Below are 144,179 nucleotides of genomic sequence, written 5' to 3'. Positions count from 1 at the left end.
TCCAATACTGACACACCCACTCACAGACCCACTCAATTTCTGATGCACCCACTTACAGACCCACAGAGACACTCATACACCCACTCATAGAACCGCTCAGACTCTATCAAACCCACGCACAGACCTACTCAGTCACTGATGCACGCACTCACCCACAGAGGCACTCACACACCCATTGACAGACCTACTCAGAAACTATTGAACCCATTCACAGACTCAGTCAGACAATGATGCACCCGCTCCCAGAATCGTTCTAAGTCTTACATACTCAGTGACAGACACACTCAGAGAGTCATATATGTGATTAACGAGTTATTTACAAAGTGTTGTCCATAGTGTGATGTAAAAAAAGTTATATATATATATATATATATATATACTGTATATATATATATATATATATATATAGTTAATAATGTAGAATGGGCTGGTGTCTATTGGATATCTGATTTAGTTTTGCATAGTTTGAACTATGTCATGAAGGTTGCACTGTCATCGCGAACATTTGAAAATTTGAAAAAATATGCATATTTTAATTAATAAAATTTACAAACATTTTGGGCAATAGGGTGTACCTGAGAAGAGCCCTTGTGTTCATTGTGAGTATCTGACACTTATATGTAAGACCGCCTACATAGTTTCAGGTTGGAAAGAAACACCCTTTTGCCTTCATGTGTGAAGTGCACACTGTCACGTCTATGGATGCCATCCATGTCAAAGGTTGTTGTGGTGGACACAGCCCATGTTATGGTCTCTGAGGAATGCAGAAACAGTTTTATTAACATGTTTCCGTCTTTGTCAATCTGTGGAGAGAACTGATTTGACCACTTCCATTTCTGTCTTTGTCGTATGTTGGAGTACACTAAGACAGTGTGAGGGAAACGTGTCAGCATCTGTACAAAGATATCCTTCATTAGGATTTCCATTCCTACCCTAGTCAGTGTGTCCAGGTCATTACCACCACAATGCACAATCATGAGGTCAACGGGTTGTTAATATATAATTCTGTTAACCAAAGGGAGCTATTAATGGCACTTTAACCCTTTCTGGACAATCCAATTAATTTCTACACTAGGCAAACCCAAGTACCTCATTAACAGCCTCCCCAGCCTACAAACATAGCTGTGGCTCACAATACATACATTTTGAAGTGAAGGAGCAGGAGCAGACAGGAGAAGGCCGAGGTGAATGAGGTAGTATTTAAAATGGAAGGCATTTAAAATTAAGGTGTGCTTCAGGTTTAAAAAAATTGATTGGATGTAGTGAGTGTGGTAGTAAATAAAAGTAGGTAGTCACCTAAAAGGATTACTAAGTTGGCCTATGATTGGGTCTCAAAAATAATGCTATGGAGACTGTGCTAGGAGTGTTTTGGGAGAAAGAAATGAAAAATATGGTAGGTATGTTGTATTTGTCATATCTGCAGTATGTCACAGTGCAAAGTTGAATAATGTGCCATTTATTGGTGTTATGTGTAAGAGTGCTCACTCATTCTTATGCTTAGTATTCACAATTCTTGAGAATATTTAATATATCTAATAAGAGCAAATTGAGGATTTGGCTAATGAGTACAATGTTCAGGTATGTGAATTAAATTTAATTATGAGCAAAAAGTATTTAAAATATATATTTCTATGTTAGATTGCTAAAACAAACTACAAAATATGTAGTACTGCATTCAAAGTAGCTGAGATGATCTATGAGTGGCAGTGTGAGTGGTTTTATAGACTTACTAATAGGTGAGGAGCACACACTTTTTCTAAGGAGCAGAGTAGGTTTACAACATATTGTTATGGAACTGTATATTTTAAATGTGCTGTTTTACTGCATGCTCTAATTGGTAGAGAAAAAGGGCACATTAAGCCTTAAATTTAAACTTCACAATGTATTACCAGATATGACAGCTTTACATGTGTATACATGCTTTGCTGCTCAGAACGGATGTATTTCTAAGAATCCTGGGACTTGTAGTCATATTAATTCCATTTTGAAAGAGGACTACAACACTCAGGATTGAAAGGAGAAGAAATATACTACAGGTGCAAGTGTGTTTTAGACATTTGTTAAGGTAGGTATTGAAAATGATAGAGTAGTTTTCTATGTGCTTCGACAAAAAGATATTCTTTAAAGTAGTACTCAGTGAGATGTGTAGTACAAGACTGCCAGCTGTTTTTAAACATGCAGTCTGTAAACATGGGTCAGGTCTACTGGTGCAGACAATGTTTATAGTCTTACACTGCCAGATTGTCATGCCACATACAACCTATTTGTGTAGTATCAAATACATGTTTCAGTAGATATTACTCATTTCTGAGCTATATTGTAGGTGTCTTATAAAGTATGGTGCTTTGTGCTGAAAACATGGGAGATCTGCTTTTTAGTTGAATAAGGCATTCATGTAGTTGCAGGTCCCTTTGCAAAGTACTGTGTGTAGTATACCACTAAGAAAGTAGGAGATACATGTTGATAAAAAAGATAGAGCTTTAATGAGAGGTAGTCCAACAGCTACAGAAACATTAATACATTCAGGCATGTAATCAAAAACTACTTATGTATGCAGCAGTATTAAAGGCAATTTTAGATACACTGGCACAACCCTGTATTATGTAACAGGGGCACTGAGGTTTTTGTTCGCCCACTTACATATAGATTTACAGAGCCATACAGGTACTAAAACAGGCAGTCTCTTAGTGGCACATGTACTAAAACATCTTGTGAGACTACTACAGGTTGACAGCTACATTCATGCACATTGACAGGCAAGTACTGACACAATCCTGTCATGAAACAAACTGCTTTAATCATGGATGAGACGTACTAGTGCAGAGCTTGTATGTGCTCTGTGCCTTGTAACTGATATTGGCCTGTAAAAGCTCTTTGTCAAGTCTCAAACTCATGTTTGAGTGCAAATATCCTACTTAAGTGATACCCTGTAGCTATACCATCAAGCATACTGCAATGTGCATAAGTTATTAAGAAATTTACTTTTGAGTTGAAGAAAATTACTAATGCAGTTGCAGACTCTTCAGCCAAGCAGTAAATAGAGTATAATAATGACCAAGTAACTGACATTCATGCTTCCAAAGCATGTATTCTGTGTCTCAGCCACTGGCAAAGCTACAGAGAGACTTCTACATTAACTCACATACTCAGAAAGTACTTTGATATACAGCACTATCAAAGCCAATTGCAGACACACCCACATACCCCTGTATTATCTAATACCGGCACTAAGATATTTGTTCAGCCAGTTATGTACTCATTTACAGAGCCATACAGGTATTAAAACAAGAACTCACCTGCAGACAGATGTACTAAAACATCTCCAGCCACTACCACAGGTAGACACCTAGATTCACTGAGATATATAGGCAAGTACTGACACAATCTTGTCATGTATTTAGAGAAATACTGGTTTAATCATGGGGCAGGCCTGGTAGAGCAGAACCTGTGTGTGCTCTTTCACTGAAGCTGGCCTGAAAACCCCCTTTATGAAGTCTCAAATGCATGTTTTAGTGAAAATAACTCAATACTGTGATATGCTGTAGGTATGCCATCAAGCACAGTGCTAAGTGCTTAAGTGATTAAGAAATGTAGCTTTTAATTTTAGAAACTTACTCATGGGTTTCCTAATGCCTAAGCCAAGCACTAAATAGACCACCAAGCATCTGACATTCATGTTTTCAAAGCATGGATTCTGTGTCTCAGCCAGTGGTAGAGCGATATAGATTTCTACATTCACTCACATGAGAAAGTACCTATATATGCAGGACTATCAAAGGCAATCAAGGACTATCAAAGGCAATTGCAGGCATGCTTACATACTCATGTATTCCCTCACACAGGCACTTAGGAATTTGTTCAGCCACTTATGTACGCATCTACAGAGTCATACAGGTATTAAAACAGGCACTCACACATAGGCAGATGTACTGAAACTTCTCTGGGCACTACTATGTAAACTCCTGTATTCAATGAGACATATAGGCAAGTACTGTTCTAAAACAGGCACTCACATAGTGACCGATTTACTAAAACATCATATAACAGGTGGACAGCTACATTCACTGAGATGCATTGGCAAGCAGTGCCAGAATCTTGTATGTATAGACACAAATACTGCTTTAATCATGGATGAGGCATAGTAGTGGAGAGGCTGTGTGTGCTTCAGTCACTGCATATCTGAAGTTGGGCTCTAAAACTGTTTATTCAAGATATAAAAGAGAAACAGACCCTAATATAAACTTCATAATTAATAGAACTATGGTATTGATATTATAATAATATAACTGCTTACATTGGTATTATGCATTTAAAATGCCTAATGTAAAAGTATTTAATTAAAACAAAAATCTACTGTCTATTCTTTGTTTTCAGATATTAATTTCTTCTTAATTATGCACACTTACAATGCTGTTAAAAAGTCAGAGAAGAAAGAAACAGAGAGAACAATACTATCTTCTAACAACTGACAAACAAAAGGGCCAAAATGCAGAAAAAACAGAGTAAGAAAAAAAGGACTGTCAGTAAAAGAGCAAGGACATTTATTAAAATAGTATGTAGTCAACTTGAAAGACAGCAACTTGGAGTATATAAGAAATAGAGTTTGACATCAAATAAGCAATATGTAAAAGTACATTGTAAGAAAAATAAAAAATCTTACAATGAAACACACACTTTAACTGGAAGGCAGCGCCATTTCAAGGAAATTAGAGTTAGAATGTTTCATAGCAGAATAGTTAAAAAAATAAATAATACAGATGAAGAAGTAGAAAAGTAGGAGGGAAAATGTCGCTCAAAAGGAACGTTTTGAGGGTGTGGTTGATAATGCTTTTACTCATAAAAGGAAGCTCTATTATGATTCTAAACAGAATGAAACCACTAGGACATTTTTTTTAGTATGAGGAGAAAAAGTCAAAAGAAAATATTGGTCAATAGAACTAACTTTTGCAAAGTTTTCAGTGGTGCATGGAGACACACTTCTAGTACTGAGCCTTTCTTAACTGAAGAAAGCAACACACAAGAAAAAACATTGGTGTATGCAGTTGATGAATGTGGACAATGTTATAAGGTAAAAGATGGTTCTTCTTTTGAAAAAGAGGTAGTGGTACCTAGAAATGTAGAAGTCTTAGCTGAAGATTTGCAGGTAATGTGTAGACAGGCTCCTGTATATAAGTGGAGCTGTAGCAGTATTTGTAGTGTTTGTCAGAAATCAATTGGCATTCTGAGGAATTTTATATGTATCTTTCCATGCAAGAGTCTTAATCACAAAATTTCATTTTTGACAGCATTAGATATGCGAGAAAACCTGGCTGATTGCAGAAGCCCCCTAACTTTTTGCCCCCATTTTTTACTTTTTGCTGGTGTTTTCCTGACTGTGATGGTATCCTTGGTAAAAACTAACCAGTCCCAGGGCCTGTGTAAAAGGCAGGCCTGCCTTGCTAGCTGATTTTAAATAAAAGTTACATACAAGTTCAACTTTGGAATTTAAAGTACTTTCAAAGTCTTTAACTACCTTAATTTGACATATACGTCACCCCTTAGGTGTGCCTTTGGTGCTCCCACTGTTGCGTGCAGTGCAACTGTAAGCAGGGTCCTTATACAATATGTCTTGTAAGCCCTCATGAGGAAAAAATAGCCTCATCCATTTTTCCCTCATTGTAGTGAATAGGCTCCATAGGCAAAAACTGGGGGACTTTATTCTAATGAATAAAGTATCTTGAGGAGTTAGATATTGCAAGTTTAGTCTCAAACTGATTGGTATAATAAATGCAACAATGTGCCATTGTTGGATTTAATATAACTAGTTCAAGGAAAGAGTTTTAGAACTCTTCCTAAAAGTTACCAGCTCTGTAGTACCCTTCTCTGATTGACCAGCCTTTGGCAGCCTGGCCAGGCTGCCTTGATGAGGTGCGATGCGGCCTAGGCTGAACACAAAGGAAGTGCCTGGGGAAGGAGATCTGCCTCAGCAGTTGGTGAAACAGGATGGGAGGAGAGCAGCCAAACTGGTCTTCAAAGAAGGGAAGGACATTTGGAACAGCTCGGGACCTTCTCCAGTTCCTGCAAACCCAGACAAACGGGTGCCATCTTAATTACATTAGGAGAGGGCAGGAGAGAGGAGGATTTTTAGCCACACCAGTGAGTGGGCTCAGCCAGACCTCACCTCAAAAATTCAGTTTCTGCCAACATGGATTTTTAAGGAATGTTGTTCCCGGGATAGATTTTTGCCACACTTCCCAGGAAGTGGTCATCCAAGAGGGTAGTTGCCTGCCTGTGATTGGACAGTTGGCCCTCCTGCTTTTCACCCCAGGAACAAAGATACATTTTACAGAGCTGCACCCACACGTCTGGTCCCTATAAGGAACAACATCAGAAGAAGAAGGACTGCCATGTTGGACCCCTGACTTGCACTTGGACAATGCACTCTGAAGGACTGCACCAACTGCACACTTGGGCTTAACCACAAGAAGGACTTTTCCTGGCTCAAGAAGTGACTCCCTGCTTGCTACAGGTGAAAAATAGCTAACCAGGGTCCCCTGCATCAAATCCTGAAGAAACTGATCAGCTGACCACTGTCCAGTGGTCATTTAGGAGTTTGAGCCAGGTGCACTCTGGGAGTTGGAGTCCTAGCCTGAAGGAGCAACTCAGGGCTTCTGGAACATTGAGGTAAGCTGTGGACTCCTAGATGACCTTCAAAGATCTTCTGGAAGAAGAGCCAAAAGTTTGGAGAAGTTTGGAGAACTTTTGGAAAAAAGCTCCATAAAGGGGCCGACCCACCTTCTTGAGTCAATCCAGCTTTCGTTGACTGTAACCAAGCCTGACTTGCAGGTTCATACTGCTGAAAACCTCCGGAGCCCCAGACTTCCATGATTTCACCGTTGGCTCATGGAAACGCAATACAAGGATGTTGACTTGAAATCGGCTTGCTCTGGAGGGTCGTCTGATATCAGAGAGAAAAAGCTCCAAAAAAGTGAGACAGTCCGAACGTAGAAAGTTGACCAGGGATTCCCACACAGCGTATTTAAGGAGGGCTCCAGGGACATAGGATCAAGATTCAGTTTTGCCTGGACGAAGATTTCCGTCCCGAAAAATTCTTCACTGAGGTCTCCTGCAACACGTATCCGCAGGGGGCTCCAGGGAGGTCAGATTGGATTGGTGACTTTGTCCCGCTGAAGAAAATCTTCAACAAAAAGACAAATTCCTAAGGTAAACTTTTGACCAAGACCTCCCACTTGCTGCAGCCGATCAGGATTCCATTGTGGTTGGCCTTAAACTTTGACTTTACCCTGGTCTAGTGTGACCAGGTGACCAGAGTGGCGCTTTTAGTTTCTATTCACTAGAAAACATTAAATCCTTAAAATTTCATATCTCCGGTTCCCCTTATCCAATTTTAATCATTTTGGTGGTATTTTAAAGATAGAAATATAATCTATTTTTATAAATTGGTGTTGGATTTTTATGGTGTTTTGTGTTTTACTTATTTACTGTTTTGTGATTTTTAACTGCTTTATGCACCTGTATCCTAAGTTAAGCCTTGTTGTTCATTGCCAAGCTACCAAGGGTTGAGGGAGGATTAATCTATTGAGACCTGACTGGACCTATTGGGGGTTAGTGGCCTATTGCTAAGTGCAGGTACTTACCTGCCCTTACCAATAATCCACTTTCCAACATTTATGGTGCCAGAGGTGGGATCCAGTACTTGTGTTTAATATCACTCTACAGCTTTAAGTGAAATAAGTTAAAAATACTCTAAATTGACTAAGAGCAAAAGCATTTTAGATTTTTCACATTTGGACACATTTTTAATTACTTCATTTTTTATTTTTCTAAATTGTTCTAATCAGTTGGTGGCAACGTTTTTTTTAAGTGACACAAAACGTAAGGGAGACCATGGAGCTTGGTCTGGCTAGCCTACCCACACTCACTGCAGCTGAGCTTAGGGTGTGGTGCAGAAAGAGGGGATTACCTGCTGCTAACAACCTTAGGAAGGCTCTGATGATCAAGTCCCTTGAAGCCTGGGTGGTGCAGATAGAGGCAGAAAAAGCTTCAAAGGTAGGAAGGGAGAGGGAATAGGTCCTCTCCAAACAGACGAGGATGATCACCTGTGGGTGACTTCAGTAGTTAGGGTCGCATCCACAGCTAGTGGGAGGGAAGGGTCTGTGGCATCAGCTCAAAAGGAAGCAGACCTGGATCTCAGGGAAATGGATTTTGAGGGCCAAGTAGCCCTCATAGCTTTAGAGGCAGAGAAGTTGGCTCTAGAGAAGGAGAAGTGGGCAAGGATTGAACAGAGAGATGGTGGCAGCGACAGAGAAGCTGAGATGTCCATGGGTGAAGGGTTTTGTCCCAGACTACCCAATGGGATGGTTACTGCCTATGTAGAGGGAGATGATATAGATAAATGGCTGGGGGGCTTTGAGAGGGCCCTCCAGATGAGAAGAGTTAAGCCTCAGTATTGGGGTTCACTCCTATGGGAGTTGGTTCCAATATCTGGGATGGATAGGCTCCTGACCCTGGGGGGGAAGGGGGCAGGAAACAGATTCCTATCCCAGCATGAAGAGGTGCTTAACCAAGAAGATTGGTTTGACCCCAGCGCAGTACAGGATGAAGTTCAGGGACAACCAGAAGGTCAGTACCCAGTCTTGGGTTGACTTTGTAGACATCTCACTTAAGGCACTAGAGGGTTGGATACATGGTAACAAAGTAATTACTTATGAGGGGTTATACAATTTGATCATGAGAGAGCACATCGTGACCAATTGTATCCAAGAAAGGTTACGCCAGCATCTAGTGGACTCTAATCTGACCAACCCCAAAAAGCAGGGGGAGGCGGCTGATGAGTGGTTGAGAACCAGGGTGGTTGTCAAGTCCCAAGGGGGAGACTCCAAGAAGGGGGGGTCAGGTCCCCAAAAACCTAAGGAGGGAGGTGGGAAGCCCACCACGGAGAATCCCTCTGTAACCCAGAACCCTAAGAAGGAGGGGTGTAAATCCCCCTCCACTCTGACAAGCAGAGGAAGGGAGACCCAGGGTTGAAAAAGCTCTTGGACAGTAAGGCTTGCTTTGACTGTCAGCAGACAGGTCACTTCAGAGGAGATGCAGCCTGTCCAAAGAAGGTAGTTAGCACTGGGCTGTCCAGTGTAGCCCTGGAAGAGGACTCCTCAGATGATGAGGTCCTCATGGCATTGGGCTGGGAGACAGGACCAGATGGGAAGCTGGTGATCCCGGAGGGTGGGAGTAAGCACTTTCACCCTAATCCAGATGAATGGGATTCCTACCACTGGCCTGAGAGACACCTGTGCCAGTCACACTCTAGTGAGTGACTGTTTGGTGACCCCAGACATGTATGTCCCATGGGAGACCGGGAAAGTCAGGATAGCCACAGGGGACGACACCACCAAACCTGTAGCCATAGTGCACCTAGAAAAGTAGGGTATCCTTGTCTGGTTTAGGGTGGCGGTCAGTGCTGACCTCCCCTTACATTACATCCTGGGCAATGACCTCCCAGTGGTGAGTCTGGTCCCAGATGGGGCAGTGGCCCAGGGCACCTCCCCAACCCAAAGTACTGAGGAGCCAGTCCCTACAGTTAGGAGACAAGGGTCCCAAAGAAAAGGGAAAAATAAAAAAGGGTAGTCCACTCTTGAAGAGAGTTCCAGTGGGCCCAAGGCCTTCTGCTCCAGTAGGGGGAAGCCCAGAATTGGCACTGGTGAGGCCTCACCTGACCCCAAGGAAGTCCTAAGCAGTCAGGCAGCTGTCCAGCTGCAGGGTGTTGTCCTTGCACTGACAGAGGAGAGAGTGGTAGAAGGATGTCTGCCACAGGATATGGCAGCCCCAAGCTCTAGACAGCAAGAGGGGGGCCAGGACCCCACAGTTGCTCCTAAAGCAGCTCATCCACTTGTCAGTGGAGAGCTTAGGGTGTGGTTCTGGGTTCTGACAGCTGTCAGTGGCCTCCACTGGGTGCTGGCCTTCATGGCAGCACTGCACTTGGCCTGGGAGGCAGGCCCCAGCGCCAAAAGCAAAATAGGCCCCTGACCCTGTTGGTCATGGTGGGGTTGCTGAAGTTGTGTGTGACCTCTTTGAGTGGGCTAGGTGTTGCCCTAAAAAAGTTAGGGATAGGGGAGGTGACACCTCACTACCCAAACTGGCAGAGATAGAGGAGGAAGACACCCTTGGGGGAAGTTACAGTTTAAACATGTCCTTTTACTATTAGGGTAGGTTCACTACCCAGAGAAAGTGACCATGACAGGAGAATGTAAGGCAGAATAGGCCCTGCAAGGGGACAGCCAGTTTTCCTCACTGTCTTCCTCGCTTGACAAGCCAGGAAGACTCTCCCAGGGCTGGGCTGAGTCTCCTGGGCATGTGGGCTGTGGAGGGGCTTGTGTGAGTAAACTGGGCTGATTACAGAAGCTCCATTACTTTTTGCCCCCATTTTGCATGTTTTGATGTGTTTTCTTGACTCTGATGGTGCCCTGGGTACTACTAACCAGTCCGAGGGTATGCACTCTGTGTAAAATGTGTATGCAAATTAGGCTAATTATAATTGCCCATGTCACCCTACCTATAAGTCTCTAGTATATCATAGGCCATGTTTGTTTATGGAACCAAGCATAGGTAGTGCCCTGATAGGTGCACTGCTGAGGTACCCAGGATCATTTTAAAGGCAAGTCTGCTTTGCGGCTGCTTTTAAATTAAAGTTAAATGCAAATTCGACTTTGGAATTAAAAGTACTTCCAAAGTCTTAAATTACCTTATTTTTACATATACATCATCCCTAAGGTGTGCCGTAGTTGTCCCCAGGGTTGGATGCAGTTTAACTATAAGGGGGGACCTCATAAAATATGTTTTATAAGCCCTGGTGAGGACAAATAGCAAAAATTAGTTTTTCCCTCATTGTAGTGAATAGGCTCCATAGGCTTAAATGGGGAGACTTTATTTTAATTAATTAAGTATCCAAAGGAGCTAGATATGACACGTTGGTCTCAAACTGATTATTATAATAAATGCAACAACTTGTCATTGTTGGGTTTAGTTCAGGGAAAGAGTTTTAGACCTCTTCCTAAAAGTTAGCACTTTCAGCTCGGTAGTACTCTTCTCTGATTGGCCAGCCTCTGGCTGCCTTGATGAGGTGTGAAGCTGCCTGGGCTGAACACAAGAGAAGTGCCTGGGGGAGGAGATCTGCCTTAGCAGATGGTGAAACAGGATGGGGGAGAGCAGCCAAACTGGTCTTCAAAGGAAGGAAGGACATTTGGAGCAGCTCATAACCTCCCCCATTTCCTGCAAACACAGACAACCAGGTGCCCTCTTGACTAAATTAGGAGATGACAGGAGAGGGGTGTATTAAGGATTTTTAGCCACACCAGTGGGTGGGCTCAGCCAGATCTCACCTCCAAAATGCAGTTTCTGTTATTTTGGATTTTTAAGGAATGTTGCTCCCTGGGATTGATTTTTGCCACACTTCCGAGGAAGTGGTCATCCAAAAGAGTAGTGGTCTGCCTGTGATTGGACAGTTGCCCCAACCCGCTGTTTACCACAGGAGCAAGGATACATTTGGCTGAGCTTCACCCACCCCTCAGATCCCTGCAAGGAACAACATCAGAAAAAGAAGGACTGTCCTGCTGGGCCCCTGACCTGCATCTGGACGCTGCACTCTGAAGGACTGCACCAGCTGCACACTTGGGCTTCACCACAAGAAGGATTTTGCCTGTCTTAAACTGATTCAAGAAGAGACTCCCTGCTTGCTACTTGTGGAAAATGGCTAAGCAGAGTCCCCTGCTTCAAATACTGAAGAAACTGACCAGCTGACCACCGTCCAGTGGTTATGTTAGAGTTTGAGCCAGATGCATTCTGGGAGTTGGAGTCATAACCCTCAAGGAGAAACTCAGAACTTCTGGAACCTTGGGGTGAGCTGTGGATTCCTAGAGGACTTTCAAAGACCTTCTAGAAGAAGATCCAGAAGTTTGGAGAACTTTTAGAAAAAAAGGTCCATAAAGGGACCTACTCGCCTTCGTGAGCCAAGCTGGCTTACGTCGACCGTGACACAGCCTGACTTGCAGGTTCCTCTAGCTGAAAAGCTGTAGAGAACCAGAATTACAGGATTTCACCGGGGGCTCTTGGAAAGGCAATCCGACGATGTCCACTCAAAATTGGCTTGCTGTGGAGGATCGTCTGACGTTGGAGATAAAAAGCTCCCAAAAAGTGTCAAAGTCTGAATGTAAAAAGTTGACCAGAACTTCCTGCGTAACATATCCAAGGAGGGCACCAAGGAGGTCAGATCAGGATTCAGCTTTGGCCCTGACAAATATTTCTGTCCTGAAAAATCATCCAAGTCTGCAGGTAGAATTCTTTACCGAGATCTCCTGAAACGCATATCTGAAGAGGCCTCCAGGGAGGTCGGTCCGGTCTGGTGAATTTGTCCCACTGAAGAAAATCTTCAAGAAAAAGACTAAGGGCCATATTTATACTTTTCGACGCACAACTGCGCCAACGCAGTTGTGCGTCAAAAATTCTAACGCCATTCTGAAGCGCCGTGCGGGCGCCGTATTCATTCATTGACGTTAGCCGGCGGAGCTGCCTGGTGTGCGTGAAAAAAAAATGACGTACACCAGGCAGCGCTGGCGTAGGGGAATATGGAGCTTGGGCGCCAAAAAATGGGGCAAGTCAGGCTGAGGCAAAATTTTCGCCTCAACCCGATTTGCGCCATTTTGTTTGACTCCCAACCCCCATTGAAATGACTCCTGTCTTAGCAAAGACAGGAGTCATGCCCCCTTGCCCAATGGCCATGCCCAGGGGACTTATGTCCCCTGGGCATGGTCATTGGGCATAGTGGCATGTAGGGGGGCACAAATCAGGCCCCCCTATGCCACAAAAAAATCACTTACCTGAACTTACCTTATGTTTCCTGGGATGGGTCCCTCCATCCTAAGGCGTCCTCCTGGGGTGGGCAAGGGTGACAGGGGGGGTCCCTCGGGGCATGGGAGGGCACCTCTGGGCTCCTTCCGAGCCCACAGGTCCCTTAACGCCCGCCCTGACCAGGCGCTAAAAAACTACGCAAAAGCGGCTGGACGTCATTTTTTTTGACCCGCCCACTCCCGGGCGTGATTTTTGCCCGGGAGTGTAAATACGACGCACATGCCTCGGAGTCAATTTTTTAGACGGGAACGCCTACCTTGCATATCATTAACGCAAAGTAGATGTCCACGCTAAAAAATGACGCAAACTCCATGGACTTTGGCGCTAGACGCGTCTAACGCCAGAGTATAAATATGGAGTTCGTTTTGCATCGAATTTGCGTAAAAAAAAACGACGCAAATCCGGCGCAAACGGAGTATTAATATGCCCCTAACACTATACAAATGCATCAACATTACAGATATACCCCGTAACCCCCTGGAAGAATGCAAGGACAAAATTAATTGAGTTCAATCAGTGATATTTTGGAACATGCAGCTATAGCAAACGAGTATCAAAAAATTAGTATATACAAATATTTACATTATGTACAGAACACCATACACTGTCCCTTGTAAATGTCCGTGGACCAGTGGGCCCAAAAACCATGGGCGAAGCCCACACTTGACTACTGCCTCAAAACGGAGAGAGCACTGCAGGGGCATCAGGTCAAAAACACACAGGCACAAGATGGTACTACGCCACTGGTCCTCGAGGGGGCAACGTGCCCACAGGGATGTCCTGGGGAGTGCAAAGCCACAGTCTCTCAAGTCTCTCAAGTGGGTGGTTTGCCCACTGCTTGCTCCTGGGGAGCACAAAGCCACAGTCTCTCAAGTCTCAAGTGGGTGGTTTGCCCACTGCTTGCTCCTGGGGAGTGCAAAGCCACAGTCTCTCAAGTCAATGCCTTTCTCCACTGGTTCTGGAGGGGGCTTTGTGCCCAGTGATGCTGCATCTGGGGTGTGGCAGTTCCCATTCCCTCACCTGGGTGTCTGAGGCACGAGATTTTCAGGGGAAAGGTAGCATGAAACTCCATGGAGGCAGAGCCACACTCCAACCTGCAGCGACTAAGGCTGCAAACTGCTGGTAGTGCCAGTGCTCGTGGTGGTGTCTCATGTAGTGTGTGCAGGGTCCAGGATGTCTCCTGCAGCCTCGGACGGCTGCCCACTGGGGATGCTGCTGATGTCCGCTGTAGTGGCACTGGCTGGGCACGTGGCAGTGCAAATGGCGGTGCAGGTGGCGATGGCTGCGGTGGTGTCTGCAGCAGAGATGCTGGCGGTGGTGCCCGTGGTGCAGGTGTCTGTAGTGGTGGAGAGAGACACCAGGCCATCTCCAGCAGCCTCGGACGGCTGTCCTCTGGGGAAGATGCTGGTGACTGTAGTTGTGGCGGCTGCGGTGCAGGGGGAAGAGCAGAAGGCGGAGCAGGTGGCAGTGCAGGTGGCGGTCACCTCAGCAGGGCTCACCGTGGTACATGTAGCTGGCCTGTCATGAGAAATAGGGGTCACCAGTCCCTCACCAGGAGGCTCCATGCCCTGAGGTGACTTTCCCTTGCTTTTGTGTCCCTTCCCCACCTTGATAGTCGCTGCTGGGAACTTGGCACTGTCCTCTTTGGTTCTGGATGAGGCCTTGCTGGGTGGGTGGTGCGTCTTTTCCCTTCTGCATGCCGGCCCCTTCTTAACCTTGGCAGGTCGCGGAATCGGGTGGTCCTTAGCTTCGGTAGGTGGCATACTGGCAGCCCTGACGGGTGCCCCCTTCGATCCTCCCGGACCTGCAGGGACCACAGCTGATGCCAATTTGGTGGCTGCGGTGCTTGCCTGGGATCTAGACATCTTGGCCCTAGGAGAAGGATGGGGGGAGGTGTAGGGAAGAGGTCAATGTTAGCCAGGAAGGGTTTCTTTGACACACTAGGAGGGGCAGATGGAGGGTGTGTGGGAGTGGAGGAAAAGGTAGTGGTTGTAGGAGGTGTACGTCTGCTGAATTTGGGTGAAGGTGCATGGGCTGGAGGCTGTTGTGAGGTGGATGGCTGTTGGGTGTGTGTGTGCCTGCATTTGTGTACTTTGGGAGGTGCTGGTGATTGCTTGTGAGGGGTGTGTTATGATGGGCGCGCTGGTGATGGAGGCAGTGACTGATGATGTAGTGTATGCAGGTGTGAGTGGAGACGATACTGGGAGGGAGGTAGATGACAACGAGAACGAGGGGGACACAGTGGAGGAAGTGGATGTTGGTATGTGTGCATGGGTATGGTGCTCGTGTGAGTGCCTGTGTGAAGATGTGTGGTGCTTATGTTTTCCTGAGCCACTTTTGTGTGTTGATGTGTGTGCATGCTCGTCTGAAGGTGTGCTTGGGATAGGCTGAGGCAGAGGGTATTGGGTCTGGGTAGTGGAAGTTGGAGGGGGGAGGCTGGACACAGGTACAATGGCTGCCATCAGTGCTGAGGCCAGAGCCTGAAATGCTCTCTGTTGGGCTGCCACACCAGAATGAATGCCCTCCAGGTATGCATTTGTTTGTTGCAAATGCCTTTCGACACCCTGGATGGCATTCAGAATGGTTGACTGCCCAACAGTGAGGCACCTCAGGAGGTCAACAGCCTCCCCACTAGGGCAGCAGGGCTGACTGGGGCAGGGCCTGAGGTGCCTGTGGCGAAGGAGATGCCTACCCTCCTGGGTGAGCGGGCACGGGAAACACGCTGAGGGGCTGCTGGGAGGGCGGTGCTGGTAAGGGGGGTGGTGGCTGTACCTGTTGTTGGGGTGGGCACAGAGTTGTCCACCAACACCAGGGAGCTTCCATCAGAGAAGGAGTCCCCTCCTATCCCCGTCGTGGAGCTCCCCTCACCCTCCATCCCACTGGTGCTTTCCCCCTCAGTAGATTCACCCTAATGGGCCATGTGGGATTCAGCTCCCTCCATCGCCGGTGCCTCTGCTCCTCCGCCAGATGATGCTAATGCACACAGGGACAGGGTGACAAACCAAGAAGGATGCACATGGTCAATGTCAGAAACACCACTACCGTTGGTGTACACAACACCCACTGAGCTGCCCTATGCACTAGGCCATCCCGAACCACTCACCAACCCATGGAGTACAATGCCTAACGCCAGCACCTGCACACCTGACACCCACAGGACCCTGCCCAGTAGTACTTGGCCACTTGTACCATTGGGCTAGGGGTGCTTCAGAGCCTGCAGACAAGGGACCCACCCTGGCATAGTCACCCTGGTCTAGGGGCACCCACAGCCCACCCCCCCCACCAAGCTAGTTCCTAAAGCATGCACTGTCAGCTTTCTGAAATGGTACTCACCCCCTTGTGGCTGCTGTGATGCCCTCAGGCGCCCATCCAATTCCAGATATGCCACTGCCAGGATGCGGAACATCAGGGGGTCATGGTGCGATGGGCACCCCTTCCACGTTGGGAGGCCAGCCCCAGCTGGGCCTCTGCCATCTTCTTGGTCCATTGGCGCAGGTCCTCCCATCTCCTGTGGCAGCGGGTGCTCCGTCTGTGATGGACCGCCCCGGGTCCGGACCTCCTTGGCAATGGCACGCCAAATACCCTACTTCTGGTGGATGCTGACCTAGAGGGAAAAGACAGCGGAAAAAGCTTTTACTCATCCGTCCGAACCGTCATACTCATTGCCCACCAGTTCCCACCCATGCCCTGATGCACATACACTGACCAGCTCACATGCAACATTCAGGCCAGGACGCCTCAGCCGCCCCCCACATGTGGCCTACATACACAGCACTCCCTACATTCATGGCCCATGCCTCATGCTCACAGTGTACTCACCTGTTTGTCTGGAGGGCCGTAGAGTAACGTGTAATGGGGGAGGACCCCATCCACCAGTTTCTCCAACTCCTTCTCAGTGAAGGTAGGGGCCCTTTCCCCAGACACTCTAGCCATTGTCGCTTCCAGAGTCAGCTCACAGCAGCACTTGCAGTGTAGGTCCTCTCCTGTTGATGGTCAGGTAGCAAGTGAGTGAATAGCTAGAAAATGGCGGTGACGTCCGCGGCGGTGTGTACCGTCACCGCCAGCGTACATCACCATTGGCTCCTGGAACCCATAGAGCCCAATGATAACCAATGCGGATTTGCGCGGCGGTCTTCGACTGCCTACAGTGACTCTGCACAACGCCAGCGCAGTTACCTCATTTCCCCTTGTCCCTCCTCACAGGTCAGGCAGATGCCATTTCATGGGGGCACATGGCATGGCACCTTACTGTGTTACTGCACATATTGGCACATATACTGACACTAGTTCACACACACTGCTGTTGTGATATTAATGCATACACAGTTGTGCTGTCTCTGTGGGAAATTAACTTCTGCTCACCATTCTCTTCCATAGGCTACAACCGCTGAGGCAGATGATGAGATGGTGGCAACATCTAGTATACGGACCCCTGGTGGATCTGTTGACAATGGAGGACAGACACATTATAATCACATACAGACTTGATTGTGCCACAATCCAAGAACTGGGTGCCCAATTGGAGCCAGACCTGATGTCAGCTATCTCCCACCTCACCGGAATACTCCCTGTGGTGCTGGTCCTGTCAGTCCTCAGTTTCCTGGCAAGTGGCTCCTTTCAAACTACAGTGGCTATGGCATCAGGAATGTCCTGGCCAATATTCTCTAATGTGTTGACCAAAGTGTTGTCAGCCCTACTGAAACACATGCACAGCTACATTGTGTTCCCCCAGGTGGAGGATTTGGCCACAGTGAAAGGTGACTTCTATTCCCTGGGACATATCCCCAACATCATTGGTGCCATTGATGGTACACATGTGGCATTTGTCCCCCCCTGCAGAAATGAACAGGTCTACAGGAATAGAAAAATCTATCATTCGATAAATGTGCAAATGGTGTGTTTGGTACATCACCCATCTCCCATGTGAATGCCATATATCCTGGCTCTGTGCATGACGTCCCATCTTACCGTGCCTGTTACTAGACAACTCCATAACAGCAGGAAAAGCAGAAAGAGATACGGCTCCTGCTAAAAGAGGTCTCTTGTATGTGATCTGTAGAGGGGCATGATCACTAGTGTGTGGATTGCCCACTTCCACATCTAGTATGTAGTGCCAAACTCTCAAATCAAAAAAAATGTAATCTAGTTTATTACTATAAGGACCCCTAAAAAAGGTTGGTCTTGCAGGGGTGTCAGCTGGAAAACGGCCATTGCCAAGACTGAGACCATGTGATATCATAAGATCTAATACCTGCATTGCCCTAACGCTAGGTTTGTATGAGTTTTGCTGGGTGGAATGGGGAGGAATGTTCCATACACTATCTTAAGGCTGCATAACCTCTATAAGGTCTAAATTGAATTCAAGTTGGACATTAAAATCCCCTGCTATTATAATATGATATTTAAGACGAAAATCTGAGATTAGAGTGTTTAATAGCTCAATAATAGTAGAGCAATTGTTAGAGGGTCCCGGCCTGCTATAAATGTTTATACAGAGAACAGGGGGGCCTGAGATTGGCTGGATAGCAATAGCCAAAATGTCATGGGAGTCCACATATATCTCCTTTATTCCTCCCACCTCTGTCGATTTTACCCAAGTACATAAGCCCCCTGCTGCCCTACCTGCTAAAGACGGCATAGCCGGTTTAAAAAAAGAACTGAACCTCTGTCTATATGTGCAGTTTTTGGCCCATGTTTCCTGGAACATACATACATTAAAATTTTCAACAAATGCCCCCCACTCATTGTCTGCGAGTTTGCCATTGATGCCAGCAACATTCCAGGACAAAAGTTTTGCTGGTGTCTGGGCAATAGAGCAGCTTGATTTCACGAGAGTGTCGTCTGGAAGGTCGCTATCAGTAAGCTTCTCCATAAGCGGATTTGTAAATTTATTGGTATTAACAAGTTGTGAACCCAAAGGGGAAACAGCACCTGGACTAGGTGGATAGAATGAAGAGCCTGTAGCCCGTCGGTCTGAACTAGGAGTGGAGACGCAGGAATTAGTAAAGTATAGTCAATCAATGTCGGAAGTGGCCCCCTGGAGATCGAAATCCGATGCTGGTTGGCCACTGAAGGTAGGACCGGAGCTGGTCATTAGGGCAAGGTCAGATGATACACCTTTTGAGGCCTGATGGCCTGAAATCTTGATGGTCTGAAGAACAGCTCGAGACCCAATTGGCTGTTCTAAAGGGAAAGTTCGGCTTCATATGGCCATCAGTGGGGCAACTGGCGCTGAGAAAAATAGTAGATGCTTCCTATTTATATTGCGTGCTTCCATATCTAGAAGACCTGTTAACAGATGGGAGTATTTGAAATTAAGTTTTATAAGGTCTCGGCAACCAGGAAGACCATTTGCTCGTTCGGCAGATAAAATGTCATCGTGGATGACTGAGCCACATCCTCTAACGTGTCTTAGCCAATGCGAGGCCTTATTGGCTAGTGAGGCTTTATCTTCTCGTGTATTGGGGGGCAAAGGTGGAACATTAAACATATATATATAATTATTCTTAGTTGGGTTAAAATTTTGGCGGGAAGCTTTAGTAGTGTCCCATTTAAGAGGGACATTAGAAGGAAGAGGAATATTACGTTCAAAAGAGGACATGTTCTGGCTATGAGAACGCTGCCCTTCCAAAAAGGCTGCTGTGCTTAATGGCGGTGGCAGGGGCTCTGTTGAGGAAACAATTTTTACATATGGGTATTTGGATGTTGTAGGGTTTGGCTTGGGCTCTTCAATAGGGAGAAAAAATTTGCCTTTGGGAAGAGTACTGATTTCGAGCAATAAGGATTTCAGCTCACCTATTTCACTCTTGAGGCTAAACACCAGTGCTGGCAGGTCATTTAGTAAAGGAACACTCTCCGTATGTGACAAAGTCGTGGAAATTAATAAAGGATTTTCCAGAACTTGGGGGGCCAGAGAAGAAAAACGGTTAGAACAAGGAATTGTGGAGTATGTAACATTGTCGTTTGGTGCTTCAGGATCAAGATGAGGTGCAGATGGAGAAGAAGAACTACCAATATTAGTAGGGCCTTGAAGGGCTGACACCTGGTGAGGTAAAGTAACAGTTTGCGATTTGGGGGCAGTATGCGAATTTGGAGTCAAGAACGGGATGAGGGTACCAGATTTCGGCTCCTTTTGTCTGACCCTCTCCTTATTATTTAAGATCTGTTCGACTTCTTCAATCAAGTCATCTATTTCCTTAGCAACACAGTTAGTATGTGGTAACGTGGCCTTATTAGTTTTGAGTATTTTGGATTTTGCAGAGCCCAGTGCAGGGCTGCCTTTCGCCTTACGCTTCCCCATTGAGGATTGAAGCTACAAAAACAATGCAAGAAGGAGTTTTGAAATTGCTTCCCAGCACTAAATAGACTAGTAGCGTACCTTAGGGCCCAGAGGAGGGGCCTAGCCTGGCCTCCTTCGGACTCTGACGGGCGCGGACGGGCCCGCTCTTGGCCCGGGCTTCGCCCAGGCGCATCCCGCACAGCGGTGTTGCGCAGTGCGCTTAATAGCGCCCGCGATCAGCAGCAAGTGGCCCCAGGTGTAGAGGAGCAGACAGCAACAAGGAGGAGCCTGGGACTTGGAGTCCCACCAAGCTCTTTTAGCAGCAGCCAAGAGGAGTGTTTCGCGGTGCTCTTAATAGCACCCGCGATCAGCAGCAAGTGGCCCCAGGTGTAGAGGAGCAGACAGCAGCAAGGAGGAGCCTGGGACTTGGAGTCCCACCAGGCTCTTTTAGCAGCAGCCAAGAGGAGTGTTTCGCGGTGCGCTTAATAGCACCCGCGATCAGCAGCAAGTGGCCCCAGGTGTAGAGGAGCAGACAGCAGCAAGGAGGAGCCTGGGACTTGGAGTCCCACCAGGCTCTTTAAGCAGCAGCCAAGAGGAGTGTTTTGAGGTGCGCTTAATAGCGCCTGCGATCAGCAGCAAGTGGCCCCAGGTGTAGAGGAGCAGACAGCAACAAGGAGGAGCCTGGGACTTGGAGTCCCACCAGGCTCTTTTAGCAGCAGCCAAGAAGAGTGTTTCGCGGTGCGCTGACCAGCGCCCACGATCAGCAGCCAGTGGCCCCAGGTGTAGAGGAGCAGACAGCAACAAGGAGGAGCCTGGGACCTGGAGTCTCTCTACTGGGCATGCTGGGGTGATGGTTGTCCATGTATTGGTGTTGCATGCAGGTCTTGGTATTGGTATGTGTGGGTTGTGATGGTGGGGTAGATGTGAGGTGATGGAGTGATGGGAGTGAGGGTGAGTGTGGGGATATGTGATGGCATGCAGGTGAGGGGGGATGAAGTAGTTAAGGCTTCCAATCCTCCTGCTACTCCTGTGAGGCCCTTAGGATGCATGATCGCCGACTTGCTCCTCCCATGTTGTTAGTTGTGGGGGAGGAGGTAGGGGTCCACCGCCAGTCCTCTGTACTGCTATCTGGTGTCTTGATACCACTGAACGCACCTTCCCCCATAGGTCGTTCCACCTCTTCCTGATGTCATCCCTGGTTCTGGGGTGCTGTCCCACAGAGTTGACCCTGTCGACGATTCTCTGCCATAACTCCATTTTCCTTGCAATGGACGTCTGCTGCACCTGTGATCTGAATAGCTGTAGCTCTACCCGGATTATTTCCTCCTCCATGACCCTTAGCTCCTCCTCAGAAAACCTGGGGTGTCTTTGAGGTGCCATGGATGTGCTGTGAGTGATATGTGTGAGGTGATGTGTGGGGAATGTGTTGAGGTGTATACTGTGATGTGTGTGGATGGTGTATGTGTGATGGTGTTCTGGTCCTCTGAGTGAGTGTGTGCTCTTTGCTTGTCTTTCTGTGCTTGCTCTCTTTTCTCATAGTAAGGGGTTGTTGGTAATGTGGATATGTGGATATGTATTTTATAGTGGTATGAGTGTGAGGGTGCGGTGTGTGTAAGTATGTCAGGTATGTGTATTTTGAATTGTCCAATGTGGTGTGGTTTTGTTAGAGTGTGTATTTTGAGCGTGGCAGTGTATAACACCAATGGTTTACCACGGTTGAAAGACTGCTGCGTTGATTCGTGGGACGTTATACTGTGGGCGTATTCCTGTTGGCGTAATGGTTTGGGTTTTGGTACCGCTAGTTTATCACTGACCTTTGATGTGGCGGCCTTGTGTGGGTGTCTGTATTGTGGCGGTGTTCTCTGTGTGGGTCATGATACCCGTGGCGGATTACTGCCACGGTCACGGTATGTTGGCAGCTGTCGGCACGGCGGTAATGAGGGCCTAAGTCCGAAGGTAAACTTTTGACCAAGGTTGTTCCACCAAGAAGGTTGCTGTAGCCGAGCAGGGCTCCATCGGGGTCAGCCTCAAACTTTTACTTTGCCCCGGTCTACTGCGACGAGAGGACCAAAGTGGCTCTTTTAGTTTCTATGCACTAGAAAACATTAATTCTTAAAAAATCCATATCTTCAGTTTCCCTCCTCCTATTTTAATTGTTTTGGTGTCATTTAAAAGATAAAAAGTGAATCTATTTTTATAAATTGGTGTTGTATTTTTTTGTTGCTTTTTGTGTTTTACTTATTTACTGTTTTGTGATTTTTGAATGTTTTACACACCTGTCTCCTAAATTCAGCCTTGTCGCTCATTGCCAAGCTACCAAGGGTTGAGCGGGGATTAATTTATTGAGACCTGACTGGACCTAGTGGGGGTTAGTGGCCTGTTGCTAAGTTTAGATACTTACCTGCCCTTACCAATAATCCATTTTCCAACAAGAACCATGGACAATAGGGAAATATGCAACCCTGCAGAGACACTCACTAACATGTCTATCAAAGAAAGTGTGCAAAGCACTTTTCATCACTTTCAAATGCTATCAGTACATCGCTCTCAAATGAAAACTTTAGTTAGGAGGTTTTACCATGTGAAGACTCCTGTACTATGTTTAGAACAAGTGAACAGAGTTCTTTTATATGGTGCGGTAGAGGTAGAAAAGGTTTGTGATGATGTACAATTTTGTGTGTTTGTGCCAGAAGAGGGGTGTACAGAAAATGAAGACTTGATATCTGCAGGTGTAGCAGAACAAGAGACAGGTATGATAACTTCACTGAAGAGATTGGAAAGTTTAAAACAGTATGTTCAGAAATAACAGACTGTTTGTATATGCTGTAGATGCACTCACTACAAAAGTCAAACTCATTATGTTATTGTGTCTTCGGAAATTGAAGAAGAGAATAGAGATAAAAACTATTTGAGGCTTATTTGTTTGTAAAAAGAACATATTGATTGTTTCACAAGTCAAACTATATGTAAGTATTGTTAGAATAAGTTGGAGGGCAATAAAATGCCAGCTAGATCTGTGTATAACAAATTAGAACAGGTTTAAATTCTAAAGGAGCTTCAAGATATGAATGTTTATGAGTCTATATGAATACAATGTGTACATCTGTTTCAAGTTAAAGTCTGTATGGAGCCAAAGACAGAAAAGTTACCTCAAAATGTGGGGATGAAACCTTAGAAGCTTGCTGTTTTCCACAATTGTTTCCTACTGGAAACTACAAATACCAGCAGCAGAGAACAGATCAACTACACTTTACTCAGAAGACCTGAGATTTTGCCAGTGTATTCCTTACATATTTCATCTGCTATTTGAGACTGACTTGTCTGGCTTATCTCATGCAGCTAATCACATTTTGAAAACAGTGATGAATATGCAAGGATCATCATCATGGTGAGCTAAAATGCATGTTAAAAAACCTAGGAACATCTATCTGGTTTCTGACACTCAGGTGTGTGGAGTATGCAAGGGATGACCTCCTTGATTTCTTATGAAAAGCGAATTCAAATATAAAAGACATCAATCTAAAACACCTGGAGAACTCACTGGACTATGGACTCTGCAAATGTTTGTAGATATTTTAACCACAGGTTTTAAGCAATGATAGCTTTCATCTGCAGTAAAATGAATCCTTTCCTTGGTGAAGTGACGGATTTTTTTGCCGCAAAAAGTACCAAGCTAGAGGTGCCCAACATATTCACATGCTGTTATGGGTAAAAGATGCCCCAAAGTTAGGAACAGACACTGATGAGTCTGTCTTGTTTTTCATAGAAAAGTATGTAACATGTGCCATCCCCCAAAAAATCTTGTCAAAGGATTGAGATAACAAGTCCTACGATTTCAAAATCACAGGTGGGTTCAATACTGTAGTCGAAAGAATAGATCAAAAGCAACATTTTACACAAGATGTCACTTTGGCTTCCCATGACTTGCCACCTCAGAGGGAAGAGTGAACAGCTTTATGTCTGCTGTGAGACATTCCCTAACATGGAACTCACCGAACAATACTTACAATTAAAAAAGAACAGAAGATTCAAAATATATGAATGACTACAACCCTGTTATTCTGAAGATGTGGAATGCAAATATGGATGTACATTTTGTAGCAGATAACTCCATTGTTGTTGCTCGGTCTGGGATTTCTTATATCATGAAGTCAGCGAAGACAGAGATAAAAGACATCTGGGAATAGATTTCTACAGAAACGAGTGTTACCAAGAAATAGTACAGTTTTAGTTTGAAAATGCTTTCCGACAGAGAAATTGGATCCTATGAATGTGCAGATAGGTTGAGTTAGGCAAGTTTGTTCTCCAGGGCAAGATGAATTGCGTGGGTAAGCCAAGGTCTTGCAAGCAGTCGTAATAGAGTTCTGAAGTCTTTTCCAGAAATTCAGCCCCATATTTATACTTTTCTATGCCGCATTTGCGTCGTTTTTTCACGCAAAATTGACGCAAACTTACAAAATACATTTGCATTTTGTATGCTTCCGCCGATTTTGCGTAAAAAATCTATGCAAATGCAGCGCTAAAAAGTATAAATATGGGCCTCAGTACCTTGCAGAATTTGAGCCTGAGAGTACAGACATTCTAAAAACCACCATTGTGGATACAAACTACCAAAAAAGGAGCCCTCCTCTTGAAAACATGTTTCCAGCATTATACATATAGAAGTAATGCAACTGAAAATATAGAAGAAGTAAAGTTTGCAGTCATTGGATGTGATAATTGTTTGGTGAGGCACAACAAAGGAAATGTAATTAACCATAGAGAGGTCACTTGTCAAACTGCAGAAAGAAGAGTTTTTTTATTTGGCACGTTTGCAACTTTTCGAGCTTCGGCGTTCTGAATCAGATTGACTTGGACAGTACTGCCCTCATTACAACATTGGCGGTAAATCCTGCTTACCGCCGTGCAGAAGACCGCCAACACACCGCTGCGGCGGCGGAATTCCGCAACAGCTATTCCGACCCACAACTTGGAAACCGCCAAAATCTAGACACCCACACAAGTCCGCCACACCAAAGGTCAGTGATAAACTGGTGATAACAAAACTCCCACCGTCACGCCAACAGGAATACACCCACACTATCACGACCCACGAATCAAAATACACACACATTTACAAATCACAACCACATTGGACAATTCGAAATACACTCAACTGATACACATACACACACCACTCCCACACACACAATACAATATAAAACACACACCCATATCACCCACAAACCCTTGCGACCAGAATTGCTAAAGAAGGCCAGAGAGAGACACCACCATCATCAAACTAGCATCCACAGGCACACAACACCATCACTCACACAACATCCACGCACCTCACACAACACACACAAACACATCCTGTCACACATCACAACACACACCACCTCACACGTCATCCACACCACCCGATGGCACTGCAAAGACACCCCAGGTTCTCTGAGGAGGAGCTCAGGGTCATGGTGGAGGAAATCATCCGGGTAGAGCCACAGCTATTCAGATCACAGGTGCAGCACACCTCCATAGCTAGGAAGAAGGGGCTATGGCACAGAATCATAGACAGGGTCAACGTAGTGGGACAGCATCCAAGAACACGGGATGACATCAGGAAGAGGTGGAACGACCTACGGGGGAAGGTGCGTTCCGTGGTCTCAAGACACCAGATTGCAGTTCAGAGGACTGGCGGCGGACCCCCACCTCCTCCCTCACAACTAACAACATGGGAGGAGCAGGTCTTGGCTATACTGCATCCTGAGGTCCTCGCAGGGTTAGCAGGTGGAATGGACTCTGGTAAGTCAACTCTTTACTACCATATCTCCCACCCTACCTGCAGGCTATTACATACCCCCACCCTCACCCTCACCCACCCCATTACTCCAACACCTCACATATGCCCCACTATCCCAAACCACCCATCCCAACACCAAGCCCTGCATGCAACAACAAAGCATGGACACCCATCACCAAAGCATGTCCACTACAGATACCCACATAGACCCCAAAACAATTATCAGACAAGGTCCTACACAAGAATGTAAGCACTGGGGTACAGGGTCACCCACCCATTGCACACAATGACACACACAGATGCAATAATCATGCCTTTACACCCCTGCAGGACCCCTACCCAACATCAACGGACAGGAGGCTCCAGACATCTCCACCCCCCCACAGAAGAGGCCCACAGTGATGACAGCAGCTCTGTCCAACTGGATCAAGATGACCAGCCCGGCCCATCTGGGACCTCGGGACAGTCGGTTCCCCACACACTGGCACATGCCACAACAGAGCCTCCCCCTCTGGAAACACCAGCACAGCACCCACCCAGCGGGCCCATACCTCAGCCCCCAGGACATGTCAAGCAGCAGTCTGTCCACCACTACAGGGAACCCAGGCAAACCCACAAACCCAAGAACAGCAGGGACCTGGGGGCAGTGGGCAACAGTTCAGAGGACAGAGGAACAGGAAAACAGGGGATCTGGGAGGACTGCTGTGCGACAGGGGGAGGACAGGCCCAGGGAATCCACGCTCCACGAGGCCCTCTCCAACATCATAGGAGCATACCATCATTCCCAGGAGACGATGGCAACGGTACTGGCCAAGTTTCAGGAGACCCAGCGGCTGCAGGATGAACAGTATTTGGGGATCAGGGAGGAAATCAAGTTTATCACCACCACCCTGGTCACCATTGTAGGGGTGCTGAAGGACATTGTGAACACCAGGAGGGACACTGTGACATAACAAGGGACCCCTGACACTAGCCTGGACGATGAACTGCCCACCACCTCCACCAGCGCTAGTGGACAGGAGGCACCGCCACAGGACCACGACACCAGCACCCCACCCCCTGCAGATGGAGAACCACCCCACAAACGGTCCCTGAGATCCATGACAAAGACAGAGAACAATGCCAAGACCCCCGCCAAGAAATGAGACCACCCTGAATGTCATCCTTCTGTCCCACTTTGTCACCCTGTCCATCCATCAACTACCCTAGCTCCACTTCCTATGCCCCCTTGGACAATGCATCTCTGAGACAAATAACTGGACTCTGCCATGGGCATTCCTCCACCATCACCCCTGACCATTTTAAAACCCCCTCCACTATTTTGCACTTAAATAAACACCATTGAATCACAAAACAATCTGGAGTCAGTCTGTACTTTCACAAATGTGTATTTGCTATAACTGAGGAAAATAGCAATGTCCATTGTATTGTCAACATACCTATGTCACACAGCTCTAGTCCATGAGGTAACATAGCAGAGGTCACACAGCGGGACCCACATCTGTGAAATGGAAAGGCAAAGTGACAGGTCAGGGTCCATACACTGGGTGAAAGTGACAGACATATGATAGGTCTAACAATTGTATGAGATGTAGGAGGCAGTGATGTCTTACCTGTGTCTCACTGGACGTATTGCTGGATCACGTTGTTTCTGTTGTCGATATCCTCTTCTTCTGCCTCCTCTTCTTCACTGTCCACAGGCTCCACAGCTGCCATAAGACCTCCTTCTGGACCACCCTTCTGCAGAAAAGGCACCTGTCGTCGCAAAGCCAAATTGTGCAGCATACAGCAGGCCACAATGATCTGGGACACCTTCTTTGGTGAGTAGTACAGAGAACCACCTGTCATATGGAGGCACCGGAACCTGGCCTTCAGGAGGCCGAAGGTTCTGTCTATAATCCTCCTAGTTCGCCAATGTGCCTCATTGTAGCGTTCCTCTGCCCTTGTCCTGGGATTTCTCACTGGGGTCAGTAGCCATGACAGGTTGGGGCACCCAGAGTCACCTGCAAATGTGGAGGGGCAACTGTTAGACACACACTAACCCTTAGGGACAACCTCAGACCCAGACAACTATTCACAGGGTATAGGGTCCTTGTCCTCACCTATTAGCCACACACGGTGCCTCTGGAGTTGCCCCATCACATAAGGGATGCTGCTATTCCTCAGAATGTAAGCATCATGCACTGAGCCAGGAAACTTGGCATTCACATGGGAGATGTACTGGTCTGCCAAAAAAACCATCTGCACATTCATTGAATGATAGCTCTTCTGGTTTCTGTACACCTGTTCACTCCTGCGGGGGGTACCAAGGCCACAAGTGTCCCATCAATGGCACCAATGATGTTGGGGATATGTCCCAGGGCATAGAAGTCACCTTTCACTGTAGGCAAATCCTCCACTTGAGGGAAAACAATGTAGCTGCGCATGTGTTTAAGCAGGGCAGACAACACTCTGGACAACATGTTTGAGAAAATAGGCTGGGACATCCCCGATGCTATGGCCACTGTTGTCTGAAAAGACCCACTTGCCAGGAAATGGAGTACTGACAGGACCTGCAGTAGAGGGGGGATTCCTGTGGGATGGCGGATAGCTGAAATCAGGTCTGGCTGCAACTGGGCACACAGTTCATGAATTGTTGCACGATCAAGTCTGTAGGTGACTATTACATGTCTCTCTTCCATTTTCGACAGGTACACCAGTGGTCTATACACCGGAGGATGCCGCCATCTCCTCATCTACCCCAGCAGACGTGCCCTTTGGACGAGAACATCGAGCATAGAGTCAGCCAACACTGAGGTAGTAAAAAAATAATTTATTGCACACATTTGTCAATCCGCTTAGTGCCTGTCTCTGTGTGTATGCAAGGCCTAGATATGTGTGACACAGTAAAAAATAATGCCACGTGGCCCCCTGAAATGGCGCTGCCTGACCTGTAATGTGGGACAAGGGGATACGAGGTAACTGCGCTGGTGTTGTACTCCGTCGCAGTAGGCGGACGAAGACCGCGGCGCAATCTTGCATTGGTTAACATTGGGGCCTATGGGTCCCAGGAGCCAATAACGATGTACGCCGGCGGTGACGGTACGCACCGCCGCTGACATGACTGCCATTTTCACTCTGTTCACTCACTTAATACCTGACCTTCGACAGGAGAGGACCTACACTGCAAGTGCTGCTGTGACCTCAGTCTGGAAGCGACGATGGCTCATGTGTCTGGGGAAAGGGCCCCTGCCTTTACTTTGGAGGAGTTGGACAAGTTAGTGGATGGGGTCCTCCCCCAGTACACGCTACTCTATGGTCCTCCAGACAAGCAGGTGAGTACACTGTGAGCATGCTGTATGGGCAATGCCTGTTTGGAGTGGTGTGGATGGAAGATACGGGGGACTGAGGCCTGCATGAGCGGACAGTGAGTGTATGTGCGTCAGGGCAAGGTTGGGAACATGGGCCAATGATTGTGACGGTCCGGACGGTTAAAGTTTTTCCTTTTCCACTGTACTATTCCTCTAGGTCAGTGCCCACCAAAAGAAGGATATTTGGAGTGCCATCGCCAAGGACGTCCGGACCCTGGGGTTCCACCACAGACGGAGCTCCCACTGCCGGAAAAGATGGGAGGACATTCGCCGCTGGAGCAAGAATATGGTGGAGGCCCAGCTGGGGATGGCCTCCGAATGTGTGAGGGGTGCCCGTCGCATCATGACCCCCAGATGTTCCGGATCCTGGCGGTGGCGTATCTGGGGTTAGATGGGCGCTTGAGTGAAACACAGCAGCTACAAGGGGGTGAGTGCACTCTCATTCAGCTGACTCTGCGCGCATTACGAGGTGTCTGGGGGGGAGGTGGGCAGTGGGTACCCTAGGCCAGGTTGAGCTTTGTAGGCAAGGACCCTTGTGGGTACCCTGTGAGGCAGGCTATGTGGCACCCCAACCCCATCTGTAGTAAGAGCCATCTACACATAGTCAGGTTCCTGTGAGCTCCATGTGTGCAGCAATCGGGCATATGCTTTGTACCCCATGTCCCTGTGATTAATTAGGGAACTCTAAGTGCATGGGGTAGTGCAGAGGGCTGCTGTGTCTTTAGTGTCCGCCAAAGGTAGCGGTATTGCATGCACTGAACATGTCTTTCTTCTTTCTCACCCGCCCCCCTTTTTGTGGTCTCCATGTTCTTGTGTGTATTAGCATCATCAGGCAGAGGAGCAGTGCCACCGGAGCAGGAGGGAGCTGTATCCCACATGGCCCTGGAGGGCGAGACAACGGAGTCTGAAGTCACTAGTGGGACGGAGGGCGAGGGGAGATCCACGGCGGGGAGAGGAGCAGAGACCAGCGACATCGACACCGACTCCTCCTCTGATTGGACCTCCCTTGAGGTCGCGGGCCCCTCTGTGCCCACCGCATCAACAGGTACAGCCGCCACCCCCCCTACCAGGACTGCCCTCCCAACAGCCCCTCAGCATGTGTCCCGTGGCCGCTCACCCAGGAGGGTGGGCATCTCCTTCGCCCCAGGCACCTCAGGCCCTGCCCCAGTCAGCCCTGCTGCCCTCAGTGGGGAGGCCATTGACCTCCTGAGATCCTTCACTGTAGGGCAGTCTACCATTCTGAATGCCATCCAGGGTGTAGAGAGGCAGTTGCAACAAACAAATGCATACCTGGAGGGCATTTATTCTGGCCACGCAGCCCAACAGAGAGCATTTCAGGCTCTGGCCTCAGCACTGATGGCAGCCATTGTCCCTGTGTCCAGCCTACCCCCTCCAACTTCCTCCAGCCAGACCCAATCCCCTATACCTCAGCCTATCTCAAGCACACCATCAGACCAGCATGTACACACCTCAACACACAAGGGTGGCTCAGGCAAACATAAGCATCACACATCCCACAGGCACTCACACAAGTATCATACCCATGCACACATACCAACATCCACTGCCTCCACTGTGTGTCCCTCCTCCATGTCTCGCTCCTCCCTCCCAGTCTTGTCTCCACTCAAACCTGCATGCACTACATTCTCAGCCACTACCTCCATCACCAGCATGCCCATCACCACACACGTGCACTTACCACCCCCACTACCATTCACACATCCCCCGTGTCCTCTCCCAGTGTGTCTGTGAGCCCTCCTCCCAAAGTACACAAACGCAGTCACACACCCACCCAACAGCCATCCACCTCACAACAGCCCACACCCCATGCACCTTCACCCAAAGTCACCAAACGAACACCTCCTACAACCACTGCCTCTTCCTCCACTCCTATATCCCCTCCATCTACCCATCCCAGTGTGTCCCAAAAACTTTTCCTATCAAACTTTGACCTCTTCCCTACACCTCCCCCCCGTCCATCCTCTAGGGCCCGCCTTGCCAGGTCGCAACCCACCACCTCAGCCACCACATCACCGGGCACAGTGGTGCCAGCAATAACGTGATTTTGGAGTGGGCCAAGCAACAGGGCTGCCAGTGACCCAAGGAGCGAGGGCAAGGACATTCCGCCACCTCCAAAACAGAAAAAGTTGCCCACATCCCAGAGGGAGTAGGCCAAAACACCTGCTACCAAGGGCTCAGTCAAGACAAAAATTGAAAGTGGCATGACAGCTGCGCCACCATCCAAGGTGGGGAAGGGCCTGAAAATCAAAGGCAGGTCCACATCGACGCCAACCTGCACGGCGGACAAGACCGCCACCGGCACTGCCACCAGCACCGCCGCTACTGACACCGCCGCCAGCACCCCTGACACTGAGCCCTTCACTAGCACCGCCGTCAGTGAGTCCGCTACCAGCACCGCCACTACTGACACCGCAGCCAGCACCCCAGACACTGAGCCCTTCACCAGCACCGCCGTCAGTGAGCCCGCCACCAGCACCGCCGCTACTGACACCGCCGCCAGCACCTCAGTCAGTGAGGCCGCCACCAGCACCGCCGCTACTGACACCGCCGCCAGCCTCCCAGACACTGAGCCCTTCACCAGCACCACCGTCAGTGAGCCCACCACCAGCACCAACGCTACTGACACCGCCACCAGCACCGCCAGCGGGCCCGCAACATCCTGAGCCAGTGGCACCACCGCAACCATGGCTGCCATCCCCAGTGGTCAGTCGTACGAGGCTGGTGGTCAGTTCCAGGTGCATGGGCAGCTTGCATGTTGCACCACCATCAGTGGAGTGTCACATTCACTAAATGAGTCCTTGGCAGGATGAAGCACTCCGGGCACAAAGCCCCCTCCAGAACCAGTGGAGTATCACATCCACTACCTCAGTCCTTGGCAGGATGAAGCACTCTGGGCACAAAGCCCCATCCAGAACCAGTGGAGTATCACATCCACTACCTCAGTCCTTGGCAGGATGAAGCACTCTGGGCACAAAGCCCCCTCCCGAACCAGTGGAGTATCACATCCACTACCTCAGTCCTTGGCAGGATGAAGCACTCTGGGCACAAAGCCCCATCCAGAACCAGTGGAGAATCACATCCACTACCTCAGTCCTTGGCAGGATGAAGCACTCTGGGCACAAAGCCTCCTCCAGAACCAGTGGAGTATCAGATCCACTACCTCAGTCCTTGGCGAGATGAAACACTCTGGGCACAAACCCCCCCCAGAACCAGTGGAGTATCATATCCACTACCTCAGTCCTTGGCAGGATGAAGCACTCTGGGCACAATGTATCACATCCACTACCTCAGTCCTTGGCAGGATGAAGCACTCTGGGCACAAAGCCCCCTCCAGAAGCGGTGGAGAAAGATATCCACTTGTGATACTGTGGCTTTGCACTCCCCAGGATAAAGCAGTGGGCAACCTACCCACTGGAGAGACTTGGGAGACTGTGGTCGCCCACACAGGATAGAGGAGGACGTGTGGCAGTGAATGTAATGGTAAAAACTGTGCTTTGCCATGGCGGTTCTGGACTGTTCAATGGTGCTTAGCCATGGCGGTTCTGGACTGTTCAGCGGTGCTTTGCCATGGCGGTCTCTGGACTGTTCAGCGGTGCTTTGCCATGGCGGTTCTGGACTGTTCAGCGGTGCTTAGCCATGGCAGTTCTGGACTGTTCAGCTGTGCTTTGCCATGGTGGTCTCTGGACTGTTCAGCGGTGCTTTGCCATGGCGGTTCTGGACTGTTCAGCGGCGCTTAGCCATGTCGGTTCTGGACTGTTCAGTGGTGCTTTGCCATGGCGGTCTCTGGACTGCTCAGCGGTGCTTTGCCATGGCGGTTCTGGACTGTTCAGCGGTGCTTTGCCATGGCGGTCTCTGGACTGTTCAGCGGTGCTTTGCCATGGTGGTGTTTGGACTGTTCAGCGGTACCTTGCCATGGCGGTCCCTCATAGCCCAGCGGGGCTGTGGCATCCGGGGCCCTCCTGGGCACTGACTCTGGCGGTGGTCTCCTGACCAGTGACGATACTTGGGCCCTCCTGGGCAATGACTCTGGCGGTGGCGGTAGTCTCCTGACCAGTGACGATACTTGGGCCCTCCTGGGCACTGACTCTGGCGATGGCGGTGGTCTCCTGACCAGTGACGATACTTGGGCCCTCCTGGGCACTGACTCTGGCGGTGGTCTCCTGACCAGTGACGATACTTGGGCCCTCCTGGGCACTGACTCTGGCGGTGGTCTCCAGACCAGTGACGACAGTGCTGGCAGTGGCGTCCCGACCGCCGGGCAGGATGCCGCCCTTCTCCGCCGTGATGCTCACACCAGGCTGTGCAGACTTCCTCTGGCCCTTCCCCACCTTTGGAGGAGTCACAGCTGACTCTGCAATCCCCCTGGGACCCCTGTGAGTTGTTTTGCCTCCAGGAGTCTTCACAGGGTCCCGTCGGCCACTTTCCAATTTCAGAGCCTTTACAGGGGGTGGGCTGCCAGTGCCTTGGCTCCGGGTCACACTGCCTGCCCTGGTGGCCGGTGCACTACACACACCTTGAACAGGCACCACTGGTATTGGAGGCTTTTTGGCTGAGGCGCTACGACAGGACTGATGAATTGGAGGCGGGAGTGGGGGGCAAAAAGGTCAACTTTACAGAGGGACAGTTTCTGACGAACACTGGGATGGGTAGTTTGAGGGGGCCTGGGAGTGGAGGAAGAGGAGGTGGTTGTAGGAGGTGTCACTTTAGGTGTTTTGGCTGCAGGTGCAGGTACTGGAGGCTGTCGAGAGGTGGATGGATGTTGGGTGTGTGGGTGCCCGCGTTTGAGTACTTTGGGAGGGGGCGTCACAGACACACTGGGAGGCGACACAGGGGACGTGTAAATGGGAGTGGAGGTGGTGAGTGCAGGTGAGCGGGGTGTGGTGCTGGGTGTTCTGGTGCGAGTCCTGGTGCCTGTAGATGTAGTGCATGCAGGTGAGAGTGTAGACGACACTGGGAGGGAGGAGGGAGAAGAGGAGGAGGGGGACACAGTGGAGGCAGTGGATGTTGCTGTGTCTGCATGTGGGTGATGAATGTGTGTGTGCCTGTGGGTTGTGTGGTGCCTATGTTTGCCTGAGCTTCCCTTGTGTGTTGACTTGTGTTCATGCTGGTCTGTAAGTGTGCTTGGGATGGGCTGGGGTACAGGGGATTGGGTCTGGGTGGAGGAGGTTGGAGGGGGGAGGCTAGACACAGGGACAATGGCTGCCATCAGTGCTGAGGCCAAAGATTGCAGGGTTCGCTGAAGGACAGCCTGACCAGAATGAATGCCCTCCAGGAATGCATTACCGTGTTGCAACTCCCTTTCTACACCCTGGATGGCATTCACAATGGTAGACTGCCCAACAGTGAGTGACCTGAGGAGGTCAATGGCCTCCTCACTGAGGGCAGCAGGGGTGACTGGGGCAGGGCCTGAGGTGCCTGGGGCGAAGGTGATGCCCACCCTCCTGGGTGAGCGGGCACGGGACGAACGCTGAGGGGCTGCTGGGAGGGCGGTGCTGGTATGGGAGGTGGCGGCTGTACCTGTAGAAGTGGGGCGCACAGATGGTGCCGCCACCACAAGGGAGCTCCCATCGGCAGACGAGTCTGTGTCGCTGCTTGGTGATCCGGTCGCCGACATGAAGCTCCCCTCGCCCTCCGTCCCACTGGTGCATTCTTGGTCCGTGGTGTGGCCCTCCATGGCCATGTGGGATGCAGCTCCCTCGTGCTCCGGTGGCACTGTACCTCCGCCTGATGATGCTGATGCACAAAAGAACAGGGAGAGCACAAAAAGGGGGGGGGGGAGACAGAAGAAAGACAGGTTGAGTGCATGGCATACCACTACTGTTGGCGGACAATACAGACACAGCAGCCCCCTGCACTGCGCCGTGCTCCCGGCCTCTGCAGATGCAATTTCTGGGATCTGGCCTACATAGCTATGGTGGACATCTGCACACATGGATGCCACAGGGGCATCTATACCTGTACTTGGCACTCTACTGCGGTGGGGTGGAGTGCCACATGGCCTGCATTACGGAGGGGCCTAGTCTACGTTTTTCTGCCTGGCCTAGGTACACCCACAGGCCTCCTCCCCCACACAGACCCCTCCACTGCGCACAAAGTCCGCTGAATGATGTTGTACTCACCCTCTTGTGTCTGCTGTGATGCCCTCAAGCGCCCATCCAACTCCGGGTATGCCACCGCCAGGATCCTGAACATCAGGGGGGTCATGGGGCGACGGGCACCCCTCCCACGTTGGGACGCCATCCCCAGCTGAGCCTCCGCCGTCTTCTTGCTCCAGCAGCGAATGTCCTCCCATCTTTTCCGGCAGTGGGTGCCCCGTCTCTGGTGGACCCCCAGGGTCCGGACGTCCTTGTCGATGGCACGCCAAATGTCCTTCTTCTGGTGGGCGCTGACCTACATGACATGCACAAGGGAAGAAGAGAAGTCATTACCAACTGCACCGTCGATGTGAGTGGCCCCCCTCACTACTCTAGCCATGTGGCCCATTCATTCACATACATTCATGTTCCCTGAACTCTGCCCCCTTCCCTCTTATAACCAGCCCTCTCCACCCAGGCCTAGCCCATACAACGTGCTCCAGGTGTACTAACCTGTTGGTCTGGAGGTCCGTAGAGTAGCGTGTACTGGGTGAGGACCCCGTCTACCAGTTTCTCCAACTCCTGAGCAGTGAAGGCAGGGGCCCTTTCCCCAGACACAGCAGCCATTGTCTCTTCCAGACCGAGGTCACAGCAGCACTTGCAGTGTAGGTCCTCTCCTGTCGAAGATCAGGTATCTAGTGCTTGAACAGATAGAAATTGGCGGTCACGACCGCGGCGGTGACGTCCGCGGTGGTGCGTATCATCACCGCCAGCGCACCTGTTCATTGGCTCCTGAGACCCATAGGGTCCTATGTTAACCAATGCAGCATTGCGCCGCGGGCTACGACCGCCTACCGCGACGGTGTGCAACGCCAATGCAGTCACCCCACAATCCCATTGTCCCAGTTTAGAGGTCAGGCAGCCGCCATTTCAGGGGCCCACATGGCTTCATTTACTTCTGCGTCACACATAGCTAGGCCTACACTCAACACACATTCAGGAAGGGTTTTGAGTTTGGTGTCGTCTTCTGTGTAACTGTGGGTACATACCTGGAAAAAAATTGACTTGATCGTTGCTGTTGTCCTTCCTAGGCACCGTCAGCTGGAACATTTGAGAAGATGGCGGAATCCTCCAGTGTACTGACCGCTGGTGGACCTGTTGACAATGGAGGAGCGACATTTATTCGTCACCTACAGGTTTTACCGTGCCACAATCCAGGAACTATGTACCCAGTTGGAGCCAGACCTGATGTCACCAATCCGCCATCCCACTGGAATCCCCCCTGACGTGCAGGTGCTGTCTCCATTTCCTTGCAAGTGGGTCATTTCAGACAACAGTGGCCATGGCATCAGGGATGTCACAGCCTATGTTTTCCAACGTGTTGTCCAGAGTGTTGTCTGCCCTGCTGAAACACGTAAGGAGATACATCATTTTCCCTGAGGTGGAAGATTTGCCTACAGTGAAAGGTGACTTCTATGCCCTTGGACATATCCCCAACTTCATAGGTGCCATTGATGGGACCCATGTAGCTCTGGTCCCCCCCAACAGGAGGGAACAGATGTACAGGAACAGGAAGAGTTATCATTCCATGAATGTACAGATGGTCTATTTGGCAGACCAGTACATCTCCCAGGTTAATGCTATGTTTACTGGCTCAGTGCATGACGCCTACATCCTGCGGAATTGGCAGCATCCCTGATATGATGGGTCAACTCCAGAGGCACCGTGTGTGGCTATTAGGGGACTCTGGTTACCCCAACCTGTCATGGCTCTTGACCCCAGAGAGGAATTCCAGGGCAGAGGAACGCTATAATGAGGCCCATGGGCGGACTAGGAGTGTGGTCGAACGCACCTTCGGCCTCCTTAAGGCCAGGTTCAGGTGCCTCCATATGACAGGTGGTTCCCTATTCAACTCACCGAAGAAGGTGTGCCAGATCATCATCGCCTGCTCGATGCTTCACAATCTTGCTTTGCGATGCCAGGTGCCTTTTCTGCAGGAGGATGGTCCAGATGACGGTGTTGTGGCAGCTGTGGAGCCTGTGGACAGTGATGAGGAGGAAGCTGAGGAAGAAGACAACAACAACAGGGAGTCAGTCATACAGCAATATTTCCAGTGACACACGGGTGAGAACATTTTCATTTTTACCATTACATTCACTGCCACACGTCCTCCTCTATCCTGTGTGTAATTTCATGGGATTATTTGGTAACTGAGTTGTTTCTTTCCATTACGGTTTCACAGGTGTGGTTACCAACGTGTGTCATCTGCATGCATCCTTGAGGGACATGTGATGTGTGACATTGGTATGGTGCCTTTACAACTAATACCGCTTTTTGACGCTGTCATAGAAATGACATTTTACCAATTCATAGACTGACTCCAGATTGTTTTGTGTTTCAAGGGTGTTTATTGAAGTGCTCAAAAATGGAGGGGCGTTGTAAAATGGTGATGGGTGATGGAGGAGGAATGTCCATGGCAGAGTCCAGTCTATTAGTCTTACAGGTGCACTGCCCATATGGGCATAGGAAGTGGAGTTTGGGCAGTTTAAGTATGGACAGGGTAACAAAGTGGGACAGTGGGGGGACAATCAGGGTGGTCTTATTTCCTGGCGGTGGTCTAGCCATCTTGCTCTGTCCTGTTCCTGGATCTCAGGGACCGATTGCGTGGTGGTTGTCCATCTGCAGGGGGTGGGGTGCTGGTGTGGTGGTCCTGTGGCGGGGCGTCCTGTCCAATAGCGCCGGCGGAGGTGGTGGGCAGTTCATCGTCCATGCTAGTGTCAGGGGCCCCTTGGAGTGCCACGGTGTCCCTCATGGTCTGCTGTATGTCCTTCAGCACCCCTACGATGGTGCCCAAGGCGGAGCTGATGGTCCTGAGCTCCTCCCTGAAGCCAAATACTGGTCCTCCTGCAGACGCTGGGTCTCCTGAAACTTGACCAGGACCATCGCCATCGTCTCCTGGGAGTGGTGGTATGCTCCCATGATGGAAGATAGGGCCTCGTGGAGAGTGGGTTCCCTTGGCCTGTCTGCCCCCTGTCGCACAGCAGCCCTCCCAGTTCCCCTGTGTTCCTGTGCCTCCGTCCCCTAGACCGTGTGCCCACTGCCACTGCCCCCAGGTCCCTGTTATTGTTGGGGTGGTGGGTTATCCTGGGTTCCCTGTAGTGGTGGACACACAGCTGATTGACCTGTCCTGGGTAGGGAGGTTTGGGCCCGCTGGGTGGGTGCTGTGCTGGTGTTACCAGAGGGTGGAAGGTCAGTCTTGGGCTGTGCCTGTGCAAGGGGAACCGACTGTTCCGAGGCCCACGATGGTCCGGGCTGATCATCAGGCTCCAGTAGGGCATAGCTGCTATCGTCACTGTGGGCCTCTTCTGTGGGTGGAGTGGAGTTGTCTGGACCCTCTGGTGTGGTGACGGTCCTTCGTGATCCTGCAGGGGCATAAGAGCATGATTATTGCATGTGTGTGTGTGATGGTGTGCAATGGGTGGGTGTGCGTGTACCCCAGTGCAAGCATTCCTGTGTGGGGGCTTGTGTGATGATGGTTAGTGGGTTGTTATGGGTATGTGCAGTGGGCATGCTTTCGTGATGGGTGTCCATGCTTAGTTGTGTCATGCAGGGCTTGGTGTTGGGATGTGTAGTTTGTATTATTAGTACATTAGTGAGGAGTTGGGGTGATAGGGGAGGGTGTGAGGGTGGGGGGGTGTGATAGCATGCAGGTAGGGTGGGGGATATGATAGTTAAGAATTGACTTACCAGTGTCCATTCCTCCACCGACTCCTCCGAGGCACTCTGGATGCATGATGGTCAAGACTTGATCCTCCCATGTTGTTAGTTGTGGGGGAGGAGGTGGGGGTCCGCCGCCAGTCCGCTGAACCGCGATGTTGTGCCTGGAGACCGTTGAACGCACCTTCCCCCGTAGGTCGTTCCACCTCTTCCTGATGTCCTCCCGATTTCTTGGGTGCTGTCCCACAGCGTTGACCCTGTCCACTATTCTGCGCCATAGCTCCATCTTCCTGGCTATGGATGTGTCCTGCACCTGTAATCCAAATATCTGTGGCTCTACCCAGACAATTTCCTCCACCATGACCCGGAGCTACTCCTCGGAAAAGCGGGGGTGTCTTTGGCGTGCCATGGGGTGGTGTGTGTGATGTGTGGGGCGGTGTGAGTGTTGATGTGTGTGGTGATGTGTAGTGGTGTGTGGTGTTTTGTGCGTGGATGTTGTGTGGGTGATGGTGTTGTGTGCCTCTGTATGGTGGGGTTGTCTTTGCTATGCTGTCTCTCTGGCCTTCGTCTAAATTTCTGGTCAAAAGGGTTCGTGGGTGATGTGGGTGTGTGTTTTATATTGTGTTGGGTGTGTGGGAGTGTTGTTTGAATGTGTATCAGGTGTGTGTATTTGGAATTGACCAATGTGGCGGTGTTTTGGAGATCTGTGTGTATTTTGAGCACAGCGGTGTGTACCGCCAATGGAATACCGCGGTTGAAAGACCGCCGCCTGGATTCGTGGGTTGTAATAGCATGGGCGTGTTTCTGTTGGCGTGGAGGTGGGGGTTTTGTTTTCGCCAGTTTAGCACTGACCTTTGGTGTGGCGGACTTGTGTGGGTGTCTGATTTTCAGCGGATTCCGAAATGTGTGTCATAATACCTGTGGCGGGATTCCGCGGCCGCGGCGGTGTATTGGCGGTCTTCTGCACGGCGGTAAGTGGCTTTTACCGCCAATGTTGTAATGACCCCCTATATGAATGTTCTCCTTATAAACTAAAATTACTATACATCAGTGTACAAGCTGGAATTGGGAAATGTTCCTAGTTAAAGATCTCCCCAGTTATCTACATAAGACTTCAGATTCACATTTGTGTAGTTACAGCACCAACAGGATTAGCTGCACATCATATTAAAGAAATTACTCTACATTAACTAATAATGCTACCTGTTGAATATGACAATAGATTAGAATATCTGAAATTATCTGGTGACATTTGCCATGAAGTATCAAGAGTATTGAAAAGAATAAAGCTTCTAATCATTAATGAAGTGAGCAAGGTATCAAACATAATGCTTGCTTTCATAAACCTAAGGTTGTAACAGATTTTAAGAACTAACTCTGATGGACCCTTTGGAGGAAAACATTTATTTGTCTTTGGTGACCTACTCTACCTTACTCCTTTAAAAGGACAACCTGTTTTCAAATCACCTTTGTGTGAAGAAAAAAGAAATTCCCTGGAAAGGACAACCTGTTTTCAAATCACATTTGTGTGAAGAAAAAAGAAATTCCCTGGAAAGTATTGGCAACATAAACATTTTGTTAAACTTTGAATATAAGGAATTAGTGAAGAACATGCGCCAAGCAGCTGATATTGAATATGGAGAAATAATAAAAGACATTAAAGTGGGAGTCCTGAAGATACAGGGGAAACGTACTTTGGAAACTCACCTCATCAAGAGTCTATTCCTATCTAACATTACAACACTAGAAATAATGTTAAATTTAATTAAAGAAGAGAAATCTATAGGGCCCGATTTATACTTTTTTGTGCCCCATTAGTGTCAAGCTTTGACGCAAAAGTGGCACATACTTACAAAATACATTTGTATTTTGTAAGTTTGGGCCGCTTTTGTGTCAAAACATGATGCTAATGCAGCGCACAAAAAGTGTAAATCAGGGCCATAGTTTGTTTAATGCCAACACTTCAAGAGTGCTCCAACTTTAATGAAGATTTACTAAAAATGGAGAAAGAATATATTTCAGAAGTTACAGCTATTGATAAAATTGAAAATCAGGAAGTTACACTAACATTCAATCAATCAATCAATCAATCAAAGGATTTATAAAGTGCACTAATCACCCGTTAGGGTCTCAAGGCACTGGGGGGGAAGCTACTGGTTGTAAAGCCAAGTCTTTAGGCATTTCCTGAAGGTTAAGAGGTCTTGGGTCTGGCGAAGGTGGAGCAGTATGGAGTTCCAGGTCTTGGCAGCCAGGTGGGAGAAGGATCTTCCTCTGGGGGTGGTGCGGCGGATGCGGGGAACTGAGGCGAGGGCAAGGCTGGCGGAGCGGAGGTTGCGTGAGGGGGTGTGGAAGGTGAGTCTTTCATTGAGGTAGGCTGGACCTGTGTTGTTGAGGGCCTTGTGTGCGTGGTTGAGGAGTTTGAAGGTGATCCTCTTTGGTATTGGTAGCCAATGTAAGTCTCTGAGGTGGGGGGTGATGTAGTTGCTGCGTGGGACGTCAAGAATGTTTCGGGCGGATGCGTTCTGGATTCTTTGCAGCTTTGTTTGGAGTTTGTTGTTGTTCCTGCATATAGGGTGTTTCCGTAGTCCAGTCGGCTGCTGACCAGGGCGTGGGTGACAGTTTTCCTGGTTTCAACAGGAATCCACTTGAAGATTTTGCGGCACATGCAGAGGGTGTTGTAGCAAGAGGAGGAGATGGCGTTGACCTACTGAGTCATGCTGATTGTGGAATCCAAGATGAATCCCAGGTTTCGTGCATGGGTGGTGGGAGATGGTGCGGATCCTAGGGAGGTGGGCCACCAGAAGTCGTTCCATACTGAGGGGTTGGCTCCGAAGATGAGGATCTCTGTCTTGTCTATGTTTAATTTGAGGTGGCTTGATTCCATCCAGCTGGCGATGGCTTGGAGTCCGTTGTGGAGGTTGTTTTTTGCAGCTGTAGGGTCTTTCGTGAGGGAGAGGACTAGCTGAGTGTCATCTGCGTAGGAAATTATGTTGATGTGGTGTGATCGTGCGATGTTGGTGAGTGGGGACATGTACACGTTGAAGAGCGTGGGGCTGAGTGACGAGCCTTGGGGGACGCCACAGATGATTCTGGAGGCTTCTGATAGGAACGGTGGAAGGCGGACTCTCTGGGTTCTGCCAGAAAGAAATGATGAGATCCAGTCAAGTGCTTTATCGCGGATTCTGGTGTTATGGAGGCATGTGCGGAGAGTGTGATGATATACTGTGTCGAAGGCTGCAGAGAGGTCCAGGAGGATGAGTGCTGCTGTTTCTCCTTCATCAAGCATGGTCCTGATGTCGTCTGTGGCAGCGATGAGTGCGGTCTCGGTGCTGTGGTGTTTGCGGAATCCAGATTGGGAGGTGTTGAGTGCCTTGCTGTCGTCCAGGAATCCGGATAATTGGCTGTTCACAATTTTTTCGATTACTTTGGCTGGGAATGGGAGGAGGGAGATTGATTGGTAGTTCTTCGGGTCGTCTGGGTCTGCCTGGGTTTTTTCAGCAGGGCGTTGACTTCTGCGTGTTTCCAGCTTTCTTGGAAGGTGGCTGACTTGAAGGAGCTGTTGATGGTATTGCAGAGGTGGGGAGCGATGATGATATTTGCTTTATTGAAGATATGGTGTGGGCAGGGGTCCGATGGTGATCTGGAGTGGATGGAGGCCATGGTTTTGGTGGTGTCTTCTTTGTTGACGGGGGTCCAGGTGTGGAGGAGGTGGGTGTTGCTTGGGGGGTTGGGTTCATGGGTGTTTGTTTTCAGCTGGTGGGTCTGGGGTAGAAAATGGGGTGGATTTCTTCTAACTTTCGACAGAAGTGGGTTGCAAGTGAGTTGCAGAACTCCTGTGATGGTGGGGGTTCGTTGGAACAGGTGTTGGGAGTGGAGAGCTCTTTGATGATGCCGAAGAGCTCTTTACTGTTGTGAGCGTTGGTGTCAATGCGGTTTTTGAAGTGGGTCCTTCTGGGGGTGCGGATGAGTTGGTGATGTTTGCGTATAGCATCCTTGAACACGATGTGGTTGGAATTGGTAGGTTCGCGGTGCCAGTTTTTTTCCATTCTGCGGCATAGCCTTTGGATTCCTGTAGGTCTGGGGTGAACCAGCTGGCCTTGATTCTGTGGAGGGTGTTTGTGTTTTTTTTTAGTGGTGCGAGGGTGTTGGCGCAGTCCTCTATCCAGCGATTCAGGTTGGTGGCGGCTGTGTTGGGGTCCGTGGTCTCGGGGGTGGGTCCTGGGTGAGTGTGGAAATCAGTTGATCCGTTGATATTTCTCCAGTTGCGTTGGGGGGTTGTGTGCGGTGGTGGTGGGTGACTGGTTTCTGGTAGGAGAAGTGGATGCAGCGGTTGTCTGTCCAGCTGAGTTCGGTGGTGTGGCTGATATAGACATGGTTGCTGGCTGAGAAGACGGGATCAAGTGTGTGGCTTATGGAGTGGGTGGGTGAAGTTACGAGTTGTTTGAGGACGAGGTTGGCGAGGTTGTCTAGCAGGTTGGTGTTGTTGGCGTTGTTGTTGTTTTCTAGGTGAAAGTTCAGATCGCCGAGGAGGATGTACTCCGTGGAGTCGAGGGCCATGGTACTGACGATGTCGGCGATGGCTTTGCAGATTTGAGAGCGGGGGCCTGTGGGTCTATAGATCAGAGTTCCTTTGAGGGTGGTGTTGGCGTTGATGTGAGTTCTGAAGTGGAGGTGCTCAGCGAGGTTGAGGGTGTCATGGGTGCTGCTCGAGACTTTGATGGTGCTTTTGTGGACTATGACGATTCCTCCTCCTGATTTGTTGGTGCGGTCTCTTCTGGTGATTTTGTAGCCTTCAGGGATGTTTAGGGCTATGTCGGGTTCTGAGGCCGAGTGTGTCCAGGTTTCGGTTAGGAAGGCGATGTCCGGTGAGGTTGAGGTCAGTAGGTCCCAGAGTTTTTGGATGGAGAGGGTGTTGAGTAGGATGCAGCTGAGGTGGTTGTCAGCAGGTCTGTCATGGTGCTTTAGGGTACAGGTGAAGCAGCAGGCCTGGCAGGAGAAAGGTCCCTTGGTGTTCTTTGGGGAGGACAGGAATCAGGTGGAGGGGCGTCCTGGATTGAGGGCGTGGAGATCGCTGGCAGTATAGTGGCGTGGGGAGGTGTGGAGGCCTTGCGGGCCAGGGGGAGTGGCACTGGGCGCGGTCCAGACGCGGATGGGAGCAGACGGGCTTGCCTTTGGTGCGCCTTCGGTGTGCCAGCGGTGCGCCCGCTGCGCGCGCATGCGCGGCTGCCATACGAGAGAAGGTGGGAGGGAGTGGCAGCTGGGAGGAGGAGGGAGGGCTGGGCGAATGGGAAGGCTGGGGGGTGGGGCCGCAGGGTTCAGCGGCGGGAAAGGAGAAGGAGAAGAGGTGGGGGGCGGGCCACAGGGACGCAGCAGCAGGGTTTGGGAGAAAAAAAAAACGGCTGAAGCCCAGGAGGCTAGAAGCTGCAATAAAAAAATAAGAATATTAACAGCAGAGTGGAGGCAGCGCGGGGCGGCGGCGAGAGGAGCGACCTGCCTGCTGGAAGCAGGGTCAAGGGTCGCTCCTGTTACCGCGCCGTGGCTGCCATAAGAGGGGAGGTGAGAGAGAGTGGCAGCTGGGAGGAGGGAGGGCTGGTCGAATGGGAAGGCTGAGGGGTGGGGCCGCAGGATTCAGCGGCGGGAAAGGAGAAGGAGAAGAGGCGGGGAGGGGGGCTGGGCCACGTGGACGCAGCAGCAGGGTTTGGGGGAAAAAAACGGACGAAGCCCAGGAGGCTAGAAGCTGCAATAAAACAATAAGATTATAAACAGCAGAGTGGAGGCGGCGAGAAGAGCGACCTGCCTGCTGGAAGCAAGGTTAAGGGTCACTCCTGTTACCGCACTCCAGCTGCCATAAGAGGGGAGGTGGGAGGGAGTGGCAGCTGGGAGGAGGGAGGGCTGGGCGAATGGGAAGCCTGAGGGGTGGGGCCTCAGGGTTCAGTGGCGGGAAAGGAGAAGGAGAAGAGGTGGGGGAGGGGGGTGGTCCGTGGGGAGGCAGCGGCAGGGTTTGGGAAAAAAAAAAAAACGGACGAAGCCCAGGAGGCTAGAAGCTGCAATAAAACAATAAAAATATGAACAGCAGAGTGGAGGCGGCGTGGGGCGGCGGCAAGAGGAACGACCTGCCTGCTTATTCACAGATAAACTACAAGCAAAATTGGATTCCTTGGAGAAATCAGTATCCAAGACAGCAGGATCATAAAAGCATTTACATATCTGCAAAAATGATCAAGTTATTTTATGACGTAACTTAACTGTTGACAATGGCTTATTAAATGGGGCAATGGGTAAAGTTATTTATTTCATTAATTTTCCGCATAGAGCTGTAGTAGAATATTTGACTATAAATTTTGATCAGATCGATGGTATGAAGAAGATTGGGCGATGTATTGAAAGGTTTTTGCTTGTGAAATGTTTATATATCTGACGTCAACAATTCCCTTTCTCCTTAGCATGTGCTGTAACCACCCATAAAACATAAGGTTTTAACTGTAGATGCAGCTTTGGTTACTTTTGGAAGTTCTGTATTCAAAGAAGAAATGTCATATGCAGTATTGTCATGAATTAGAACAGTATCAGGTTTGCTTTTGATTGAGTTTGAGGAGAACAAAGTTAATGCTGATATAAGCTGTGTAAGAGTACAAACCGTTAAGAAGTCTATACGCTCCTCATTTAGACCAGTACCTTGTTTATGAGACATGGAGACGCTGTTCAAAGTGGAAGATTACAAAACAGTCCACAGACCTTTCAGAAAAGGAAGGAGAAAAGGACACCACAGAGATATCTAAGAAGAGAAAGGACACCACAGAGAGCGCTATGAAGAGAAAACTGTAAAATTATGGAGAAATTGTAGGTTACCGGCTGGAAAACAGTTCAGGACTCAACTGCTATGCAAATGTTGTTCTCAATGTAGTGTTCCGTTTACTACATGTAGTAAACCAAATTGAACGCAGATCTGATAAGAGAATGTCTTCTGCACTATATAGTTTGCTACAACATTTAATAAGCAGCAGAACAGTGATCCAGTGATCAGGGATCCAACACCTTTTAGATACATGTAGAGGATCAACAATGTTTACTGTCAACACTCAACAAGATGTGCAAGAATTTATTGTGGTCATGCTTGGAGCCTTAGAAGAAGAAGAAGTACATTTTAGTGATCTATTTGCACTCAGTTACAAATGGAACCATGACTGTGAAGACTGATATTTTACATCTAGCACTCAAACTATTTCACTACTTGACATTACCAGCTTTTAAAACTGTACCTTTTGACAAATTGTACAGAAATTGTAATCATGATCTGCCTAAATTGCAGATGTGGCCTCATTGCTTCATAGTTTCTAGAAAGAATAGGAAAATACTTAATAATAATTCTACAATTATGCAGGCTAGATGGTTCCAAAATAGAATTTCAAATAAAACAAATCAAAGCTGGGCAAACATCAATTTCAGGAAGAACCTTTACTACTCTGTCTATCATCTTTCACAAAGGAGTTAATACAACCTCTGGGTACCACACTCTATATTTCAAATCAAAACTGAATGAACAGAATGCAATGACTGCAACCTGAAGTACAAGCCAAAACTTCCCTTCAAACTACCAAACTCATATCTTCTCTTTCTTCAACCAAAGTTCTATGGTACAGTTATGGTTAAAAAAGTGATATACAGTGTTTCTTCTACATGTTTTTTGTGTTTTATAGACATTATTCAGCTTATTAAGGGTAATGTTTAAAAAAAAGATGTTGACATGTTGAGTCCTTGTAATGTTCCATGAAGGACTTATTATATCAAGTCTATACAACGCTCTCTAATTAAAGTCTGAAACCTGAAGAACATGCTTCAATTACAGCAGCCCAAAGTTGAAAGAATAAGATTCCCTCAACATTAAAAAAAATCCACTGTTTTCTCCAACCAAACTTTTACATCATAATTAAGGAGAAAAAACTACTGTGTGGGATTTTGTATCAATGGATTATCAGCACTTTAGGCATCATTTGGTCTACCATGGATGGTGTTGTTTAAAAATACATTTAAATTGAAAACTACTTCACATTTACTTCTGGCATTGTACCAGACATAATTATTCAAGTACACTTTTATAATCTGTTTGTTTTGATTACTGTAGTAACTATAGAGAAAGCCACCAATTAGTGAATTCTAGTAGGTGCAATGCATACTATCACTTATTTGTGGTAATCTACTATGCAGCTTTGTTTTTTTTTTACAATCTATTGATTGTTTTCTCCTCACTGTTGGAAGATGATGCTTTATAAAGGACCATCGCGCACAGATGAAAAAGAGGTTTCTTTCACTTATATCCTAATTAATCTACAACCAATTTTCAGGTAGTCATAAAACAAGTTAATTAACCATTCAAGCACTTGCTCATGGAAACACTAACACAAGCATTCACTCACCCATACAGCCACTCACATAACCATTCACTCACCCTTTGAGGCTCTCACGCAGGCACTACCACACCCATAAGCCACTCTTTTAACATCTTCTTAGTCACTCATGCAAGCACTGATGCACCCACTCACTCACGTATTGAGCCATTCATGCACCCACTTACTCACCCATACTGCACTCATGTACTTGCTCACCTATACATGTACTCATACACTCACTTACTCACCCATATACCAATCACACACTGACTTGCTTACAGATACATGCACTCATACACTCAGTCAATTACCAACACAGGCCCTAATGCACTCTCTCAATCCTCCATACACCACTGATGCACTCAGTTACCCATTCACGCATGTGTGTACTCACTTAGTCACCCATACATGCAGTCATCTACTCATTCACCCATACATACACTCATATATTCAATCAGCTGTGCATGCACTGATGCACTCAATCACCCATACACTACTCATGCACTCAGTCACTCACCCATACATGCACTCATGCACTCACTCAATCACCCATACACAACTGATACCCTCACTTACTCATACACACACATGCTTTCACTCACTCCCCAATAAGTGCACTCATGCACTCTCTCACTCACCCATACAAACAATCCATCACTTACCCAATCTCGGACTCATACACTCATTTAGTCACCCAAGCACCTCTGATGTTGTCAACCACTCAATCATTCAGCCACTCATGGACCCACTCACTCACCCATTGAGTCATTCATGCTCCCACTCACCCATACATGCACTTATGCACTCACTTACTCACCCATACATGCACTCATACACTCAGTCACTAACCCATACATACACTCAGTCAATAACCCATGCATCACTCATGCACTCACTCATTTGCTGATACATGCACTCATGTACACACTGACCCACCCATAAACACATTCATATACTCTTTCAGTCATCTATGCACCAGTCACACACTCACTCACTTACTCACCCATACATGCAGTCATCTACCCACTCACTCACCTATTGATCCATTCATGCACCTAGTCACTCATCCATAAATGCACAGATACACTCTCTTACTCACCCATAAAGGCACACATAAACTCAATCAATCACCCATGCACCACTATGCATACAGTCACTCACCCAAACAGAGACTGATATACCCACTTACTCACCTATTGAGCCATTGATGCATCTACTCACTCACCCATACATGCACTCATGTAGTCACTTACCCATACATGCACTCATACACTCAATCACTCATACAGCACTCATGCACTCACTCACTTGCCCATACATGCGCTCATGCACTCAATCACTCACCCATACATGGACTCGTACACTCTTTCAGTCACCCATGCACCACTCACATTCTCACCCACAGAATCAAATAGCCACTCACGGACCCACTCACACACCTATTGAGCTGTTCATGGACCCACTCACTCACCCATACATGCACTACTGCACTCACTTACTCACCCATACATACACTCATACACTCATTCAATCACCCTTACACACACATGCACTCAGTTACTCATACATACATGCATTCCTACACTTAGGGGGTCATTACGACCCCGGCGATCGGCGGTTATATGGAGGAAAGTACTGTCAACAGGCTGGCGGTACTTTCCTCCATATTATGACATTGGCGGTTTGGCTGAAGCCAAACTGCCAAAGTACCACACCGACCGCCACAGCAGTAATGGCTGCCAGGCTGGAGACATCAATCTCCAGCCTGGCGGCCGTCACTTAACAGCTTGAGGGATTATGACCCCACCTACCGCCATGGTTTTCGTGGCTTCCTTACTGCCATGAAAACCATGGCGGTAGGCCCTATCAGTGACAGGAAATCCCTTCCCTGTCACTGATAGGGGTCATCCCCACCCCCCCTCTCCCTTCACAGGTTCCCCCTCACCCCCTTCCTCTCCAGACCCACCTTCATACATGCTCCTGCCTTCACACACACTCACACACGAATACACACACCCATTCCCACATTCATCCACGCATGCATACATCCATTCACACACACATACACGCACACTTGCATACATACACACAGACATGCATTCACACAACTCAACAGACACGCACTCACACACCCAAACATGCACACACGTACAACACGCAACACACACCTGCATACACGCATGCACAGACATACCCACTCACCCCCACACACACACATACAACACCCCCCTCCCATGTCATAGCAAACACTTACCTTTGTGTAGAGGGTCCTCTGGCAGGAGACGGGACAGGGTTCTGCTGCCAGCAGCAGTGTCTGCCAGGCCGTATTAATTCTTATAATCCGGCTGGTGGCGGACTACTGGCGTGGCACTGCTGCTGGCAGCAGCGCCACCTTACCACCGTCTGCAGGCATTGCCACAGCCACATTTCCACCATCCTTCTGGCAGAAATCCGGCTGTGGTCATATTATGGCGGATGGCCTGTAGCCGCGGCAACGGTCTTTTGACGGCTGTTACCCTGGTAGGTAATGAGGGCCATAGTCAATCATGCACGCATGCATTGATGCACTCACTCAATCACCCATACACCACTCATACACTCACTCTTGCACTCACTCACTTACCCATACACGCACTCATACACTCTTGCTGTCACCCATGCACCATTTAAGCACTCATGCTCTCTCTAATACATACACTCATGTACCCACTCACTCACAAAGTCATTCATGCACCCACTCACTCACCCATACATGTACTCATATGCTCACTCACCCATACACACACATTTTTTGTCATCCATGCACTACTCATGCACTCCCTCACTCACCCTTACTTCAATTTATGGAACCAACTCACTCATCTTTTGAGCCAGTCATGCTCCCACTGTCTCACACATCCACGCACACTTGCACTCACTTTCTCACCCATACATGAACTCACAGACTCAGGCAATCATCCATACACAACTCATGCACACAGTCACTCACCCATACATATAGTAATGCACTCAGTCAATCACCCATACAGCACTCATACACTCACTCACTCACTCACCTGTATATCCACTCATGCACTCTGTCAATTAGTCATACAGCAATCTAGCACTCACTCACCCATTCATGCACTCATCTACTTACACACTCACCCATACAATGATTCATACACCGACTCACTCACCCATACATGTAGTGATGCACTCACTCACACATACATGCATTCTTGCACTTACTCACCCATACACACACTCATACACTCTTTCAGTCACCCATGCACCATTTAATCACTCAAACACTCTCAAATACTTGCGCTCTTGTACCCACTCACTCACCTATAAAGCCATTCATGCACCGACTCACTCATATATACATGCACTGACCTGTACACACACTCATACACTTTTTTAGCCACCCATGCACCACTCATGCACTCACTCACCCATACAGCAATTCATATACCCACTCACTCACCCTTTGAGCCCTTTATGCACCCAGTGTCTCACACATCCATGCACTCTTGCACTGACTTTCTCATCCATGCATGCACTCATACACTCACTTAATCGCCCATACACAACTCATACACTCAGTCACTCACCCATATATGTAGGAATGCACTCAATCACTCATACAGCACTCATACCTCAATCACTCACCTGTATATGCATTCATGCACTCAGTCAATCAGCCATACGGCAGTCTAGTACTCAGTAACCCACTCATGCACTTACTCATTCAACTATACTTGCACTCATGTACTCACTCACTCACCCACACAATGAATCATACACCAGCACATTCACCCATGCATGCAGTGATGCACTCACTCACTCATACATGCACTCATTCACTCACTTACTCACACATATATGCACTCATACACTCAATCAGCAATGCACCACTCATGCCAGCAGTCACAACACCATACAGCCACTCATGTACCCACTCACTCACCTATACACGTACTAATACATCCTTTGAGTCACTAGTTCACTACTCACACACTCAATCACTCACTCATACATGCACTCAATTACTCATCCATACATGCACTCATACACTCAATCACCCATACACCACTCATGCACTCATTCTTTCACACATACATGCAATCACACGCTCAGTCATTCACTCATACACCACTGATACACTCACTCACCCATACATTCACTCATGCACTCAATCACCAATAATTTTGTTCATGCACTCACTCAATCACCCATACACCACTCATGCACTCACTTACTCAGCCACCGATGCACTCCTGCACTTACTCACCCATACATACACTAATGCCCTCAATCAATCACCTATACCACTCATGCACTCACTAACTTACTCACTCACCCATAGATCACTCGTTTACTCATATATGCATTAATGTGCTCACTCAATCAACCATAAAGCACTCATACACTCACCCACTCACTCATTCACACAGTCATACTCTCAATCACCCATACACCACTCATGCACTCACTCACTTGCCAATAGATGCACTCATTCACCCATAAATGCACTCAATCAATCACCTATGACTAATGTTTATATGAAAACACAGTTATACTGTTTATCTTTTTTTAGCTATGAAAAGCAGTTCTAAGATGAACCTTTTTTCTTCTTTTTTGTTGAACTGCTTTTCATTTTTTTTTCTATTTCTAACAATTTATTATTATTTTTTTTCTTTCTTGCAATAGAATGGCCACTAGAGGAGAAAAAACCTCTAGCCATAAACATAATTAAGGTTACAAAAACTGGAGGAAATTGAAACAAGAAAAATAGCAGGTGTAATTTCTTGCAGCCTCCAAAATGATTTTGAAGAATTGTTCTCCAGTAGTTAGAGTGGTGCTGCACTCTAAACAATATGTGCCAGCTTTACATAATTCTGGATGAGTCTCCGGCCTTCATGACTGTACTTCTCCAGAAACTCTCTCCAGCAGCAGCTACTGGTTGGTTGGAAGTAGATGCTGTTTCTCCAGCTCTATTACTCTTTGCCCTCTCAAGGTGTCACTGATGGTAAGTTTTCAAGTGGTACAACATGCTAGTTGCACCATTTGCTATTTTTTCTGCTGGCCCTCTTGAAAGAGTTTTGTTGTACAAAGTGCATTTCACTAATTTAGCCACGGTTTTTGATTCTTCAGAAGGAATAACATAAACTCATATGCAAGACTCTGTTTTCAGGCTGGTGGTTCTTCATCATCAGACTCTTCATGCTGTTCTTCTGGCTGCTGATGTCCTACGTCTTCTGGAAGCATTTATGCCTGCTGCTCTTCTGTCTCGTGCAGCACTCGCTGATCCTCAGATCCCTCTGTTGCCATTTTGGTAAGAAAATGACAAAAAAAGATCTATATAAGAGCTCTGCATGAAAATAGCACAACACTCCTCAATAAAAAAAAAGAATACTGCAGAAGCTTCAGGAAAAAAAAAAACATTTGAGAACCTTCTATTGAAGTTTATGAAAATGCTCTCCTCAAATGATATTGCTTTTTTTTAAAGTTACATGATATTCAAAGCAGCCAGCATGGACAATGCGAATGGCATCATTGCGAACATGGAAAACACAATTTAAAGAACATACTACTAAAAGAAATTAGAAAAAGATTAAAAACTATGGGCCTGATTACGAGTCTCCCCAAAGCTCACCAAGGCAACTCTAAAGAGCCAGTCAGAGCACTCAGCCAGCCATGGAATTATGATATATTTGAGCAACACATTTCAGCAAAACTGTTAACACATATTTAAATACACTTTGATTCACTCTCATTCACAATTGGTATTGGAAGCCATCAGAGGACTGTTTGTTCTCCATACATTGGCTTGTTCACCATCCGACATTCCACAGTGTGTAGCTGGTCATTTCTGTGATCCCAATACTAATACTCATAAGTTCATTTTGCCTCCAGTAGGAATTTCATCTCACGAGGGCAGAGCACATGTACTGTATTGCAACAAGCCAAGCAGTTCATTTTATGTAATACTTTCACTTGAATCAATATATTTATGCGTGTATCTCTTTAAAAATGGAAGTGAAATCTCCATTTATAAACTTGAAACCATCTCCCTCATTCTGCCACATTTGTCTGCTTTTATGGTAACATGTCCATAGATGCCCAATATAGTAACTGACACCTGTCCGTTCTAATAATGTCCTGATGTACTGGTGGATTTTTCACATAGCAATGCAGATGGGTTGGTTCTGGCAGCATGTAACAATGGTTTCACCAGTGCCACAGCTCTTAAACGGTTGCCTCCGGTTCCGTGAATATGGGGATTAGGGATGACAGCATTTTTGCTTGCAGGCAACTAAGTCACTCCTACAACAAGTCGCAACTGTCGGCCCAACCGTCCCGGCTCACAATCAGTACCTCACCAAAAACACAAACAGTAAAAGGTGATTTCTGACAGACTTACACATGTACTACAGATTGCAACATCTCAGGGGAGTTGTGATGGAAAGGAAGTTACATTACCCTTTTCTCACATTAGCAATAAGTCTCAGTCACACACAGACAATGAAAGAGATGCAGGATAGTTTTCAATAATTGAAAAGACTGCAATCTATGGTAAAATGCATGAGCTGCAATGAGTAGAATAACGAACAATGAAAGAAGCATAATTTTAAAGATGAGAGTCGTGAATACAAAGACCGCCCAACATCTTAAAATAAACATGAAATATAAAATCCCTAACAATGATAACCTAATCTCTAACATAGTGAGAGCTAGGTGTGATAAACCCAATCTGCCATTACCATGTCCATGAGAAGCACCCCACCATCCCTGGTTACCTTGGAGTGAGGTCTCTAGGTCACACTCCATGGAGACACAAAGGCTGAGTTCTGAAGTAAGGTGACGTGCAGCATGGATGGCGTAGCTGTCATCTGGAAGGAACCCCTCTGATAACCTTGTCTGTGTGAAATGTATTTATACACATCATGTAGGACCCCTGATGCAGGTATGTTTCCAAACAATTGATAAGGAGGCAAACTTGTGGCAGCAATTATGTAAACAATCCCCAAAAAGTGCACATTATGTTTCTGTAACACATAAGTGAGAAAGGGACATGATGTGAATACCTATGTACATCACTTGATTATGTCATGATAGTGACGCCTTCACAGAGTGGCACTGATAATGCAACTCAAAACATTTCTCTAACTATAAACAATAACAGCCATCTTAAAAGAAATAATAAAATGAATGAGCCAAGACAGAGCAAGCAAAGTAGGTTACAAGTTACCATTTGATGGGTACAAAGGCCTGCAAAAACGCTAAGCTAACCTCCTGAGTCCCAATAAAAGTTAATATGGATTCACTTCACCCCAAGGAAGCTCCAATGAACCAGTCAGAGCACTCAGAAGGAAGTGGGATTATGATTTTCAAAAAAACTGCCTTTCTCAAGGTCCGTTACATGGAATTTGCCACTTAACATGTATTCAAATACACTTTGATTCACTTCCTTTCCCAATTGGTTATGGAAGCCTAGAGATGACTGTTTGTGCCCCATACACAACATGAACACATCACATTTTCACAATGAAAACAGAGGTTTTTTTTTGCAAAATGGCTAGCTGTGGATTTTGGCCTCTAGCTCAGCCGGCACGTAGGGAAACCTACCAAACCTGCACAGTTTTAAAAACTAGACACCGAGGGGAATCCAAGATGGGGTGACTTGTGGGGCTCTGACCAGATTCTGTTACCCAGAATCCTTTGCAAACCTCAAAATTTGGCACAAAAAACACTTTTACCTCTCATTTCGATGACAGAAAGTTCTGTAATCAGAGAGGAGCCACAATTTTCCTTCCACCGAGCATTCCCTCAAGTCTCTCGATAAAAATAGTACCTCACTTGTGGGGGTAGGCCTAGCTCCCGCGACAGGAGAAGCCCCAAAACACAACGTGGACACATCACATTTTCACAAAGAAAACAGAGCTGTTTTTTGCAAAGCACCTAGCTGTGGATTTTGGCCTCTAGATCAGCCGGCACTTAGGGAAACCTAGCAAACCTGCACAGTTTTGAAAACTAGACACCTAGGGGAATCCAAGATGAGGTGACTTGTGGGGTTCTGACCAGGTTCTGTTACCCAGAATCCTTTGCAAACCTCAAAATGTGGCCAAAAAAACACTTTTTCCTCTCATTTCGGTGACAGAAAGTTCTGTAATCAGAGAAGAGCCACAAATTTCCTTCCACCCAGTGTTCCCGCATGTCTCCCGATAAGAATGGTACCTCACTTGTGGGGGTAGGCCTAGCGCCCGCAACAGGAAAAGCCCCAAAACACAACATGAACACATCAAAATTTCACAAAAAAAACAGAGCTGTTTTTTGCAAAGCACCTAGCTGTGGATTTTGGCCTCTAGCTCCGCCGGCACCTAGGGAAACCTAGCAAACCTGCTCAGTTTTGAAAACTTGACACCTAGGGGAATCCAAGATGGGGTGACTTGTGGAGCTCTGACCAGGTTCTGTTACCCAGAAGCCTTTGCAAACCTCAAAATGTGGCAGAAAAAATACCTTTTCCTCTCATTTCAGTGACAGAAAGTTCTGGAATCACAGAGCAGCCACAAATTTTCTTCCACACAGCGTTCCCCCAAGTCTCCCGATAAAAATGGTACCTCACTTTGTGGGTGGGCCTACTGCCCACGAAAGGAAATGCCCCAAAACACTATCTGGACACATCAAAATTATCAAATACAAAACTACCTGTTTTTGCGGGGGGCACCTGCGTTTTTGGTCCTGGGCTCAGCAGCCTTCTAGGGAAACCTACCAAACCCAGACATTTCTGAAAACTATACACCCGAGGGAGTCCAGTGAGGTGTGACTTGAGTGGATCCCCCATTGTTTTCTTACCCAGCAAACCTCAAATTTAGCTAAAACATCACATTTTCCCCACATTTCTGTGTGGGATCACCGCACTGGGACACATTTCATACCACCCAATGTTCCCCTCATCCTCCAGGTAAAAATGATACCTCATTTGTGTAGGTGGGCCAAGTGATTGTGAAAGGGAAGAGCCAAAAACATGTTGATATTGAGGGGGAATAAAAGGGGGTCCAAAAGGGCAGTTTCCCCCCAAAAACATTTAGGCTGACAAGTGCAGCAGAATTTGTATCGGTATAGATGAGACAATGCTGGGTGGTAAGAATTTTGTGGATTCCTGCAGATTCCGGGAGGTTCCATCACAAAAACGGGGGAAAAATGTGTGATTTCCAGCAAAGTTGGAGGTTTGCATGGGATTGTGGGTACAAAAATGATGCGGGGTGCAAGTGAAACACACCACCCTGGAATCACCCAGATGTTTAGTTTTCAGATGTGTCTGGGTCTTGTGGATTTTTCTACATGACAGTGTCCCAAAGTCCATAAAGTGCAGCCCTCACCATTCCAAGTGGGACAATTTTGAGAGTAAGCCAAGCTCTCATGGCCCAAATGTAAAACTAAAACCCAAAATAATCAAATGTCTTCTTGCTTGCTGTGGGATAAGATGTTTTGGAGTGCGGGGAAGAGAAGAAAGACTGGTACCCCCTTCAGTTAAGGTGGGGGCGTACCAATATATATATATATTTTTTTTTAATTCCCTGGCATCTAGTAGACTTTCTGCCCCCCCGGGGTGTAGATCAGGGGTAATTGCCCCATCTACCCACTGGTGGGCAGATCAACTTTTGGACCCTCTTATTTTTGGAAAAAAAAAACTTCCCTGGCCTCTGGTGGGCTTTCTGCCCCCTCCTTGGTGGCAGATGGGACTTCCAAAAATAGGCCCATCTGCCCCCAATTGGAGGCAGATATGGCCAACAGTAATGTGCTCCCATGGGGAGCGACCCTTACCCAAGGGGCTGCCCCCCTAGAGAAAACACACGCATACACACACACACCAATCCCTGGTGCCTAAGTGGTTTCTGCCCCCATGGGGGCATATTGGCCTAACAAAAATCAGCTGATCTGCCCCCAAGGGGGGCAGAAATGGTCTAAATACAATTTGCCCCCCAGGGGTTGCTCCCCACCTCTAAAACCCCCCCCAAAATAAATAAATTATCCCTGGCACCTAGAGGCTTCTGCCTCCCCTGGGGGCAGATCCGCCTAGTAATAATGGGCCAATCTGCCCTCGAGGGGACAGAAATGGCCTAAAATAAATTTGACCCCCTGCCCCCCCACCTCCCTCCGGGGAGCGACCCTTGGCTAAGGGGTCGCTCCCCACCTCTAAAACCCCCCCCAAAATAAATAAATTATCCCTGGTGCCTAGAGGCTTCTGCCCCTCCTAGGGGCAGATACGCCTAGTAACAATAGGCCGATCTGCCCACAGGGGGGGCAGAAATGGCCTAAAATAAACTTGACCTCCCAACCCGCCCACCTCCCCAGCCCTCCGGGGAGCGACCCTTGCCTAAGGGTTCGCTCCCCTTATGTGACATTGGCGCAAAAAAAAAGATCCCCGGTGCCTAGTGGTTTCTGCCCCCCTTGGGGGCAGATTGACCTAATAAAAATAAGCCGATCTGCCGCCAAGGGGGGCAGAAATGGTCGAAATACAATTTGCCCCCAAGAGGAGCGACCCTTGCCTGAAGGGTCGCACCCCATCTCTAAAAAAACAAAAAAAAAACACAAAAGAAATAGCCCTGACGCCTAGAGGTCTCTGCTCCCCCCTGGCGGCAGATCGACCTAATAACAATAGGCCCATGGGGGGCAGAAACGGCCTACAAGAAATTTGCCCCCCCCCGGGGAGTGACCCTTGCCTAATGGGTCGCTCCCCTTCCGTGAATTTGGCATAAAAAAAAACTCCCTGGTGTCTAGTGGTTTCTGCCCCCCTTGGGGGCAGACTGGCCTCATACAAATAGGCCAATCTGCCCCCAATGAGGACATAACCATTACGTCCGCAGCACAGAACCGGTTAATAAGAAGCTCACCCGTTCAGTGTACTTTTAAGTTCATGGAAGTGGGAGGCTTCTTTTATAAAAATGTGCATACTACTCATTGGGGATGGTATGCCCTCATAGTGAACAATTACTCAGAAGCTGTTTGAACTGCGCAGGCAAAGCTTCCTTTTCCAAGGATGTTTTGAATATGAACATAATCACTTTTGTGTCCTAATATGTGTAAATGATAGAGAAATTATGAAAACTATTTTTCACTTAAGTTCACAAATATAAATTAATGGTGAAAGTAGATGTTTGGTATGTTCAGAGCAATATTAACTTTATGAAAGTGTCTGAGAGAAAACCAGTTTAGAACTGACTTGCCACTTGACCTACTGTAGAGGCCCTGTACTTGTTTTTATTTGACTTGGTAATGACTCTGCTTCTGAAAGACAATGTTTCGGCCTCTGTCAACAGAAAGGTAGGGATGTTGTCAGTAATATGTTGGTAAGCACGCAATGGCCATCTTGCAGGGGACTTAGAGCAGCTGGTAGACCTACTGGCAGCTTTCACACTCATTCCTTTGACTTGGGGATGGCAAATGGAGCTCTCAGCAACACCTACCTTTTCCCATAATCATCTTAGATGTTTTGGCTCCACTTCAAGAAGGGCAAACTAGTTTTAGCTCCGAAAGAGCAGATGACCCGTCATCTCTATAGGGGACTGGCAGAAAGGATCACCAGACCTTCTCTAGGTGGAGATAGTGGGGGAATCTTCTTTTCTGCCTTTTGGGACGGTTTACTGTAAATCAAGGGAGTCAATGCTGAAAAGATTAGACACTGTGAGAAAATAATCAGGATATGGTGCTGGTAGTATAAAAGGAGACACCTCCAGGTGCACAGACGCATCCGCATCCGCTGCCGCATGGAACCCGAACTGGAAGTCTTCCCAATGCTGTATCATGCCAAACACCACCAACCACCGATGAAAACGACAACCATAAGTACCCCCACCCAGCACACACTGGAGGGAACGGCAGTATTATACACCCACACACAACACATACACCCGGCCCAGACAACGACGGCTACACACACACACAAACAAACGTCCGTATCAGCACACACATCTACAGACACACATGCACACACTAACTACACAAACACATATGCCAAATAAACACACCACGGCCAACACACCAGATACATGCCATCTACACAGCATACCACTGTCACTGTAAACACGTCCATACACAACACCCCACAATCACACAATGACAACAACATCACAAATACACAACCGCATTGTCAGAAAGGCACATCAAACAACACCCAACAACACATACTGGCCGCAATACGTAGCAACAACACACAATCATAAAAATAGCACAGACATCCAAACAAGGCCTCAGGTGACATGCCATGTCCACCCAACATACTAAGGACATCACAGATGCATCATTGATTGGACACACAGACGCACACACCACTACCAAACAATGCCACACACAACCAAAACAACACATCACAACAAGCACACTGCACAAGTCATCAACCCAGCGCATGCAGCAACATAAATACATCACGTACAATACAAACATCAAAGTATACAGTTACAATACAACCATGTTGAAGGAAATCCAGGACAATTTCTTAAACTCGACATCCACAGCTATATGGGCAGGTACATTAAAAATGCTAACAAATAATTAAAACTATATGCAGGTAAGGCCCACTGGCCACTCTGAATGTCTTAAGTGCCCCAGGCACATTGGGCATAGTCACATTGACTCTGGACTGCAAATAGGCCTCCACATGGCATCAATGGGGTAGGCAGGCACCTCAGGTGTGAGGGGGGCAGTGGTGGCGGCTTGGGCTTGGAAGGGGGTCCTAGGGTTTAGGTATGGGAGGGAGGTTTAGGCTTACATTTTGATTATGGGGAGGGGGTTTATATTTAGGGACCTTAGGCTTAGGAGTGGGTGGATTCGTTGCCGGGAGAGGGGAATGAGAGGACTGGGCGGTGGAATGTCTGGGTTGAGGCAGGGAAACATGGCATTTGAGGGCATCACGGGGTGGGACAGGAGCAGGGGACAGGTCAAGACTGGCAAGGAAAACATTTTAGGTACACAGGGGTGGTCACGGGTGAAATGTTTAGGAGTGGAGGTAGAGGGCGTGGTTGTAGGAGGTATTGGTGTGCTGGACGTGGATGCAGATGCAGGGAGATGGTATGCAAGATGTGTGAGTGTACGTTGGGGTGGTGGCTGCAAGTAAGGTGGGTGTGCAGCATGTGGTCGTGAGGGCTTGTCATGGTGAGTGCGGATGTGGTGTGTGGGGAGGATGTCTGTGGGTCTGCTCTTTTGGTGTCTGTGGGTTTAACAAGACTGCTGGCAGGATCAGGGAGTGAAGGTGTAGTGACTGTAGGTGTGAGTGGTGATGTGACAGCGGAGGTGGTGGGGAGACAGTGTAGGGAGTGGGTGTTGTAGTGTCTGCAGGTGTGTGTTGACTGTGTGCATGCTTGTGGTATTTCCTGTAGTGCCTGTGTTTGTCTTTGCACACCTTGACTGTTGTACTGGGTGAATGCTGGTCTGTATGTGTGCTCTGGATGGGTGAGGTGAGAGGGGTGTTGGATTGGGCACAGGTATCTGGAGGGGGGGATGGAAGATGAAGTGGTACTGGCTGCCTTCAATGAGGAGGCCAGGAGCCTGAAACAATCTCTGCAAGCCAGCCAAGGCACTGTGTAAGCCTTCCAGGTAGGAATTACTTTGTTGCATCTGGGATGGTAGTCCCTGGAAGGCATTCACTATGGTTGACTGCCGCACAGAGATGGACCTCAGGAGGTCAAAAGCCTCCTCATTGAGGGCAGCAGGGCTGACTTAGGCAGAGGGCAGAGGTGCCTGCGGCGAAGGAGACACCCACTCTCCTGGGTGAGTGGGCACCAGTAACTGGGTGGGGAGCTACAGAGAGGGCATTTCTGGTAAGGTGGTGGTGGACAAGGATGGTGCTGGGATGGACCCAGATGGGTCCGCGACTGCTTGGGAGCTTCCATTGGAGGAGGAATCCAAAGATGATGTTGCTGTACCGGTCTGTCCTGTGGTGCTCCCCTCACCCTCTGTCCCACTGGTCCCTTCGGCGTTGGTGAACTCTGCCTCCTGGGTCCTGTAGGCTGCAGCTTCCCCACTCACCAGTGACCCTTCTCCTTTGCCTGATGGTGCTGATGCACACAAGGATAGAAGAGGACAGGGAGAGAGGGTGGGAGAGAAAGAAAGGGAGGAAAGGGTCAATACCTACCCATCTATTACACATACCAACAAGTAATGTACTCCTCCTCTGGCATGGCAAGGAATAGCTATGAAACATTGTCCCCAAACATTGGTTATGAAGACATAACCCAATATGCAAGCTGTTACCTCCTAATACCAACAAAATAACAAGGTTGGACATGCTGCAGTCTGTCATCAGTCATTCTACAATAGTAAAAACAACGAACTACCCATATATACTTACCAGCCTGACACTTTTGACACATTGATTTTCAAATGTCCTGGATAGGTACGTTGCACCCAAAATATAGGACAGGTTGGTACAGGACAGAAGTCCATTGACAATCCAATGATTTCGCAGTAGAAGTTTCCTACTCACAGGACTTATTACCCAATGTCAGCCCTAACTAGAAGACATTGGCTATCTAAAGCAGACTCAGGGATGAGGAAATAAGGTTTTGAAAACACTCAACATAGAAGTGTGTCTAAATGCAACTGGACAAGAAGGTATAACACCAACATATTACTGCTTGCATGGTGTTTAAAAGCTAACTCACACCACTTCTAAACAGTGGAAGTAATAGCCAGGACTTTAATCTTATATAATGTACACACACCTCATTAGCACCTATGTAATCTAACTGACACAATAGAAGCCCATACAACTGATATTAAACAGTCTTTACTTACTCACTTGTGGCTGCTGTGCTGCCCTCAAGGGCTCATCTATCTCCAGATAGGCTACCACCAATATGCAGGCCATTTGGGGGGGGTCAGGATCTGACGGGCAGCCCTCCTTCATTGGGAGGACTTTCCCAGCTGGGCCTCCGTGGTCTTCTGGGCCCAGCGTCTCAGGTTTTCCCACCGATTTCTGCAGTGGGTTCTCTGCCGGCTATGGCTCCCCAATGTCCGCACTTATTTGGTGATGGTTCACCATAACCCCTTTTTCTGATGGGCACTGACATGCATGGGAGACACAGACAATAGGAGATATTCATGTAGAGTTACAGTACACCTACAGCAGTGACCTACACAGCATGCACAGCACATGCTCATACACAGTCCACAAAATGCCATTATCATTCATACAACACAAACCCAGCAGTCAATCATGCCATGTCTACATTCACGCACTTTTGTTGTCAAACACCACTCTAGCTGATAAGTATACTACATTGTACTGACCTGTTTATCTGGAGCCCATACAACTCTCTGTACATGGTAGGACCCCTTCCATGAGTTTCTCCAGTACCTCCGGGTTGAAGGCTGGGGCCCCATATCCTGTAGGACGTACCTTTGTGGCTTCCAGATACAGAACACAGCAGTTCAAGCAGTGGAGGTCTTGCTTGCTCGAGTGTAAGGAGTCAAGTGAGCTGGGCTATAGAAAATGACGGTCACGGCCGCCGCAATCATGACCGTCATCACCCGCGGTAATCATCATTGGCCCCAGTTGCCCATAGACATCAATGTTAACCAATGAGGAGTTGCACAATGGTTCCGACCACCTTTCTGCCATGACGACTAATGCCGGCGGAATGAGGTCACTGCTGTCTGTCCTCTGCATGCAGGACAGGCAGCTGTCATTTTACATATTTTTAAGATATCAATGTCATCCTAGTGCGTCTTAGCATTAAGTTAATCACTAGTTGCTTGATGTACAATATCAACTCATGTGAACTCACCAGTGAAGTGAGTGCCACCTGCCAAAATGTCTGATGTAAAATCTTTTCAATGTGTGGACTTTTACAACTGTATTCTGTTCTGTCCTATGCCTAAATACCATCCAATGGGGAGATTGAGAAATGCACTGGTCTACCGGTCCCTAGTCAACCTGACTACCATGAAAGAAAGACACATTATACAGATGTATCGTCTGAACCGTCAGACCATCAGGGAACTGTGTACCCAGTTGGAGCCAGATTTCCTGCCAGTCATATGTAATCCACATGCCACCCCACCAACAGTAAAGGTGTTATCTGTCCTACATTGCCTACCCTCAGGATCTTTTCAGGTGACAGTGGGACTAGCTGTAGGAATGTCACAGCTGATGTTCAGTTTTGTGTTGCAGGATGCACTGGATGTCTTACTCAAGCATGTGCACAGCTACATCAGGTTCCCACAACATGTCTGATGTGCACACTGTGAAGTCTGGTTTATGACATTGCACACATTCCACATGTAATAGGGGCCATTGATGGCACCCACAGCACTTTAGTTCCTCCCAGGGCCCAAGAGCAAGTCTACAGGAACATGAATAATCACTATTCAATCAATGAGAAGGTGTCTTGCCGAATAATATATATCTCATGTGACAGCAATGTATCCTAGATCTGCCCATAATTCTTATATCTTGAGGAACAGCAATGTCCCACAAATGATGTTGTGACTACAGAGAGAGAGGGCCTGGCTAATTGGTAAGTGTACCACTGTCTATGTCTAAATTCTGTACCACTTCACTTCATAGTCAGCTCTATGCCTCTCATACTTCCCTAAGGATTTGTACCCTTGTGCACACAGGTGACTCCGGCTACCCCAGCCTGCCCTGGCTTCTGACAATAGTGCAGTACCCTAGAACAGATGGGGAAACAGTTACAATGAGGCTCACCGTCATACGAGGCATGTAATCAAGAGAATATTTGGGCTACTGAAGGCAAGATTCAGATGCCCACATGTGTCTGGTGGTGCCCTACAGTACAGACCACAGAAAGTCTGCCAAATCATTGTAGCATGTTGCATGCTACACAATCTTGCCCTGAGAAGACACATTCCACTGTTGGTAGAGGAGGAGCTGGCAGTTGGACCAGCGGCTCAGGCTGATGACTCTGGAACTGATGAGGAGGCAGATGAGGAGGATGCAGCTGACTCTAGGACTGAGTTGATTTGGCAGTTCTTCCAATGAATGTCAGGTATGTGTGGTCTAACGTTAATGGGTTCTCTAACCCAGTCTGCTTAGTGACATTGTGCCTTTTTGTGTTTTGCATCAGGAGATATGAGTGCACTACATTCATCCGTCTGTGTTGAGCATTTTGATGGGATGCTGACTTACCTTCAGGTGAGGTGTAACTGCTACACTACCAAAGCCATATGGTACTTGCTGTTGGCATGACTTCAGCGTAGTGTTCCCCATGTTGCATGGTTTCAATACTGCAGTTTGGATGTGTATGGTCTGGCCTAATCCCATCACATTACAGTCCAGCTACCCCCCACACTGTTCCCATAAATGGTGTCTGGTACCTACCTGTTTTAGACATTGCAAGATAGGTTTTCTATTGGTGATGTTAGCTATGAGGAATGGTTCTTTTACTTGCATGTGTGTGACCTACGGACCTACCTTGTAGATATGTGGGGACCTCCCCACTGCAACATGATTCCTCTGGAGTGCATTATGTCCTGTATGTGTATTGGATAGTCAAACTTGGAGACATCATCAAAGCTTTACCCTATCTTTTTCTATCTTCAGGTCAGTTGTGTGGTTACACTTCGCTTTCTGACACGACTGTTGGCACCCTGGGCATAGGATTACAGTACATGAAGGATGTCATGACCAACCTGCTGGACATTCCTGACAGACCAGATCTGTCCACCTGTCAGACTTATTGACTCCTATATGTGCATTTCAATTTCTATCTATCACATTAAAGGGTACTGGTGACAATGATGACAAGTAAACCCTTACTGTGCTGAATTGTGTTTATTGTGATTCAAAGTGCATTTTCTGAAGAGTGGGATCATAGGGTTCGAAAGCATCACAGTAGGTTGCCCAGCTCTTGGTTTCACAGGTCTAGTCTCCAAGGGCCAAGGGGAAATTGAATTTTGGCAGTGGACAGTCAACCAGGTGTCTCAGTGACACACAAGGGAGAATGTTAAGGAGAGTGGTCACTTCCTAGCTGTGTTTTTGGTATTGGCCTCAGGTTCTGCAGGATGCCTGGATGTACGACCTTGTTTGCATGGGGGATCCTCAGCTGCAGAGGCAGGGGCACTCATAGCCTTTGGGTCCTCTGGCTGGACCTCCATTGCAGTAGCTGTGGCAGATGTAGATGTCACAGGTGTTGATTACCTACTAGTAGGGGCCTGCTGGTGGGTGGAAGATGCACGCAGGATGCTGGTAAGTTCAATGAGCACTCCACAAATGGAGGCCACAGTGGCATTGTGTGTCTGCAACTGCTGCATGGCCTCCTGGTGGTATTCCCTCTGCAGCCTCTGGTTCTCCTGTAAGGTTGTCAGTATTTGACCCATCCTGTCCTGGGATTGCTGGTATGCTCCCATGATACTGGAGATGGCCTCCCTGCCAGTCGTGTCCCGCTGGTGCCTCATCCCTTGACCCACAGTTGCCCCCCCCACTGCCCCTTGCCCCATATGCCTGGTCCCCTGGAAAAATGTGCCCACTCCCACTGACACCAGGACCTTCATTGACCGTCTTGGATGTTAGGGGTCAACTCAGGTCCCTGTTCTGTGGAACACACTATAGATTCATCTGTCCTTGGGACACAGGTTTGGAGAGGAGGAGTTTCCTGTGCTGTAGTAGCCACAGAAGTGGGAGACTCACATGCGGGCAGGCTGAGGCTGGTGTTGGTGGACTGATCAGTCATCCTGGATGGGCGAGGTAAGGCATCCCCTTCCAGCCATCCAGAGTTACAGTCCACAAATGGGCCTACTTCCAGGGGTTGAGTGTCTGTCTCTAATATTATCTTCTGGGTGGCAGTAGTAGGGATACCTGTGGATGGCAGTTATAAAAGGTTGGGAAGTGTTGCCTTGTGGTAGTTGTAGTACTTGCTACAGTGAGAGATATCTGTGCACTTGGTGGGCCTGTGTGGGATTAGTGGTAGTGGGGAGGTGTGGCAAGCAGGGGAGGGTATTGGGTTCAGGGTGGATTGGTGCACATAAGGGTGCTGTGAGGGAGAATGAGGGTGGTGGGGGTACATGCGATGCAGGAGTACATGGTGCCTGGTGAGTGTTGTTGACTTACCAGTGTCCAGTCCTCCTGGTATTCCAATCAGGCCCTCTGGGTGCAGGATGGCCAAGAGCTTCTCCTCCAACAATGTTAACTGGGGGTGGAGGCGGGGGTCCACTGCCAGTCTTGTTGATGGCTATCTGGTGTCTTGCTGCCAGACCTTCCCCCATAGGTCGTTCCACCTCTTCCTGACGTCCTGCTTTGGGCGTGGACGGTTTCCCACTGAGTTCACCCTGTTAACGAGTCTCTGCCATAACTCTGTTTTCCTGGCTATGGATGTATGCTGGACCTGTGCTCCAAACAGTTGTGTCTCCACTCTGATGATTTCATCTACCATGACCTTCAACTCCTCATCTGTGAATCGTGGGTGTTTCTGTCATGACATTGTGGATGTGTTGTAGGTGGTGAGATGTGTAATGTGCACAGGTGCGGGTGTGCTGTTTGGTGAGGTGGGGTTGTATGGGTCAGAGTGCTTGTGGTATGTGATGGTTGTGTGAAGTAGCAACATGTTTGTTGTGTGCAGAGGTGCAGTTGTGTAATGTGTTCTTCCATTTCTCTGTGTAAAATTCAGGATGCAAGGGGTTGTGGGTACGTGGGGGGGTGTTTTATAGTCCAGTGATCAGGTGTGTGTGTTGTGTTTATGTGTGTCAGATGTGGAGTGTTTGTACTGTCGATTGTGGTGTTGTGTTCTGGTGGAGTTGAGCTTTTGACCGAGGTGGTTCAGACCACCAATGGATTACCGCTGTGCTGATTTGTGGGTTGTAATTTGGAAGGCGGGATTTTGCTGGCGTGGCGGTGCTGGCGGTGGGACTTCCTCTCTCCCGCCCTCAGTCAGGCCTATGGTGTTGGATTTTTGGCTGATTTTGGCCGGTCTGCAGATTGTGACTCATAATATGGCAGTCGTGAGACCGTAAACACTGTGGTCTTTTGGGCCTCACAGACGGCGATCTTCTGCTTAGACCACAAAAGTCGTAATGAACACCAAACTGTTCCAAGTGTGAAGATTTCCTCAAGTTCTCTAGTTGGAACCATAACATAACTTCAGATTAAATAGAGTCTTCGACGTGAAGATGAACTAATGTCACATTTATGGAATTAGCATTTTAAGCTCAAAGGAGAAGCATTGTACCATTCACAGGCAAGGTTCATATTAGTCTTAATGTATGCTGCCACTTGACCTCAAGCTGAAATAGAGAGATGTGTTTCTCCACCAATGTAATTGAAAAGTCAACTTACTAGTATGATTTACAGATAATAAATAGCCTCTTACATTGATGAGGAAAAGTATATGCCAATCATGTCTGAAGAGAATGGACCAAATAATTGCATGAATATTGTGCCATATGTATGAAATCCCGCAATTGTGAATCCCAAATTGCTAATTTCACCAAATCGCTCTTTGGGATTCGCAAAATGCAATGTAACAAGGCAATCACAATTATTTTGCGATTACCAAAAAAATCACAATCGCAAGCAGCGAGTACCAAATAGCGATTCAGTAAAAAAGCAATGTGTATTTGGTCATCGCAAATCACGAATTTTGTAGTTTAGAGCAACATGATGACATCACAAGCAGGAAGTGAGTCAGTGCATGCTGTTTCCAGAAGCCTCAGCCACAGGAGCAGGCAGACATACCCAGCACAGCACCAGGGAGGCACTCAGGAGAGTCAGCCAGGACCCTAACACACAATCACCACTGAAGGTAATTGCAAGGACACAGGAGGAAGAAAGAGAAATCTCAAATTCATTGAGCAGGAATTGGAGGTGCTCACAGAAGAGGCGGTAAAGAACCATGACAAGTTATTAGGGAAAAACTCATTCCATGTCCTGGAAAGTGAGAAGAGGAAAATGTGGAAGACATCCAGGCTACAATGAGTGCTGTGGGTGTTGCGCAGCATACAAATAAGGAGATTTGCAAGCCCTGGTACGACTAATGGTCACGTGCCAAGGAGAGGGTAGCAAGCAGGATGAAGAAGGAAAGGAGCACTGGTGGAGGACCATTCCCCCAAACACCATCCACCACCTTGGAGGAGATGATGGAGTCAACACTGCAGCCTGAAGCAGTAGGTGGGTTCACTGACATAGACTCCTCAGGCACACCGGGCACCAGCAAAGGTAAGGGCAGTAATGATTTGAATCGCCATATGTGCATGTACGATTGTCTCTTAGATAATTGCAATGTTACTATGCACTGTGAGAAATAGCCCATGCCACATTGTTCATGCTACACAACAATGGCTTATGGGAGTGGAAGTCCATAACCCAACGGTGCACTTAAAACAAAAATTGCCGTATTGTGCAAAACCAAATAGAGAGACAATACAAAAAATAATTAGACACTATGCCAGGGAAATTTTTATTAAAGAGGGTAACAGTGAACTGAGAAATGAAAAAGGTATATTATGACTGAGATGCTCTGCGTTGTTGCAGGTGTTCCTGCTCCTGAAGCAGCAGAAACAGAAACAGGGGGGAATGAGGGAAGCCTGACACGGTCGGAGACCAACATCATTGAGTCCATTACACTAGTATCACCCAGACGCAGGGCAACAATGGAACCACTCCCTGAATTTACTCAGGACTCTGATGACTTGCAAGAAGACATACACACACACACACCAACTTCTGATGATAGACGCACCCATAGACATCAGTCCCTTTTCCAGTGCCAGTATACTCTTCTCAGGAGGAATTGAATAGATGTCAGACAGACAGAGCACAGAGGAAGGTGAAGGGCCCATCTCTGGTGGACTGGAGTCATCCATTTTTAAGGGCAGTGCCTACAATGTAATCAGATTAAATCAATGCACAGGCAGCTGGTGTCTATCAATCTCAACATGTCCCAGCAGCAGGAAGGGCAGAAAGCTACAGCAGAAAATTTCAGGGAGATGAGAAATGCAATTAAGAAATTCTGCACTGTAATGCAGCAGGAACATGTCAACCACCGAAGGTGCCATCACCAATTGATGGGTAGGTTGGATGGTTTCAGTACACCTGTAAATCGCCTCACTAATGCAACTGCTAGGCTGTCATGACATGCTGTGAGCATGCAAGTGGAAATATCACATTACAGTGGGGACATTGCACAGGGATTGGTGCAGGTTATCAATGCATTGGAGACCATGCAGACAGCCTGGAGTGCTGCAAACAGTGAGCTGGGTGGTAGGAATAGTGAGGAGCTCTTTACCCTCAGTAATATCACAGCCTGTGTGATGGATCCTAGGCATCACAGTTCCAGACACAGTACTGTTTAGGAACCCACAACAAGAGGTGCTGCTGATCCCACTGAGCGTTCTAGTGGAGCGTGTGGACTCAAAAAGTAATGTGGACATGTTCTGGGCCTTGCATATTTTATGACATTGCAATGATACTATGGTGTTTATAGTGTAACATTAAAATTGAGTACAGATAGTGCTTTCGGACCACCTCTGTCCTATGCCCACAAATATGACCTGAAGTGAAGGCAATAAATGTCATACCTGTAGCAAAAAAGAAACGTGGTGCTGTTATTACTTCCGTCAGAAATAGTTGTGCGTAATCTTAGAAAGTCTTTACCTGCCTTTTGCTGCTCTGGATAGGTCTGCTGGGTGAGGAGGTGGCAGTGGGTCATCATCGTCATCTGACTCTGTATCTGTGGGTTCCAGTGGTATGCCTCTTGTCATAGTGATGCTGTGAAACATAGCACATGTAGCCACAATCTTACAGGAGGTTTCCGGACTGTATTGTATTGCGCCCCCATTTTGTACAGGCACTGAAAGCGACTCTTCAGCAGGCCAAGTGTCCTCTCAACAACACTTTGCATTCTCCTATGTGCCGCATTGTAGCGTCGTTCACTTGGTGTGGTAAGATTGAGGTATGGTGTTAGGATGAAGGACCGCACTGCATATGCACTGTCTCCTACAATGACGGGGTGAAAATTGAGTTATTGTTATCTGTGACCTCACCTGTACGATATGCTGCATTGTTCTCCGTTATGTTGCCAAGTGAGTATCCTTTTCCAAATTCTCCAGCAATAAGCCATGTGTACATTTCCCCTTTGTCTGAAGATATACGAAGCATGTGTGCTACCAGGGAATCTGTCCACTAAATCAGTAATGATGTGGGAGACATTGCAGATGACCTGTATGTTTATGTAATGGCTAGTTTCTCTATTTCTGTACATGTACTCAGTTTCAGACGGTGGACAGATTGCCATGTGTCCCATCAATGCAGCCAATGACATGTGAAAATTGGGCTACCTGGTAGAAATTTAATTTTATTAGCTGCAAGTACTGTGGGGTGTTGGGGAATTTGATGTGCTGATTCATTTTAGATAACATTGGATTGAGGAATGCATTGAAGAAGCATAAAACCGCACTTTGAAACACACCTCCAGCTTTTGCTATAACACCCTAAAAGCTTCCTGAGGGTAAGAGATGCAGGGAGCATAATACCTGCACATGAGTGGGTTATGTCATTGGTTCTGTGTGTGTGTTGCTGCAGTTGCAGTTGTAAATCTGCTATTAGGTCTATTATCATGGCAGAGTTCATCCTATACTCATCAAATATCTCCTCCTCTGTCTGGTCAAAGAAAGTAATGCACACTCTGAAAATGTGCACCTGTCTCCTCTCCCTCTCCTCAAACCTGCCAGGATCTTAATCCTCCTCACCATGACGTAGAGTGCAGCTATTGTTGAAAAAGGCTGATGCACGCTGGGCCTCTTTTTATGTGTGGCACCTGATTGCCACCTGATTTCAGTTGGTGGTAAATTTCACATGCAAAATCCACGTTTTGTGACCATTCACAATTTGCAATTGGTTCGTACATTTAAATTGTGATTCCTTATTTGCGATTCACAATTTGTGATTCACGAAATTGAGTCACCATTTTAGGAAATCGCTATTTTAGCAATTAATGGCTTTCATACATCGTGGTACGCTATTTTAAATTCGCAAACGGTGAAAGTTTGCGATTCACACCATTTGCGAATACAAAATAGTTTGATACATCTAGTCACTTATTCCTTTATGCATTATGTAACTTACAGTTTTACTGTTATGATAAAGTATATCGTGTTCATACCTTTCTTCTATTATATTGAAATATGAACTCCCAAGCAGAGCTCCTAGATACTTCTACAAAAAGACAAAACTTACATATTCTATGCTAATATATCAATTTTTTGTAAAACTAAGTTTTAAAATATTTCTAGAAAATATAATGAAATATAGAATGAAGCATTTAATGATAAATGTTTTCTTTCATAAAGCACTGCTTTGTTTATGACAGTACAATGACTGATTAATACAGTCCAAATAGGTTTCTCTTTGAAATGTTAGAGGTTAAATCTCCCTGAAAGCAGCTGAATATTCTCTCATTAAACAATATATTGCACCACAGTTTCCCTGATGGGAACCAGTGCTTAGTTTGTAAAAGAATGAGTGCCGGTGCCTAAACTGTTGCTCACATACTGTTAAAGTGGAAATGAACTCAATATAAAAAACTACAAACAACTGATGTTTAAAAGTAAGGCTTCTCAGAATTGCCAAAGAACAGTTTTTCAGACAGAGGTTTTTGCAGGCATTCTCTTACCACCTTATTTGTTTCTACTCCACAAAAAATTTTTTAAAGGAGATGCTTGATCAAGCATCTCATCCTTTCACAAGCACAATTGCAATTTCTAATGACCCACCATTTATTTTTTTACTTTGCTTTAATTAGGTCAAATTAGTGCAAGTTTTCGCAAAATGTTTAGGCCCGTATTTATACTTTTTGACGCTAAACTGCGCTAACGCAGTTTAGTGGCAAAAAATTTTGCGCCGGCTAACGCCATTCTGAAGCGCCATGCGGGCGCCGTATTTATTGGATGGCGTTAGCCGGCGCAAGCAGACCGGCGCTGCCTGGTGTGCGTGGAAAAAAACCACGTACACCAGGCAGCGCCGGCGTAGGGAAAAATGGCGTTAGGGCGTCTTAAAATGGCGCAAGTCAGGTTGACGCTAAAAAATCGTCTTAACCCGATTTGCGCCATTTTAAACGACGCCCAGACGCCATTTATATGACTCCTGTCTTAGTAAAGACAGGAGTCATGCCCCCTTGCCCAATGGCCATGCCCAGGGGACTTATGTCCCTTGGGCATGGTCATTGGGCATAGTGGCATGTAGGGGGGCACAAATAAGGCCCCCCTATGCCACCCAAAAAAATAAAAATAAATAATTTATACTTACCTGAACTTACCTGAATGTCCCTGGGATGGGTCCCTCCATTCTTGGGTGTCCTCCTGGGGTGGGCAAAGGTGGCAGGGGGGGTCCCTGGGGGCAGGGGAGGGCACCTGTGGGCTCATTTTGAGCCCACAGGCCCCTTAACGCCTACCCTGACCCAGGCGTTAAAAAGTGGCGCAAATGCGGGGTTTTTTGACCCGACCACTCCCGGGCGTGATTTTTGCCCGGGAGTATAAATACGACGCATTTGCGTCGCCGTAATTTTTTTAGACGGGAACGCCTTCCTTGCATCTCATTAACGCAAGGAAGGCGTTCACGCAAAAAAATGACGCTATTTGCCCATACTTTGGCGCTAGACACGTCTAACGCCAAAGTATAAATATGGCGTTAGTTTTGCGCCGAATTTGCGTCGAAAAAAACGATGCTAATTCGGCGCTTAATGTTTTATAAAAATAAAAAAAATCCCCCAATCTGCCCTCCACCTATGGAAGAGGGCAGAAAGCCCACTAGAAACCAGGCATTTACTTTTACCTTTTTTAAAAAAAAAAGAATGTGGCAGTGGAACCTGGAGGTGGAAATCGGGGGGGGGGGCAGTCAGCATGGCAGAACACTGAGTCAGCTCGGTGCTGCACCCTCCCTGTGATATCAAACTCAGGCTGGTAGTCTGAGGAGTACGGAAAGTGGCTGTAGCAGTGATCTTATCAAATATAATGCTGTAAGTACATACCTCTTTTCCTGTGACCACCCCCAAAGATTTGAACTGATGCTGCTAGTTTCTCCACTATATGAGTGCACTGAGGCTTGCTAACTAGACCCCAGTGACAGGTCTCGGACTCGATCAAAGTGTAAGTTAATATGGCTCATACCCAGATGGAATAAGGTAACCTACTTAAAGGTCCCTAGTATATGCTACCAGGGGTATGAAGGGAATGTAAGTTAACTTGTTCTTCATGAACTGCAGCACTTATTGTGCGACCACAGGTGTGAAAGAGCAAGACTCCCACCCTGCCACTGCTGTGGTTTCAGAGAAGTTTTCGGAGTGCTAACTTGTCTTTGCCATTTAAACGGATGACAAAGTCCAGACCTTCCTTTTTAATACATATAGGTCACTCCTAGGATAGGCATATTTAGCCCTAAGATGATGTATATTAAAATGAAGGCTGCTGTATATTAAAAATAGGGCAGGTATTATTATGGCCCTTATTACAACCCTGGCGGTTGGTGTTAAAGCGGCGGTAAGACTGCCAACAGGCCGGCGGTAAAAAAAATGGAATTATGCCGCCAACATAGACAGCCACTTCAACACTCCGACCTCCACAGCAGTACAAACAAACAGCATGGTGGTCACTGCCAATAGACAGGCGGAAGACAATGTACTGCCCACACCATTATGAGAGGCCAATCCGCCACATTTTCCGGGGCGGATTCAACGTGAACAAAAACATGGCGGAAACAGGACTTGGAAGGGAAAACTCTCACCTCTACACACCCCACGGGGAACCAGGACGCCATGGAGCCGGAACTCCAAATACTCCCTGCAATAGTCTTCCTGCTCCTCTACCAGGAGCACGACTGACAGTGGCGACGACCATGGTGAGTAATGCACCTACAACACAGGGGAGGAGGAGGGAAAAGAGAGTGACACACACACGCAACACGCAACACCCCCATCCCCACCCTCACACACAGCAACACACACACCAATACATGCTGAAACATTACATTTCCCCCCCCCCCCCACCCCCCCAGGAAGAACGCAAGGACAAAAGGAAATTAGTTGAATGATTGTAATCAGGAAAAATCCATTACTCAAAAAAATATATATACTATTAACAAATATGTACACTAAGAATTCAAGTCCATGTACTGCACCTACATAGTCCGTGGACCACTGGGCCCAAAATGCATGGGCGAGGCCCACATTCAATACGACGCCAGCTCCACGATGGGGCTCCATACCCATTGAGATATCCTGGGGAGTGCAAAGCCACAGACTCACAAGTCTCTCCAGTGGGTGGTTTGCCCACTGCTTTATCCTGGGGAGTGCAAAGCCACAGTCTCACAATTCTTTCCAGTGGGTGGTTTGCCCACTGCTTTATCCTGGGGAGTGCAAAGCCACAGTCTCACAAGTCTCTCCAGTGGGTGGTTTGCCCACTGCTTTATCCTGGGGAGTGCAATGCCACAGTCTCTCAAGTCTCTCTAGTAGGTGGGTTGCCCATTGCTTTATCCTGGGGAGTGCAAAGCAACAGTCTCTCAAGTCTCTCCAGTGGTTGGGTTGCCCACTGCTTTATCCTGGGGAGTGCAAAGCCACAGTCTCTCAAGTCTCTCCAGTGGGTGGTTTCCCAATGCTTTATCCTGGGGAGTGCAAAGCCACAGTCTCTCAAGTCTCCCCAGTGGGTGGTTTGCCCACTGCTTTATCCTGGGGTGTGCAAAGCCACAGTCTCTCAAATCTCTCCCGTGGGTGGTTTGCCCACTGCTTATCCTGGAGAGTGCAAAGCCACAGTCTCACAAGTCTCTCCAGTGGGTGGTTTGCCCACTGCTTTATCCTGGGGAGTGCAAAGCCACAGTCTCACAATTCTTTCCAGTGGGTGGTTTGCCCACTGCTTTATCCTGGGGAGTGCAAAGCCACAGTCTCACAAGTCTCTCCAGTGGGTGGTTTGCCCACTGCTTTATCCTGGGGAGTGCAATGCCACAGTCTCTCAAGTCTCTCTAGTAGGTGGGTTGCCCATTGCTTTATCCTGGGGAGTGCAAAGCAACAGTCTCTCAAGTCTCTCCAGTGGTTGGGTTGCCCACTGCTTTATCCTGGGGAGTGCAAAGCCACAGTCTCTCAAGTCTCTCCAGTGGGTGGTTTCCCAATGCTTTATCCTGGGGAGTGCAAAGCCACAGTCTCTCAAGTCTCCCCAGTGGGTGGTTTGCCCACTGCTTTATCCTGGGGTGTGCAAAGCCACAGTCTCTCAAATCTCTCCCGTGGGTGGTTTGCCCACTGCTTATCCTGGGGAGTGCAAAGCCACAGTCTCACAAGACTCCCCAGTGGGTGGTTTTCCCACTGCTTTATCCTGGGGAGTGCAAAGCCGCAGTCTCTCAAGTGGATAATAGTCTCCACTGGTTCTGGAGGTGGATTTGTGCCGAGAGTGCTTCATCCTGCCAAGGACTGAGGTAGTGGATGCCTTTCTCCACTGGTTCTGGTGGGGGCTTTGTGCCCAGAGTGCTTCATCCAGCCAAGGACAGAGGTAGTGGATGCCTTTCTCCACTGGTTCTGGAGGGGGCTTGGTGCCCAGAGTGCTTCATCCTGCCAAGGACAGAGGTAGTGGATGCCTTTCTCCACTGGTTCTGGAGGGGGCTTGGTGCCCAGAGTGCTTCATCCTGCCAAGGACTGAGGTAGTGGATGTGATACTCCACTGGTTCTGGAGGGGGTTTTTGTGCCCAGAGTGCTTCATCCTGCCAAGGACTGAGGTAGTGGATGTGATACTCCACTGGTTCTGGAGGGGGCTTTGTGCCCAGAGTGCTTCATCCTGCCAAGGACAGAGGTAGTGGATCTGACACTCCACTGACGGTGGGGCAACATGGAAGCTGTCCAGGCCCCTGGAACTTACCACCAGCCTCGTACGAATGACCATTGGAGAGGGCAGCCATGTCTGCGGTGGTGCCACTGGCACAGGATGTGGCGTGGCCGCTGGCGGTGCTGGCAGCGGGCTCAGTAGTGGCAGTTCTTGTGGCGCTCATTGGGCAGCGGTGCTGGTGGGGGCTCACTGAGCGTGCTGCTGGCGGTGGTGTCCTGAGCGGCGGTGCTGGTGGGGGGCTCACTGAGCGTGCTGCTGGCGGCGGTGTCCTGAGTGGCGGTGCTGGTGGGGGGCTCACTGAGTGTGCTGCTGGCAGCGGTGTCCTGAGTGGTGGTGCTGGTGGCGGCCTCACTGAGCTTGCTGCTGGCGGCGGTGTCTTGAGCGGCAGTGCCCATGGTGGCGGTTCATGTGGCGGTGCCGGTGGCGGTCTTGTCCACAGTGGAGGTTGGCGGCGACTTCCCTTTCTTTCTCTGGCCCTTCCCCACCTTGGGTGGTAGCGCAGCTGTCTTGCCGCTCCAAACTGTTGTCCTGGCTGAGCCCTTTGTGGCAGGTGTTTTGGTCTTCTCCCTCGGGCTGTGGGAAACTTCTTTTGTTTTGGAGGTGGAGGAATGTCTTGGCCTTGCTCCTTGGGACACTGGCTGCCCTGCTGCTTGGCGCACTCCAGAAGCCGGTTACTGCTGGCACCACATGTTCCCGGTGATGTGGTGGCTGAGGTGCTGGGTTGGGACCTGGAAAGGCAGGCCCTAGGGGACGGGAGGGGTGGGGGAGGTGAAGGGATGAGGGCAAGGTTTGACAGGAAAAGATTTTTAGACACACTGGGACGGGTAGATGGAGGGGGTTTGGGAGTAGAGGAACAGGTAGTGGTTGTAGGAGGTGTTCGTTTGCTGACTTTGGGTGAAGGTGCATGAGCTGGAGGCTGTCGTGAGGTGGATGGCTGTTGGGTGGGTGGGTGACTGCGTTTGTGTAGTTTGGGAGGAGGGCTCACAGACACACTGGGAGAGGACACAGGGGATGTGTGAATGGTAGTGGGGGTGGTGAGTGCACGTGAGAGGTATGTGGTGATGGGCGTGCTGGTGATGGAGGTAGTGGCTGAAGATGTAGTGCGTGCAGGTGTGAGTGGAGACGAGACAGGGAGGGAGGAGGACGACGTGGAGGAGGGGGACACAGTGGAGGCAGTGGATGTTGGTATGTGTGCCTGGGCATGATGCTTGTGTGAGTGCCTGTGGGATGTGTGGTGCTTATGTTTGCCAGAGCCAGCCTTGTGTGTTGAGGTGTGTGCATGCTGGTCTGATGGTGTGCTTGGGATAGGCTGAGGTACTGGGGATTGGGTCTGGGTGGAGGAAGTTGGAGGGGGGAGGTTGGACACAAGGACAATGGCTGCCATCAGTGCTGAGGCCACAGTTTCAAATGCTCGCTGTTGGGCTGCCTGGCCAGAATGTATGCCCTCCAGGTATGCATTTGCCTGTTGCAACTACCTCTCTACACCCTGGATGGCATTCAGAATGGTAGACTGCCCAACAGTGAGGGATCTGAGGAGGTCAATGGCCTCCTCACTGAGGGAAGCAGCGCTGACTGGGGCAGGGCCTGAGGTGCCTGGGGCGAAGGAGATGCCCACCCTCCTGGGTGAGCGGCCACGGGGCACATGCTGAGGGGCTGCTGGGAGGGCAGTGCTGGTAGGGGGGTGGCTGCTGTACCTGTAGATGCGGTGGGCACAGAGGGGCCCGCCACCGCAAGGGAGCTCCCATCAGAGGAGGAGTCGGTGTCGCTGGTCTCAGCTCCTGTCCCCACTGTGGAGCTGCCCTCGCCCTCCGTCCCACTGGTGAATTCTGAGTCCATAGTCTTGCCCTCCTGGGCCATGTGGGATGCAGCTCCCTCATGCTCCAGTGGCACAGCTCCTCCGCCTGGTGATGCTAATGCACACAAGAACAGGGAGACCACAAAGAGGGGGGGAAGAAAGTAGAAAGACATGTTCAGTGCTTGCAATACCACCACCATTGGTGGACACTACAGACACAGTAGCCCTCTGCACTTCACCATGCACTTTGAGTTCCCTAATTGATCACAGGGACATGGGGTACAAGGTCTATGCCCGATTGCTGCACACAAGCAAGTCACAGGAGCCTGACTAGGTGTAGATGGCTCTTGCCACTGGTGGGGATGGGGTGCCACTGAGTCTTCCTCACAAAGGGTCCTTGCCTACATGGCTCGGCCTAGCCTAGGGGAACCCACAGCCCACCTCCCCCACCCAGACACCTCCAATGCGCGCTGAATCAGATAAATGTGAGTGTACTCACCCCCTTGTGGCTGCTGTGATGCCCTCAAGCGCCCATCCAACTCCGGATACGCCACCGCCAGAATCCGGAACATCAGGGGGGTCATGGTGCGACGGGCGCCCCTCCCACGTTGGGAGGCCATCCCCAGCTCCGCCGTCTTCTTGCTCCAGCGGCGAATGTCCTCCCATTTTTTACGGCAGTGGGTGCTCCGTCTGTGGTGGACTCCCAGGTCCCGGACGTCCTTGGCGATGGCATGCCAAATATCCTTCTTCTGGTGGGCGCTGACCTACAGGAATAGTACAGGGGAAAAGGAAAAACTATAACCGTCCGGACCGTCACAGTCATTGGCCCACGTTTCCATCCTTGCCCTGACGCACATCCACTCACGTCGTTTCATGCACGCCTCATCCCCCCCATCTCCCATCCACACCACTCCAAACAGGCATTGCCCATACAGCATGCTCACAGTATATTCACCTGTTTGTCTGGAGGACCGTAGAGTAGCGTGTACTGGGGGAGGCACCCATCCACTAGTTTCTCCAACTCCTCCGATGTGAAGGCAGGGGCCCTTTCCCCAGACACTTGAGCCATCGTCGCTTCCAGACTGAGGTCACAGCAGTACTTGCAGTGTAGGTCCTCTCCTGTCGAAGATCAGGTATCAAGTGAATGAACAGAGAGAAAACGGCGGTCACGTCCATGGCGGTGCCTACCGTCACCACCGGCGTACATCGTATTGGCTCCTGGGACCCATAGGGTCCAATGTTAACCAATGTAGGATTGTGCCGCGGTCTTTGACCGTCTACCGAGATGGTGTACAACGCCAGCGAACCTACCTCATTTCCCCTTGTCCCACATTACAGGTCAGGCAGCCGCCATTTCAGGGGGCCACATGGCATTAATTTTAAATGTGTCACACATATATAGGCCTTGCATACACACTAAGACAGGCACATAGGTGGTCATTCTGACCCTGGCGGTCTTTGACCGCCAGGGCGGAGGACCGCGGGAGCACCGCCGACAGGCCGGCGGTGCTCCAATGGGGATTCCGACCGCGGCGGTAAAGCCGCGGTCGGACCGGCACCACTGGCGGGGTCCCGCCAGTGTACCGCGGCCCCATTGAATCCTCCGCGGCGGCGCAGCTTGCTGCACCGCCGCGGGGATTCCGACCCCCCCTACTGCCACCCAGATCCCGGCGGTCGGACCGCCGAGATCCGGATGGCGGTAGGGGGGGTCGCGGGCCCCTGGGGGCCCCTGCAGTGCCCATGCCACTGGCATGGGCATTGCAGGGGCCCCCGTAAGAGGGCCCCTACATGTATTTCACTGTCTGCTGCGCAGACAGTGAAATACGCGACGGGTGCAACTGCAACCGTCGCACAGCTTCCACTCCGCCGGCTCGATTCCGAGCCGGCTTCATCGTGGAAGCCTCTTTCCCGCTGGGCTGGCTGGCGGTCTGAAGGCGACCGCCCGCCAGCCCAGCGGGAAAGTCAGAATTACCGCTGCGGTCTTTCGACCGCGGAACGGTAACCTGACGGCGGGACTTTGGCGGGCGGCCTCCGCCGCCCGCCAAGGTCAGAATGAGGGCCATAGTGGATTGACAAATGTGTGCAATAAAGTTGTTTATTTCGTACCTCAGTGTTGACTGACCCTCTGATCGCTGTTCTCATCCATAGGGCACGTTTGCTGGGGCAGGTGAGGAGATGGCGGCATCCTCTGATGTACAGACTGCCGGTGGACCTGTCGACAATGGAAGAGCGACATGTAATAGTCACCTACAGACTTGATTGTTCCACAATCCAGGAACTGTGTGCCCAGTTGGAGCCAGACCTGATGTCAGCTATCCGCCATCCCACAGGAATCCCCCCTCTAGTGCAGGTCCTGTCAGTACTCCATTTCCTGGCAAGTGGGTCCTTTCAAACAACAGTGGCCATTGCATCAGGCATGTCCCAGGCAATGTTCTCTAACGTGTTGTCCAGAGTGTTGTCTGTCCTGCTGAAACACATGGGCAGTTACATCGTTTTACCTCAGGTGGAGGATTTGCCTACAGTGAAAGTGACTTCTATGCCCTGGGACATATCCCCAACATCATAGGTGCCATTGATGGGACACATGTGGCCTTGGTCCCCCCCGCAGGAGTGAACAGATGTTCAAAAACCGGAAGAGTTACTATTCAATGAATGTGCAGATGGTGTGTTTGGCCGACCAGTACATCTCCCATGTGAACGCCAAGTTTCCTGGCTCAGTGCATGACGCTTACATTCTGAGGAATAACAGCATCCCTTATGTGATGGGGAAACTCCAGAGGCACAGTGTGTGGCTATTTGGTGAGGACATGGACCCTATACAGTGTGAATAGGTGTCTGGGTCTGAGGTTGTCCCTAAGGGTTAGTGTGTGTCTAACAGTTGTCCCTCCACATTTGCAGGTGTCTCAGGCTATCCCAACCTGTCATGGCTACTGACCCCAGAGGAATCCCAGGACAAGGGCAGAGGAACGCTACAATGAGGCACATGGGCGAACTAGGAGGGTTATAGAGAGGACCTTCGGCCTCCTGAAGGCCAGGTTCAGGTGCCTCCATATGACAGGTGGTTCCCTATACTACTCACCAAAGAAGGTGTGCCAGATCATCGTGGCCTGCTGTATGGTGCACAACTTGGCTTTGCAATGACAGGTGCCTTTTCTGCAGGAGGATGGTCCTGAAGGAGGTGTTGTGGCAGCTGTGGAGCCTGTGGACAGTGAAGAAGAGGAGGCAGAAGAAGAGGACATAGACAACAGAAACACCGTGATCCATCAATACTTCCAGTGAGACACAGGTAAGAAGACATCACTGCCTCCTACATCTGATAAAATTGTTCAACCCCTCATCTGTCTGTCACTTTCACCCAGTGTATGGACCCTGATTTGTCACTTTGCCTTTCGATTTCACAGATGTGGGTCCCACTGTGTGACCTATGCTATGTTACCCCATGGACTAGAGCTGTGTGACATAGGTATGTTGACAATACAATGGACATTGCTATTTCCCTCAGTTATTGCAAATACACAATTGTGAAAGCACAGACTGAGGCAAGATTGTTTTGTGATTTAAGGATGTTTATTTAAGTGTTAAATAGTGGAGGGGGTTGTAAAATGGTCAGGGTTGATGGTGGAGGAATGTCAATGGCAGAGTCCAGTCTATTTGTCTCACAGATGCATTGTCCAAAGGGGCAAAGGAAGTGGAGCTAGAGCAGTTTAAGGGTGGACAGGGTGACAAAGTGGGACAGAAGGATGACATTCAGGGTGGTCTCATTTCTTGGCGGGGGTCTTGGCATTGTTCTCTGTCTTTGTCCTGGATCTCAGGGACCGCTTGCAGGGTGGTTCTCCATCTGCAGGGGCTGGGGTGCTGGTGTCATGGTCTTGTGGCGGTGCCTCCTGCCCACTAGCACCAGCGGAGGTGGTGGGCAGTTCATCATCCAGGCTAGTGTCAGGGGCCCCTTGTTGTGCCACAGTGTCCCTCCTGGTGTTCACAAGGTCCTTCAGCACCCCTACAACGGTGCCCAGGGTGGTATTAATGGATTTGAGTTCCTCCCTGAACTCCAAATATTGTTCCTCCTGCAGCCACTGGAGGCCAGTACCGGTGCCATCGTCTCCGGGGAATGATGGTAGGCTCCCATGATGTTGGAGAGGGCCTCGTGGAGAGTGGGTTCACTGGGCCTGTCCTCCCCCATTCGCACTGCAGCCCTCCCAGTTCCCCGGTTTTCCTGGGCCTCTGTCCCCTGAACCGTGTGCCCACTACCACATCCCCCAGGCCCCTGCTGTTCTTGGGGTGGTGAGTTAGTCTGGGTTCCCTGTAGTGGTGGACACACTGCTGCTTGATGTGTCCTGGGGACAGAGGTATAGGCCCGCTGCGTGGGTGCTGTGCTTGTGTTTCCTGAGGGGGGAGGCTCTGTGGTGGCCTGTGACGGTGTCAGGGGAACCGACTTTCCCGAGGTCCCAGATCGGCCGGGCTGGTCATCTAGATCCAGTTGGACAGAGCTGCTGTTATCACTGTGGGCATCTTCTGTGGGTGGAGTGGACATTTTCCGGAACCTCCTGTCCGGTGATGTTCGGTAGGAGTCCTGCAGGGGTGTAAAGGCACGATTATTGCATCTGTGTGTGCCATCGTGTGCAATGGGTGGGTGACCCTGTACCCCAGTGCTTCCTTTCCTGTGTAGGACCTTGTGTGTTAATTATTTAGGGGTCTGTGTGGGTATGTGTAGTGCACATGCATTCGTGAAGGGTGGCCATGCTTTGTTGTTACATGTAGGGCTTGGTGTTGGGATGTGTGGTTTGTGATAATGGGACATATGTGAGGAGTTGGAGTGATGGGGGTGAGGGCGAAGGTGGAGGTATGTGATAGCATGCAGGTAGGGTAGGGTGGGGGATGAAGTAGTTAAAGATTTAACTTACCAGAGTCCATTCCTCCAGCTACTCCTGCAAGGCCCTCAGGATGCAGTATAGCCAAGACCTGCTCCTCCCATGTTGTTAGTTGTGGGGGAGGAGGTGGGGGTCCGCGGCCAGTCCTCTGAACCGCAATGTGGTGTTTTGAGACCACGGAACGCACCTTCCCTGTAGGTCGTTCCACCTCTTCCTGATGTCATCCCGTGTTCTTGGGTGCTGTCCCACTGTGTTGACCCTGTCCATGATTCTGCGCTGTAGCTCCATCTTCCTAGCTATGGTGGTGTGCTGCGCCTGTGATCCCAATAGCTGTGGCTCTACCCGGATGATTTCCTCCACCATGACCCTGAGCTCCTCCTCAGAAAACCTGGGGTGTCTTTGCAGTGCCATGGGGTGGTGTGGGTGATGTGTGAGATGGCAAGTGTTGTGATGTGTGGGGTGATGTTTAGGGGTGTGCGGTGTTTTGTGCGTGGATGTGTGATGGTGTTGTGTGCCTCTGTATGCTGGTGTTGTCTTTGCTTTGCTGTCTCTCTGGCATTCTTCATAATTTTTGGTAGTAAGGGTTTGTGGGTAATGTAGGTGTGTGTTTTATATTGTATTGGGTATGTGGGAGTGGTGTGTGTATGTGTATCAGGTGTGTGTATTTCAATTTGTCCAATGTGGTTGTGTTTTGTATGTGTGTGTATTTTGAGCGCAGCGGTGTGTACCGCCAATAGAATACCAGGGTTGAAAGACCGCCGTGTGGATTCGTGGGTCGTGATAGTGTGGGCGTATTCCTGTTGGCTGACGTTGAAGGTTTTGTTATTGCCAGTTTATCACTGACCTTTGGTGTGGCGGACCTGTGTGGGTGTCTAGATTTTGGCGGATTCTGAGCTGTGGGTCGTAATAGCTGTGGTGGAATTCCACTGCGGTGTGTTGGCGGTCTTCTGCACAGCGGTAAGCGGTATTTACTGCCAATGTTGTAATGAGGGCCTATGTGTCCTAACAGTAAAAACCCCAAATTGTCATTTGAGCTCTAGAAAGGCTTGTAGCCCTATCAAGTGAGTGCTGGCAACTCATCTGTGCTAACATCTGAATAGGATACATAAAACCTTATTTAGTAGGAAATGCACAGTGTGGTGGCACAAGCAATATTGCTGCTGTAGGAATGGCATGGTTACCCCTTTTCTCTGCCTGATGTCAGTGAGTTTGACTGTGTTCACTGGGATCGTGCTAACCAGAACCCCAGTGACTACACTCTCTCTCCCAAAACTCTCTATTTCATCACACAATTGACATACTGGTGTCCCCAGGTTAAACCCTAGTATATGGTGCCAAGGGCATTGGGGTTCCAGGGGATCCCTATGGGCTGAAGCAGTTATGCTGCCCCCAATAGGGAGCCTATACAAAGGGTTCTGCAGGCCTGCCATTGCAGTCTGCGTGAACTGGATGTATGCACTCGCTTTCACTATAGGTCACTGCACCAGGTCACTATAAGTCACCTCTATAGCAGGCCCTCTCAGCCCAGAGGGCAGAATGTAAGTATCTGTATGTGAGGGCACCACTGCACTAGCAGAGGTGCCCCCACAAACTCCAGATCCATTTTCCTGGACTTTGTGAGTGGAGAGACTTGTACTGGAAATAGGTCAATCTACATAATCTTAACTCCGAACCGAGGCATGCTTGGTATCAAACATGTTAGAATCATACTCCAATACTTTTGCAAGTATTGGTTGTATGATTCCATGCACTCCGGGGGCTCCTTAGAGGACCCCCAGCATTGCTCCCACAGCCTTCTAAGGTTTTACAGGCAGCCCAAGTGGCTGCCTCCTCACAGACAGGTTTCTCCCCTCCTGTTGCTTGAGCAGCTCAAGCCCAGGAAGGCATAACAAACGATTTCCTTCGGGAGAGGGGTGTTACACCCTCTCCCTTTGGAAATAGGTGATACTGGACTTGGGAGGGGTAGCCTTCCCAGGACACTAGTATGCTTTGAAGGGCACATTTGGTGCCCTCTGAGCATAAACCAGCCTACACCAGTTCAGGGACCTCTAGTCCCTGCTCTGGCATGAAACTGGACAATGGAAAGGGGAGTGACCACTCCCCTGTCCATTGCCACCCCAGGGGTGGTGCCCAGAGTTCCTCCAGAGGGTCCCTGTGTTTTGCCATCTTGAATCAATGGTTGGCACGGAACTCTGGGAGCATCTGAGTGGCCAGGTCAGCAGGTGACATCAGAGCTCCCTCCTGATAGGTGGTCAGCCACCTAGGTGACCAATCCCCCTTTCAGGGCGATTTAGGGTCTCTCTTTCGGTGGTTCCTTGGATTCGGCTTGCAAGATTCCAGCAGGATTCCTCTGCAACCTCCACTTTGACTTCTGACCAAAGAAACTACATCTGTGCTCTCGAGGACCCGGCAATCTGCAACAAAGACAAAGACTTTGCATTGTTTCCACGGCTCCTTCCAGCTCCTGAAACATTTCCCCAGACATGTATCCTATGAGGACAGCCTATCTTCAGTCTGCACAGGAAAGAAGAAGGAATCTCCCTTAGAGTGAAGGGCTCACTCCCCTGCATCTGAAGGCACAAAGTGCAACGATGACTGGCTGCGTGTATTCCTTCTCCTGCTGAGCCACATGGATCCTACATAATGGGTTGTGGTCAGAAGTGGTCCGTTTGGCCCTCTCTACCAGCTGTCCAACTTGGGTGGAGGTAAGCCCTTGCATTCCCATGCAGGATAGAACCCTTGTGCACCACCTGTTTTGCAGCTGCTAAGGCTTGTTGGCACTTTCTCCAAGGGGCCTTCGGGCATTGTGTAGATCCAGCCCGCACTCTTTCTTGTGATGCACAGCTCCCTGAATGGCTCCCTGGCAGCATAGGACTCGTTTTGTAGTGCTGAGTGGACTCTATTGGCAACTTCTGTGTCCCCACCCTGTGGGACTCCTGTGCATGCTGCCTGTGCTTCTGTGGGCTCTCATTGATGCTAAGGGTCCCCACTGACTTCCCCTCCTGGGTTGAGTCCTCCTGGGTCGTGCTGGTCCCCAGCAGCACCACTTTCTGTCATCCACAAGTTTTGCCTGTGCCAAGGCTTGCTGGTGGAATCTGAACACACAAAGCTGATTGCAATCAGTGAGATATCACCTGCATCCTCCAGGAACTCGACTCCGACTCTAGGGGTGCAGTGCTGAATCTTCTTCCTCAACGTATACCAATTCCTGCATCCTCTGCTTGGTGGGTAGGGGCTCCTGCCCCCACTGGACTCTGCTGTGTTTTCTTGGCTTGGTCCCCTCTTTCCACAGGTCTTCCGCTTCAGGAATCCACCGTTGATTTCTTGCAGTTGCCTCTGGGTTTGGCAGTTCTCTTCTTTTCTTCTAAGTGGGTGTCTTGAGGAAATTTTTGTGATTTACTCCTGCTTTCCTGGTCACTGGGGTGTTGTGGTGCGTATCTTTGTGCTTTCCTTGTACCCCCAGTACCCCTCTATAGACTCCACTTACCTAGGTGGGGGTCCAACTCTTCCATTATTTTTAGTACATGGTTTGTGCTCCCACTAGGGTCACTATTCTCTACTGTGTTTTACACAGTTTGCACTGTTTTCTAACTATTCTTATGTCTATTTCTGACAACTAGTATATATATCTGTGTACCACTTACCTCCTAAGTGAGTATTGCCTCAAAAGTATTTTTGGTGTTGTGTTACCAAAATAAAATACCTTTATTTTTGTAACACTGAGTGTATTGTTTCATGTGTGTAAGTGCTGTGTGACTACAGTGGTAGTGCATGCACTTTGCATGTCTCCTAGATAAGCCTTGGCTGCACATCCACAGCTACCTCTAGAGATCCTGGCTTCTAGTCACTGCCTACACTACACTAATAGGGGATACTGGGACCTGGTATACGGTGAAAGTACCTTAGGTACCCACCACACACCAGGTCAGCTTCCTACATTGGTGGCAGCGGTGGGATAAGCACTTGCAATTGCCTTATCGCTGTGGGCTGTTTTGTTAAAGCTTTAGAAGGCTGGTTACATGGCGGCAATGTGTCTGATTATGAGGGTCTATATAACTTGATTCTGAGAGAGCATATACTTAATAAACTTAATTGTGTGTCTGATTTGTTGCACCAGTATTGTGCGGACTCAGATCTGACCTTCCCCCAACAAATGGGTAAGAAGGCAGACAAATGGGTCAGAACTAGGGTGAGCAGAAAAGTCCATCCAGGAGAAGACAAAGACAAGAAAAAGAAAGCAGGTAAGTCACAATGCAAAGGTGGGTACAAAGATAAAAAAGAGTCTTCATCACGCCCACAAAACTCTTCTGGAGTGGGTCTAAAACCTCTTTCTCCAACAATCAGGTTAAAAAGCCTTGGTGTTTTATGTGTAAGAACAAAGGACATAGGCCAGGAGACAGCTCCTGCTCTAAGAAAAACATCAAGCCACCCACCACTACAACTCCCACTCCTACCTCTAGTGCCCCTAGCAATAGCAGTAGTGGTGGGAATAATAGTACGAATAGTAACCAATCCAAGGGTGTAGCAGGGCAAACTCTGGGAAGTGTATTGGGGGCTGGTTTAGTTAGGGAAACAACTGAGGCTGTTTTAGTCTCTGATGAGGGCATTGACTTTGCTACCCTCGCTGCTTAACATGGATAAGTACAAGCAGCAACTCTTGATAAATGGTATTCCGGCAGAGGCCTACAGGGACACAGATGCCAGTGTCACCATGGTGACTGAAAAACTGGTGTCCCCTGAGCAACACCTACTTGGTCACCAGTACCAAGTGACTGATGTCCACAACAATACTGTGAGCCACCCCATGGCAGTTGCGGATCTCAGCTGTACTGTCCACAGACCTACCTGTAGAGTGTCTACTAGGGAATGACTTGGAGACATCAGCTTGGGCTGAAGTAGAGTTGGAAGCCCATTCAGCAATGCTGGGTATTCCAGGCCACAAATTTGCTTTGACAAGGGCTCAGGCCAAAAAGCAAAGGGAACAGGGAAATGTGAATCCGGAAACTATGGACCAAGAACTTCCTAAAAGCAAGGGTAAAAATTGTAAGAAATTATCTCCTACCCCACCCTCCAATGAGGATTCCCTCTTTGAGGAGGAGGAATCAATTCCCTTGATATAACCTATACCTATGGAACTCAAAGCTCACACAGGTGAGCTCTTTGGTGCAGGGGGGCTGCCAGGGAGGAGTTACGTGTTGCTCAAAAGACTTGTCCCACACTAGAGGGCTTGAGACAGCAAGCTGTCCAACAGGAGACAGGGGATGTCAGTGGCACCCACAGAGCCAAGGGAACCCAAACCTGGTGCCACTAGCCATCTCCCTACAGCTGTGCTGAGCTGCATCATTTCCAAAATGCAGGGATGCACTGTATTTACAAGAATATGGTGCATCCTTGAGTTTTCCCCTGCGCTGGCACTAAATAAGCTGCCTAGTATCAACGCTGCCAAAGGATGCCTGTGTTGTGGGGGTGCTTGTTTATGTGCACGAAGGGACACGTTCATGCACACATAAACAATCATTAATGGTGATTTGCTCCTATGTGTGCTGCAGAATGCACCACACATAGAAAGAGCAAAAGACGAGGACAAAAAAAGTATTTTTACTCATTGCGCCACTCTTGGTTTTTGGTGCTGCCTCAGGTTTACGATTTCTTGTGAATCTGGGGCAGCGTAAAAAACCAATGGGTGTTATGCGGGTACACCCACAGCACCACCCTTTCCATGCCTCTTTGCTGCAGAAAATTGCATCTTGGAGGCCCATATTTACAACGTCGCGTTAAGCCACATAGATATGGAGCAGGGCACAGCACCATCGGAGCATTACCAAAAGTGTAAGGCAAGGGCCTAGTAAACAAGGTCCTAAAGTTGTTACTTCAAGATAGCAAAAGGACAGTGACAGTACATCTGACTTGATGCTCAAGCTGAATTTAATGTAACTGTTCAGTTAAAGGCAACTTTGGAAAGTTGTCATGCTGTTGCCCACGTTTTCCAGTGACTGGTTATGGTTGCTGACAATGAGACAGTTTTCTGCCCTCCTGGAGGGAAGTGTAAATGGCCCATAAAGAGCCTGCCATTGGAGGAGGTGTTACCTTTCCGTAACAGGAAGGCCAAAGAGGGTGTGAGCCCAAAAGGCAAGTTTCAACTGGGAAGCTGCCTTTGAAGAGCCAATGGTGAACACACATGAGAGGGGTTATCGTATGTTTTAGTAGACATAGGGGGCTACAGCGGCCAAACCAGTTTTCCCATGGGCATGTAGCCCTCAGGTAGCCGCAACTTCTAGAATGGGCTAGCAAGCTCCACACACCAAAAAAGGGGTTCTGCTATGATGGCAGTGGGCAGAATATTGCATTCCAGGATAGCTACATGTCGCACTTTGCATGAATTCATCATCAGGTGGGAGGGTACCTGGTAGCTCATTTGGTAGTAGTCACTGAATTTTCAAGAGCAAGTTGTGGGCATAAAAATGGCACCTCTAGCACCCAGACCTTAGATCACATCTGCATAGGAGAAAAGACTAAAGAAGGAGTGCATAGCTGTTTCCTTGACCCAACAAAGAGAGGCTGGACCAAAGACAGGACTGCACCTACTGATCCTTGGATTGGAAAAGAGAAGACTCTACCAGTGGTGCTCTGCTTGTGGAAAAGTCATCCCGAAGCCCCAGACAGAAGAGATGGACTTCAATAGTTAGTTGCTGACTTCCTGTTACAGTTACAGATCCACAAAAGTTGAAGACTCCTGGCATGCTGAGTTGGTCATCACAATTGTTTGACCAATACTGACAGCAAAAGCACAATCTGGGTGACTGAGTCTCATTGTTCAAAAATTGCACTGCTGGACCTGGAAAAGTCACTAGAGTGCACGTTGATTGCCCAAGACAGATTCTAACCTTAGTTAAAGGGAACCTCTGGTTTTAATGAAACTGTGAACCAAGACACCAGTAGCAAACCATTTTTGGCTGTACTTCAACTAGACTTCAAGGGACATTGGCCCCTGTGGGCAAAGCCACCCCACTGTGCTTGTGGACCAATAGGTAGCCTCAGGTAGACCTTCATGACTAGATCAGCATCCTTAGCATTCTTTAGAATCTTTGGCATCCTGTATTCCTTGCATCAGGACTACTCAATTGAAGTCCACAACAGTTCTCCTATTGGGGCTGGAACTGGACTAGAGACTTTTTTGATGGTAAATGAATTCTCCTGCTTAGCTTTATTGGCCCCTAGGAAGCACTTCCTTCTGGAGTTGGTTACCCAAAGCGGAACAGAGTGGTCAAACACAACTCTGCAAACGTTTTCCACAGTTTTTAAAGTAAGCACTAACCCGATAGTTCCCAATGCTTGTTTGCAATTTAAGTGAAAAGGAGTGTGTATGACATTGGGGGTTTTGACTGAGGTGGGTGAAGGCCTTTCTGAAAGCAACAACCACAATCCCTGTCTGGATGAACCACAAAAGTCAATAAATTAACCTGTGCTTAACCCTCAGGTAGCATGACATAAAGGCAGTCAAGCTTAACTTGGAGGCAATGTGTTAAGTTGTAGTGGTAAAAAAACATCTTTTTGGCTACAGGCCAAGAAAGTGCAAACATAAACATAGTGTAAAAAGACAGAATACAAAGCTGAGTAGCGATACTCTTCATAATTTAAAGCATTAGTTCTGACTGCGAGCTGCATGTAAGAGAACGGATACAAAAAATGTCTAAAAGCACAGATAACATGAGTGAAAATACATTAGATTGCCTTAATCAATAGAACAATTAGGCACATTTGGATTAGAACATTTGGGAAAATTGCTACACAACAGTGGCAGCAATAAGCAGTGGAAAGTGCTTTGGTGGTTTGGCATGCATGAGTCCAGAGCATAAAAATATTCATGCAGCACACAAACAGTAATAAAGTGAAAACAAAACACCAGAAAAGTCCCACACCAATTAAAAAAACTGGAGGAAATGTAGTAAATAATTTGAGACCAAATTCATCTTAGCTTGTCAACACTTAGCCCCCTTTGTCTCAATTTTGGGGAGTAAAACACAAAGGCCAGCTGCAATTACCCTTAGTCATGTGGCCCATGATACAAGCTTGCAGACGCCAAGGAGCATATTTATAAGAGCTTTCCGTCAAGTTTGCACCATGCAATGTTGTACAAGTGTACAATCCAAACCTCTAAGACAGATTTATTAAGCCACACAAAGCCACTCTGAGTCATAAATATGGAGTAGCACAGCATGTCGCAAATCAGTGTGTTGGGTTACTCTGCCCTGATTATGCACTCCGTGGGCATTGCGGTGAGTGTTCCCACACAACTCCTCTTGATTGCGATGCATTTGAAGGTTTGCAAGGACTTGTAAACCTGGGAATGCGTCAAAATCTTACTCCTTCCCAGGAGAGGCATAATAAGGAGAAATGTCTTTATTTCTCCTTGTTTATTCTTTTTTCTATGTGTGCAGCACACATATAAAGAGGAAAAAGCCTCTGAGGATTGTTTTTGCTCAGGAAGATGCCCCTTCCTGCACAAAAACAATCCTTCATACAATGCAGGAATCCTTGCACCATGGTTCAAGGGTGTCTGCATAGGCTATTAGCAGTCCATTATGCGCCTATGCATAGGGAAAGGACAGGAATGCGCTGTGTTGCCTTAAATACAGTGTATTCCTACCCTTTCTAAGTGATCCAGTGCAGTGCAGCAATGTGACGTTGCACTGCACTGAGCCACTTTGCTAAACATATGCCCCAGAATGGTTAGGACAAGAAAATGGCAACTTCCTAAAAGTAGCATGTTCAGATTTGTGACTTAAAATCTGACTTTACCATTAAAAAGGGTTTTAAAGTACAACTAATTTGAGTGTTAAAATAAAAATGCCTACCTGCTCCCAATCAAACATTAGCAGATATTAAATGTAGTATGATAACCCAATGTTATCCCATGCGAGAAGTAGGCCTTACAGCAGAAAATACACAAATTTGTGAGTGTTTCACTACCAAGACATGTAAAACTCAAAAGTAAATGTCCAATGTTTTAATTACACTGCAGTTGCTCTATGAACTGCTTAGGGCCTACTTTAGGTAATGCTCGTAGTTATTAAAAAGGAGTTTAAAACTGCACACAGGCTGTAATGTCAGGCCAGAGACATGTTCCAAAAGGCTACTTCAATAGGGGGCACAAAACATGCTGCAGGCCCAAACTGGGGTGGCATGGTGGGCAAAAAAACAATGGATGAAACACAGATCTTTGTGACTGGGGGTAAATGTATGCATTGTTCAACAATGTGTCTATCATCTGTTCTTTTAGCCTTTGTCATCCTAAGTGGGAAGGGTATGTCCAGACGTCAGTCCTGTGCTCACTGCGCCACTAGATGCAAGCCAACCTGACTGATGAGGGGTGATACCCCAAAACCAGTCCCAAAATTGTTGTTTCTAGTCCAGTAAGGACCAGGCCTGGCCATTTGAGTTGGACTGTTCCCATGAGGACCAGGGTCAAGATTGATTTGCATATGACTGGGTCCAAACTAGGGTGGTGTTGTGGACAAATAAATGATGCATTAAACCAAGAGCTTTGTGACTGGGGGTGAATGTATGCATTGTTCAGCATTCCGTCCGTCATCTGCCTTTTTGCCTTTGTCGCACTAAGTGGTAAAAGTGTGCCCAGAAGTTGGTCCCGTGCTGAGTGTGCCACTGGAATTAAGCTAGCCTGGCTGATGAGGATTGTTACCCCAACACCAGTCCCAGGATGCTTGTTTCCGGTCTAGGGAGGGTCTAGCCTTGCAGTTCCTGCTGGACTGTTTCCCTGAGGAGGAGGGTCAAGACTGATTTGTATATGGCTGGGTCCAAACTGGGGTGGCGTGGTGGGCAAAAAATAATGGAGTAATCCCAGAGCTTTGTGACTGGGGGTGAATGTATACGTTGTTAAGCATTCTGTCCATCATCTTTTCTTTTTGCCTTTTGTGCCCTAAGTGGGAGGGGTATACCCAGACGTAGGTCCCGTGCTCAGTGTGCTACTGGATTCAAGCTAGCCTGGCTGATGAGGGGTGATATTCCAAAACCAGTCCTTGGATGCTTGTTTCCGGTTCTGGGAGCACGTGGCCTGGCAGTGCGGGATGGACTGTTTTGCATATGGTCTGGTCCAAACTGGGAAGGCGTGGTGGGCAAAAAAACGATGGACTAAACCCAGATCTTTGTGACTGGGGGTGAATGTATGCATTGTTCAGCATTCTGTCTATCATCTGTTCTTTTTGCCTTTGCTGGCCCAACTAGTAGCATTTAATTTACAGGCCCTCAGTTGTAGTTTAATTTCATTATGTTTTAAGGAGCAAGCACAAGCAGTTTAGCACTGGTCAGCAGAGGTAAAGTGCAAAGAGTCCTAAAGCCAACAAAAACGATTTTCAGAAAACAGAAGGTCAGAAGCTAAAATACTTTGTGAGAAGACCACCCTAAAGACTGTCAGTTCTAACACAATAATTTACAATTTGCTTAATCATTTTTATCTTCACAACACTTCAATGGATTTTGGTAGTTTTGGTGTCCACAAATTCAAAAAAATAAGATCTATATTTATAAATAGTCTCTTTCTAATTCAACTGTTTTGGTCCTTCTACATCCTTTGCACTTGCACCTTTGTTAAAACCTGTCTGCTTGAAGCCACAGCTAATCTGGGTTGAACTAAGATTTTACAAATGATCTGACTAGACCCAAGACAGATTTTTTAATTTATTACATGGGGAAGTTGCACAACCACGGTAGATAATAAACTGCTTTCCTCACAAATGCTTATATTATGTCTGTGAGATTTTAAGGCAAGTATAATTGCATTTTCTGACAATGCTTCTGCAACATATGATTTGAATGCTCCAGTTAGAGAGCCTGTTTCCCTGCTCATCCGCTCCCCTTCTCTCACTGTCTCATTTTCTGGCTGCATGGTATGGCTGACAATTATGGGTGATGAGTCTTATATGTGGACAGCTTGTCGCTGAAGCAATTTGGCCATTATTGTGGGGGAAGTACCTCGGCCATTCGGAATGCAACATTGGTCCACAGCAGGAGGTCCTGCACTGTGAAAAGAAGTCAAAAGAGAGCCATGTCTGTGTATTGCCAGTAGGTGAAGACTGCCAATGTTGGTGGAGCCATGTGAAAAGAAATGAGCATTAGCCCTCTAATGGCACATTTCCTTCACAATTCCCCCATCACTCAAAGAAGTGACCCGAGTAAAGGCAATGATACAGCTTTGTCTCAGTTGAGATAAGAAAGAGGAGGTCCAGTAATTCTTCAACACTCCTGGAAAAGAGTACAGCTAAACTTGCTAAGGAACCTTTTTAACAGAGAAAAGATATGCTGCTTTTCAAAATAAAAATACGTTTTTAGAGTAAAGATGACCAAGTCAGTGCACAATCCAAATTGTGAAATTTTATCTGAGACTTCCATCAGAGCAAAAAGGTACTCATGCCTGTATACACTATTTTAGGGAAAAACAGTAAAAACCCTTGCAATTAAATGAAAGCAGAAATTGGGTTACTGGTGGAGAGGACTATAAACTTGTCACAAGCAAAACTCAAATTAACCTGTGCTCACCCTCAGATAGCTTGTCACGGAGCAGTCAGGCTTAATTTAGAGGCAATTTGTAAAGTATTTCCTCTTCACTTCAAACATAAAAAATGGGAACAGGGCACAAAAAGGATCCCACACCAAGTTTGAACAATAGAGTATATTTTCGTTAATAAACAAGACCAAAGGGACACAAATCCATTCAGTAGATTTGGAGATATGCAATTTTGAAGAATTCAGTGAAAATAGCACCACTCATGACTATCTGATGGTGAGAGACTGGGAGAAACTCACAAGCTTAGGCCAACCACAATGGAGCACAGGTCAGATAACAGGACCATGTCTGTCTGTTGAGAGTTACCTTGTCAGTCCAGAGCAAAGTGTCTCTTTCACAGTGTACGGGGCCACGAGGAGCAGGGAAGCTTCGCGAATGGTCATCGATGTACCCCGACAGCAGGCCTCGTGAAGATCCTGTTGTCTTTGCAAACGGTCAGGCTGGTGCTTAGCAATGGCACTATATGCCAGCAGTCTATGCTGTAGTGTGAACGGTTGCATTGACAGAACTTTGCATTGGCAGAATGTCTGAGTGACATTGTTTCAGCACCAACAGGCTTGTAGGGAGTTGTAAAGAGGCCAAACACTTCAATTTAACCTCTCTAGGGCTACGCCAAGGGCTTAGGACCCGAAGAACATCATTTGGGGGCCAGGGGCTTGCTCCAGCTGGATCTGGGTGCTTGCTCAGGTGGTTGTGAATCTGTTTGGTCCCTGTGGCTCTGAACAAGAGGCCAGCACACTAGTCCATGGAGTTACTCTGGGATTCCTGGGTTCAGGTGCAGGTCCAATCTCTCTGACTAAGGCAGGAGGACGGTAGGGTAGCAGGGAAGCGGGCCAGAAGTCCTTTAGAGCATAAGTCTAGCAGAATGGCAGTCACACATTAGTCCTTCTTCCTTCTTTGGTATCCACAGGTCAAGAAGTATACTGAAGAATTGGTGCCTGAGGTCCAATATTTATACCAAGTTCTGCCTTTCAAGTGGGAAACGTTTCTGGAGGTTCCCCTTTGAAATGTAGAGTTGTCCTGCCTTCCTGGTCCTTCCTCCAGTTTAACTACATGGATATGCAGGCCTTTGTGTGGAGGCAGGACGCAAATTATTCAAGTATAAGTAGGGCTGTGCCCTGGACCTTCCTTCTATTCTGCCAATGATGGCCCATCCAGTTATCCCAAATCTCCCCATTATGTGTGGCTGTCTAGGAGGAATACACACTGACTAACTGTAACTACACCCATTCATGTGACCCAGAGACAGGCTACAGGCACAAAATGGCTAAGGCAGTAAAATTATAACTCTACGCTTCCCTCTTGTCTGTGTGAGAAAGATTGGACCTGCATATGTTGAACCCAGGACCACAGAGTGGCTCCAAGGTCAAGCTGGTTGGCCTCCTGATTTAAGCCTCAAGGACAATATGCAGCAACAACCTTGAAATCAGCACCTTGACTATGCTATCTGTGAGCCTACCCTACCAAACAGTTCCACTCCAGTTCTGGACCCTTGGAACTGGGCCTAAGATGCACTGGATCCAGTGGAACTGGCGCATCTCCTTCACTGTGCGGTCCAGCCCAGACCAAAACCAGTGCATCGCCACTGCTGCATGGATGTTCTCCGTAACAAAGACCTATATCGCAGCCTGTTGCCTCATCAGAACTGCCGCTGAGAGATGTGTTAACGCGAATGTTTTGATTAGAAATTATTAGTGAATGTTTATGTATTCTGAATAATGAAAATTGTAGAAAATGATTAACGTAGAAAAATAATGTGGACGTTTGAAATTGTTACCTCGAGGAGTGTCCACCACATTTCATGTATAAGGTTAAAAGAGGAATTAGCACATGTGAAATATTAAAAATGTATTAAAATAATGTAGTAGTATGTCATATTGAGAGACATAACTTATGTTTTGCATTATATTGTAGAGCCTAACTTAGCCAAACTCGTGGCCTAGTTTTGCAGGCCTCTTGCAGAAGCTGAATATTAACGTTCACTGAAAGATGCAGACGGCTGAATTACCCGTGAACTGCTCATTGTTTTATAAAACCTGCTTAGCTGAAAACCTTTACATAAACCGACAGACAGGAGATGATGGAATTAGAATTGTAGCAAAAAGTGTGTAAAGCACTCTGAGTGAATTTTCCCAGGACTCAAACAATAGAGACACTGACTGGAGAAGAAGATGCAATTTGATACCTGACGGGCCGGATGATGAGGACATCGTAGAGTGAACCAATCAACAGCCTGAGAAGTGTGTGATATTAGAATTCATAGATTTGAGTTACAAAAATTATTGGTTAAAGTAAAATCATGTGATTAATTGACCAATTAGGAATTGGGGGATAGTCTGAGTGACTTTGATATAACAACTTGACAGAGGGAAAAGATCTCACAACTTATTCCGAAATTGATGCGATGTTGGGGAGAAGGTTTGAGATTCTGTCATTGGGCTCATACTCTTGAGAGCCTGATGTGATGCTGATCGACTGATGACCTGAAGACGAAGACTGACTTTGTTGCTGATCCATACCGAGGATAGGTAGATATCACAAGGTGACTGAATTACCATTTGTGCCTTTTCTTACTAGGTACGAACTGCGCTCTTTAATGGTTTTTTCTATTAGCTAGATGTTTTTCCAAATTCATGTTCTAAACTGTTTTTGCATGACGTCCCACATGCTAATGCTAATCTGGGTTGGATGAGATTTTCTACCCTATGACATTGACAATCACGGAGACAGTTGATTGACAGACTCATTTGCTGAACTCTGCTACTTATGTTGACTTAGTCATCTTTGATTCATTTGTTGACATATGCTAATGCTTTGGAATGTATTCTGATGCAAGTTTGGATTAGATTATGGCCCTCATTACAACATTGGCGGTAAATGCCGCTTACCGCCGTGCAGAAGACCGCCAGCACACCGATGCGGCCACAGAAATCCGCTACAGCTATTACGACCCACAGGCCGGAATCTGCCAAAATCTAGACACCCACACAAGTCCGCCACACAAAAGGTCAGTGATAAACTGGCGATAACAAAACCTCCACCGTCACGCCAATAAGAATACACCCACACTATTACGACCCACAAATCCACACAGCGGTCTTTCAACTGCGGTATTCCGTTGGCGGTACACACTGCCGCGCTCAAAATACACACACATTTACAAAACACAACCACATTGGACAATTCGAAATACACACACCTGATACACATACACACACCACTCCCACACACCCAATACAATATGAAACACAGATCCACATCACCCACAAACCCCTACGACAATAATTTAGAATGAAGGACAGAGGGAGACACCACCATCAACAAACTAGCATCCACAGGCACACAACACCATCACTCACACAACATCCATGCACCTCACACAACATACACAAACACATCCCCTCACATATCACAACACACACCACCTCACACATCACCCACACCACAACATGTCACCGCAATGACACCCCAGGTTCTCTAAGGAGGAGCTAAGGGTCATGGTGGAGGAAATCGTCCGGGTAGAGCCACAGCTATTCGGATCACAGGTGCAGCACACTTCCATTGCTAGGAAGATGGAGCTATGGCTCAGAATCGTAGACAGGGTCAACGCAGTGGGACAGCACCCAAGAACTAGGGATGACATCAGGAAGAGGTAGAACGACCTACAGGGGAAGGTGCGTTCCGTGGTCTCAAGACACCAGATTGCAGTTCAGAGGACTGGCGGTGGACCCCTACCTCCTCCCCCACAACTAACAACATGGGAGGAGCAAGTCTTGGCTATACTGCATCCTGAGGGCCTCGCAGGAGTAGCAGGAGGAATGGACTCTGGTAAGTCAGATCTTAACTATTACATCCCCCACCCTACCTGCATGCAATCACATACCCCACACTCATCCTCACCCCCATCACTCCAACACCTCACAAATGTCCCGCTATCACAACCCACCCATCCCAACACCAAGACCTGCATGCAACACCAAAGCATAGACACCCATCACCAAAGCATGTCCACTACACATACCCACACAGATCCCCAAACAAAATATCACACAAGGTCCTAGACAAGAATGTAAGCACTGGGGTACAGGGTCACCCACCCATTGCACATGATGGCACACACAGATGCAATAATCATGCCTTTACACCCCTGCAGGACCCCTACCCAAAGTCACCGGACAGGAGGTTCCAGACATGTCCACCCCCCCACAGAAGAGGCCCACAGTGATGACAGTAGCTCTGTCCAACTGGATCTAGATGACCAGCCCGGCCCATCTGGGACCTCGGGACAGTCGGTTCCCAACACACTGGCACATGCCACCACAGAGCCTCCCCTCTCAGTAAACACCAGCACAGCACCCACCCAACAGGCCCATACCTCTATCCCCAGGACACGTCAAGCAGCAGTGTGTCCATGACTACAGGGAACCCAGGCAAACCCACAAACCCAAGAACATCAGGGACCTGGGGACAGTGGCAGTGGGCACACGGTTCAGGGGACAGAGGAAAAGGAAAACAGGGGAACTTGGAGGACTGCTGTGCGACAGGGGGAGGACAGGCCCAGGGAACCCACTCTCCACGAGGCCCTCTCCAACATCATGGCAGCGTACCATCATTCCCAGGAGACGATGGCAACGGTACTGGCCAAGTTTCAGGAGACCCAGCGGCTGCAGGAGGAACAGTATTTGGGGATCAGGGAGGAACTTAAGTCCATCAACACCACCCTGGTCACCATTGTAGGGGTGCTGAAGGACCTTGTGAACACCAGGAGGGACACTGTGGCACAACAAGATGCCCCTGACACTAGCCTCGATGATGAACTGCCCACCACCTCTGCTGGCGCTAGTGGACAGGAGGCACTGCCACAGGACCACGACACCAGCACCCCACCCACTGCAAATGAAGAACCACCCCGCAAACGGTCCCTGAGATCCAGGACAAAGACAGAGAACAATGCCAAGACCCCTGCCAAGAAATGAGACCACCCTGAATGTCATCCTTCTGTCCCACTTCGTCACCCTGTCCATCCTTAAATTGCCCTAGCTCCACTTCCCATGCCCCTTTGGACAATGCATCTGTGAGACAAATAACTGGACTCTGCCATGGTCATTCCTCAACCATCACCCCTGCCCATTTTCCAACCACCTCCATTAATTTGCACTTAAATAAACACCCTTGAATCACAAAACAATCTGGAGTCAGTCTGTACTTTCACAAATGTGTATTTCCTATAACTAAGGAACATAGCAATGTCCATTGTATTGCCAGCATACCTATGTCACACAGCTGTAGTCCATGAGGTAACATAGCAGAGGTCACACAGTGGGACCCACATCTGTGAAATGGAAAGGCAAAGTGACAGGTCAGGGTCCATACACTGGGTGAAAGTGACAGACATATGAAAGGTCTAACAACTGTATGAGATGTAGGAGGCAGTGATGTCTTCTTACCTGTGTCTCACTGGAAGTGTTGCTGGATCACAGTGTTTCTGTTGTCGATATCCTCTTCGTCACTGTCCACAGGCTCCACAGCTGGCACAAGACCTCCTTCTGGACCATCCTCCTGCAGAAAAGGCACCTGCCGTCGCAAAGCCAGGTTGTGCAGCATACAGCAGGCAACGATCATCTAGCACACCTTCTTTGGTGAGTAGTAGAGAGAACCACCTGTCATATGGAGGCACTGGAACCTGGCCTTCAGGAGGCCGAAGGTCCTTTCTATTACTCTCCTAGTTCACCCATGTGCCTCATTGTAGCGTTCCTCTGCCCTTGTCCTGGGATTTCGCACTGGGGTCAGTAGCCATGACAGGTTGGGGTACCCAGAGTCACCTGCAAATGTCGAGGGACAACTGTTAGACACACACTAACCCTTAGGGACAACCCCAGACCCAGACAACTTTTCACAGGGTATAGGGTCCTTGTCCTCACCCATTAGCCACACATGGTGCCTCTGGAGTTGCCCGATCACATAAGGGATGCTGCTATTCCTCAAAATTTAAGCGTCATGCACTGAGCATGGAAACTTGGCATTCACATGGGAGAAGTACTGGTCGGCCAAACACACCATCTGCACATTCATTGAATGGTAGCTCTTCCTGTTTCTGTACAACTGTTCACTCCTGCGGTGGGGTACCAAGGCCACATGTGTCCCATCAGTGGCACCTATGATGTTGGGGGTATGTCTCAGGGCATAGAAGTCACCTTTCACTGTGGGCAAATTCTCCACCTGAGGGAAAACGATGTACCTGCGCATGTGTTTCAACACTCTGGACAACACGTTTGGGAACATTGGCTGGGACATCCCTGATGCAATGGCCACTGTTGTTTGAAAGGACCCACTTGCCAGGAAATGGAGTACTAACAGGACCTGCACTAGAGGGGGGATTCCTGTGGGATGGTGGATAGCTGAAATCAGGTCTGGCTCCAACTGGGCACACAGTTCCAGGATTGTGGCACGATCAAGTCTGTAAGTGATAATGATGTGTCTGTCTTCCATTGTCGAAAGGTCCACCAGCGGTCTGTATACCGGAGGATGCTGCCATTTCCTCACCTGCCCCAGCAGACGTGCCGTATGGACGAGAACAGCAAGCACAGAGTCAGCCAACACTGAGGTAGTAAAAAAAGAATTTATTGCACACATTTGTCAATCGGCTATGTGCCTGTCACTGTGTGTATGCAAGGCCTAGATATATGTGACACATTTAAAAATAATGCCATGTGGCCACCTGAAATGGTGGCTGCCTGACCTGTAATGTGGGACCAGGGGAAATGAGGGAACTGTGCTGGCATTGTACACCGTCGCGGTAGGCGGTCGAAGACCACGGCGCAATCCTGTAATGGTTAACATTGGGCCCTATGGGTCCGAGGAGCCAATGACGATGTACGCCGGTGGTGACGGTACACACAACCGCGGACGTGACCGCCATTTTCTGTCTGTTCATTCACTTGATACCTGACCTTCGACAGGAGAGGACCTACACTGCAAGTGCTGCTGTGACCTGTGTCTCGAAGCGACGATGACTCATGTGTCTGGGGAAAGGGCCCCTGCCTTCACTTAGGAGGAGTTGGAGAAGTTAGTGGATGGGGTCCTCCCCCAGTACACGCCACTCGACGGGCACCCAGACAAACAGGTGAGTACACTGTGAGCATGCTGTATGGGCAATGCCTGTTTGGAGTGGTGTGCATGGAAGATATGGGGGTGAGGCCTGCATGAGTGGACGGTGAGTGTATGTGCATCAGGGCAAGGGTGGGAACGTGCGCAAATGACTGTGGTGGTCCGGACGGTTAAAGTTTTTCCTTTTCCCCTGTACTATTCCTCTAGGTCAGCGCCCACCAGAAGAAGGATATTTGGCGTGCCATCGCCAAGGGCGTCCAGACCCTGGGGGTCCACCACAGATGGAGCACCCACTGCCGCAAAAGATAGGAGGACATTCGCCGCTGGAGCAAGAAGATGGCAGAGGCTCAGCTGGGGATGGCCTCCCAACGTGGGAGGGGTTCCCATCGCACCATGACCCCCCTGATGTTCCGGATCCTGGCGGTGGCGTTTCCGGAGTTGGATGAGCACTTGAGGGCATCACAGCAGTCACATGGGGGTGTGTACCGTCACATCCATCTGACTCTGTGCGCATTACGAGTATCTGGGTGGGGGAGGTGGGCAGTGGGTTACCCTATGCCAGGGCGAGCTTTGTAGGCAAGGACCCTTTGTGAGGCAGGCTATGTGGCACCCCAACCCCACCAGTGGAAGAGCCATCTACACCTAGTCAGGGTGCTGTGACTTCCATGTGTGCAGCAATCAGGCATAGGCCTTGTACCCCATGTCCCTGTGATTAAATTGGGAACTATAAGTGCATGGCGTAGTGCAGAGGGCTGCTGTGTCTGTAGTGTCCGCAAACGGTAGCGGTATTGCATGCACTGAACATTTCTTTCTTCTATCTACCCCCCCCTTTTTGTGGTCTCCCTGTTCTAGTGTGCATTAGCATCATCAGGCGGAGGAGCAATGCCACCGGAGCAGGAAGGAGCTGCATCCCACATGGCCCTGGAGGGCAAGAAAACAGAGTCTGAAGTCACCATTGGGACAGAGGGCGAGGGGAGCTCCACGGCAGGGATAGAAGCAGAGACGAGCGACACAGACTCTTCCTCTGATGGGAGCTCCCTTGAGGCCCCTCTGTGCCCACTGCATCTACAGGTACAGCAGCCACCCCCCCCTACCAGCACTGCCCTCCCAGCAGCCCCTCAGCGTGTGTCCCGTGGCCGCTCACCCAGGAGGGTGTGCATCTCCTTTGCCCCATGCACCTCAGCCCCTGCCCCAGTCAGCCTGGCTGCCCTCAGTGAGGAGGCTATTGACCTCCTGAGATCCCTCACTGTTGGGCAGTCTACCATTCTGAATGCCATCCAGGGTGTAGAGAGGCATTTGCGACAAACAAATTCATACCTGGAGGGCATTCATTCTGGACAGGCAGCCCAGCAGCGAGCATTTCAGGCTCTGGCCTCAGCACTGATGGCGGCCATTGTCCCTGTGTCCAGCCTCCCCCCTCCAACCTCCTCCACCCAGACCCAATCCCCTGTACCTCAGCCTATCCCAAGCACACCATCAGACCAGCATGCACACGCCTCAACACACAAGGGTGACTCAGGCAAACATAAGCACCACACATCCCACAGGCACTCACACAAGCACCATACCCATGAAGACATACCAACATCCACTGCCTCCACTGTGTCCACCTCCTCCACATCTCCCTCCTCCCTCCCTGTCTCGTCTCCACTCACACCTGCATGCACTACATCTTCAGCCACGACCTCCATCACCAGCACACCCATCACCACACACCGCTCACGTGCACTCACCACCCCACTACCATTTACACATCCCCAGGGTCCTCTCCCAGTGTGTCTGTGAGCCCTCCTCCCAAACTACACAAACGCAGTCACACACCCACCCAAGAGCCATCCACCTCACAACAGACTGCAGCCCATGCACCTTCACCCAAAGTCAGCAAACGTACACCTCCTACATCCATTACCTCTTCCTCCACTCCCAAACCCACTCTATCTCTCCATCCCAGTGTGTCTAAAAAGCTTTTCCTATCAAATGTTGACCTCTTCCCTACACCTCGCCCCTGTCCGTCCGTCCCCTAGGGCCCGCCTTTCCAGGTCCCAACCCGGCACCTCAGCCACCACATCACCGGGCACAGTGGTGCCAGCAATAGCGGGATTCTGGAGTGTGCCAAGTAACAGGACTGCCAGTGTCCCAAGGAGCGAGGGCAAGGACATTCCCCCGCCTCCAAAACAGAAAAAGTTGCCCACATCCCGGAGGGAGAAGGCGAAATACCTGCCACCAAGGGCTCTGGCAAAACAAAAGTGGAAAGTGGGAAGACAGCTGCGCCACCATCCAAGGTGGGGAAGTGCCAAAAAATCAAAGGCAGGTCCACGTCGCCGCCAACCTGTATGGTGGACAAGACTGCCACCACCACCTGCACCGCCGCACCAGCACCGCCGCCAGCACCTCAATCAGTGAGCCCACCACCAGCACCACCACCAGCACCGCCACCAGCACCGCAGACACTGAGCCCTTCACCAGCACTGCAGTCTCTGAGCCGGCCTCCAGCACCGCAGTCTGTGAGCCCGCCACCAGCACCGCAGTCAGTGAGGCCGCCACCAGCACCACAGGCAGTGAGCCCGCCACCAGCACTGACGCCACAAAGGCCGTCACCAGCACCGTTTCCACAGAGCCCGCCGCCAGCACCGATCCCACAGAGCCCACCGCCAGCACCGATGCCACAGAGTCCGCCGCAAGCACTGCCACTACTGACACCACCGCTACTGACACCGCCGCCAGCACCGCCAGCAGCCCGCGACATCCTGAGCCAGTGGCACCACCGCAGACATGGCTGCCATCTCCAGTGGTCAGTTGTACGAGGCTGGTGGTCAGTTACAGGAGCCTGGCCAGCTTGCATGTTGCACCACTGTCAGTGGAGTATCACATCCTTGGCAGGATGAAGCACTCTGGGCACCAGGCCCCCTCCAGAACCAGTGGAATATCACATCCATTACCTCAGTCCTTGGCAGGATGAATCACTCTGGGCACAAAGCCCCCTCCAAGACCAGTGGAGTATCAGAAGCACTAACTCAGTCCTTGGCAGGATGAAGCACTCTGGGCACAAAGCCCCTCCAGAACCAGTGGAGTATCACATCCGCTACCTCAGTCCTTGGCAGGATGAAGCACTCTGGGCACAAAGCCCCCTCAAGAACTAGTGGAGAAAGGCATCCACTACCTCAGTCCATGGCAGGATGAAGCACTCTGGGCACAAAGCCCCCTCCAGAACCAGTGGAGAAAGGCATCCACTACCTCAGTCCTTGACAGAATGAAGCACTCTGGGCACAAAGCCCCCACCAGAACCAGTGGAGAAAGGCATCCACTATCTCAGTCCTTGGCAGGATGAAGCACTATGGGCACCAAGCCCCTTCCAGAAACAATGGAGAAAGGCATCCACTTGAGAGACTGTGGCTTTGAACCCCCAAGGATAAAGCAGTGGGCAGACCACCCACTGGAGAGACTTGAGAGACTGTGGCTTTGCACTCCCCAGGATAAAGCAGTGGGCAAACCACCCACTGGAGAGACTTGGGAGACTGGTGGGTTTGCACTCCCCAGGATACATCAATGGGCATGGAGCCCCCTCGTGGAGCTGGCATCGTCCACTGATCTGGCTGAGGTGCCCCCCCTTCCCTTCCCCCTGAGGTGCCTGTTTCATTTAGATCTGATGCCCCAGCACTGTTCTCTCCATTTGCAGTCTGGTATCGAGTATGGGCCTCGCCCATGCATTTTGGGCCCAGTGGTCCACGGACTTTGAATGGTGCACTATCCGGACTTGTAGTTGGTGTACATAATTGTTTATACTGTATTTAAAGTTTTGACTAATGGATTTTTATTGATTACAATCGTTACAATCATTTCCTTTTGTCATTGCATTCTTCCGGGGGCTTGGGGGTGTAAATCTTTTGTTGCAGCATGTATTGGTGTGTGTGTTGTTGTGGGTGAGGGTGGTGGTGGGGGTGTTGCGTGTTTCGTGTGTGTGTCACTCTCTTTTCCCTCCCCCTCCCCTGTGTTGTAGGTGCAGTACTCACCATGGTCGTCGCCGCCGTCTTTCGTGCTCCTGGTAGAGGAGCAGGAATACTATTGCAGGGAGGATTTGAAGTTCTGGCTCCATGGCGTCCTAGTTCCTCGTGAGTTGTGTAAAGGTGAGGGTTTCCCCTTCCAAATCCTGTTTCCGCCGTGTTTTTGTTCGTGTTGAATCTTCCCCGGAAAAGGGGGCGGATTGGCCTGTCATAATAGTGTGGGCGGTACATTGTCTTCCCCCTGTCTGTTGGCGGTGACCGCCATGCTGTTTGTTTGTTGAGCAAAGGCTAATTTGGAGTTTGCTTGTGACTTAACCTGACTAGAACTGTGGTTGCTGCTTGACAAGCGTTTCAAACCCCATAAGCAGTAACCCAATTTCTTGTAGCAGTTTAAAAACTGCACAAACAGGCTGCAGTGACAGGCCTGAAACACGTTTACAAGGCTACGTAAGTGGGTGGCACAACAAGTGCTGTCAGCCAACTAGTAGCATTTAATTTACAGGCCACTTTACTAGGGACTTATGAGCACATTAAATATGCCAATTGGTATAAACAAATTCTTCCATGTTTAGAGGAGAAAGCACAAACACTTTAGTACTGGCTACCATTGATAAACTGCACAGAATCCTAAGGACAGAAAAAAATATTCCAGCATGTTTGGGCATGAATCTGCAGAGGGGACAGGTCTAGCAGTCTCCCCAAATCACTATAGCTGGCATGGAGAAGTTATAGAAAACATATGGAAAACAATGGTTTCTATAAAAAAAGGATAGAGCAAGTCTACAGTATGCAAGAACAAGGTTAAGGCAACACTATAGAGGCTATTAATGTCTCAGTCAAGGCATTGAGGCAGCTAGGCATTACACAAAGTATGGTGTTGAACACAACAAATGAAGGGGGCGTTAATCTGAAGCAAAATAACCCTTCTGTTTGAATATCTGTCAAGGGTAATCTTCCAGAAAGAAGGATTAGCGTTGCAAAAAGCATAGCTGAATTCTAAATAATAATTAAAATATTCCAAATTAGGATAATAGCGAAACTGATTGTGAGTTAGAAGATGAAATGGGCTGTTGTACCTCACACTAGGGAAACCAGGTAACCAAAGTCGGGAAGATCCCCTCAAAGAAGCACATGAGAAGAAGCACTCCGGAGAATAATTGAGACAAACATCGGAATGCAAAAAGACACAACACTCAAAAACATTTAGCTAATATTGTTACATATGATATCATATCAGTCACTAGGACTTTAAAATACTAGATCAAAACATTTTGCTATTACTGTAGTATCAGAAATGTTCCTAGCAAGTTCACACCCAATCTTCCCTGCTTATGAATAGGGTATTGGGATCAGAAAGCCTACTAGACCTAGGGATACTGATTATTGTTAAAACAATGGGCCAAGGTAGGCCTAACACCCACTCTTAAAGGCCCAACAGCCTTTCTGCCACATGCTTTATCCCCAGTTTGCTCCCTGGTATGCAAAACGTTTACTAGATGCCAGGGACAGATATGTTTAAATAGGATGGGGACAGGCGTGTTCTGCCATTGGCCTAAACCCCAACAGCCTTACCGCCTGCAGGACTCATAGCATTCCCATCACCATGGAAAGCAAAAAGAAATGTGGATTATTTTGGGTGTAGGTTTGACCTATGGGGCGGCAGGGAGAGTGTGAACTTAATTTGAGGCTGGTGCCCGAGGTGGGATGCAGGGAAATTTCAGGAGGAGCAAACCCTGCAACTATTTTTGCTGTCACTTTTTCCCTCAATAGTCTTGTGAGATTTCTGACTGCCTGATGAAGGGCAAATAGGTGGCAAACACCCGCCCTCGCCAGCAGGGGAGGTGGCCCTAAAAATCCATTAGTCTACCAGAAAATAAAAGTGAGAAAATAAATGTTTTAGGGTGCTGGGCCATTTTGGCATAATTCTATCTCTCATAATGTACCAAGCAGTATTTCTGCTCCAAAGAGGAGGCAGAATGACGATTTACAGCCTCCCTGACAGTCCATATTTCAGGACTACAACTACATTCTAAGACATTCTAATTTCTACTCACTTGTGTTGGTGAATGGTTGCACTTTTTGGGCTTTGAATTGGCTTAAAACCATGGAACCCTACCAACAAGGTTCATTTCTGAAATCTAGAGACCCAGAGGAATCCAGGGTGCTGTGGCTAGCATGGATCCCAGTACGTTTTCTCAACCAGAATGTGCTGTGAACATCAAAGTTTGGGCAACAAAAAGCTATTGTCTTTATATTTTTGTCACAAAGAACTCTGGCACATCCAGACCGTGGCTAAAGGCTTTCCATCCTACCTTCCCACACTTATTTCAATTGAATGTGTGGGTATATGTACCACATATCAAAGGAACAGACTAAAACTGTAACCTTTTGAAGACCTCATTGAAAGCACATTAGCTTCACCTGGCCCATTTCTGATGGATACAACTACCTGTGGATTCCTCACCTCATGAATACTCCCATGGCGCCAGCATTCGACGGAAATCTTCTTACTAGTCTCTGCACGTCGACGAGGACGTCACTGTCGCCCACGCGACGCCGTCTGACGTCATACAGGCAATAAGAGGTCCTCGACGACGTGCGGACGTCAGTTCCCTTTTTTCCGTGCATTCGAAACGGTTATCTTCGAGGGAGCAACTGTTACTCTTGCGGTTACAGTGTATATCTTGCTGCGTAGTCTTTCGCTGTGGAAATAATGTCGCAGAGAAAGTCTGGATTTAAGCCTTGTCGTGAGTGTGGAGGCAAGATGACGGTGACGGATCCTCATTCCGATTGCCTTTGGTGTTTGAGCTCCGACCACGACGTCTCGACTTGTGATTCATGTCAGCACATGAATCCAAAGGCTCTTAAAGAACGTGAGGCGAAGCTGTTTATGGCCAAGTCAAAGGAGAAGCATCACAAGAAGTCTTCTCCAAGACATCGGCGTCATCGAGACTCCCGGCGCCGTAGAGAATCTCGGCGTCATTCAAGGGAGGCTCGTTCCAGGTCTCCGGATCGGCGCCGAAGAACATGGGAGGTCAGCCCCACGGTTACGCCGCATCCTTCGACGCCGTTGCCTTCTCCGGCGTCTCCAACTTCACCTGGACAGGCGTCGGTGATTGAGGTATTGGAGCCTCAAGTGTTTTCTCCGGCGCAGACGCCGAGGCCGGCGTCGGGGTCGCCTCCGAGACAGGCACCCCAGTATCCGGCTTTTCCCACCCCTGGAGCCGATAGTTCCGCATTCTTGAATGCGATGTATGCCATCTTCCAACAGATGGCTCCAGGGGGTGCTCCGGCTGGGCCTTTGGCCTTTTCTTTGGGTGATCCTGCGCCTCTTCGGCCGGCACCCTTTATGCCCTTTCTCCCGTTTGGGAACGTGGGCTCGGCGCCAGTGTCGGCGCCGGTGGCCGCTCCGGTGGCTTCGGAAGGATTGGCCCCAGGGATTTCCATCCCGTCGACGTCGAGATTTCGGCCTGTGACTCCGGTGGGTCCATCCGTTTCAACTGCTCTTCAGTCGGCGCCGAAGTTACCTGTGGCGCCGGATGCGGCGTCGGTGGCTTCGGAAGATCGGCGCCGATCTCCGACTTCGGCGGAGGCATTGTCGACTCCGCGGATTGAGCAACGACTGCATTCAAGGAGACGTGCTCTCCGGGTACTAGAAGAGCAGGAGTACCAACGAGCCCTAGAGGAAGGAGAGCTAGAGGACTCGGGTGATGGGCTGCGTGGACTGGAGTCGGCCAGTGGGCTGGACACTTCCCCTGAGTGGGACCTTTCGTCCCCGGGGGAATATACTGAGGAGGCTGCTTCCTTTCATGCAGTGGTACGGAGGGCAGCTAGTTTTTTGGACCTGCCTTTGCCGGTGGTGGAGGCGAAACAAAACCTTTTGACAGAGGTGTTACATCCGGCCTCAGCCGCGGCAGAGCCTCTGTTACCTTTTAATGACGCTCTGCTGGATCCGGTTTTAGAGGTGTGGAAGAGGCCGGCATCTTCCCCAGCAGTTCACAGAGCCGCGGCCAGGAGGTATCGGGCGGCTCCAACTGACCCTGGTTTTCTGTCCAGGCACCCTACGCCGGAGAGCTTGGTGGTGCAGGCCTCCTGTTCGTCCAAGTCAGCGCCTGGTTCTTTTCCGACGGTGCCTGGGGACAGAGATTCAAAGAAGCTAGAGGCGCAGTCGAAGAAGATTTTTTCGTCCTGCAGTCTGGCGTTAAAAGCCACCAATGCAACCTGTATCCTGGGGAGGTATATTCATGCTCTGATGGATGACATCTCCTCTTCGTTTACAGAGCTTCCCCAGGGTCTTTTGGATCTTGTCTCAAATGCCCAGGCTGCTGCGACCCAAATTATCCAGACGGGACTGGATACCACCGACTCGGTAGCCAGAGCAATGGGCACAACTGTGGTGGCAAGGAGACAGGCCTGGCTCCGTAACTCGGGCTTTTCGGCTGATGTACAGTCCACATTGTTGGATCTCCCGTTTGATGGGGACAAACTGTTTGGGGCTAAGGCTGATTCGGCCTTTGAACGTTTTAAGGAAAGCAGGGCCACGGCTAAGTCGTTAGGGCTCCAAGCTCCTTCTTCCACGGCCTCTTCCAGATTTTTCAGGAGGTTTCGTGGATTTGGGCGTGGCTCTTCCTCCTCTTCCTTTCGGGGAAGATATCAGCAACCTGCCTCTTCCCATCCCTATAGATCTTTTAGGGGGAGAGGTAGGGTCCGCACCAGAGGAGCCTCTCAGCAGCACTCTGCCTCTTCCTCATCCTCTTGCGGGGTGCAGCAGGGGAAGCAGCCTTAGGCTTCCACCATTTCCAACTCACGCCTCTCCTGTAGGGGGAGGATTACAGCATTTTCTCACCAAATGGGAGACTGTTACGTCAGACAATTGGGTTCTCAGTGTTGTGGGAAAAGGCTACACCCTTCCTTTTCGGGAGTTTCCGCCCCTCATCCCGCCCCGCCCTTCGTATTGTTCACAAGAACACATCCTGTTGCTAGAACAGGAGGTAGAAGTCCTCCTTTTAAAGGGCGCGGTGGAGTTGGTCCCGGAGCAGGAAAGGGGTCAAGGAGTTTACTCAAGGTATTTCCTGATTCCCAAGAAGGATGGTCGTTTGAGACCAATTCTGGACCTGAGGATCTTGAATTGGTTCCTCAAGCAGGAAAAGTTCAAGATGCTGACCCTAGCACAGGTGCTTTTGGCGTTGAACATGGAAGACTGGATGGTGTCTGTCGACTTGCAGGATGCTTACTTTCATATCCCGATACTCAAGTCACACAGGAAGTATCTCCGGTTTGTGGTGGGATCGCAACACTATCAGTTTGCGGTCCTTCCGTTTGGTCTTACTTCAGCACCTCGAGTCTTCACGAAGGTGATGTCGGTGGTTGCGGCAGAGCTCAGAAGGAAGGGGATAGCAGTATTCCCTTACTTGGACGACTGGTTGATCAAAGCCAAGTCCCCGGAGCTTGTGTTGCGTCATCTGCAGTCAACAACCCAGTTGTTGTTCGACCTGGGTTTTTCGGTGAACGAGCCCAAATCTCACCTAGAGCCCTCTCAGCGCCTCCTGTTCATAGGGGCAGTACTGGATACAACATTGGGTCGGGCCTTTCCTCCGCCTCAGCGGATTCAAGATATTCAGGATTTGGTTCCAATGTTTCGAAATGGAGCGGTAGTTCCAGTCCTCAAGGTCCTTCGTCTGCTCGGTCTTTTTGCCTCCTGCATTCTGTTGGTCACGCATGCTCGCTGGCACATGAGGGCTCTTCAGTGGTGCCTCCGAAGGCAGTGGTCTCAACACAGAGGGGATCTAGAGGGTACTGTCAAGATCTCCAGAGATGCTGCTGTGGATTTGAAGTGGTGGATTGTAAGCAACAATCTTTCGCAAGGAAAGCCGTTCCAGCAGTCGCCACCAGTGGCCACAGTCATAACGGATGCTTCCACTCTAGGGTGGGGAGCTCATCTGGGGGATCTGGAGATCAAAGGTCTTTGGTCTCCAGAGGAACAGATTTTTCACATCAATCTGTTAGAATTACGGGCTGTACGTCTGGCTCTCAAGGCCTTCCTCCCTTCCCTTCGTGGTCAGTCGGTACAGGTCCTAACGGACAATACTACCACGATGTGGTACATAAACAAGCAGGGAGGAGTGGGGTCGTACCTTCTCTGCAGAGAAGCTCTTCGACTATGGTCCTGGGCAAAGGACCATCGGATTTGCTTGATAGCAAACCATCTGGCCGGAGTTTTGAACGTGCGTGCGGACAGTCTCAGTCGCCACTTCTCGGCAGACCACGAGTGGCGTCTCCATCCAGATCAAGTCCGTTTAATCTTCCAGAGGTGGGGGTTTCCTCGGGTAGATCTGTTCGCCACTCGAGAGAACGCGCATTGTCCGTTGTTCTGCAGCCTTCAGTATCCGATGCAGGAAGCGTTGGGGGACGCGTTTCAAATGACCTGGTGCGGCCAGTTGCTTTACGCGTTTCCTCCCATACCCTTGATTCCTCGAGTATTGAGGAAGATTCGCCAAGACCGGGCTCTAGTAATCTTAATAGATCCGGATTGGCCAAGGAGGGTGTGGTACTCCGACCTTCTCCAACTCTCAATGTGCCCGCCGCTCCGTCTCCCTTTCAGGGCAGACCTCCTCTCGCAGTCGCAGGGGCAGGTTCTACACCCCAACCTCCAGAGTCTGCACCTACATGCCTGGAGATTGAACGGGGCAACCTGAGTTCCTTCTCTCTCCCGCCTGAGGTAGTGGATGTTATATTAGCGGCCAGGCGACACTCCACTAAATCTATCTACGCTAATAGGTGGTCTAAATTTGTTGCGTGGTGTGGAGAGAGGCAGATTGATCCTTTGCATGCTCATCTATCGGACGTTTTGTCTTTTGCTCTATCTCTGGCGCAGAAAGGTTGTGCAGTGGCTACCATTAAAGGTTATTTATCGGCCTTGTCAACCTTCTTATGTCTTCCAGACCAACCATCTTTGTTTAAATCCCCTATTGTTATCAGATTCTTGAAAGGTCTTCTAAATCAATATCCTCCAAAGCCATTTGTTATTCCGCAATGGGATTTGTCCTTAGTCCTGACTTTCCTTATGGGGTCCCCTTTTGAACCTATGCATTCTTGCCCCTTGAGGTATTTGGTTTTAAAAACAGTCTTCCTGATAGCTATAACATCAGCAAGGAGAGTGAGTGAGTTGCAGGCCTTATCAGTAAAACCCCCTTATACAACTTTTTATGGGGATAAGGTGGTGTTGAGGACCAAGGCTGCTTTCCTCCCGAAGGTTGTTTCACCCTTCCATTTGGCTCAGGCAATTACTTTGTCCACGTTCTATCCTCCGCCTCATCCTTCCAAAGAGGAAGAAAGACTGCACCGTCTGGACCCAAAGAGAGCGTTGAGCTTCTTTATCGATAGAACAAAGGATTTCAGGCTGGAGGATCAGCTGTTTATTGGATACGTGGGCAAGAGGAGAGGAAAGGCAGTCCACAAGAGAACACTATCCAGGTGGGTTGTTCTTTGCATTAAAATATGTTACTCTTTGGCAAAGAAGGATCCTCCTGAGGGCATTAGAGCTCATTCCACCAGAGCTAAGTCGGCCACTTCGGCCTTGGCCAGAGGTGTTCCTGTGGTCGACATCTGCAAGGCCGCAACTTGGTCGTCCCTTCACACTTTTGCAAAACATTACTGTTTGGATTCTGAGGTTAGAAGGGACGGCCATTTTGCACGGTCAGTGCTGCAGGATTTCTTGGTTTGACCATTTAGGCACCCACCGCCGGGCGTGGTACTGCTTTGGGACTCTATTCATGAGGTGAGGAATCCACAGGTAGTTGTATCCATCAGAAGAACGAGTTACTTACCTTCGGTAACGACTTTTCTGGTGGATACATTAGCTACCTGTGGATTCCTCACGGTCCCACCCGCCTCCCCGTTGCCTTTCTGGTCTTACCAAGTAATCCTTGAGTGCGCTCCTCTTGGTCTTTGAGGGTGCAATAGATGTATATATAATATATTTATATATATATATATGTATATATGTATATATCTTTGTGTATATACTTGGTGTGTGTATATATTTTAAAAGAGAGAGTTTTATATATATATATATGTACATAAAAAGATTTACAGTTATTCATACAATGTGGTGTATTTTTACAATATAATGGATGTTGCCTTGCTCTTTCATTGCATTGCCTGGTTGTTCTCATGCACGTAAAAAATGATTGGTACTGACGTCTGCACGTCGTCGAGGACCTCTTATTGCCTGTATGACGTCAGACGGCGTCGCGTGGGCGACAGTGACGTCCTCGTCGACGTGCAGAGACTAGTAAGAAGATTTCCGTCGAATGCTGGCGCCATGGGAGTATTCATGAGGTGAGGAATCCACAGGTAGCTAATGTATCCACCAGAAAAGTCGTTACCGAAGGTAAGTAACTCGTTCGTTTTGACCATTTCCCAGTGTGGCAATAGTCCCAGCCTCAAAAGTGGGATACAGTTTTTGCTTGCGGAAGTGTGGGAATTCTGGATAGTAGGAATTTTTTAGATTCCTCTCAGGTTAACGAAAATCCATGATTTAGTCAAAGTTTAGAAACCTGAAGGGCATGTTGGAAACAAAATGTGGGATTCAAGTATGTCACACCATCGAGGGCTTGCTTGGGTGCCTAGTTGTCATTTACATGAATGTCTGGATTTTATAGGTTTCCCTAAGCACTGGGTGAGCCAGGGCAGAACTACCACAGTTATCCACATCTCCTGAATGGGCCAATTTGAAAGCTGAAACCTTGATATTCCCTTGTTGCATTTTGGAGCTCAATCTGTCACAGACCATAGGAGTTTTTGCGGATCCCCACAGATTCTAGAATTTCTCTCACAGATTTGTGAGGTAAGTCACCCATTTTATCACAGTTTCACATTTGCATGGGTTTCTGATAAAGAAAATTTAATGGAAACCATTCAAGTCACACTACCTAGAACTTCCTTGGGCATTGGCTATTCATAAATGTTTGGACTTGGTAGGTTTTCCTTTGTGCAGGCTGAGCCCAAGTCGCATACCATAGCTACACTCATCTCTAGAAATATTCAATTTGCAAGGAAAAATCCTTCCTGTTGTGGGTGAAGTTCCAGGCATGCAAGTGGAATTCCATTTTTTGGGGAGAAGTGAGGAAAACCAGAGATAGTAGATCATTTAATATTATGTAATCAATGGAATTGCTCTCCATTTTGACCTCCAAATGATAATCAGTGTGCAAGAAAGAATCTATTTTGCAAAATGCTATTTGAATCAAATGGTAATATGGGTAACTCAAAATTCAGCAGCAATAACCACTATTTCTAAAATCATTATTTTGTTTATATTTCACAAATGAATATATTTTCTTCATAGCCAGTTTTAATTCAATTGATTTTACCACATGAATTGATGTTGGCATGGTACAAAATGAAAAATCAATATAAGCTGCCGCTCAGTTGTTGGCTTTGAGTAAAGCATGTTTCTGGGCACCTGAAAACACTATGAGGCATATTTACTAAGGGCTTGTGTTGCCTTGCATGATGTACAGGGAAAGATTTACTACTGCTAACAAAAATGCAATAACTGTGTTAAAATATATTGTTTTTTGACTGCGCTTGTATCTCAAAGTTGGAAAGCAGGTGAATCTAAGCACAGGAAACCTTCTGTTGATGTCAGTTTTGGGAAAAAAGCATACATTTTTTTGTACAGGACGTTTCCCGTTTCCCCAGAAAAAATTGCTACATTTTGGTTATTTACTTGAATTTCCAACATGTGTAGAAAAAGGATGCAAATATGGCATTTATACTGTTTGTGGAAAAGGGTTATTAAGGTTAAATCAAAAAGTGCCACAAACATCAAAAAGGGCTCAGTCCTGAGGAGGGAAGGAAGCCTCCGCAGTTAAGGGGATAACCTGACTTAGTTTTAAAATGTATTTTAATGATTTAAAAATCATATATTATGTTTTTTTTTAAATTAGTAGTAATTATACATGTTTATACTGTGGTATTATTATATTATATGAATCATACATATTCGTTTTCTTTTTGTATATATACTTATGTACAGAGTTCTGATTCTTTTTATAAATGTATTACATTTTAAAGAAAAAAACTAATGTTACTATTTCTTTAAAGTTACAATAATGTTAAAAACAAATATATAAATATCACACATCCTCTATGGTACAAAGCCTCTTGTGGTGGACTTCCTGGCATTAATCTCGGACCTGTTTTCCCTTGAGGACCAGCTGAGGAGCATCAATCAGAAGCTATCAGGGTGAACTGAGTGCTACATGTCACAGATGTTACAGTCGCTGGCAAATACAGGGATCCATCAGCCCCATTTGCAAATGAAAGAGCTGAGCAGAACATTATAGCCTCCTTGTGAATAAACAATGAAATGCCTGCAAAGGGAGAGGGAAAAGAACAACATACACAAATGTTACTGTCTTCTGAATAGGAGGAATTAATGATTCATCATATAACATGAAGCAGTTCGAGAGAGGAAAATACCTAGCTACAAAGAAACCTAAAATGCAATCAAAGAGGTACGTCAAGATTTTAAGAAACTGTAAAGACTGATCAGTGCATCTTTAGGAGAAATTGGGTTGTTGGTTGGGGAGGGGGGCTTCTCAAGCAACAGCCACAATCATCATTAGGATGAACCACAAAATTTCACTAAATTAACTCCTGCTTAACCCTGTTGTAGCTTGGCACAAAAGTAGGTAAGTATAAGTTAGAGTCATTGTGTAAAGCATTTATGCAGTACTTAATCATCAATAAAGTGAACGTGCAATTTAAGAAACACTACCTAGAACAAGAGGTACATTTTAATAAATTATTTGTAACAAAAACCACCAAAATCCAATCAGTAGAACTGGACATATGCAGTTTTAAAGATTTAGATAAAAGTAGAGTCAAAATGTGCAAATCACTAACTGAGGGTATCTGGTTGCACTAGACTGGGACTTAGGCCGTCTTTACAACCCTGGCGGTAAATGCTGCCTACAGATGTGCTGACGGCCGCCAACATAACGTGACCTTGGCGGTAATCCGCTGCGGGTATTATGACCCGCGCAGAGAAATCTGCCCCTATACAGACACCCACACAAGTCTGCCACACCAAAGGTCGGTGATAAACTGGTGGTACCAAAACCCACACTGTTATGCCAACAGGAACACGCCCACAGTATCATGACCCACGAACCACGTCGGCACCCAAAATACACACACTTACAAAACACCACCACATTGGACAATTCAAACCACACACACCTGACACACATACACACACCACACCTACAAACCCATACCAATATAAAACACACACTCACATTATACACAACCCCCTACAACCCAAAGGATTTGTCAACTGAGAGAGAGACAGGGGAGGAGCAGCCACTCAATCAGAGGCACAGAACAGCATCACCCAAACACCATCCACGCCGCTCACACCACACATCACAACACATCACCCCACACATCACCGCACACATCCTCACACCTACCACTCACACCACATCCATGGCACCCCAAAGACACCCCTGGTTTTCTGAGGAGGAGCTAAGGGTCATGGTGGAGGAAATCATCAGAGTAGAGCCACAGCTATTCGGATCACAGGTGCAGCAGATGTCCATTGCAAGGAAGATGGAGCTATGGCAGAGAATCGTAGACAGGGTCAATGCCGTGGGACAGCACCCAAGAACAAGGGATGACATCAGGAAGAGGTGGAATGACCTATGGGGGAAGGTGTGTTCCGTGGTTGCAAGACACCAGGTAGCTGTACAGAGGACTGGCGGTGGACCCCCAACCTTCTCCCCCACAACTAACAACATGGGAGGAGCAACTCTTGGCAATAATGTATTCTGAGGGCCTCTCAGGAGTAGCAGGAGGACTGGACTCTGGTAAGTCAAATCTTTACTATTATATCCCCCACCCTACCTGCATGCCATCACAAACTCCTACCCCTACCCTCATCTCATCACTCAACCACCTCACATGTACCCCACCATCACAACCCATCCATCCCAATACCAAGCCCTGCATGCAACACCAATGCATGGACACCCATCACAGACCTGCATTGACACCCATCACCACAGCATGTCCATCACATAGATTCACCCAGCCCACAAAACCACCACAAACACAAGGCCAAGCTGACAGGGAAATCACAATCATACATGGAAACACACCCATGCACAAGACGGCACACGCAGATACATTAACATTGCATTTGCATCCCCACAGGACCCCTACTCAATGTCACCGGAAAGGAGGTGCCAGCTACAACCACTCCACCCCCTGAAGAGGCCCACAGTGATGACAGCAGCTCTGCACGCCTGGATCAGGATGACCAACCTGGCTCATCAGGGACCTTTGGACAGTCGCTTCCCCTGACACAGTCCCAACCCACCACTGAGCCTCCCCCCTCAGGAAACACCAGCACAGCACCAACCCAGCGGGCCAATGCCACTGTCCCCAGGACACGTCAATCAGCAGTGTGTCCACCACTACAGGGACCCCAGGCAACCCAACAAACACAGGACGATCAGGGACCTGGGATCAGTGGCAGTGGGCACACAGTTCAGAGGACAGAGGCACAGGACAACAGGGAAGCTGGGAGGACTGCTATGCGACAGGGGGAGGACAGGCTCCGCGAACCCACTCTCCACGAGGATCTCTCCAACATCCTGGGAGCATACCACCATTCCCAGGAGACCATGGGCCAGATATTGGCCAAGCTGCAGGAGACCCAGTGGCTGCAGGAGGGACAGTACCTAGGGATCAGAGATGACCTAACAAACATCTACACCATCCTGGTCACTATTGCAGGGGTGCTGGGTGACATGGCCAAGACCATGAGTGAGGCAGTGGCACAACAACAGGCCCCTGACACTAGCCATACAGATGAACAGCTCTCCACCTCCGCCAATGCTAGTGGTCAGGAGGCACCACCACCGGACCAACAGGCCACCTTACCCCACCCCCTGCAGAAGGAGAACCACCCCGCAAACTGTCCCTGCGATCCAGGCAGAAGACAGAGAAATTTGCCAAGAAGCCTGCCAGGAAATAAGACTCTCCTATTTGTCACCCTTCTGTCCCACTATGTCACCCTGTCCACCTTGAACTGCCATTACTCCCCTTCCTATGCCCCATTGGACAGTGCACCTGTGATACCAAGAGACTGGGCTCTAACTGGACCTTCTTCCACCATCACATCTGCCCATTGCACATCCCCCTCTACTTATGAGCACTGAAATAAACACCCTTGGATCAAATACAAGTACGGAGTCTGTCAACTGATTGCAAAATGTATTAGGTGAACAAGCTGTAAACATTTCAATACATATGTCCAGTTATATATACATAGCTATGACCTGTAGTGGGCAGCAGTACACATAGCAGGAACCAGAGTGGGGCACAGGGATCTGAAAATAGAGATGGCAAAGGGTAAAGTCAGTTGCCAGAGACATAGAGGCTGTGTTGTACAATGTCCAACAGTTAACTGAAATGTAATATGAACGTACAATGTCTTACCTGTGTGTTGCTGGAAGTATTGGAGAATAATGTTGCGCCTGTTGTCAACATCTTCTTCCTCTGCCTCCTCTTCCTCCCGTTCCACAGGCTCCACCGCTGCCACAACACCATCTCCAGGCTCATTCTCCTGCAGAAAAGGCACCTGGCGTCTCAAGGCCAGGTTATGCAACATGCAACAGGCAACAATGATCTGGCACACCTTCTTGGGTGAGTAGTACAGGGATCCAGCAGTCAGATGGAGGCACTGGAATCTGGCCTTCAGGAGGCCAAAGGTCCGTTCTATAACCCTCCTTGTACGCCCATGTGCCTCATTGTATCGTTCCTCTGCCCTTGTCCTGGTATTCCTCACTGGGGTCAGCAGCCATGAGAGGTTGGGGTAACCAGAGTCACCTGCAAATATCGAGGGATACCAGTTAGACACACACTAACCCTTATGGACAACCCCATACTCAGACACCTACTCATACTGTGTGCGGACCTTGGGCTCACCTATTAGCCACACCCGGTGCCTCTGGAGTTGGCCCATCACCTATGGGATGCTGCTCATCCTCAGGATAAAGGCGTCATGCACAGAGCCAGGATATTTGGCATTCACATAGGAGGTGTACTGGTCTGCCAAACACACCATCTGCACATTCATAAAGTGATGGCTTGTTCTATTCCTGAAAACTTGCTCATTTCTCCGGGGGGGCGGGAGGGGGGACAAATGCCACATGTGTACCATCAATGGCACCTATGATGTTGAGGATATGTCCCGGGGCATAAAAGTCAGCTTTTACTGTGGCTAAACCCTCCACCTGGGGGATCACGATATAGCTGCACATGTGTTTCAGCAGGGCTAACAACACTCTGGTCAACACTTTAGAGAACATTGGCTGAGACATCCCTGATGCCATGACCACTGTTGTTTGGAAGGAACCACTTGCCAGGAAATGGAGCACTGACAGGACTTGCACTAGAGGGGAGATACCAGTGGGCTGCCAGATAGCTGACACCAGGTCTGGCTCCAACTGGGCACACATGTCCTGGATTGTGGCACGATCAAGCCTGTAGGTAATGATTATGTGTCTGCCCTCCATTGTTGCAAGGTCCACCAGGGGTCTGTACGCAGGAGGATGCCGCCATCTCATAGCAGCCTCAGCGGTTGGAGCCTATGGAAGAGAACGGTGAGCAGAGGGTCACATTCCCACATCTATTGCACTAATGCTGTTTTTTAAACTTTACAGAAACAAAATGTGAATCCTAAAATCATTTGCAGTGCCAATGTCTGCTGTGACACAGTTATGTGCCATGCCCTGTGGCCCCCTGAAATGGCGGATGCCTGACCTATGAGGAGGGACAAGTGGGAATTAGGTAATTGCGCTGGTGCTGTGTGCCGTCGCGGTAGGCGGTCGATGACCTCCGCGCAACTTCGCATTGGTTATCATTAGGCCCCATGGGTTCCAGGAACCAATGGCGAAGTACACCGGCGGTAGCGGTACGCACCGCCGTGGACGTCACCACTATTTTCTATCTATCCACTCACTTGCTACCTGGCCATCAATAGGAGAGGACCTACACTGCAAGTGCTGCTGTGGCCTGTGTATGGAAGCGACAACGGCTTGAGTGTCTGGGGAAAGGGCCCCTGCCTTCACTGCGGAGGAGTTGGAGAAACTGGTGGATGGGGTCCTACCCCAGTACACATTACTCTACGGTCCTCCAGACATACAGGTGAGTACACTGTGAGCATGATGCGTGGGCCATGAATGTATGGAGTGCTGTGTGTGTAAGCCACACTTTGGGTGGGCTGAGGGGTCCTGGCCAGAGTGCAGCATATAAGGTGGTCAATGTATGTGCGTAAGGGGATGGGTGGGATCTTGTGGGCAATGAGTGTGAGGGTCCGGACGGGTGACTAATTCACTTTTCTGCTGTCTTCTCCCTGCAGGTCTGCGCCCACCAGAAAAAGGGTATTTGGCGTGCCATTGCCAAGGAGATGCGTACCCTGGGGGTCTTTGACAGGCGGAGCACCCACTGCTGCAGGAGGTGAGAGGACCTGCGCCGCTGGGCAAAGAAGATGACGGAGGCCCAGCTGGGGCTTGCCTCCCAACGAGGAAGGGGTGCCCGTCGCACCATGACTCCCCTGATGTTCCGCAACCTGGCAGTGGCCTATCCGGATTTGGATGGGCGCTTGAAGGCATCACAGCAGCCACAAGGGGGTGAGTACTGAATCTGACTCCTGCTGTGCGCGTGTTAAGAGTTACCTGGGTGGAGGGTGCGGGCTAAGGGTGCCCCAGGCCAGGGTGAAGATGGCAGGGTAGTTCCCTTGTTGGGCAGGCTCTGAGGCACACCTACACCAATAGTGTTAGTGGGCATCTACTACTGGGCAGGGTCCTTTGGATTTCTGGGGTGCAGAGCATTGTACCCCATGGGCTGGTGGCTATCTTAGGTACTGGTTGGTCATGGCCTAGTGCTGTGGTTACCAACCTTTTGACTTCTGTGGACCCCCACTTTATCATTACTGGAACCCGGGGACCCCCACTGAATCATTATTGGAATCTGGGGACCCCCACTGAATCATTATTGGAATCCGGGGATCACCCACTGAGCCATTACTGAAAGTTGGGGACCTAACCTGTTAATATTTAATTTTCTAAGCAGTCGCAGTCGCAGACACCCTGAGTAGGCTTCGCAGACCCCCAGGGGTCCCCAGACCACAGTTTGGGAACGACAGGCCTAGTGCATAGGGCTGCTCCCTGTGTGTTGTGTCCACCAATGGTAGTGATGTTGCTAGCATTGACCAAGTGAATCCTCTGTCTCTCCCCTCCTTTTTGTTTTGTCACCCTGTCCCTATGTGCATTAGCATCATCTGGCGGAGGAGCAGAGGCACTGGCGACGGAGGGAGCTGCATCCCACAGGGGCCTGAAGGCCAAACCCATCGAACGTGAGGGCACCAGTGGGACGGAGGGCAAGGGGAGCACCACGACTGGGACAGGAGGGGACACCACAGACAGCGACTCCTCCTCCGATGGAAGCTCCCTGGCGGTGGCGGACACCTCCGTGCCCACCCCAACAACAGGTACAGCCGCCACCCCCTCTACCAGCACCGCCCTCCCAGCAGCCCCCCAGCGTGTTTCCCGTGCCCGCTCACCCAGGAGGGTGGGCATCTCCTTCGCCCCAGGCACCTCAGGCCCTGCCCCAGTCCGCCCTGCTGACCTCAGTGAGGAGGCTATTGACCGCCTGAGATCCCTCACTGTTGGGCAGTCAACCATTCTGAATGCCCTCCAGGGTGTTGAGAGGAATTTGCAATAAACAAATGCATACCTGGAGGGCATTCACTCTGGCGTGGCAGCCCAACAGAGAGCATTTCAGGCTCTGGCCTCCGCACTGATGGCAGCCATTGTCCCTGTGTCTAGCTTCCCCCCTCCAACTTCCTCTACCCAGTCCCAATCCCCTAGACCCCAGCCTATCCAAAGCACATCTTCAAACCAGCTTGCACACAAGACAACACACAGGAGTGGTTCGGACAAACACAAGAACCACACATTATCCCACAGGCACTCACACAAGCACGACTCCAAGCAGACACACCAACATCTACTGCCTCCACTGTGTCCCCCTCATCCTCCTCGTCCACCTCCCTCCCAGTATCATCTCCACTCACACCTGCATGCACTACATCCTCATCCACTACCGCCATCACCAGCACGCCCATCACAACACACCCCTCATGAGCTGTCACCACCCCCACAACCATACAGACGTCCCCTCTGTCCTTTCCCACTGTGTCTGTAATCCCTCCTCCCAAAGTACACAAACGCAAGCACACACCCACCCAACAGCCATCCACCTCACAACACATCCAGCACATGCACATTTACCCAAACTCAGCAGACAGACACCTCCTACAACCACTTCCTCCTCCTCCACTCCCAAACCCTCTCCCTCGTCCCACCCCAATGTGTCTAAAAAACTTTACCTAGCTAACATTGACCTGTTCCCTACCCCTCCCCCTATCATTCCCCTTGGGCCAGGGTGCCCAGAACCCAGCCCAGCACCTCAGCCACCAAGTCGCCGTCCTATGTGGACCCTGCATCTCCCAGAGGCTCAAAGGGGGCACCCTTCAGGAAAGCCATTGTACCATCAACCCCTGCAAAGGACCAAACCATACCGCCACCTGCCAAGGTGAAGAAGGGGCCAGCATGCAGCAGGGGCATGGATGACGACCTACCCAGCAAGGCCTCTTCCAAACCTCCAGCTGACAGAGCCAAGGGCAAAACAACATCAGCCAAGGTGAGGAAGGGGCAGAAAACCGAAGGCAAGGCACTTCGGCCGACGGAGGATGCAGGTGAAGCCCTGGTGCCCACCAGGCAGAACTGCCAGCCCCGCCACCTGCCCCACTTGCAGCACTGCCAGCAGCCCCGCCGCAAGCACTGCCACCTCCACCGCCACCTGCACCGCCGCTGCCACCACTACTATCAGCAGCAGCATCCCCAGTGGGCAGCCGTCCGAGGCTGAAGGAGAAGGGCTAGAGCCTCCCTCCACCACTGGCAGCACCGGCACCTGCACCACGGCCAGCACCGCCACCTGCACCGCTGACAGTAGCACCACTAGCAGTCGGGCGGCAGACTGAGGCTGCAGGGGATGGGCTGGAGCCTCCCCCCACCACTGCCAGCACTGACACCAGCACTACCACTGCCACCACTGAGCAGCCGTCACCTCCGGCGGACAGTGTGTACTCCTGCCTCCATGGGCTGTCCTGGCCCCTGCAAAGCATGTGGGTGTGACACCCAGGTGAGAGACTGTAACCTTACACTCCCCAAGATCTGCATCACAGGGCACAATGCTCCCTCCAGGACCAGTGGATAACCCATCCACTCACCCAATCCTTGGCGGGATGAAGCACTCTGGGCATAAAGCCCCTTCTAGAACCAGTGGAGAAAGACATCCACTCACCCAATCCTTAGCAGGATGAAGCAGACTGGGCACAAAGCCCTCTCCAGAACCAGTGGAGAAAGGCATCTACTCACCCAATCCTTGGCAGGATGAAGCAGACTGGGCACAAAGCCCCCTACAGAACCAGTGGAAGAAGCCATCCACTCACCCAATCCTTGGCAGGATGAAGCACTCTGGGCACCAAGCCCCCTCCAGAACCAGTGGAGAAACCACCCACTTGAGAGACTGTGGCCTTGCACTCCCCTGGACCAAGCAGTGGGCAAACCACCCACTTGAGAGACTGTGGCTTTCCACTCCCCAGTACCAAGCAGTGGGCAAACCACCCACTTGAGAGACTGTGGCTTTGCACTCCCCAGGAGCAAGCAGTGGGCAAACCACCCACTTGAGAGACTGTGGCTTTGCACTCCCCAGGAGCAAGCAGTGGGCAAACCACCCACTTGAGAAACTTGAGAGACTGTGGCTTTGCACTCCCCAAGACATCGCTGTGGGCATGTAGCCCCCTCCAGGAGCAGTGTCATTGTCCCATCTTCCGGCTGAGGTGCCCCCCCTTCCCCATCCCCCTGAGGTGCCTGTGTGTTTACGACCTAATGCCTCTGCAGTGTTCTTTCCGTTTTGAGGCAGGAGTCAAGTGTGGGCTTGGCCCATGATTTTTGTCCCAGTGGCCCACGGACATTTGTGAATGGACAATGTACGGCCTTCTGTACATATTGCATATTTGTGTTAATACTGTTTTCCAAACTCTATAGTATATCTGCCTATTTCTAATATATCACTGATTTGACTCAATTCCTTTTGTCCTTGCATTCTTCCAGGGGGGTACAAGATGTATATGTAATGTTGTTGCATGTGTTTTTGTGTATGGTGTTGTGGGAGGGGGTGGGGATGTGGGTGTTGCGTGTTGCATGTGTGTGTCACTCTCTTTTTCCTCCCTCTTCCCCTTTCTACTAGGTGCAGTACTCACCGTCGTCGTTGCTGCCCTCTTTGATGTTCCTGGTAGATGAGGAGGTAGACCAGCATTGGCAGGACCTGTAACTCGGGCTCCATGGCATCCTGGTGCTTCGTTGAGTGTTGAGAGGTGAGTGGTTTCCCTTCCAATTCCTGTTTCGGCCGTGCTTTTGATGGCGTTGGTACCGCCCCGGAAAAGCCGGCGGATTGGCGGTTTGGGATGTGGTGGGCGGTACATTGTCTTCTTCCTGTCTGTTGCCGGTGACCGCCTTGGTGTTTGTTGCTACCGCCTTGGTGGTCGGAGTGTTAAAGTGTCTGTCTGTGTTGGAGGTTTCCGCCGTGGTCGTGATCCCATTTTTTTTACCGCCACCCTATTGACGGTGTTACCACCACTTTAACACCGACCTCCAGGGTTGTAATGAGGGACTTAGTAACAAGTTAATGCTTACCATGATCGTGGGCAGGTCAGTCACAGGACCAAGTTTGGCAAGTTGGGGATTGTACCCTATGTTCCTGGTGTGCAGTCTGCATGGCATTGCTTTGCAAGACTTGCGCCCTCCAGCGTCTGTTCCGATGAAGATATTCTGCAAGGCGTCATTGTGTCACTCTGCGTTGATTCTAGTAAGCTGTTCAATTAGCCGTTCAATGAGGCTTTGAGAGGGTTTGCATCACTCGCCGTCTGTTCTGATGAAGCTGGCAGCAGTGTGATGAGGCTTTGAGGGACACTGTGTTGTTCAGCATCGATTCATTTGAGGCAAGCAGCTGTGTGCTTGCGAGGCCTCACATTGTATAGCATCAGTTCCAATGAAGCTTGCAGCTGTGTGGCAAGGTTTTTCGGCCTTCATTTAGTTTCAAGCCAGATTTGGTTGAATCTTCAGTTACACCAGGAGGAGCTCTCTTTGATCCCAGCCAAGGCCCCAGGACCAAAAGAGGCACCACTTCGAGATCAAAAACACTCTCCAGCAGAGGCCAGCAGGGCTCCAGCAGATCCAGTTGCATGTCCAGGCAGGTTAAATGCAGCAGGTCAGCTCGGCAGTTGCAGGGAGGCCTCCAATGCTTGTTTTGTCCCTGTAGCCTGGAACAGGAGATCATTTAGCTGATACTTGTTTTCACTCAGGTAGCCTGGGATGAAGGGAGCATGTCCAGTCTTCCTTCTGAGACAGCAGGGCAGGCATCAGGCATTATGGTAGTGAGTTGGCAGAAGGGCAGTCCATCTTCTGTAGTGTCCACAGGCCCAGGTGGGTACCGAAGAGTGGGTCCTAATTTTATACCTGGTGCTAGCTTTGAATTGGAGAAGCTTCTGGAGCCCCCCACATACAAACAAGTATTTGGAATGTCCTGCCTCCCTGTCCTCGTCCCAGACTGTCTGCAGTCACAATAGAGTACAGTGAAGTTATTTATGTGTGATCTGAGGCAGTGTCTTTGAAGTACAAGTAGCGCTGTGCCCGGCTCCATTGTCCCCATTCTGCCTTGGATGACCCATCCTGCCAACACCCGGGGTCTCTATTGTGTAGCTGCCTGAGAGGAATACACAAAGGCCAACTGTCAACTAAACCTAGTCATGTGACCCAGGAAATAGGTTGCAAGCACTAATTGGTTAGGACAAGAAAAAATCAACATTCTAAATGTGGCCTTTTCAGAATTGTGACTTAAAACATGACTTTACCACTAAAGAGGGGTTTAAATTACAATATCTCAGACACCAAACCTGACATTTCTACCTGTTTCAATAGCACTTAGTAAATGTAATATGGTACCTAATGTTATCCTTTGGGAGAAGTAGACCTTACAGTAGTGAAAAAACAAATGTGTGAGTTTTTGTCTCTACCAGGACAAGTAAAACTTAAAAGTATATGGCCACCTTTTTAGATACATTACACCCTTTCTTATGGGCTGTTTAGGGCCTATCCTTGGGGTGATGTTTTTGTATTAAAAAGATTTGCCTTTCCAAAATGAATTTGCAATTTAATAATGCACACACAGGCTGCAATGGCAGGCCCAACGCACTTTTAAAGAGCTACTTAAATTGGTGGCACAATGAGTGTTGCAGGCCCACTAGTATCCTCTAATATATGAGCCCTGGGTATCTGTAGCACCACTTTACTTGAGAAGCATATTAAATGTACCAATTGGATATAAGCCAAGCAGAGAGATCACATGCACTGTGCAACTGGTTAGCAGTGTTAAAGTCCACAGTGTCCTAGGAGCCAATACAAATGGGTTCAGGGAACAGGAGGTTTAGGGTAAATGTATGGGAAGAACCCTGCAGAGAGAATCAAGTCCAACAATGTAACGTAAATGATTTAGAGAGAAAGGGATAATTCCGACCCTAATTCTGACCCTGGCGGTGAGAGGTAAAGTGGCAGTAATACCGTGAACAGGCTGGCGGTAAGTACCGCCAAATTATGACCATGGTGGCGATAACTCCCATTGACAGCCAATGTACCACACCAACCTCCAGGGCAGAAGCAACACTTACCATGGCGGTAACCAACAACATCCAGGCGGAAGACAAAGTACCACCCACCATATTAAGACACTGTAAACCACCACCTTTTCCAGGGCGGTACCAATGCCAACAAAAGCCTGGCAGAAACAGAGCTGAGAAGTGAAAGGACTCACCATTGGAGACACAGGGAAGAACTACACTGTCACGGAACCCGAAATGCAAGCGTCCTGATGATTTATTACGTTATGCTCCACCTGGAACACCAACGCCAACGAGGACGATGAGTACATCCGCCTAGCACACAAGGGAGGGACGGAGGAAAACGACAGTGACACACACACGCACGACCCACACCTGACACACACACACCATACACACAACCAGATGCACATGAAAAACAATCTCACACGACACACAGCATAATAAAACACGTACCAGATTGCTGAAGTACTGACATTGTATTAACATAGCATAACCCACCACAGGAACCAAATATATACAAATGTTCAAAAAGGGCCAAAGCCCAGTCCAAAGTCATAAGGCCACACAAGGCCACAGGGCACAGTCCAAGGACCAACCTGTATCCTGATACATCCGGAGAGAACAATGCAGGGGCATCATTTTGCAAGTGGAAAGGCACCTCAGGGGCATGGGGTGGGGGGGCACCTCAGCTGAATACGGGAACTTCCCCATTGGTTCTGAGGGGGCTCCATGCCCATTGCTCTGTCCTGGGGAGTGCAAGGCCACAGTCTTACGAGTGGGTGACTACCCCACTGCTTCTGGAGGGGGCTCCATGCCCCTTGCTCTGTCCTGGGGAGTAAAAGGCCACAGTCTCTTGACTGGGTGACTACCTCACTGGTTCTGAAGGAGGCTCCATGCCCATTGCTCTGTCCTGGGGAGTGCAAGGCCACAGTCTCCCAGGTGGGTGACTACCCCACTGGTTCTGGAGGGGGCTCCATGCCCATTGCTCTGTCCTGGGGAGTGCAAGGCCACAGTCTCTCAGGTGGGTGACTACCCCACTGGTTCTAAAGGGCGCTCCATGCCCATTGCTCTGTCCTGAGGAGTGCAAGGCCTCAGTCTCTCGAGTGGGTGACTTTCCCACTGGTTCCGGTGGTAGCAACTCGCACATCAGCCCCTGGAGTATGGCCTACATGGTGTCCGCTGGCGGTGATGGCTGCAGTGTGGTGGTGGATGGAGGAGCCTCCTGGGCAGCCTCTGCACTGTCTGATGGCTGCACTTTGGTGGTGGATGGAGGAGCCTCCTGGGCAGCCTCTTCAATTTTTGATGGCTGCACTTCCGCAGCTGGCGGTGGGGGCCCCGGGACAGCTGGTGGTGGTGGAGGTGTCAGCCTGACAGCCTCCGCTGGAGTAGAGGGCTTTGGGGGTCATTACGACCCTGGCGGAACAAGTCCGCCAGGGCCGTGGGACGCGGTGGCACCGCCGACAGGCCGGCGGTGCCCCGCGGGGCATTCTGACCGCGGCGGCTCAGCCGCGGTCAGAGAAGGGAAACCGGCGGTCTCCCGCCGGTTTCCCGCTGCCCCAAAGGAATCCTCCAAGCCGGCGCAGCATGCTGCGCCGGCATGGGGATTCCGACTCCCCCTCCCGCCATCCAGTTCCTGGCGGTTCTCCCGCCGGGAACCGGATGGCGGGAGGGGGAGTCGCGGGGCCCCTGGGGGCCCCTGCCGTGCCCATGCCTATGGCATGGGCACGGCAGGGGCCCCCGTAAGAGGGCCCCTAAAAGTATTTCAGTGTCTGCAAAGCAGACACTGAAATACGCGACGGGTGCAACTGCACCCGTCGCACCTTCCCACTCCGCCGGCTCTATTACGAGCCGGCGTCATCGTGGGAAGGGAGTTTTCCCCTGGGCTGGCGGGCGATCTTGTGAAGACCGCCCGCCAGCCCAGGGGAAAACTCGGAATACCCTCCGCGGTCTTACGACCGCGGAGCGGTATTTCGGAGGGGGGAAGCCTGGCGGGCGGCCTCCGCCGCCCGCCAGGCTCGGAATGAGGGCCTTTGTCTCCTCCAGTATGTAGTGCGTGCATCCCTGACCTTCCTGGCAGTTGTGGATGGGCTCTTCCCCTCTCTGTCTGGTGGTGCCGGCTCCTTCCCCTTCTTTCCTGGTGCTGCTGGCTCCTTCCCCTTCTTTCCAGGTGGTGCACGCTCCTTCCCCTTCTTTCAGGTGGTGCAGGCTCCTTCCCCTTCTTTCCTGGTGGTGCTGGCTCCTTCCCCTTCTTTTCTGGTGGTACTGGCTCCTTTCCCTTCTACGATGGAGGTGTGGTATCCTTACCACCATGAGTAGGTGGTGCGACCACTGTCCCGTGGACTTTTTGGCTGAGGTGCTGGGCTGTGTCCTTGGTACCCCGCCCATACAGGCAGGATGTAGGGGAGGGGTAGGGAAGAGGTCAAATTGGGAAAGGAAAAGCTTTTTAGGGATGGTGGGGCTGGAGGAGGGAGGAGTAATAGGAGTGGGGGATGAGAGAGTGGAAGTTGGAGGTGTATGTCTGCTGGACTTGGGTGCAAGTGCATGGGCAGTGTGTTGATGTGAAGTGGGTGGCTGTTGGGTGTGTGAGTGCTTGCGTTTGTGTCCTTTGGGAGAGGAGGGCAGAGAGTATGGGAGAAGGACAGAGGGGATGTGTTCATGGCTGTTGTGGAGTTGCCTGCCAGTGAGGTGTGTGTTCTGCTTGGTGTGGTGATGCTGGTAGTGGATGTTGAGATAGTGCATGCACGTGTGAGTGTGGACGTGACTGGGAGGGAGGTGGTGGAGGAGGAGGAGTGAGAGACAGTGCAGGCAGTGGATGTTGTTGTGTCTGCAACTGTATTGTGTGTGTGTGAGTGCTTGTGGGATGAAGTGTGGTACTTGTGTTTCCATGTGCTACTCTTGGGTGTTATCTTGTGCGCATGCTCATCTGTATGTGTGCCTGGGATGGGCTGGGGTTGAGAAGAATGAGACTGGGAAGTGGTAGGTGGAGGGGGAACGGTAGAAACAGGGTCAATGGCTGCCATCAGAGTCTGAATCGATCTCTTTTGGGCCACCAATCCACCGTGAATGCCCTCCAGGCATACATTGCATTGCTGCATCTGGGATGCCATCCCCTGGATGGCATTCACAATGGTTGACTGCCCTACAGAGATGGATCTCAGGAGGTCAATAGCCTCCTCACTGAGGGCAGCAGGGCTCACTGGGGCAGGGCCTGGGGTGCCTGGGGCGAAGGAGATGTCCACCCTCGTTGGTGAGCGTGCACGGGCAACTCGCTGAGAGGCAACTGGGGGGGGAGTGCTGGTACATGGGTGGTGGCTGTACCTGTAGCTGGGGTGGTCACAGAAGTGTCCGCCACCACCGGGAGTTTCCATCAGAGGAGGCATCAGAGACTGTGTTGTCTCCTCCAATCTCCGCTGTGGTGCTCCCCTCGTCCTCTGTCCCACTTGTTCCCTCAGCATCGGTGCGGCCTCCAGGGTCCTGTGGGATGCAGCTCCCTCTGTCGCCGGTGTCCCTGCTCTTCCTCCAGATGATGTTAATGCACACAGGGACAGGATAACAAAACCAGGAAGGTGGGGAGACAAAGGATACACTGGGTCAGTGACAGCACCAAAACCACCATTGGCATGCACATCACCGTCACACACAGGGAACAGGCTTAAGCACTATGCATTGCACTACCAGTGATATGGCTAGTCACTAAGGCAAGATGAGGACCACACACCGCCAACTCAAGCACACTGAGACCCATGATGCCCTGCCTGAAATGGACTACTAACAAGCTAGGTTACCTGTATTTGCCATGCAACAATTATCATTCAGTTGACCCATGCTGCAATGTCTGGCCTGGCCTTTGGGGCACCCACTAACACACATCCACCACCCGGATACCACCCCACCAGACAAAATATGTAACAAAACCCACTGTACTCACCCCCTTGTGGCTGCTGTGATTCCCTCAAGCGCCCATCCAGCTCAGGGTAGGCCACTGACAATATGTGGGCCATCGGGGGTCAGGGTCCAACGGGCACCCCTTCCTCATTGGGAGGCCATACCCAGCTGGGCCTCTGCGGTCTTCCGTGCCAGCGTCTCAGGTACTCCCACTGCTTTTGACAGTGGGTGTTTCCCCTGCCATAGACCCCTAGGGTCCGCACGTCCTTGGTGATGGCACGCCATAATCCCTTATTTTGATGGGCGCAGAACTCCAGAGGTAATACAGACAGGAGAACTCCATTAAACAAACAGTCCAGCCTATCACACACATGGCCCACCATACCCGATTCCATCAACATTGGTACACACATAAGCCAGCGCACAACATGTACACCTACAACAGACAATTCCCCTAATACATGGTGCACATCTTCTGTTGTCTGAAGGCCCATACAGCTGTCCGTACTGGGGTAGGACCCCATCCAGCAGTCGCTCCAACTCCTCTGAAGTGAAGGCTGGGGCCCTTTCCCCGGTCACACGGTCCATGGTAGGTTCCAGACACAGGTCACAGCAGCACAACCATGCTGTGTAGGTCTTCTCCTGTTGAAGGTCATTAAACAAGTTTGGAATCAGATATAAAATGGCTGTCACGTCCTCTGCAGTGTACACCGTCACTGCCGGTGTATATCCCCACCACTGTCCTCCATTGGGCCCAATATTATTCAATGAGGAATTACTTCCACCTGTGCCTCCATATAGGACAGGCGGTCACCATTTCAAGGGGGGGGGCGGGCCTATCGACAATTACTGTCTCACAGGTTAAATAGGCACATACTTCAACATTTACACTGTCCCAATACATAAGTGCACCATGTTGACTGCAGTTGTGGTTTTGTTGTTCCAATTGTGACAGCCTACTCACTCTTGTGTCCCTTAGATACCTATTGTTGCGGATGAATAGGAGGTGGAGGCATGACCCCGTCTACAGACCTCTTGTGGACTTGGCTACACTGGAGGACAGGCACATAATACTGACCTATAGACTGGACAGGGGCACAATCACAGAGCTGTGTGCCCAGTTGGAGCCTGACATGATATCTGCTATCCATCATCTGACTGGGATCCCCCCTCCTATGTAAGTGCTATCAGTGCTCTATTTCCTGGCAACTCGTTCTTTCCAAGTGACAGTGGGCTTGGCAGCAGGAATGTCACAGCCAATGTTTTCTATCGTGCTGGCGAGAGTTTTGTCTGCCCTGGTGAAACACATGTGCAGCTACATTTCTTCCCCCAGGTGGAAGATTTGGCCACAATGAAGGTTGGATTCTATGCAATGGGACATTTCCCCAATATTATTGGTGCGATTGACAGTACACATATTGCATTTGTCCCCCCGCCAGAATAAACAGGTGTTCAGGACTCGTAAGAGTTTCCACTCAATGAATGTGCAAATGCTGTGCCTAGCAGACCAGTACATCTCCCACGTCAATGCTAAGTATCCTGGGTCGGTGCATGATGCCTTTGTTCTGAGGAATACGAGCATCTCAAATGTGATAGCCCAAGTACAGAGGCATAGGGTGTGGCTAATAGGTGAGCCTTGGTCCCCACCAACTGTATGTCAGTGTATGCCTCTGGTGTCAACCCCACAGGATTGTGTGTGGCTAAATGTTGTCCCTCAATACTTGCAGGTGACTCTTGCTACTCAAACCTATCTTGGCTGCTGACCCCTGTGAGGAATGCCAGGACAAGGGCTGAAGAACGTTATAATGAGGCACATGGGAGGACCAGGCGAATCATCGAGAGAACCTTCGGCCTCCTGAAGGCCAGGTTCAGGTGCCTGCATCTGACAGGTGGATCCATGTGCTAATCACCTAAGAAGGTCTGCCAGATAGTTGTGGCATGCTGCCTGTTACACAACCTGGCCCTCAGACGCCATGTACATTTTCTGCAGGAGGAGTCGACTGGAGATGCCACTATGGCAGCAGTGGACCCTAAGGACAGTGGGGATGAAGATGCTGAGGATGAGGACAACAGAACATCAGTAATCCATCAGCACTTCCAATGACACACAGGTGAGACAGTGTACATTAACATTCCTATGACTATTGGTGTATTCTGTGTGGCTGTGGCAAGATGACATTTACTTCCTTTTTACTCTACTTACTGTCACCTACAGTTTGTCATATTGCAGATGTTGGTTATATAACAACTGTGTACTGATATGCTGACTACAGCCTGCTACAGGTCATTATTTCCATGCTCCCATATTGTACAGTACTTTTGCAATGGATGTAAATGTTTACATGAATACATATTTCAACACATGACATACAAGGAGTCGAGTTGTGTCCAAGGGTGTTTATTTAAGTGCTAAACAATGAGGGGAAAGTGCATTGGAATGGGGTGATGATGGAGGAAAGTCCAGGGTATTGTTCCAGTCTGTTTGTAGCACAGGTCCAGTGTCCAAGTGGCCATAGGTAGGGGAGCAACTCCAGTTCAAAGTGGACAAGGTGACAGAGTGGGACACAAGTGGGACAATCAAGAGAGTCTCATTTCCTGGCAGTGGTCTTGGAAGTGCCTTTGGATTCTGTCTGGGTCACAGGGAACATTTGCGGGGTGGTTCACCTTCTGCAGGGGGAGGGGTGCTGATGGCCTTGTGGGTCCTGTGGTGGGCCTCCTGGCCACTAGCGGCAGCGGAACTGGAGGGCTGGTCAATGGACTGGCTAGTGGTAGGGGCCTGCTGGTGTGCTGTTGCTTCCCTCATGATGTTGGCCGTGTCTGCCAGCACACCTGCTATGGAGATCAGGGTGGTGTTAATGGCCTGCAAGTCCTCCCTGATCTGCTGATACTGTCCCACCTGCAGCGGCCTGTCCTCCTGCACGTTGACTAAGATCTGGCCCATCGTGTCCTGGGAATGTTGGTAGGTTCCCAGGATCTCTGAGAGTGCCTCCTGGAGAGTCGGTTTCCTGCTCCTCTCCTCCCCCTAGTGCACAGCAGTCCTCCCAGTGTCCCTGTTGGCCTGTGCCCCTGTCCCCTGAATGATGTGCCCACTGCCACGGACCCCAGGTTCCTGATTGTTTTGGGTAAGAGGTATGGCCTGGGATCCCTGTGCAGGTGGGTACACTGCTGATTGACATGTCCTGGGGACAGAGAGGAGGGTAGGCTGGGTGGGAGCTGTGGTGTTGGTTCCTGATGGTGGAGGCTCTGTGGTGGTCTTTGAGTGGTCTTGTGTGACCAGCTGTCCAGTGGTCCCTGATGGGCCAGGTAGGTCATCCAGATCCAGAAGTCCAGAGTTACTGTCATCACTGGGGGCATCTTCTGTTGAGGGACTGCATACTCGTGGCACCTCCTCTCCGCTGACATTGGCTGGGGTACCTGTGGGGGTGTAAGTGATGTATTATGCTTAATGTGTTTGACATATTGTACATCCCTATCCTCCCCTCTATGGTTGGTGTTGCCCTGCCACCTTTTGCTTGTGTATGGTGATGTACTATGGGATTGTTAGTTTCCCTATGCTGTGCATGCTTTGGTGATGGATGTGTATGCAGGGCTGGGAGGGGTGTGCATGCATTGGTATAGCATGCAGGGCTTGGCATTGGAGTTGGTCATATGTGTAAGTGCAGTGTGTGGGATGGAGCAGAGTGTTGGGAGTGAGGGTGAGGGTGTGAGAAGGCATGCAGGTATGGGGGTGATGGGTAGTAAATATAGACTTACCAGTGTTCAGTCCTCCGGCTACTCCAGCGAGTCCCTCAGGATGCAGTAATGCCAGTGCTTGCTCCTCCCATGCTGTGGGCTGTGGGGGAAGAGGTGGGGGTCCACAGCCAGTCCTCTGTATGGTGAGCTGGTACCTTGCTGCTATGAACGTATCTTCCCCCGTAGATCGTTCCACCTCTTCCTGATGTCGTCCCTTGTTCTTGGGTGCTGTCCCATGGCATTCACCCTGTCCACGATTCTTCACCATAGCTCCATCTTCCTGGCAATGGAAATCTGCAATACCTGTGCTCCAAACAGCTGTGGCTCTTGTGTTGTATGTTGTGTGTTTGTGAGAGTGTGTTGGGTGATGTGGTGGGGCGTGTGATGTGGGATGTGTGAGGGATGTGTGGGTGTCAGTGATGTGTTTGTAGTTGTCTCTGTGGTGTTGGTGGCTTACTCTTGCAGTCTTTTGGTGTTGGCAAAGCGTTGTGGGTACTGTGGGTGTGTGTTTTATAGTGGTCTGGGTGTGGTGTGTGTATGGGTGTCAGGTGAGTGTTTTGGTACTGTCCAATGTGGTGTTGTTTTGTATGTGGGTGTCCATTCTGAGCGCAGCGGTATGTACAGCCAATGGTTTACCGCCATTGAATGTCTGCCATGATGATTCGTGGGTCAGAATGTGGTGGGCGTTGTTTTGTTGGCATAATGTTATGGGTGTTGGTACCACCAATTTAGCACTGTCCTTTGTGCTGGCGAATTTGTGTTTGTGGCAGTATTCTGTCAGATTGGTGTGTGTGTGTCATAATATGGTTAACGGATATCCACCACCACATCGGTGTGTTGGCGGCCGTCAGCCTGGCGGTAAGCAGGATTTACCGCCAGTGTCATAATGAGGCCCAATGTTCTAAATCTGGAGAGATGCAGTTCCTGCCTTGGAAATAAGAACCATTTGGCAAAAAACATCTTCTCTGTGAAATATTTCAAGCCACAAAAATGTTGGAGTGAAAATTATTTCTACTGAAGTGCAGATCATGGAATTTTTCGGTGTTGTCATCCTCTCAAAACAACAGAAACAGCAAACAGTGAAAGAGTAATTGGGGTGGGCCGGTTACCCCTGCAGTTATTACTGTTTTTAAATGTACAGTTTCCTTGAGCAATTGAGAAAGGGATGAGCAGGTACTCATTTTTAGATGAAGGTGGAGGATAATCAAGCTTACAAAATCCAAGCAAGCCAGAAATAAACCAGAAGAAGAATGGAGAGTTATAGTGACTTCCTAATGCGTAACATGTAGGAAAATTACCCACCAATGTCTCCAGATGGCTTACTGTTAGAAATACTGGAAGTTGCAGTTTCAGAGTTAGAAAAGGGGTGATTAATTTGGTTTCAGCTATACTGAACACAGATCCAATAACAAGAATGATTTTCTAAGCATAGATGTTAATGCATTAGAATGAATCACCAAGAATATGCTGTGACGTACTCTTTTAGTAATTCTGAAGACTATGTAGTCCAGAAATAAACCAGAAATACTGTACCCAAATGCCACTGGCATGGCCTAGATGCAGCCCAGATGGGGCAAATTTGGACACATGATCTGGTCCTGCAGGCTACTGAAGGGAGGAGATTGTGACCCAAATATTTCAAGTGACGGGGAAAAAAGATCTGGGTTCACCAAATCTTTGCCTGTTGGTACTTATGACTAGAACAAAATCCAAAACAATTCAGAGTTAGGTTCATAGACCTTGCCAAATACCATATCCAGTGGAGTTCTTTCTCTGCCCCTGAACTACAGATATGGCAAGTGGACCCCCTCAAGCATGCAAAGGCGGAGCTGGATGCAAAGTCCCACCCAAGCAACAGTAACCCCAAGCCTGCTATTATAGTTGATTGGGAGCCTGGCCTTCTGACCATCAGTCCCCACTTTGACAACGAGCTTCCTTAGAGTGCAGCCCAAACAAAATCTTTATTTGGCAAAGCAATGATACACTTGACTTTTGATGCCTGTCCATCTTGGTTATCTGTGAAGATAAACCTTGTAGGCTATCTCATGCTCTTTTTCTCTCAGGTGGATGAGGTATAGGGGGTGGGGTAAACACAGAGAAAATATTTGATTTTTGAAGAGTTTGTTGATTGTCACCCCCTTTTTATGGGCGGGCGCAAGCGCTCTGTCCATTCTGTTATCTCTCTTTGGGATTCAAACCACGGCCATGCCACGTCAGTCACTTACATTGGTTCATGGGCTTGCCTTTTAAAATCCGCTTGCTTTCATTTGTGAAAGGCTATCATAAGTCATGTCTTTTCTGGTGTTCAGCCGACCTATACAGCACCGGTAAACTACTAAAAACATACGAGGCTCGATGTTTTCAGCCTGGGGTCCAGACTACTTGATCTGTTCATTTTCCACGCAGCGCAATCACTCAGCATTTTACATAGTGCGATGGCAGTGTGTTTCTTTTCTTTACAACGCTAATAGCTCTAACTCAAGCAAATGCGAGACCCGTTGCATTGAAAATGCTTGTTTCTTTTGTTGATCTGTCATACAAGATTGTTTCTATTTTTCATAGCTGTTAAAACTGGCACATTTGCAATGGACATGTCTATGTTATAGCTAACTGACCTTTTTATAGAAATACTCCTGGCTTGTGCCTGAAATTCAGGAGTTAGTCAGGAGTACTGCAAGAATAAGTCACACATACTCAAAGTAAATCGTGCCAATTTGCTTGTTTAATTTAATAAATAGCCTTAACAGGTGGTGGAGTCTGGTCCTAACTAATATGGCCTGGCTCACATTAAAGCTCCTGGCCTGTGCGGCACCTTACTATGGCTAGCTGCTGGTGATGAGCAATGCACTGCTCAGTATCGCAGGGAATGGTATTGGATGGTGTGGATTGAATGGAGTGGGCCTTGGGAGATGGCTACAGACCAGCTCTCTGATGGAGTGGAGTGCTCCTGACAGCACTGATGCAGTCCCATCAGACGTGGTCCTCCACTGTTCCCAGAGCACTCCATGCCTGCAGCACCATCCAGAGCTGCACTGAGCTCTGCCGACACATCAGAGCACAGCGGCCCTTCACTACTGGGTGCAGCCCATTGGACACTGAGGCCCAAATTTATACTTTTTGACGCAAAACTGCACTGGCGCAGTTTTGCGTCAAAAATATTACCGCCGGCTAATGCCATTTCGGTGCGCCGTGCAGGCACCAAATTTATACTTTGACGCACGGTGGTGCAAACCACAGGTGTAAGTCATTTCTTTTTACGCACACTGCAGTGTCAAGTCGTAAAGCAAAGCGACGTTAACGCAGCAGAAATGACTGTGGGTCGATTTACGACCCCGCAAACCAGATATGCGGTGTTTTTTGAGGAGATAGCGTCAAAATTCCCCGCAAACACAGCCATTTCAGCAGAGGAGAGCCAAAATGGATCCCAGATGCCTTTACAGACCCCAGGAAGATGACAACAGACCAGGAACCAGCCAGGAGGACACACACAAGAACCAGGACAGTTTTAAGAAGAAAAAAAAGTGTTGCTTCAGTGCAGAGGAACAGGAAATTCTGGTTAAAGAGGTGACGGAACACCAGCACCAACTGTTTGTCACCTCAAAGTTTCCAATCAGTAGGAGAGAGGCAATATGGCAACAAATTGTTGACAAGATCAACAGTGTGGCAGAAGTACGCAGAACAGTCATCGAGTGCAAGAAACGCTGGCATGCCTGCAAGTGCAGGACCAAGGAAAAGATGGCCAGGACCAGGAAGGCAGCACTGCAGACTGGAGGTGGGAGTCCAGCACCGCAGGAGGTCCTGGACCACATGGAGGAGATGGTCGCAGCTGTCATCCCTGAGGAGATCGTCACAGGGATTCAAGGACAGGACAGCACAGACTACCAGGAGACAACACACATGCAGGGTAGGTAGCATTAGGAATTAAAATGCACTAATGTTAACTATAAGCAGAGGGGATACCGACCACAAAATGCATGGAAGCCATGATATACATGGAGTGGCATGTGTATAGGGGTATGGCACGGGGGCATGGCCTGTACAGAGAGAAGCTGGGGCACACCATAACACAACACCAACAACAGTCCCATGGGGGTATGCTTTCATGCCAGCGATGTAGCAAAGGTAAAGCCCCGCCAGGAGGGAAGGTCACAACGTCAAACTGACATCACGTCACACGTCAGCCTCTATACCCCTACATTAACTAGGGCCCAATTAACAACCTCTAGCCATACTGACAACTGGAATGTAACAGTGACAACAGTTGCCACTACCACCTCCGCTCTGTGTGCAACTCAAGTAGCCAATGGCAGTAACGTCCCCATAGATCATTCACACCTAAATTAGTGGGTTGAGGATGACAACTTTAACAATCGCCTGAAACAAGACAAATGTTCCAGTCCTGTCAATTGTGAATGCCCATAGTTGCCGCAAACATCAGACAATGTCATCAACATTAGGAGCTACACAGCACTAAGGTCACACCCATGCTGCATATGTCAGGGTCCATCCTGTGCCTGTGTCACAATGCAATATCCCAAATGTCATACTGTTCAGACAACAGCATTGAGGGGGAGGATACATGTAACTGGTCACTGAAATACACCTGCACAGTCAGAGGAGGAATTAGGACACTGCTACAGCTATCAGGGCAATCCAATGTCCACACATTCCCCAACATCAGCTGTACACATTACCAATGCTGACATCCATATCATGCCATAACAATGCTATGCATAGTATATGCTACATTTCAACTACATATAGGTGGATGTGAAAGATCAGAGACTGGGGCAGGTCCAGATTGTTAAGTGTGCTGCTAGTGCCATCAGAGCACCCACAGCCAGTGAAAGGCCTCACCATGAGAATGGATGTAGACGGAGGGTTGAGTAGGACAAGAAGGTGGCAAATCACTATTTGGCCAGAACCAACACCTAAAGGAGATGATGCCGACAACTTTAATAACTTACCACAACACATGTGACATGCAGGTGGGGCATAGGCCTGGGAGAATGCCCATCTGACAGACTGGAGCAATAAACAGGACACAATATCATAATGTGAAATCATCACAAGGCAGGCATGTCACATCACCAATGCCACAACACAGACATACTAATTGTACCCTATTTCATTGCAGAGGACGATAGCTCTCCTGCGGATATGCCTGTCCAGGACTACCCTGATGACATGGATGACGAGCTGACAAACATCAGCCACCAGACCCTCCAAGATGTCCTTGGAACCCTCCAGACCCCACCTTCTGTCACATGGAGGAGCTCAGAACAAGCAGCCATCACAGAGGACCCACCCACCACCCCAATTGTAAGACCTGCCAGCTCCAATACAGCTGAGGACTCAGATGACACAGGGACCAGCTTTGAGAGAACTGTAGTCGGAGTACAGCAGGAGCTGGCCAAGGAGATGCCGGTGGGGATGCAAACTATGGCAGCCAGCCTAGAGGGGGTGCGTTAGTGCATGATGTCAACTGAAGAACAGACAGCAGCTATGCACGGGCAAACAACTATCTTGCAGGAAGTAGAAAAAAGGCTGAAGGAAATCAGCACAGCTGTAATATAGTTGACCAAACACCTACAACAACAATCCTGTCAAAGTGTGCACGAATGCAACATTGAACCCCTCAGGGCCGACCTGGCTGCCTACCATCATGATGTGGCTGCTATTCTCAAGAACCAGCAGATCCTCCTTGCAGCAGTACTGCCTTTAAGACCCCCACAGGTAGCAGCGAGCGGGATGTCTGACTCCACGTCTTCAAACACTGAGGTGTGTGTTGCACCCTTCACAACCACCACCACCAAGGACAGAGGAGGCAACACACACAGCAAAAGAAGAAGACATGGAACAGATCACCTTCACACGGAAAAGTACCTGGAAGCACTAGTCCCTGCCACATGGCCAACTATTACCAAGGTCCAGCACTTTGTAACATGCCAGTCTTACAACAATGTACTCAATGACTCTTCTGCAAACCTCTGTATATTTTGTCAGCCTGCCCAATGCTTGTCTCTCACTTACTCATTGGCAAATCCTGTCCCTCTGCACTGTCTGACACATCACCCCAGCCTGCCAAATGCATTTTCCTTTAGCACTTGTGTAGGATCATAATGGAAGATGTCAATATAATGGACTCTCAATCATGGACAATGTACATACGGCACTACAGCACTTTTCAATAAATAGCACTTGCACAATCACTTTGTCTCTTTGTAATGTGACACATCAACTGTGCAGTAGATAACTGAAATGTGCTTCCTGTCACATTCCACAGCTTGTCAATACAACTGTCAATACAACTGTCCTGAAATTATGTACTCTGCTAACTATGCACAGTGGCCTGGATTGCACCATACTCTGCCAATCCTGAGGGTAATATCTGATGAAAAGAGAAACCATACACAATAATGCTATGTTGGACAGAATAATGCTTCCTCAAGGGATATCTAAGCCATTAAATAGTGGTAGCAAAATGTTGCCACCATGCAATACTAACACATATAACATTGCCCACACATCTAGGCAAACAGTCAACAAACTGCATGAATGAAGGTGTCTGAGTTTACATCCAAATAAGTAATCATGCTGAACAGTGTCACAAATGATCTATGTGAGTCATGGACACAATACTACAAGAGTGCTTACTGCCACTCAGCTAATAAGGGTTTCCTTGAACATCACACTGCAGATATAACACAGTGTCCCCAATCATAAATCTGGAAGCACTGTATGTGACATTGAAAACATACTTAATGAAAAAAACACTTTGGGATCCATAGTAACTGTGATTGGTGGTTGCAATGAATGGTTGAATCTTTGCAAGGTAGCTCTGGGGTAGCTGCCAATCTTACAGCTCAGTTGGGATTTGTTCGTAGCATAGGACACAAATGTAATTCAACAAAATTCATGTGCACTTATGGCAAGGCCCTGATCTACAAGCATTTCGCACATACTGTAAAGGGTTCACTACATATTTATTAAACGGTAATAACAGAAGAGAAAACTTGGGGAAAAGTCTTACCTACCCTAATCTACCCTAACTACTCATTACACACAACTGTCCCTAACTAACCTAAGCTAAACTCACTTATCACATGTAATGAAACGTTCTAAACATCACCCCCCTCCCCCTTATGAGACGGGACACATGGAGGACAACAGATACTAACCTAAACACATACTATCCTATCCTAAACAAAGATGTATTTTTTTGTATTTTTTTAAATATATATTTTTTTATTGTTTTTTTCCAAAACACACAAGAACCCCAACATAGCCCACACACTCAAAAAGAAAAAATAGAAATAATCAGGACCCCCCACCCACTAACACTTACTAAACTAACAGTCTATACTAACCTAACACGCCCCCTAAACCCACAAAGTATAAGAATAAGGAAAGAGGAGGGAGGGTAGGGAATCATGTCCATCAAAAAAGTCTAGAGGTTGGCCCTCCGGAGGGACCACTTAATGGACCGCACACGCCTGTTGATATGCCTAACATCCCAACGCAGGTGACTAATGTTCCTGAGGACACGGTCCATTTTGCGCTGCATGTCCACAAAAGCAGCAGCGTCAATTGTTGCAGCTGGGGTGGTCTGTGTACCAGCTGAGGACGTGTGTGGCCGTGTATGTCAATACCTGTGGTCTGCCCTGAAGGTGGTCCACTGCTAGGACCTGGAGTACTTGCAGATGTTGTTGGCACAATGGTCCCATCTGTGGGTGGTGCCACCTGGGTGGTAGTGGTGGTGGTGCTGGTGGTGGCTGTGGTGGGCAAAGAAGGGCCACCCCGTGGGAAAGCCCTCCAGGCTCCGGAGGCCCGTTCGGTCCTGTATCTTCGGGCCATCCTTCTGTACCCCGACTCTACCAGCAGGATATGCTGGTACCGCATTGCCCGCCTCTGGAATTCACGCACCTGGATGGGTATCATATTAGCAGCTGTGAAGACAAATGAAAAAAATTACATTAGGAACTGCATTGCGTCAAATGGCACAAGAAGTAAATCAGATAGTACATCTACTGTACTTGTAACAGCTCCTATCATCATACAGATCATTGAATGTCCCTGAGGAAGTACATGGCAGGCCAGCCTACAAAGGTTGTATCACACATAGCACATCCAAACCCTAAAAGATGGGTAACAACTGCCATGATTTTGCCATCAGAGTTCTGCCAATTGTCAGCTAACAATCATGCTGCACATCCTCCGCCAATGCCAGGGCTACAAATGTCAGTGTACGGGATGGAAATCTAGGGCCACATGATCTGCAAGTTGTAAATGGACTTGCTAGTATAATACTCATGTACTAAACCTGAGTGTGTATGCTAGGTTCAGACCAAAGATTCACTGATTTACATGTCTGTGTAACATACTTGTATCATCAGTCCTAGGTACACTATTCACAAACCCATGCCTGTGTTTGAGGGTGGAGGGGTGGAGAAACAACTAACAATTTCCAACAACATAGACACCAAGGAAGATTATGAAAGCTGGACATGTGTTTGGCTCAACACACACACCACAGGTAAGGTGTATCTACAAATAGGAGACAGCAAACCCTTGAACAATCCCAGCGCCACACATGTCTTGCAATGCAGACCTTTGTCCACATCATATACTTCCAGTAAGCCATGACTTACAACTAACACAGAGTTGCAAGAACACCCCTGGCCATGATTTGCATGCACACCTAGGCCATTTCACTCAAGTGCCACAAACTCGTAGCACTATATGTGGAGCTACATGCTGCTAGGAAGTTCAACCTACAGTTTCATAAGTACATTAGTGAATAGGGAAGCAGAAGTCTGTGGGTAAGCATTTTGCTGGCCCATTCTTGGAGAATGTGGGTCTGACAGGCTGACTAAATCTGAGATTAGGTCCAGTGAGACTCTTTCTGATCCAAGTGTTATCCACATGACTCATCCCAATTCACATTGCGGGGCCTACAGGAATGACCTAGAATCCCTAAATAAGACAATAGGATAAGGATTGGCAAACTCCAAAATGCTGAAAAAATGAAATCCTGCTCATGGAACAAGACAAATGATGGGCCAGCGCATCACACCTTG

Source organism: Pleurodeles waltl, chromosome 2_2 (assembly GCF_031143425.1).
Source record: "Pleurodeles waltl isolate 20211129_DDA chromosome 2_2, aPleWal1.hap1.20221129, whole genome shotgun sequence".
NCBI lineage: Eukaryota > Metazoa > Chordata > Amphibia > Caudata > Salamandridae > Pleurodeles > Pleurodeles waltl.
This window is presented reverse-complemented; position numbering follows the sequence as displayed.